This window comes from Zootoca vivipara, chromosome 3 (genome assembly GCF_965207765.1).
Source record: "Zootoca vivipara chromosome 3, rZooViv2.hap1.1, whole genome shotgun sequence".
In the NCBI taxonomy this organism is placed as follows: domain Eukaryota; kingdom Metazoa; phylum Chordata; class Lepidosauria; order Squamata; family Lacertidae; genus Zootoca; species Zootoca vivipara.
The window spans coordinates 89,903,521-90,047,699 of record NC_142586.1 but is presented as its reverse complement, the minus strand read 5'-3'; the positions used below and the strand labels follow the sequence as shown (position 1 = coordinate 90,047,699).

The 144,179-nt window shown below is 42.8% G+C and overlaps 2 protein-coding genes and 1 long non-coding RNA gene across 15 annotated transcripts; 1 reads left to right on the top strand and 2 right to left on the bottom strand.

The window, feature by feature from the left end:
• Nucleotides 1-21,122: 21,122 nt before the first annotated feature.
• TLR5 (toll like receptor 5) lies at nt 21,123-41,796 on the bottom strand. Of its 2 annotated transcripts, none has more exons than XM_035111412.3 (2): nt 40,886-41,796; nt 21,123-25,558 (listed from the first exon to the last, which is right to left on the bottom strand). In XM_035111412.3, the coding sequence occupies exon 2, from the start codon at nt 25,544-25,546 to the stop codon at nt 22,922-22,924; it is 2,625 nt and encodes an 874-aa protein (XP_034967303.3). In that variant the 5' UTR covers nt 25,547-25,558; nt 40,886-41,796; the 3' UTR covers nt 21,123-22,921. The 2 variants fall into 2 exon arrangements, with proteins under 2 accessions (XP_034967303.3, XP_060128965.2); XM_060272982.2 differs by lacking the exon at nt 40,886-41,796 and adding an exon at nt 33,398-33,660.
• Nucleotides 41,797-55,366: 13,570 nt separating this feature from the next.
• Nucleotides 55,367-143,967, bottom strand: SUSD4 (sushi domain containing 4). 12 transcript variants are annotated; one of them, XM_088666652.1, is made up of 10 exons: nt 141,798-141,992; nt 140,851-141,072; nt 128,694-128,922; nt 87,830-88,042; nt 79,201-79,380; nt 76,041-76,229; nt 60,006-60,197; nt 59,019-59,163; nt 57,469-57,851; nt 55,367-56,088 (listed from the first exon to the last, which is right to left on the bottom strand). In XM_088666652.1, the coding sequence occupies exons 3-10, from the start codon at nt 128,833-128,835 to the stop codon at nt 56,060-56,062; spliced, it is 1,473 nt and encodes a 490-aa protein (XP_088522778.1). In that variant the 5' UTR covers nt 128,836-128,922; nt 140,851-141,072; nt 141,798-141,992; the 3' UTR covers nt 55,367-56,059. The 12 variants fall into 12 exon arrangements, with proteins under 12 accessions (XP_088522778.1, XP_088522779.1, XP_088522776.1 ...); XM_088666653.1 differs by lacking the exon at nt 141,798-141,992 and adding an exon at nt 141,224-141,364; XM_088666650.1 differs by lacking the exon at nt 128,694-128,922 and having other exon boundaries at nt 141,985-143,967.
• Nucleotides 74,128-76,500, top strand: LOC148686348 (uncharacterized). The gene is made up of 4 exons (XR_015949126.1): nt 74,128-74,264; nt 74,383-74,604; nt 75,084-75,253; nt 76,335-76,500. It is a non-coding gene; the product is annotated as an uncharacterized LOC148686348 (long non-coding RNA).
• Nucleotides 143,968-144,179: the final 212 nt, after the last annotated feature.

Sequence of the window (144,179 nt, the reverse complement as noted above, 5' to 3'; positions counted from 1 at the left end):
TTCCCGAGGAGGAAGGCGGCGGCAGCCCCAGTGGATGTGCATCTTCGCCTCAGAGCTGCTCTTCCCCCCACCCGCGCTGTTGTCGTCTTCGCCACCACCTCTCCCTACTGCAGGCAGAGGAGGCTTGAAAACCTCCCCTCCCCCCAAAAAAATTCCCCTCCCACCTACTCAAACCGCGAGGCGACTCCATCTGGAGCCCTACATCACGAGGGGCTGAGAGGAGGTGGCGGCAGAGCGGGAAGAGCAGGAACCCGTGCCGTCGTCGCCGCCTCCCTCCTGGCCGCCCCCCGGGGAGCAGCTCCGCCGGAACTGAGAAGCCAAAGGGCGGCTCGGGGGTGGGGGGCAGAGCAAAAGCCAGGCACCCTCCCGAGTGTCTATGAGGAGAAAACGGGGGAAGAGGGAAGAGAAACCCGGCTCCATCAAGAGAGCGGCTGTTGCGCTTTGCCTACTTCCCCCTCAGGCTCACTCCGCGTCCCTTTCGCCCGCTCGCTCGCCCACCTCCCGGATGCAGCAGAGGAGAGGAAGGGAAGCGGCGGGCGGCGGCTCCCCAGTGCCGCCTCACTCGCTCTCGGAGACAACAGCAAAGCCCACCCCCCCAAAAAAAATCCAGCGCTGCTCCGTCCCGGCACCAACTTTGCCAGCGGCGCCTGTAGGGCTTTCCTACCTCCTCGGCGGGCCTCCTCCTCCTCCTCCTGCATCTCACTTCCCCGTCTGGCCGCTGTGCCACCGCCTCCCTCAGCCTCATTCAAAATTGAAATTCCCTGGCCAAGGCCGTCAGCGCGGCTCCAGCGCCCCGGCCTCCGCCTGCAGCCCCGCCCCCGGTTTTGACCCTCGGCCAATCGCAGGCTCCAGAACTACTGTCAGCGGCTATTGTCGGCGCCGGCTACGCGGGCCACATGACGAGGTCTGGCGGGCCGGATTAGGCCCCCGGGCCTTGTGTTTGACACCCGTGTATTAGAGTTTTATTCATATGTGTTCTTCCTCCTGTTGTTGCTAATGTATTTTCACTTGGTATCTGAGTTACCAAATGCTCTATCCTGGATCTCAGACCATCTAAGTTCTAATTGTTCCACCCAGATACTTTGGCAAAGAGTCCATTACAAGACTGATTTTATTTACTAATGAGAATAGAAGTTGGGATGGAACTCCCCCTCAACCAGGGCCAGGGCCTTTTCAACACTGGCTCCGCCTGGTGAAACGCTCTGTCTCATGAGACCAGGGCCCTGCGGGATCTGATTTCTTTCCACAGGGCCTGTAAGACAGAGTTGTTCCGCCTGGCCTTTGGCTTGGAATCAGCCTGATCCCCTCCCCCTCTTTCCTTTTCCTTCTGTGATGGAATCCCTTATCAGGGACTTCCCTGGCTTTTTTTCCTGGCCCACGTAGGACCAGTCTGGATAGTTGGCCTTGGTGAAGATTTGACGTTTTCTCCCCCCAAACAGTTTTGATTCTGGGCTTCCACTGAAATGAGCCTGCATTTTAAGTTGTATTTTAATCCCATTTTAAAGTTGTATTTTAATCAATTGTTTTTATACCTAATGTTAGCCGCCCTGAGCCTGGTCTTGGCTGGGGAGGGCAGGGTATAAATAATAATAATAATAATAATAATAATAATAATAATAATAATAATAATAATAATAATAATTAACTCGGAGGCTTCAGCTGCTTCAGAAAGGATACTTTTCTAGATTGAGTCCCACAGATCCAAATTAGGCTTCAGTCAAGGTGGGCCCAGACCCTATTATTAGGCAAAGTGAGGCATCTGCCTCAGACACCAAATACTGGTGGGTGGGGCAACAACCCCCCCAACTTCCCCCTGGTCCCCTAAGTTAGGCAGCCCTGCACCTCCTAAGCTAGTTTACTGCCCTCAGCTGTAGTAGAGGTAGTTATCTCCTTGCCACGGAAATAGGGTTGGGGACCATGTTGTCTTGCGCCAGTCATGCAGCATCCGAAACTTGCTTGCTGGTGTTGGATTGCTGAAGCATGAAGAGGCACTTGGGGGCAGGAGCTGAGGAACTATTCCGTGTAAGCCACCAATATACCTTGTCATATTGAGAGAAATCCATAGAGTACCATTGACTTGGAAATGAAGCTGTGCCAGCATTTAAATAATTGTAGGTGGGATTGTAAGAACATAAGAAGGAAATCAGCCCTGAGTGCTCACTGGAAGGACAGATCCTGAAGCTAAGGCTCCAATACTTTGGCCACCTCATGAGAAGAGAAGATTCCCTGGAAAAGACCCTGATGTTGGGAAAGATGGAGGGCACAAGGAGAAGGGGACGACAGAGAATGAGATGGTTGGACAGTGTTCTCGAAGCCACCAACATGAGTCTGACCAAACTGTGGGAGGCAGTGGAAGACAGGAGTGCCTGGCGTGCCCTGGTCCATGGGGTCACGAAGAGTCGGACACGACTAAACAACAACAACAGGTGGGATTGTAAGAACATACGAAGAGCCTTCTGGATAAGATGAGCATCCTGTTCTCCCAGCAGCCAACCAATGTGGATCATGGTATCAAAAATAAAACCTGCCTTCACTTTTCTCAGTGAAAATGGCAAACAATGTAGAAAAGGACAAGGTGAGGCTGGAGAGTAGATCATACAATATTGGGGTTGTTGGATCAAAAGCAAGCCAGAATGCCCATAATAACTGTATGTATGAATGCTGAACTAGCTGAATACCAGTGCATTTAATACTGCCTATGGAAAATACCAGAGGAGAGGCAATTTTCCTCCGAGTATCAGTGGTAGTCAGACTTGAACAAAATAAGGTAAGTAGTGGTGGGGATGATCACAGGTAACAGCAGTCAACCAATATCCAAGCAACTGTGTTGCATTGCGGGGGACGACGACATACAGCATACCTCTGAGCCCTTAGGGAAAGGACACGAAGCAACAGGTTGAAGTGACAAAGCAGATTTACGCTGGATATCAGAAACTGCTTCCTAACATTAAAAAAAGTAAGGCAGTGAGGTGAGGCCTATGCTCTGGAATTTCCTTTCCTGGAGGGTTTTAAGAAGACTCGATGGGCACATACTGAATGCAGCAATTAACTTCCAGGCGATTGAAATAGATTACCCATAATCTGTCTTCCAGATCCACAGTCCTATGATTTGCTGTCATAGCAATCATCTCACCGGCTTTTTATTACAGTTGCAGTACCTCTGGGTTATCCATCCCTTACTCAATTTACAGATGGAAGACAGAATGACAAAAATATGTACATGGCTGCATGCTGCCTATTAGCACTACAGCCCTCATGGTTTTAACATCTGCAGAGGGCCAAAAGTTGTGCTTTCCAGACCTTGTTACCCTTTCATAAGAATGTACAGAGAGTCCTGCCTGGACCAGGCCGAAGGCCCATCTAGTTCAGCACTCTGTTCTCAAAGCAGCTAATCAGATGCTCATACGCAGGACCACATTGGAACGGTCCTCTCACCACTTCTGATTCTCAGCAACTGATCTCTAGACTCACAAACAGTGGAGTTTGAACATAGGCATCAGAGCCAGTAGCCATTGGTACCATAGGCTGATCCTCCATGAATTTGTGTAATTCCCTTTTAAAGCCAACCAAGTTGGTGGCCACCACTACTCCATATAGGAACAAATTCCATGGTGTAGCCATCTTCCGTGTGAAGACATACTTTCATTTGTTCATCCTGTATTCAGCTTCATTGGAGGGCACTGGGTTCTAATATTATGAGAGACAAAACTTCTCTATGTCTACTTTATCTACACACCATACATAATCTTCTACTCAGTCATATCCTCCCTGATTCGCCTTCAAAAACAACACTGAAAGGCTCCAAATGTTGTAGGCTTCCCTCACAGGGGAGATGTTTCAACCCCTTAATCATTAATCTTGTTGGTCCTCTTTTCACATGATTGTTTGGCTTACTCAAGAGCCATGTTCTTTGTCCAAAACCCTTTGGAAGTCTTAAGTACACATTGTTGACTGGATCGCTTCTATTTTTCATAAAGTTGAGACAGGGCTTAAAGTATCCTTGGAGAAGCCATTCTCGTTCTTGTGAGCCGCCCTCGTTCTTCTAAATGCTTGGTAGTTGTTGTTTTTTAAATAAAGAGTGTCAGAACAGTTGTGGTGTGCGTCTTTTTTGTGCTGCACCAGTAGCAGTGGTAGCCCAAACGTAAATTAGGAGTCCACAACAAGGCTCTTTCACACACAAGTGCCACTGCTGCTGGGGAATGTGGGATGTGGCAAATAGCTGGTATAATGTGGCACCTGCAAGGTGAATTCAGGCTTCTGACAGGATCAGGTAAAGGTAAAGGGGCCCCTGACCATCAGGTCCAGTCGTGTCCGACTCTGGGGTTGCGGCGCTCATCTCACTCTATAGGCCGAGGGTGCCAGCGTTTGTCTGCAGACAGCTTCCGGGTCATGTGGCCAGCATGACAAAGCTGCTTCTGGAGAACCAGAGCAGTGCACGGAAACGCTGTTTACCTTCCCGCCGGAGCGGTCCCTATTTATCTACTTGCACTTTGACGTGCTTTCGAACTGCTAGGTGGGCAGGAGCTGGGACCGAGCAACGGGAGCTCACCCCGTCACAGGGATTCGAACCACCGACCTTCTGATCAGCAAGCCCTAGGCTCTGAATTCAGGCTTCCGACAGGATCAGAGCAACACAAAAATGGCATGTGTTGCAGTGGCTCTCACACTGCTAAGGTAACCTCTGAAACGGCCTTCAGAAGTCACCTCAGAATGGTTCTGAAAATGATGTGCGAGCAGCTTCCTCATGATGTAGACTTTGAGCTCATTTATATGGAAAAATTCTTTCCCATGCTCTCATTTCATGCTACTGATTGCTTCATAAATAAATAAACAATTCCCAAGCCATTTTTAGGTCCAAGATGGTGTGCATTCGTTCGTGCCAGAATACTGCATTATTGTGTTTGAGTGGCACACTTAAACAGTATCTATAGTCCAGAATGTTTCACTTCTACTGTGGAGATAAGATGGGACGATGACACTGACAATATGCACGGGTGCCATGTACAAATAAAAATATAATATTTGTACCCAACTTCAAAAGCTCTGTGCAGGAGTATCCTTTTTGTGCCAGATGATTTAGCCAACATGATTTACCAAGACAGCTATAACAAATCTAGGATTCAGATCTAGACAGCTTAACATATTTCAAATCAACACAGTTATTCCTTTCCCCCAGTAGTTTTCAGCCACCAGGAATGTAAAGTGAGGGGGAAATAGCAACTCATTCTGAAACTTCTTGCTTCACTGCTCTTATTAATGATGAGGGTTTAAAAAATAACTGCTACTTGAAAACATTCCCCTCTTGCTGTTTTTCAACCACAGCAGAATGTTATTGCTATGTTTAAAGACAATGACAAGGTCTGAAGCTCAGGGAGAACCAAACAAAACAATCATCTGTCTAACATGAACTGAGAGCTGACTGAATTAATATGTTCCTGATCTATCGCATCTACAGACATGTTTTTATCTGCTAAACTCAGATTCCATGCAAATTGCTTGAAACAAATCCATTAAAATATCATCGTTCTTTTTGGCACTAAAATGCAGAAAACAGGATAAATTTCCATAGTCAGTGTTCAGAGAATATGAAGTTTTGATTCTGGCTTTAAAAATAAAAAAAAGGAAAAAAAGCTAAATTTTGAAATGCTAACAAATCTTAACAAGATTTGGGAGAGGCAGAGGCCCCTCCTCTTTGAATCACTGATGCAACAGCTTCAGGGGATAATACATCAGTGAGTGGCAGGATGTAAAAGAGGCTTTAAAATTATTTTGGCTTCAGGGCCTGTGTTGCTGTTTTGGTTCATTTAGGGGTTAGAATCATGACACAATCTGAGCACAGATTCTGAAGACGTACCCAGTTCACTCTGGTTGCATTTGACATCAGTGTAGAAGATTCTTTCTCACACACTCTTGTTCATCAGCAAACGTGATATGAAATTGGACCAAGGGGCATGGGCATGCTTCAATTTCCCTACTCCATCATGCAAAGTCTGCTGGTGCAACCGACATGGGTGCAGATATGCACTGTCATTTTGGAGTTAATACTGTATGTAGGATTTGCTTCAAACCCCAGGCATAGCTGCCAAGTTTTCCCTTTTCTCACGAGGAAGCCTATTCAGCATAAGGGAAAATCCCTTTAAAAAAGGGATAACTTGGCAGCTATGACCCCAGGTCTAAAGGCTGGCTCTCATCGGCACAAAATACTGTAAAAAAATTCCTTCAGTAGCACCTTAAAGACCAACTAAGTTTTTATTTTGGTATGAGCTTTCGTGTGCATGCACACTTCGTCAGATACACTGAAACAGAATCAACCAGACCCTTATTTATATTCAGGGGGTTGGGGGTGGGTGGGAATGGGTGATGGACTGATAGGAGTGGTGAACCTGTTGATGGCTGTTAACGACTGCTGATGACTGCAATAGGTTCTGCGGGGGGGGGAAGCAAGGCACAAAAGAAAGCTAGATCATGCATAATGAGGTGCAAAAGAAAGCTTGATCATGCATAATGAGATAAGAATCCGATATCTCTGTTCATCCCAGGTGGCTCCGTGGTTTTAAGCTTGGTAATGAGTCCCAATTCAGCAATTTCTCTTTCTTGTCTGTTTCTGAAAATTTTCTGTAATAAAACAGCTGCTTTGAGATCTTGTATAGAATGTCCTGAGAGATTGAAGTGTTCTCCTACTGGTTTCTCTGTCTTCTGGTTCCTGATGTCAGATTTATGTCCATTTATCCTTTGGCGTAGGGTTTGGCCTGTTTGTCCAATATAGAGAGCTGAAGGGCACTGTTGGCATTTGATGGCATATACAATGTTAGACGATGAGCAATTAAATAGTCCTGAGATGGTATGTTGGATGTTGTTGGGGCCAGTAATGGTATTGTTCCACCCTCCCACCCCCATTCCCACCCCCCACCCCCTACCCCCTGATTATAAATAAGGGTCTGGTTGATTCTGTTTCAGTGTATCTGATGAAGTGTGCATGCACACGAAAGCTCATACCAAAATAAAAACTTAGTTGGTCTTTAAGGTGCTACTGAAGGAATTTTTTTATTTTGCTTCGACTCAGACCAACACGGCTACCTACCTGTATCTCGTAGGCACATTTACTATACCAGGGTCACAGAACTCAACAACATGCATGCTCTGCTTGAGGTTTGGTCACAGAGGTATGATCTTACATGTGTGAACTTGCCTTCGAGAGGTCTGGCACATTTGATAAAGTTTTAGGCATCTTCTCCCCCCCCCCCTTCCCTGCTGGTTTCAGGTATTTGGACTCGCCTACGAGAAGCGGGAGACTGATAGCTGGCCAAACCTCTGCTCTGAGGCAAAGGTTTGGATTTGGACTTCCAAACCAAAAGATCTATGGTTTATTTTATGGGTTTGCCAGGAAACAAATTGGGCTCAACATCCTATTTTATCCCAAATATTCTCTTTTAGAAGAAAAAAGAGGTTTCAGTACTGTACTTGTTTGGATAGAGTTTATGCATTTAATAGGCATCTTCTCACAACATAAAAAGAAAAAGAAACCAGCTCTGTTTGCATGGCTTTCCTCACAGCCGGTTCTGATAGTATTTTAATTAAGCCTTTGAGTAATGTGGCTGTAGAATAAATGTTTTGGGGTTTTAATATGACATGCTCTCCATGGAAGCACATTTTGAGGACATCCTTTTACTGAGTAGGATTTTGGTTCTGTTTGTTCACCAACAACCCTTGAATTTTGTTTTTGGTTACTTTTTAAATAGGTGGGAAGATTTTATCCTTGCTCCATAAATATGGATGAATAGTATATAGAAACCCTGTTCCATATTTAGGATCAGCTAAAACCGGGCACGGCTTCCCCGAGTGATTTGCCTACAAGTGAGCAAACAATAAATATCTGTATAGGGCATGCTCCAGCAATTTAGTTCCATTGGTTTTAATAGGCTTACCCTCTGGTGTGTTTAGGATTGCAGACTTAATTGGAGATAGCCAGAAATAGACTGGGCTACGTTCTCCACCATCCGCAAGTTACCTTCTGCCCACATAAACCGTCCCGATTATCCCCATATAAACTGTCCTGGACTCTGCATTCATCATCTGAGGCCCTTTGAGTGCCCCCCCCCCCCACAAGAGGTCCAGAAGGTGGCAACACGAGAACAGGCTTTTCTGTAATGGCTCCCTGTTTGTGGAATAAAGGTTTGCCTGGCACCTTTATTATATATTTTAGGCGCCCAGCAAAAACGTCCCTCTTCAAACAGGCCTTTGGCTGATTAATATTTTACAGCCTTTTAAATGTGCCTGTGGGAAGGCGGGAGGTGGGGTGGGTCATGTTGTGCGGATGCCGGATTATCGTCTTCCAAAGCAACTACTCTATTCCGAACTTAAAAATGGAAAGCGTAATGCTGTTGTGGTCAACAAAAGAGGTTTAAAGATTCTCTCAAGGCAAATCTAACAAAATGTAGTATAAGCACCAGCAACTGGGAAACACTGGCCTGTGAGCACTCCAACTGGAGAACAGCCTTTACCAAGGGTTTTGAAGATGCTCAAACTCGGGACGAAAGGAAGAAACGTGCTAAGAGGAAGGCGCGTTTGACAAACCCTCACCATGATCAACTCCTGCCCCAAAACTTACATCCCCACTGTGGAAGGACATGTGGATCCAGAATTGGCCTCCACAGTCACTTACGGACTCACTATTAAAACCATGTTTATGGAAGACAATCTTACTCGGCTACGAGTGATCGCCAAAGGTAGTTTTGTTGTTTTTGTTTCAAAACTTGTGTTTTTATCTTGTATTTTATTCTGTGACCCGTCCTGAGATCTTGTGCCGTACCACCGTATATAAATTTAGTAAACAACAACAACAACCTTCCTCCTTTTCCTGCTGCCACCAGAGATTGCTTTTAGGTGATATGTGTCTTTTATTTGCCACTACAAGACCCACACACGGGTGGCGCTGTGGGTTAAACCACAGAGCCTAGGGCTTGCCGATCAGAAGGTTGGCAGTTCAAATCCCCGCAACGGGGTGAGCCTCATTGCTCGGTCCCAGCTCCTGCCAACCTAGCAGTTCGAAAGCACGTCAAAGTGCAAATAGATAAATAGGTACTGTTCCAGCGGGAAGGTAAATGGCGTTTCCGTGTGCTGCTCTGGTTCTCCAGAAGCAGCTTTGTCATGCTGGCCACATGACCTGGAAGCTGTACACCGGCTCCCTCGGCCAATAATGCGAGATGAGCGCCGCAACCCCAGAGTCGGTCACAACTGGACCTAATGGTCAGGGGTCCCTTTACCTTACAAGACTATTTGTTGGGCTGGCTGGTGGGGAGCTATACATCTACAGTACATGCTAGGAGGCTGAAAACATTACTTGGCCACCAATGTTGCCGTGCTTCTATAGGAATAGGAGTGGTGGACTGGAGCCACATTTCTCTTGGGCAGCTATGGCTACTCCTGTCTCCTGCTCATTCTGCTTCACTGTAGTCTAAGCCTCTTGCAGTCTGGTCCAATGCATGTTTACACAAAAGCAAGCCTTGTGGATTTCGGTGGGGCTTGCTCCCAGGGAAGTGTGTATGATTGCAGCTTTAGATGCTTCAGCTAAAAGTCTTACTTTTTATAGCCATAATTAACTTTTAAGGTTTGAGTTGCAGCTAGTGCCAGGTTCCAACAGGTTTGGAAAGCCACACAGAATGCATAAAAGGCAAGTGGCTCTGCCAGCAGATCTCGCCTACTTACCATGCTGAAACCTTTACTTCTCTCTCTCTCTCTTTTTGCACTCTGCCATCTGTTTCTGTGAGTACATCACGTTTTCTGTATAATCAGTGTTCTACCAATTAGGATAAATTACCGTTTCATTACTGTTAAGTACACTATTAAAATGCCATTCATGTCTCTTGCTGACAAAGCAATGCCTGCAACTCTCCCCATTTTCAGGGAGATTCATCTAATTTCAGAATGTTGATGGAGGAGCTCATTCAACTGGCAGGATTTGCCAGCATTTTTGTGCATTAAAAGCTTTCAGGGCACTTAGTTGCATGCCAATTTCACTCTGGGGACAGGCCTTCACAAATGGCAGAAGATTGCACTGAAATGTCTGTCCGGGGCGTGATTTACAGTGTGAATACTTGGGGCAAGGCCTTAGGAGCTATGCTAGTGGATGGTTGAGGAAACAACACTTAGAGCAGGGCTGGGTAACCTGTAGCCCTCCAAGGACCGTTAACCACAGCACCCATCTCCCCTGAGAATCGGCCATGATGTCAGGTGACGGGCAGATGGGCAGCCCCACCCACCTCAAAGCTGGCCTATAGGAGCTGGGAAAATTAGGGATCCAGCCTGCTGGCTGGATCCAGTTCCCCACTGCTGACCTAAGACATCCTTAGCCTAAAGGGGAGCTTTCCACAGCAGGGTGGTGTGATTCATAACACCATAAAACTGTGCTACACCTACAGTAGAGGTTCCTCACGTGTTTTTGGTGGCATTGGGCCCAGGATGTCGTAAAACATTTAATCTCTCCCATAATTTGCTTGGGCAACAGTCTTCCTCACACAGTGTACTGTACATGTTCTGGCTAGGCACAAGCTGTGGTTGGGAAATACAGACGAGCTGCCAGCTCTTCTAGATGTAAAATCCCCAAGCCAAACCCTAGGGCTTAAAATAGAATGTGTATCTCTGAGCAAACTTCCTTGATGTTCCCCCCACCCCCAAAAAAGTTGTCAAATGAGTGTGCATTTAGTATTTGAATAAAACTGTGGACTTAAAAATAAATTAAAAATCTGTGAGGCCCGTGTGTTCTGCCACCTAAGAATATGATGAATGAAACTCTTCAGAGATGAACACCTATGAAAAGGATACTGTTAAGTAGAAATGACCACAGAAGCTAGAGCACATGCTCCTACAAAATTTGCACAGGTTCTAAGTGAACCGTGTTGTCTCTGGTCCTGGTGATTTGGAAAATGTCCTCCTTTCCTGAAGGAACTTGAAACAGGCATGTCTTGTGTCTATAATTAATAGGGAAGATACTTGAGGTAACAGACTAGCCTGCTGGTTGGGGGTAATGGGAGATGTAGTCCAACAGACAGAGGAGGGGGCCAGATAACAGGACAAGGTGAGAAAAGCTACTGCTGCCTCATATTGCAATGCCTTTGCTTTTAAAATGTGTTTGTACTTCTGCATTAAATGGCGCATGCAATATTAAGCAACCCTGCAGGGCTCAACAGTTGTCGTGAGCTATAGTTCCGTTCTTGGTAGAGGGTGTTTGTTCCTCAAATTGTTCTGAAGCGCTTTACGCAACGTATTAAACTTTCACACGTTTCACAATTTGCTCGAATCTCTGTGAATTAAGTTACTGTTTTAACTCACTTTGTTACTGTATTTACTCGAGTCTAATGAGCCATCGAATCTCATGCACACCTCAATTTTTCAGAACCTAGAAGCCAAAAAAAGAATTTGCTGGCGAATGTAAATGCGCCATCAAATCTAATGCACACCTTTATTTTCAAAACGTTATTTGGCCAAAAAAAGGTGAGCGTTAGATTCAAGTAAACACGGTAGTTGTACTGAGCTCATGGAGGGAAAGTGGGATATGCATGTTTATTTATGTGACTTTGTTAATCATTTAATGTAGAGAGTCCTGAGAGAAAAGTCTTGAACGTGATTTACTGTGGAAACTGAACAGAAACAGCATATAATTTGAGGAGAAAGGAACGGAAAGGTTTTGTCATCCTTCTTTCAGCCTTGTGCATAACATTCAACCAAACATAGGAGCCAGCTCCTAGGGGCTGAGGTCCCTTCGCACTCCCATAAAATATTTGAGGGGGCTGCCCCCACCCCAAGTTGATGGACACTGCCATTCAAGTGGTGTGTCTTGTGATCAATTATGAGGGGCAGGGTTTACCTGCCCGCCCCACAAACAAAATTTTAAGTTGGCACCTCTGCAACCAAACATATAGAGGAAAACTCCCTCAAGAACTGCACAGCCAATCAGAGCACACACTCCCTCAGTGAACAACATGGCACTTTGCCTGGTTCCTAAGCAACACCTCCCCCCCTCCCCTCTTGGCAAGGTGACTTTTAACACTAACAATGACCCCTGCTGTTGCACTTCCCACATAAATAAGACACCGCTGCCTAAAGGAAAAGGCACAAATCAGCCCTAAACCATGTCTGACAGTTTAAATTTCAGAGAAAGCAATTCCCTCCTCTTTCCTAACTAAGGGGTTATTGGTTAGCATGTTAATTGTAGCTAACATCAGGCTGCCACTGTATAAGACCACCACAGCCAACACAAATGAACAACCATACCCTAGGCCAGGCATAGGCAACCTTGGCGCCTCAGATGTTTTGGAACTACAACTCCCATGATCCCTAGCTAACAGGGCCAGTGGTCAGGGATCATGGGAGTTGTAGTTCCAAAACATCTGGAGGGGCAAGGTTGCCTATGCCTGCCCTAGGCCAACCCCAACATCTCTCACCATCAAAGGAACACAAGCGAACAGCAGAGAACCTACACAAGCGACGCTGACAAAAACAAGGGGGGGGGGAAAACCCCCAAAACCCACATATATTAAGCAAAATAGAAACATCGTCACCCCACCCACCCTTCCCCCATCTACCTCTTTTCCCCTTTTCTTCCCAATGTCTCAACAAATAAAACTGATTTGCAAAAACGTTACAAGAGACATTGCACATATTTCTGTAAACCAAGAAAATCTTTAATAATAATAATAATAATAATAATAATAATAATAATAATAATAATAATAGGAAGAGCACACACGTGGCTCTTTGTTTTTAGCAATGTGTGAGACTGTTACATCTGTACTAACGAACTCATATCTGTGATTCACGAGGTATATTAATCCTTATGCACGACTGCTCTGTTAAAACTTCCGCAATTTAAATTCAAAATTTCTTGGTTTGGGACATTGTGTCCAGACAGGAAAAGCTATTATTTCTGTTCAATAATTGTTCATTTCTTGCAGACTGTTTTCCATCCTTACTGCCTGTATTCAAAGGTTCTTATTAATAGAATAGCAAAGCAAACAATGGCTTACCTGGAAGGAAGGAAGCACAGTCTCTGCTGTGAGTAGATAATTGGCCTTTGCATAGTGAAATGAGTTAGGTTATAGCTGGAGCACCTTCTGCATTTGAGGAAGCCAAGGATACTTTCATGCATCACTTAAATTAGCCCTCAATCAGCCCAAAAGCGAGGCCTGATTGAGCCCATTTTGTGATTGCAGCAATCACAGGAGATGACAGAGATTTGTACTTCTTCTGGCATTCTGTTCATATATCCACAGAATGTTTTTGCTTGCTGCAGTCTCTGAATACAAGGACTCCTGGAGAGCTGCTACTGCAACTTCCTGCTGAGCACCAAGTAATGGCAGAATGCTGTGCAGTCTGCCACAGCTGCAACCCAGCTCCATTTCTGCACATTCATAGTGGCACAGTTGTGTGGCAACAGGTAGAATAGCCATTCAGAATGCAATCAGTGCAGGGACTTAGCATCTTCCTCCTGCAGGTTGAAGGCCTCTTGGCATCCAAGTACCAAGGTGTACAAGGCCTGATTATGGGGTTGCTCAAGTTGGCTCCCTACTTCCTATTTGCTCGAAAGCTCAAAACACTGCAAAGGAAGGAAAGTCCATCTCTTCCTGTTGCTGTAGTCTCGTTGCCGAGCGACAACGTGCAGAGCTAAGTGGGAGTGGGAGGCCAGGCAACCAGAAGATTCTCTGAGGTGTATTTGCCTGGAGGCAGAGTCAGCATCCAAAGTCCGGTCCAGTCCCAGGGGCAGGTGAACAGCAATCCACATGGTCAGATGGTCTAGGGGTCAGGGATCCCAATGACCATGGGGTCAAGACTAGGAGGAAGCAGCTAGGTAGGGCCAAGAGCTACAGGCGTTGTTACCAGCATCTGAAGGCTACTGGAAGCTCTGCTTAGGTAGACTGAAGCCAGCTGGTTCTCATCAGTACCTTCTCCTTTGTGTCATTGAAGGCTGATCAGTTGCAGGTGGAGTCACTCCTCCTTTTCCCCCTTCAGGCTGCAGTTCAGCAGGCGAAGCTGACTCCTAACCCATGACACCCGAACTCCAAAGTAAAGCTCACATATCCCTGAAACCCCAAATAAATGCTGGGGTGCCCAATGTCTTATATCATGATCAGAGGACTCCCTCCTTCAAGCACAACAATGCAGATAATCAATCAAAACTATCATGATTGCAAAATGCTCATAAGTGACATCATGAAACCATATAAAAATTAGTAACTTAGTGTGCACTAGTTCCTGTAGCAAGGACAGGGGTGGGACTGAGCCTCTTGGGCTTGCTGATCAGAAGGTTGGCGGTTCGAATCCCCACGATGGGGTGAGCTCCCGTTGCTCTGTCCCAGCTCCTGCCAACCTAGCAGTTTGAAAGCATGCCAGTGCAGGTAGATAAACAGGTACCGAAAACGGCATTTCCGTGTGCTCTGGTTTCTGTCACAGTGTCCCGTTGCGCTAGAAGCAGTTTAGTCCTGCTGGCCACATGACCCAGAAAGCTGTCTGTGGACAAATGCCAGCTCCCACGGCCTGAAAGCGAGATGAGCGCCACAACCCCATAGTCGCCTTTGACTGAACTTAACCATCCAGGGGTCCTTTACCTTTACCTTTTTTACTAGTTCCTGTGGGTGCATGGCACACACTCAATGGCAGAGACAAAAAAATAAAATAAAAATAGCTAACTTATGTAGGGGAAAAATATGCTTTGGGACAGGAAGAATCATACCCCCAAGCAAAGTGTGTGTGTGTGTGGGGGGGAGTATCCACTATGCATGCCATCTGGCCCAGACACATTGCATGGTCAAGGGGAATCTATGCATACGGTAGCAATAATAGGCAAAGTGTGCAGGGGGAAAAATGTAACTGGGGGTACCCACTCCAAAATATGCTTCATGTCAGGGCAAGTCACACCCCCAAGCAAAGGGGAGAGTGTCTTATACAAGATGCCAGTGCATCTCACCTGCCCTGGATCTTTTTGTGGGTGCAGGGCATGAATAAAGGCCTCTGTGCACACCAAAAACAGCCAAAATACGTGACTGGTGATGCCCACCTCAAACTATGGTTTGGGCCGCCCACAGATATGAGAGCATGTTCTGTACAAGATACCGTTAGATCCTGCCTGACCCCGAGATTCCTGTGGACAAATCATGAGCTTATTTATCCAGTAGTTCAGGGACAGGTGAACTTTCATTCCTTTTCAGTGCTTTGAACTTTCAAGAAAGGAACTGGGAAGTGGGAACAAGCTTTGGTATTGTCTGATAATGCCTGATTTTTGTGCCTGCTTATCTGAGTGTGTTTGCCTGGGCTGGAACGGAATGTGTCCTTGCAGGCCGAGACCGTCTTCAATTTGCCTGGCTGCAGAGGTGCATGTGGAAATTAGCCCATCCCACAAAGGGGAAATTGCTCTGCTCGCTTTTGTCTCTGGTGCCACCCCTGCCATTTGGCTCCCGGGAGCAAATGCAGCCCTCGACCTGAGAGAGATTCCCCACACAGAGTTAGATGCTTGCATTGTTTCCTAACCTGAGATTCTGGGAAAGGGGTGGGTTATAATTTTATTTTATTTTAAAGAGAAAATGACAATCCTACTGGATATTCTTCCCCTCTGTTACCCTCTTTCCCTTGTTAGGGGGAGAAGAAGAAATGGTGATAAATAATGCCCCAGAAGTCTAGATCTTTGGGGAGATGGAATCCTGAAGGGCAGAAGAAGACACACTCATAGAACTCATCTTTACCATCTTGTGGTTTCTGGTACTGAGTCTCTGGTCTACATCAGTTTTTCTAGGTCACGTTGACAAATAAACTTAACAGAGGATCGCTCAATCATACTCTGTGCCCCTGTTGGAAGGCTACTCTGTTTTCACGATAACATCGTTCATCTTCTGAGCAAAACTAGGGAGGGCGTCCTGAACAGGTGCCATAGAATTTTAATAAAGCTGTAATGTTCCCACTGGGGCTAAAGGGAATCCAACTGATAGTTATGAGCCCAAGTCTCAATTTACATGGGCTCAATTAATCAAGCCGTTAAAAAGCACACACTCCCAGCGAGAAGCCTGGTACAAGTGCTCCTTTCTTCCATTGTTGAAAATTGCTAACGTAGGAGACAGAATCTAGGACACCAGTTTAATAGCTGCACTGATCTCAAAGGGAACATAGCTCAGTCGGGAGAGCATGAGGCTCTTAATCTCAGGGTCGTGGGTTCGAGCCCCGTGTTCGGCAAAAGATTTGTGCATTGCAGACCCTTGTGGTCCCTTCCAGTTCTATGATTCAGCAACCATGTACAGCAGCCTGCCTTTTTTTGTTGTTGCGTGGGTCAAATGTACCAATGTTATCTAGTTCAGCAATGTACAAGAGCCACAATCTCTCCTCCTCCTCCCACCAACAGCAACTAGCCTAGCCCTTGCAGCCTGCACCATGAAATCCACCGGGTCCTTTCCTGAAGGTGCTTTTTCATACAGCATCTCTACTCTGTACATCGGGGACGCCAGAACCGACTCGTGTACGTACACAAAATAAACATTCCCTCCAAGAACTGCTTTCGCTAGAGCAGGAGACGGGGGACTCTAAGCCCATGACCAAATGTGGACTCTAGCCATTACACCACACTGCCTACCCTCTCCCCCGGCTTCAATGACACACTCCTGCCAGGGGAAAGACACTTGGGGTATGAGGAGTATGACCTGGGGAAGGAAGTGTGGCCTACAAAGAGTTTTGAGGTCCTGGTGAGCATGGAGGGCCACATTTGAACCCTAGGCTGGCACTTTCCCATCCATGGTTCAGGGCTTAATCGACAGCCATGCTACCTCTTCTCCTACAGATATTAAGTTTCCATAATGCCATGGGTATTATATGGTGTTACCCATTTTTGCTGTTGTGAATGGTCAAAATGCTACATTTCAGCTTTTCGTAGACATATCAGAGATTCGTGTCTCTTGAATTTCATGGGTTTCTGCCCCCAGCTAGCAGCTCCCCCCCCCCAATATAACCAGGTGTGTGTGTATCTGTAAAATTACTGAGTCAAATTCATTGGCTTAAGTGGACTCTTGTTTGTAAAAAAGCAAATGCCATCACAAATCTCTTAGCCCCATAAGGAACCACAACATGCCTTTGCTGGGGTTTTTTTGTTTTGTTTTTTTTGTTTTGCAATAATTTGTCATTGGAGATTAAAATGGGAATGCATAGAGCTGGGTCTAGTGAAAAATGAAATGCAGCCTGATAGAGGAAGTCCCCCCCCCCAGAAGTCTACTTGGCAAAATTGCCTATTGAAATGCAGTGAGCAGGAAACTTTTAAAAGCAGGGCTTTTAAAATCCCACAGCGCCACCTGCAGGACAAGGATGGTGCCACCACTTTCTAATTTTCATTAAAGAATCAACAGTTTTATGGACAGAACCATGAGATATAAATTCTTCCCAAAATCAGTCATTTAATGTTAGCTTGAGTGGAGTTAGCTGCATCTTAATAAATGTAAAGATGTATTTGTAACTCTCATTTCTAAATATATTTGTAAGTATATCAGCCTTTTGAAAGGAAAGGATTCACAACAGGGTGCGATTTTCCAATTAAGCAGCAGCTAACAAAGAACATAAAAGCAACATTTTCGAAATGGCCATAACGAAAATACAGTATTGCCTTCATCTGAGCAAACATCCAGCAGAACTTTTATTTTTATCCATTTAATTATACAAAAATACAAAATATGCCAATATCATTATAAAAATGAATACACAAGCACAGCCCTCCCCCACTAACAGACATCATACAAAAAATAAGACAAGGATATAATCCAAGCACAGGACATTCCATTGGAGGTGATATGCCAAGGGCCACATGCCAGAGGTACGCATGGCCACCCTGTTTCTGCCTGCCATTCCCTTCTCTCTTCCCATCTTTCTCTCTCTTCCTCCCAATCCACTGGGTTGCTGAAGAGGGACAGATCACTCTTGCCAAACTGTTTGCTTGCAGAGACTTTTCTATCCCTCCGCCTTCCATCACACCAGCCGTTTCCCCCTCTTGCTTCCCTCTGTTTGGTTTCTCCCCTACTGCATACAATTAGGCGGCATGTCTCCCTGTACACCCCTTTGGGCCAGTTTGGACAGCTGGGTAGAACTACTCACCTGTCCATCATCCGGCATAATGTCATGTGATTGACACCTATCAAAGTCAGTCTATGGGGAGGGGGGGCGTATAGCTCAAAGACGGGATGCAGGTGGCGCTGTGGTCTAAACCACTGAGCCTCTTGGGCTTGCCGAACGGAAGGTTGGCGGTTCGAATCCCCACAATGGGGTGAGCTCCCATTGCTCTGTCACAGCTCCTGCAATCCTAGCAGTTCAAAGGCACGTCAGTGCAAGTAGATAAACAGGTACAGCTGCGGCGGGAAGGTAAACAGCATTTCCATGAGCTCTGGCTTCTGTCATGTTGTTCTGGTGCGCCAGAAGCGGTTTAGTCATACTGGCCACATGACCCGGAAAGCTGGCTGTGGACAAATGCCGGCTCCCTCAGCCTGAAAGCGAGATGAGTGCTGCAACCGCATAATCGCCTTCGACTGGACTTAACCATCCAGGGGTCCTTTACCTTTTTACCATAGCTCAAAGGGCTTGTTCAGCTCTGTCTGCAACACTTCTCAAATGCCTGACAATCAGCTGCCTGCTGGATGCTTGGGAAGTCCTATGCAAAGGCTCTTTCCTTCAAGCCCTGCCCTCACTTTCCCTACACCTGATTGTCAGAGGGGCATGACTTGTCCAAAACAGCCTTGTGAGCCAAATGGGGAGGCCTACTGGCCCAAATCTGGCCATTCCTTGCCCCTGGTTTTTAAGGGGAAAGGCCTCTGGTAAAATTTCAGAATATGTGCAACATACTCAGTGCTTGAGATTTATCACCATCCTGCACACACATAATTCCAGAGGAACAAAGTTTAATCATTAATAATTGAATTACATCCATTGTTCCCACTAGGCTTTATGCAATTGCTGCAATTTTATTCATAGTCATTTACCTTATTCTCTCAAAGAAGAGGCCCTAATAGAATTCCATTATTTATTTATTATTTGCAATAAACATCCTGGCTGCTATGCTCATCTTAGTTACTGAGTGACCAGACCTTGTTTCAGCCGATCCGTTTGCATCCCTGAACAACACCGGTTTAGTGGACGGAAAACCCGTCCTCCCCTAAAGCTTCCTGAATTGCTTATTCTTCCCCAACCAAACATCCAATCCTTCTTACAACCACCGACCCTGTATAAAACTTTTACACCTCCAGCATTGCATAGATTATTTTACCTCTTTGCCTCTCGCTTCTGGTTGCTCGGCTTCCATGCTGGATGCGATGGGTGGAGCTTCTATCGACTCCTCCATCCAGCAAAGAACCGGTGATGAAGGGACGGGTCGCTCTGGCCCTTGGTCACCACCAGCCCACTGCACTTCTGTGTGAAGGCTCGACCTGCATGCTCAGCTTAGAGAACAAGGGGCCTGTGGCTGAGGCTTGGGTGGCTCCATGCTCTGGTGCTGCATATCTGTGCTGGACATCTGGCATAGAAACACAGCAGAGGATGCTGCTGTGGGGGAGGGAAGGAAGGCAACTTTATCTCTTCTATGCCCAGTATAATGGGAATGCAGCGGGCTGCCAGAGGAGGAATGAAGCACCCCAGGCTGGGGGTGGAGGATGGGGTCTGTGTTTCCTTGCTGCTCAGCACAGAAATACAGTGGACTGCTAGAAGAGGGTCGTCTGCCAGCTCACTCATTTGCCTGGGAGAAATGCTGGGTTAGCTATGGAGCCCAAATGAGGAGGGCTTGATATCAGGCAAGACTGATTTATTCCATTTTACTGGTTACAGGTAGGTAGCCGTGTTGGTCTGGATCGAAGTAAAATAAAAAAAATTCCTTCAGTAGCACCTTAAAGACCAATTAAGTTTTTATTTTGGTATGAGCTTTCGTGTGCATGCACACTTCTTCAGATACAGTGAAATGGAAGTTTCCAGGCACTTATGTAGAGAAGGGGTGGGGAGGGGTGGGGATGGGGAGGGGGGATCACTCAGAAGGGTGGTGGAAATGGGTGATTGACTGACTGATAGCTGTTGATGACCGCAAACGACTGCAAATGGTTTTGCATGAAAAAGCAAGGGTTGAGATGGCTGAAGATCGCTTATCATGTATAATGAGATAAGAACCCGATATCTCTGTTCAAACCAGGTCCCTCCATGGTTTTGAGCTTGGTGATAAGTTGCAATTCAGCAACTTCTCTTTCCAGTCTATTTCTGAAATTCTTTTGTAGTAAGACAGCTACTTTGAGATCTTGTATAGAATGTCCTGGGAGATTGAAGTGTTCTCCTACTGGTTTTTCTGTCTTCTGGTTCCTGATGTCAGATTTATGTCCATTTATCCTTTGGCGTAGGGTTTGGCCTGTTTGTCCAATATAGAGAGCTGAAGGGCACTGTTGGCATTTGATGGCATACACAATGTTAGAGGATGAGCAATTAAATAGTCCTGGATAAATGGACATAAATCTGACATCAGGAACCAGAAGACAGAAAAACCAGTAGGAGAACACTTCAATCTCCCAGGACATTCTATACAAGATCTCAAAGTAGCTGTCTTACTACAAAAGAATTTCAGAAATAGACTGGAAAGAGAAGTTGCTGAATTGCAACTTATCACCAAGCTCAAAACCATGGAGGGACCTGGTTTGAACAGAGATATCGGGTTCTTATCTCATTATACATGATAAGCGATCTTCAGCCATCTCAACCCTTGCTTTTTCATGCAAAACCATTTGCAGTCGTTTGCGGTCATCAACAGCTATCAGTCAGTCAATCACCCATTTCCACCACCCTTCTGAGTGATCCCCCCTCCCCATCCCCACCCCTCCCCACCCCTTCTCTACATAAGTGCCTGGAAACTTCCATTTCACTGTATCTGAAGAAGTGTGCATGCACACGAAAGCTCATACCAAAATAAAAACTTAGTTGGTCTTTAAGGTGCTACTGAAGGAATTTTTTTTATTTTATTCCATTTTATTTACTTCCAATAACATTCCTAAGCCAGCAGCTCATTAAAACCATATATAAGGAAGGTGTACCATAAAATCAATAAACCACCATAAAATTGCAAGATCATAAAATACAAAAACAAATCACCGACAGCGAATGTTATTAGCTCTCTTCAAAAGGTTTTCAGCAGGCGATGGAATATCAAGAGTCATAGGGCGCTAGCTTCATTTCAACAGGAACGGTGTTCCAAATAACTGGTGCCACTGCGCGACAAGCCTTTGTTCTCATAGAAACTAAATGAAGACTGATAGCCTGAGTTCCCATTCCCTTTCAAGCTGGTAATGAACATCTGTGAATCGCATAACTAATACCAGCTATAGATGCACAGCACCTCCGGAAGTCATTAAACTCAGTTATGCACTTAAGATTTCAGAACTTCACATTAAGCAGCAGTCCCAAGATTTCTGCCTTGAACCAAAAAACCTAAACATTTAAATTCATTCAAGCACATGTACAATAACCTGATGTCTTTAGGACAAAGGACATTGCTTGAATATTCCCTTTCTGTACGCATGAGGGGCGAGGAACCTGTGGCCCTACAGATGTTGCTGGACTCTCATCAGCTCCAGCCTGCACAGCCAATAGTCAGCGACTGCAGTCAAACAACATCTGGAAGGCCACAGGGTCCCTCTGCCTGCTGTGCAGTCCTTCAAGCTCTGAGGTAGTTTGTTTGAAATACATTCAGGCAGGCACTGGAATTTGTAATGGTCACTATGTTTTAATCTGTATTATGTACACTATATAATAAAAGAGGTGCTGAACTTGGTTTCTAAACCAGTTCAAACCTTGAGGTAGTTGACATATAAAAATAGTTCTAATATAGAGTTGTTAGTTGCTTTTCCCCACACATGACAAACATCAATGCGGGGCAAAGCAGGCTAGGCTCCAGCCCTGATTCGTCCAAGATGAATTCCACAATGTGTCTCGGGTGTGTGTGTTCCCTATGGACATTGTAATGAACATAGATAGGTGAGGAGCGGAGTTTGCCATCACAATGCCACTTTCTCACTGGAGGTGCCTGCGCATTGCGCATTTGATGGGCAATGAAGGACCAAAGAGGCCACCAACTTTCACTGACTCAATACTGATATTGTACAGGAGATAGGCAGGAGTAACCACCTCTGTTAAGATATGAAAAGGTCACAATGGAAAACATATAGCTATCTCATGTTTCGGTTTAAGGCTGTTCACTCACACTGCTTTTCAGTGCCAGGTTTTTAATGTATATTCATGTTATTCAACATGCATACATATCCCGTACTTTTGTTATAAGATACTATGGTTTGATGCACAAACCAGCTTCACAGTGATTGGAGTCCCTGAGCCATTTCTAATTTGTCTCCAGCCAAGGTGTGAACACCTTTTTTTTTTAGGGTAAAGACATCCTCGTTCCATGAATGCCCACTGGTGTGTACACAAACAGAAATGGATTGGACCCTAATTAAGCTGTGCTGATGTGAACAGCTAGTCGGGAAAGAGCTTTGAGAACTTCACTGTGCTCTAAGGCAGTAGTGCAACTGGCGATATGTTTTCAGGTCAATGGGCAAAGTAGTGGATTCCCCCTCCCCTTTAACTAAGCAATTCTATGGTTAACAATCCTTCAACCAACAAAAGCTTACATAGTTGGAGCTCACATAATTGTTACTATAAACATGCAAACTTCCTTCAATTTCAGTCTGGTATGTGCAAGATTCATCAGGTGCAACATACTGATCTTTGGAAAGTCTTGGCAGTGAAGGAGGAAATGGCATGAAGATCTCCAGAGTGCTCACACAGCCTTCTCAGTGCTGGATTTGCCTCGCTCATGTAGAGAGATTAGGGCTCAGTGTGTTTAAGGAACTGCATGCGGCCATTTCAATGGCCTGGTAGTTAGAATTGCCAACTAAGAGATGGTAATAACATTCATTTCCAATGTCTTTGATTTCCTCCTCTTGAGTTTCTTCTTCTTCTTCTTCTGTTTCTTTTTCACTTCCTTCTTCTTCAGTATTTGGTGAGAAAGTGCATTTAGAAACCACTCCACATCTTGGGGGTCTTCGGGCCACCTCAAGTATTGACCCCTTTGCAAAAACACTCTGACTGGTTGATACTTCATAAGCTGATACTGGGAAAGCGATCCAGCCACCACCATTATGAGGACGTCTTTCAGGTCACAAAAATACCGACTCTGAGCAAAATTGAAAGCTTCGACGCACCAGCCATCCTTGAGAAACTGTTTCGTCACAATGCAAATCGTTTTCCTACAGTTCCAAATGGCATCACGAATGTTGCTGATATGATCCTCTCCTGGCAAGAAATCTCGCTCTTCAAAGCAGAGAGCAAATTTGTTTTTATCAGAATACTGGAGGTCTAGGTGCCTTATCAAGGAGTTTTGGACCCACTCAAAATCCTTGCTACTGTAGCACATGTAGGCATCGTATCTATAGATCTCTTCCTGCAACGCTGGCTGTTGCTCCTTCAAGAATACTCTTGCCACAGTCTTATACCAAATGAAGCAAGTTCCTCTAAAGCGAGCAAAAACAATCACCGCCGTTAAGAACAGGGTCACAGCAACGGTGGTAAAAATGAAAAGCGACAACTGCAGAGGCTCCAATATCTTATCTTCATTGCAATCATCAACATTAAACTCATGAAGGGTTTTGCCAGCAAGATCAGGGGGTCCAAAACAAAACCTTTCATCTGGTGACCCAGCTAAGGTGACATTGGTTTGGTTCAGCCACACAATTAGGTCGCTTAAGAAGCAATTACAGTAAAATCTGTTATAGGTGATATCCAGATTGTCCAGAGTTGCAAAGAGCTGAGGATCTGGATAAAGCAGCTGGTTCGAGGATAAGTCAAGGTTCTTGAGGCTCACAGGAAAGGCACTGTGAGAAATGTAAGTTAAGAGGTTTGAAGCCAAGTTAAGCCTAACCAGTGATACCAGGCCATCAAAGATGCCCTCTGGAAGGAAACTAAGATAGTTATTATTGAGATGCAGGACCTGAAGCTTGGACAACGCCTTGAACACATCCAAGCACAAGCTTCTCTCCCACACAAGCTTCAACATATTGTCTCCAAGATCCAAGTAGAGCAACTGGTTGTCTTCTGCTATATCATTGTACCTGTAGCAATAGGAGAAGCGATTATTTCTTAACAAAATATACTGTGGAACTGGATATCGGAGAAGTTCATAGAGGTCTCCCAGATTGTCCATCCTGTTTCCTCCCATGTCAACATATGTTGAATTTATAGCCACTATTTTACTGTAGTCTCCAGACTGTATCCGGTTGCCACCTAAAAAAGCATAGCTGAGACTTGGGAGTGTTAAGATTACTTTTAGGGCATTGTCGCTGAGGTTCACAGTGTGAAGGCTTGGCAAGCCTTTAAATGGAGCCCTATCGATCACCCCAATATGATTGTGTTGCAGAGCTATAGTATGCACATTTTGAAGACCGTCAAAAGTGTCATCAAAGAGTTCTCCGAGCAGATTGTATGACAGGTCTAGGAGTTGTAGGCGCCGGAGACCAAAGAATGCTCCTTTTTGAATTTTATTTATTTTATTTGAGTTGAGATCCAGCAATTCCAGATCACCAAGATATTGAAATACACCTGGCTGAAGAGAAAAGATAAAGCCATGTGAAATATTAAGCAGGCGAAGGCCACTCTGGGCCAAACCTGCAAATGTATTGTTGTTTGGGTCTGGCATGTTATTAAAGCCAAACGATGAGCCCATGGTGTGAGGCGATATCTTCAAACCCACAAGTGGTGTTCCCTGAATAGCTGCACAGAATTGCTGGGTTGTTCTTACATCCCAGCCATTGCTACCAACATCCAGTGTATTGAAGACTATGTTTTTGAAAGGATTGCCACAAGTTGCCCAGTCTTGAGAATCTCCTTTAAACAAACCATTAGAATTAAGATTCAACAATGTGAAAGCTTTTCCTTGAAAGCTGTAGAGGTCTCCCTCACATATGGTCTCAATGCGGTTTAATTTCAAGTCCAGAATCATTAACTTGTGCATGTTGCGCAATGAAGGGTGAGGGCGAATCCTTGTGATCTTATTGAATGCAAGGTGCAGATATTCCAGAGAGACCAAATCTTTAAAGTAATCCTTTTCCAGAATGGTTTCGTTAAGATCATTATAGTATAGCAGAAGGTTACTTAACTTCCCCAGCCCCCTGAAAGCCTGTGGATCCAGCACAATCATTTTATTGTAAGCTAAATCCAGTTGCAGAAGATTTGGCAAATTCCTAAAAGCATTTTTTCCTACTGTGACAGGAGAGACCAGCTGGCTTCCAAGTGACAGAACTAACAATGTCTCCAGCAGTGGGAAGGATGTGGCATTCACTTGCTGGATGAAATTGAAATTTAGGGAGAGTAAAGCAATGCCTTCAGGCAGAGGGGGAACCTCTGTGAAGTTGCACCAGTCGTAGTTCACAAGCCTGCCTGTTACGGCACACCGAGGATCTGCATTCATTTCTCTGTATGCAAATGTCAGTCCAATGAGAAATAGTAGGTGACCATGAAGCATTGTGCTCTTGTCCTAGAGGAGAGAAAAAACAGCATTGTAATTCACACAGGACTAGAGAAGGCTGGGCTAAACAGCACACAGAGTTTGCTTTACCAGAACTAACCAAAGGCTCTTCTAGCTCAAAAGCCTATTTCCAACAGAGGCCACCCACATGCCTTTGAGCTCATTATTTAATTTAATGGGATTTGTACAGTTCTTACTCATCAAAGCCCCTGTGCAATTTAAGCAGAATAAGCAGGGTATAAAGTTTATAGAGCACTCTCTGCTGTTGATGACCGGAGGGATGAGATCTGAAGATGAGAGCGTCTGTTTAGTCATTATAGCCAATAACTCAGGCGCTGGGGGAACCAGTGGCTTTCAAGATATTGTTGGACTCCCAACTCCTAGCCAGCAAAGGTAGTGGTCTAAGTTGATGGAGCTGGGGGTGCATCAGTAGCTGAAGGCCACCTGTCCAATATATCAGGGATGAGGAACCGTAGGCCAGGGCTCAAATGCAGATCTCTGGGCCTATCCAACTTGTATTCCCCACACACCACATGCCCCACCACCACCACGCCACACTTTTGCTTGGATGGAATGCATTTTTTAGCTTCTGCTAATGCCTCTTGCTGGGCTGAATGGAGGACAGATATGGTTATGCATGCTTCCGTGCGTAGAAACTAAACTGCTATGCAAAAGGTAGAATCTGCATCTCTTTTGCCTCTGATCTCACCTACTGAGATCATGTGGCCCCTGGAAGTTTGCACAGAAGGTCCTGAGCAGTGCCAGATTTATGTATAAGCTAAAGAAGCTATAGCTTAGGGCCCCACTCTCTTGGGGCCCCAAAAAAATTAAAGAAAAAACCTGGATGTACATTTCCAAAATATAAATTCAACAATTACTTTGATATAATACATATTTTGTTATGTGCAAATGGCTATTAGGTCCGTAAATTACCATATGGCATATATTTAACACAAAAACCAGTGACAATTTGTTGTTGATAAAGGACAGCTGGATATATAAAGTAGCTGGGCTGAGGGGAAGAACACAACAAAGAGGCTGAAGGACTCAATGTCTTCCTGATAAGGAAGGGTTGGTTGGGATCCTGGGCTTCCCACACCCATGATAGTTGTTATCTCTTTTCAGTTCATTATGAGTTGTTTGCACAAGCTTCTCACCTGCACAAGCTAAATGTTTATGGCAGGGTATAAATCCAGCAACAGATAATACAGAGCTGAATAATTAAACAGGACTGAAAATAATCAGCACTGCTACCACACAATGTTACAGGCTCCTCTCCTTTGCTATTAAGTTTGCCCTTTTTACTGTGCAAAAATGGATTTAACAATGTACTACTTCCCTAATCTGCTGGGAGAAATTATTCTTTTCATGTTTCCTAGAACTGGATATGGAACAACTGATTGGCTCAAAATTGGGAAAGGAGTACAACAAAGTTGTATATTGTCTTCCTGCTTATTTAACTTAAAGGCTGGACTGGATTAATCCCAAACCGGAATTAAGATTGCCAGAAGAAATATCAACAACCTCAGGTATGCAGATGACACAACCTTGATGGCAGAAAGTGAGGAGGAATTAGAGAACCTTTTAATGAGGGTGAAAGAGGAGAGCGCAAAATATGGTCTGAAGCTCAACATCAAAAAAACCAAGATCATGGCCACTGGTCCCCCCAGAAGGGGAAGAAATGGAGGAAGGGAGAGATTTTACTTTCTTGGGCTCCTTGATCACTGCAGATGGTGACAGCAGTCACGAAATTAAAAGACACCTGCTTCTTGGGAGAAAAGCAATGACAAACCTAGACAGCATCTTAAAAAGCAGAGACATCACCTTGCCAACAAAGGTCCGTATAGTTAAAGCTATGGTTTTCCCACTAGTGATGTATGGAAGTGAGAGCTAGACCATAAAGAAGGCTGATCTCCGAAGAATTGATGCTTTTGAATTTTGGTGCTGGAGGAGACTCTTGAGAGTCCCATGGACTGCAAGAAGATCAAACCTATCCATTCTGAAGGAAATCAGCCCCGAGTGGTCACTGGAAGGACAGATCCTGAAGCTGAGGCTCCAATACTTTGGCCACCTCATGAGAAGAGAAGACTCCCTGGAAAAGACCCTGCTGTTGGGAAAGATTGAGGGCATTAGGAGAAGGGGATGACAGAGGACGAGATGGTTGGACAGTGTTCTCGAAGCTACGAACATGAGTTTGACCAAACTGTGGGAGGCACTGGAAGACAGGAGTGCCTGGCGTGCTGTGGTCCATGGGGTCACGAAGAGTCGGACACGACTAAACGACTAAACAACAACAAATCCCTTCTGCTGGGCCAGAAGAAGCCCAATATATATTAAGTGGAATATTAATCAAATAAATGAAGGATGAGTAAATGAATCATTGGCAGCTATGGTCACATTCACACCAAATACCCTTAAAGCATCATGGAAGCACTTTAAATTGTTGCAGAGAGATGATTTTGCAACACTTCTGGAGTGCTTAAAGCAGCCTTGCCCAACCTTGTGCACTCCAGAGATCCTGGAGCTTGTATGTTAGTACCAAGTACCTTGAACTTGTCCCAGTAGCAGTTTGGTAGCCAGCGCAAATCATGCAAGCAGGATGTTTATATGCTGATGCTAGTTTGTCCCCACAAGCAACCTAGTCATGTTCTGCACCAGCTGCAAAACTCCCAACCAACCCTCAAGGGTAGCCCCACATTGAGTACATTGCAATAATCCCACCATGAGGTCACCAATGCATGGACAACTGTGGTCAACCTATCTGGAAGGCACCAGGTTGGGCAACACTGCTTTCAGCATTCCAGCAGGGCTCAAGATGACCCTTCGGGCTAGTGGTTTAAAGGCTAAGAGGACCCTGCTACTGAAACAAGCTTCCCACCAAGAATGTGAATTGTGGAAGAAACACCACTGTGGTTGATCCCATGTATATGGATGTGGGCCTTTCAACCAAGGATAGCAAATGTAGTGCCCTCCAGATGTTGCAGTCTACAAACTCCCACCAGCCTTCTCAATGATGAGAACATAAGAGAAGACATCCTGGTTCATGTAGTCCAGCACTATGTTCTCACAGTAGCCAACCAGATGCTGATGGGTAGCCCCAAAGCAGGATCCGAGCATAGGTGGGTGATGGGGGTTGTCCTTCACAACATCAGGAGGACACCATGGCAACAACCCCTGCTTTAAACATTAAAGCCATTATCATGGGATGAACCTACAGAAAGAGGCTCCTCATAACATGTAAATGGGCATGTAATAGTTTGTGTAGAACACTCTCGTTTGCCAGCACAGGAAGAGCCAGTTTTGTTTTTTTAGGAGTTTACTGAGATTATAGCTGGAATAAACGACAGAAAACCAGAGGATTTTTTTGTCCCCTTCAGCATAATGGTGTTCAAAGTTAATAAGCATAAACTGCTGTGGAACCGAAATCCCTGCAAGCCATCCCATAAATGTATGCTTTTGGGGGGAGCAGGGAGGAGAATTGGGCCACGGGCCAGTAATTAACAAATAGGCCAGGGCCATGAATTATTGATACTGAATTAACTGAACTGCTGCATTCACAGAATGGGCTGCCAGCATCTTGCACAGACTGCTTTTTGCAAAAGTTTTTCTGCTTGGCAAATGCTTGTGCTGTTGGTGTTGTTGTTGTTGTTTAATTACTAGAAATGTTTGCAGTCTTTTGAACTGGTACAGATATCACTTAAGAGTTTATATTTGTGATAAAATAAAGAGCAACCTGCCTTTTTTACTGCTAATCTGGACAGCATATTTGGAATGGCTCTAACCTCAGATTAGGTTTAATCCAAAGCCACCACCAGCACGGAGAAGGGTTTTGGGGAATATATGGGCAACCAGACACTTCATTGTCCATTTTGGCTATTAAAAACCTGATAGCAGAAGTTCTCTCTCCTTTTTTTTTACAGGGACTCCCATTTCTCCAATGTGCAAATTCCATCCATCCCCAGTCAACATGCCAATGCAGTGGTGATGGAAAATGTAACCCAGATGGCACCTGAAAGGCCACATTTTCTCCTTATCAGCTGCAAGGTAAAAGGAGGATATCCCAACAGCCTAAAAAGCATAAATTGTCAACCTCATCATATTAAAAAAAACCAAAGGTTTACTGTCCCAAACTCATTTAAAAAACAACAACTATGGACAAGGTGATTCTCTGACAACTGCAATTTATGGATGCATATCAGATGGGTTAATGGAGATTGAACACATGAACTCAGTAATCAATTCAAGATGCTGGTTGTTACCTGATGTTATGCATAGCCCAATGATAGCACTACCTGTGTTTGGTTTTCTTTGGATGGAGGTCACTGGAGGCTGGTTGGTGCTTTGCAATATTTGTGTTTATTTGCAAATATGCAAGTTACAAATATATATGGGGGTTTCATCCACATGGCTTATTCTTCTGCAAGCAGGAGGCCTCCACCTACAGATTCAGCAGTCTCTGTGTGAACTAAGGCTGCCTATCAACACTCACCACCTTTGATGTACATCCTTAATGTACATGCTGTTCTTGGCAAGGCTTCCATGCCAGACATGAAATACAAGATTCCTTGTCCCCCAGTGAAAATATTATTAGTGGGAGTACAGCCTCAAAGAACAAAGACAGCCAACATAGTGCCCTCCAGATGTTGATGGATTACAATTCCCGTCATCCCTGACCATTGGCCATGGAGGGTTGGGCCTGATGGTCCAACAACAAGGGTGGTGGTGGTGGGGTTATCACCTTGGCTACCCCTGCTCAAAAACATCAAGCTGAAGATCTAGATGTGGTCGAAAGCATTTCTAGAGTGCCATAAATTAGTGACACTGAAGAAACCACAGATGCACACAAAGAGGAACTTGGCATACTGCTGAGCTTGTAAAAACTGACCTGCACTGTTTGCACAAGACACAACCAGAACCAAGCTGTTCTAAGCCAACAGTGACTTCAGCTTTATCGCCCCCCTTCCCTGCCCCCACAGGAGAGCTGGGAAGCATGTGCAACTGGGTGTCTGCCCAGTTCCTTCCCTTTCACCAACTCTATCTTCCATTGCTTAAGCAACAGCAGGAGTCAACCAGGTCCTTTTTGCATGGGTATTCTGAATGGGGATGGGTAAAAAGAAAAGAAAAGCAGCCTCAGGAGGTTGGGGTTTGAAAAAAGGAGTGGCAGCATAGTGTGGGGATGTGTGCATGCGCACCCACCAAGACTTATCCTGACAGCTCTTCTGCTCAAAATAGTTCCAAACCTAGCTGGTTCCCCTGCAGATCTGAGATGTGTGCAGGCCCCTCCCTACTTGTCCATGATTGATATGTGTATGATGTTTTCAGCACAAGGGGACGGGGCAGGGGCAGAACGAGGTGGGGGGGGGGGCTTACACACATCCTGCTAATGCACCCTGTGCCTCAGAATGTAATCGCTGAATAAATAGGAAGCTGCCTATATTACACTTGTAAATGCGCATCTGGAAAAGAAGCTGCAGGGAACTTTTAGCAGAAAAGCAGCTAGTAGGTTAGGATTAAGCATTCCTCCTCCCCTTCTCCTTAACCCACTGCCATTACAGTGGTACCTGGATTACAGACGCTTCGGGTTACAGACTCCACTAACCCAGAAATAGTAACAGTCGTCAACAGGTTTACCACACCTATCAGCCAATCACCCATTCCCACCACCCTTCTGAGTAATACCCCTCCCCACCCTCTCACTATATATAAGGGTCTGGTGACTTCTGTTTCAGTGTATCTAAAGAAGTGTCCTTGCACACGAAAACTCATACCAATGACAAGGTTAGTTGGTCTCTAAGGTGCTACTGGAAGGAATTTTTCTATTTTGTTTCCAGAAACAGTACCTCGGGTTAAGAACTTTGCTTCAGGATGAGAACAGAAATTGCGCAGCGGCCGCATTAACTAATGGTTAACCGCATTGACAGGTTAAGAACAGTTTCAGGTTAAGAACAGACCTCTGGAACGAATTAAGTTCTTAACCCGAAGTACCACTGTACTCTCTTCAAAATCTTTGCCTTCCAGCATGCTTTTCAGTTAAAAAAACAAAAACTATTCAGTTTATGAGCACAATTGGTTCCGAAAGTCTGTTCATAAACTGAAGCGTTCATAAACTGAAGCGAACTTTCCCATTGAAAGTAATGGAAAGTGGATTAATCTGTTCCAGACGGGTCCGCGGAGTACTCAACCTGAAGCGTACTTAACCCGAAGCATGGGTGTAATTGGTTCCGGAAGTCTGTTCATAAACTGAAGCATTCATAAACTGAAGCGAACTTTCCCATTGAAAGTAATGGAAAGTGAATTAATCCGTTCCAGATGGGTCCGCAGCGTTCGTAAACCGAAAATTCATAAACCGAGGTGTTCATAAACCAAGGTTCCACTGTATTAGAATTTATATACCGCCCTATACCCAGAGGTCTCAGGGTGGTTCAGACTAGTAATTACTTGTCCCTGATTCTTAAAACAGTCTCACCACAAACTATAACAAATACACAATACTGTTTGCAACCAAAAGACAATATTATAACCAAACCAATATACTGATGCCATCCTTTCCAATATCAAAGATGTAATGAGACTTAACATTATCATATATTCTTGGTGCCTCAGGCTGAGTTAGACTGTTTCCATTCCAAAAAAATAAAAATAAACATAGGGTGGGGAAGGGAATTTATTTTCCCCCACCCCGTAAAATTCAGACAACCTCAAAGTGGTTTACCAAAATGAAAATAAAAAAAATGCCAGCAAGAAAAATTAACAACAATTTAAAACCATTCTGCCTAATAACTACTTGATCTTGTTACTGAAATTGGTGTGGGTTCTTGACATGCCCGTGATCTTGCTCAGTGACTTGCAAATGCAGAGACAGAGAAGGGGGTGGAGGGAGAGGTAGAGAAATTAAATGCCATATTCACCACACACACACACACACACACACACACACACACACACACACACACACTCTTGTGTTATTGTATCTGATTAACATTTAGTCCCCATCCTTCCTAATATAGCTTCATACAAATCATGAGCAAATTGAGCAATTAAATGAGCTATGTAACTTGTACTATTTTCTGAAACAGTAAAGCTGTCATATAGTATTTAAGAATTTATACAGTTATATAGCTCATATTCTTAAGTAGCGGAAAGGTTCTGTTTAGCTATATTACAGCATGTTTTATGGTGATAACTTTAACCTTAGGCAGGCACCCTCGCAATCCTGTTTTAGATACCTGCTAAAACTTTTCCAGGCACATAATTTAGCCACATATACTTATTTTTAAAGGTTGCTGATCTATGTAACTGATTTTTCTCCCTCTTTCCCTCTCTCTCTATGCCACTTGGCAGTTGTTTGATTCAGGTGTTTATAAATGAATCTCAAACAAAGAACAAGTAAATTAGTACACACTTTTGCTGGAGAGAAATATCCAGTGTAGAAGTCAGAAACCTGATCTCAAATATCCACTGAGAGCAACCTTTTAATTGTCCAGAAATATAGTCCAGCCTGATCTAAAGGCTTAAGGAGTGTGGTAAGTATCAACCCCTACGAATCTCACCCATCTGTACAACAATCCTATGCTGTTATTCAAAGTGGAGAATCCCAGGCTTGGGACATGAATGTGGCCCTCTGTGCCTCTCAATCTGGCCCTTCACTCTCTTCAGCCACACTACTTCCACCAGTTGCATCCCTCAGTAGCTCTGCTTCACACCCTCATGTATTTTTGCCTGGCTGGAGAAGAGAGGTGTATTTTTTTGCTCGCTTTTGCCTGTGGCCCTGCCCACTACTGATATGTGGCCTATGGAAAAGTTGCCCAGAAGGGGAATGCAGTACTTTGACCGAAAAAGATTACTCACCCCGATGTTGATCCACTGCTGCTCCTGTTTCCATACAGGGAATCGGCTACTTGCCAGATCTGCTTTGGGTGGGGCTAAGGTTCCCCCAGTTAATAGGTGACCTTTCAGCCAGTGGATCGTATCTGCCCCTAGCAAACAGGAGGACCATTTGTCCTGCTCCCACAAATATTGGCAAGAATGCACAGCTCACATTGCAACAGTCAAGGTCCTGCCAGGCCCTACGTTCTCATTCCCCACTAAAGAGAAAAGTATTAAGGCAGGCATAGGCAAACGCCGGCCCTCCAGATGTTTGGTACTACAATTCCCATCATCCCTGACCACTGGTCCTGTTAGCTAGGGATGATGGGAATTGTAGTCCCAAACATCTGGAGAGCCGGCGTTTGCCTATGCCTGTATTAAAGGCACCTTATCATCCTTCTGAGATTAAAAAAAAAATCCAGTGTGACCCAGAGAACAGTTTTCTTTTTTTAACTGGAATGTGACATGGTTAAAAGGGATCTAACAACAGGGACACTTTATGCACACAGTATGAGTCAAATTGGTTTCCTATCTAAAATATTCCAGAGATTTAGCAAACTTCAAGCAGATGATTTGATTTGGGAGTGGGGGTGGTTTGAATTGGAAAGGACTGGATCCTGCACTATTAGTAAAGGCACGTCAAAATTGCATTAAAGGGAAATGTAAAACCAGGGCCTTTTCAGTGATGGCACCAACCTGGTGGAATGCTCTGTCCCATGAGACTAGGGCCCTGCGGGCCTTGCTCTCCTTCTGCAGGGCCTGTAAGACAGAGTTATTCCACCTGGCCTTCAATTTAGCCTGATCCTCCATTCCCTTTTCCCTTCCCTTTTTCTATGAAGAAACCTTTCTGGGTCCCCACATCTAAATACTTCCCTGGTCTCCTTGCTGGCCATAGCAGCTTGGTCAGTTAGCCCTGGCGATGCTACATTTCTATTGTACTTTATGTTGTTTCTAAGCTGTTTTTAAGTCATTTTTAATCAATGTTTTATATTTGTTGTTAGCTGCCCTGAGCCCAGTTTCTGGACCGGGAAGGGCAGAGTATAAATAAAATTTTATTAATTATTATTATTATTTATTATTATTATACATTGTAAGGAGAACTTCAATTTCTACACTTGATTAATAAATTTGGTTTGAAGGACATAGGGTCAGAATGCAACAACCACACCATAGTTTTAAATTCCTCCCCCCCCCCTCCAGTACATACAAGTCATTCAAGGCTGGATAATGTACGGCTCTGGAACTGATTTTGAGAGTTCAGCAGAGCACAGGGGGGCTGCAGGGGAGAAGAGAGGAGGGAAAAGTTATGTTCTGCTAGTGCACATCTATTGCATTGGATAAAGGTAAAGGTAAAGGGACCCCTGACCATTAGGTCCAGTCGTGACCGACTCTGGGGTTGCGCGCTCATCTCACATTATTGGCCGAGGGAGCCGGCGTATAGCTTCCAGGTCATGTGGCCAGCATGACAAAGCCGCTTCTGGCGAACCAGAGCAGCACATGGAAATGCCGTTTACCTTCCCGCTGTAGCGGTTCCTATTTATCTACTTGCATTTTGACGTGCTTTCGAACTGCTAGGTTGGCAGGAGCTGGGACCAAGCAACGGGAGCTCACCCTGTCACAGGGATTCGAACCGCCGACCTTCTGATCAGCAAGCCCTAGGCTCAGTGGTTTAACCACAGCGCCACCTGGGTCCCATTGCATTGGATAACATCCCGTATTTGGGGATTTAAATACTTAAAAAGTCCAAACATGCCCTGTCTCTTTGTGCAGGTGTGATTTGAGCGCCAATCCTTAAATTAAACAGTTAAAAGAAATCAGATAGTTGCTATGCCTTCAAGAGCTAAGAATACAGCAGGTTTTTGTCTAGCTTTGCAAAAGAAATTATTTATATTATGCAAGGATCCAGGATTAGCGGCGCGAAAGGTAATAGCTGACGAGATTAAAAACACTCACACAACAATGAACACTCATGGTAGTCTAGCTATTCCAGATTACATGTATTTTATACTTAGGGACTATCACCCAATTACAGTAATTGTGGTCAACCAAACAGCAAGATGTGATACAAAATATCCAGTTATTTCTTCATACAGTATGAGTAAAACACTAGTTCTCAAGCAAAAAGCATTCAAATTGTTGCAAATCACTAAGTGGTGTATGAAAATAAGAAGTGCTGGAAAAAAATGTTACAAACAGTAATAAAATTATTCTATTTTAAAGGAGCAACTTTGCGGTCGTTAAGGTTGAGGAAAATAGGCTTGAAAGTGGGTCAGCATTGCCTGCTGAACTTTCAAGTGCTAGGGATGTGGCTGGGTAAAATTTCAAGGCTTCACCAAAATCTTTTCACTTCCCTTGACTAACAAACATAGAAGTGATTTGAAAGCATGAGAAAATTCTGACCAATTGATAATGCAATAAAAATTGACTGACACTGATACCTATCTGGAATGGTTTACTCAGACACTGAATTTGTATTGTTCCTGGTTCTCACTGACAAACCCATCTGAATGCTTCCCCTTTAATAAACACATTGAACAATACTAGGAAGTTGTCTTAAGGATGTAATGTGGAACACCCAAAAGAAACAAGTTACAGTACTGTCTTTCTTTTTCATCAGCTGCAAAGATGTTACCTGTAGTATTGTAACTTGTTGAAATTCTGGTTAGTAAGTTTGTTCTGTACATTACCCAATTACAGTTTCCTCTGTAACGGAAGCAGAATTGAACAACAGCTGCTCCTTGTCCAAGTGCTACCCTTAAGTTAAATTCATTGGCAAAGCACATCAATACACGATAAAGCTAAGGTATAACTTTAGGGCACAAACCAAGGAAACATGAGATCAAGGGAAGGATTCACCTAAGGACTCCTGTCTAGGATTGCCAGACTCAATAGAGGACAGGACTTCTGTGCCTTTAATTGCCTTGCTCTCTTTTGAGTCTGGAAACCTTGAAGAGAAACCAGCAGACCCTTTGCTTGGAAATCAAACAAAGGGTCTGCTGGTTTCTCTTTAAGGTTTCCAGACTCAAAAGAGAGCAGGGCAATTAAAGGCACAGAAGTCCTGTCCTCTATTGAGTCTGGCAACCCTACGTCCTGTCAGTATACAGCAGAACTACTGCCTCATCTAATTCTAGTTTTGCGCTAGACTCTGCTCATGCAGGAAGCGGCCAAAACCAAAAATCTGTTATCATACGAAATAGATTTAATATATTTTTTATTCTAATAGCATCTTGCGGACCCCTCTGGCATAGCTCGCGGACCCCTGGGGGTCCCCGGACCACCTGTTGGGAACCACTGGTCTAGACTGCTGCAGCCAGGGTGCTGACTGGGGCCACTTACAGGGATCACATAGCTCCCTTGTTAAAACAACTTAACTGGCTACTGGTCTGTTTCTGGGCACAATTCAAAGTGCTGGTTATGACCTATATGGCTTGGGCCCAGGCTGCCTGAAAGGAGCTGCCTGGGTGCTAAGATCCTCAGGTAAGCACCTTCTCTTGGATCCATAGGCATCAAAGCACAGTTGGTGGTGAAACAAGAGCGAGCCTTTTCTGTGGCTGCTCCCATTTAGGGGAATTCCCACCCAAGAGAGGCTGGTTTGGCTCCGTCTTTGCTGTCCTTCTGCCAGCAGGCTAGCAACTTCCTATTCAGATAGGCCTTTGATAATTCAGGAGCAGATGATGCCGCTCACTGGGTTGCAGTTAGGGCAAACTGCATTTTAACTGCTAGCATTTTAACGTGTTTTGGTGTGCTTTAATTATTGCTTTTCAGTAGTGTGTTTTTATAAACTTTGTATTTTACAATTTTATAAACTTTGTATTTTACAATGTTGTTCTTAAATGTTGTGAGCTGCCTTGAATTCCCATGTGGGAGAAAGGTGTGATATAAATTTCGCTGGTCATACGACAGCAAACAGAGTGTAACAAGGACTAAGAGATTGCTTGGGGGGGGGACTTGTTTAATCTCACTGTAAACAAGTGGTACAGTGACAATAAAGTAATAGAAATAGATGAAAATATATAAAAATAATAAATAAATATCTGTCTGGTCCTCAGACCTCTTCGCAGGCCACACTCCTCATAGACACACTTTGCACCCTGGTCTTTTTGTGCAGATGGAATGTGTCCTTGAACTCCGATCATGCCTAGTTTGGATGGCGGACAGAGAAGAGTGTGTAGAAACTAGTACACTGTACTAAGGTAGTGTTTTCATGCCCCCATACACGTTTGCCTCTGGGCCCACCCACCTCTGTCAAGTGCCTCTCAGGTGGCTGCCCATAAGGGAAGGTGGCTCTGGGGTCTGAACCCTTAGTACACTGTACTAAGGTAGTGTTTTCATGCCCCCATACACGTTTGCCTCTGGGCCCACCCACCTCTGTCAAGTGCCTCTCAGGTGGCTGCCCATAAGGGAAGGTGGCTCTGGGGTCTGAACCCTGCTTAACCTCTTGAACTTGTGCTAGTAACTTAGGCCCTCAGCATAATAAGAGAAGGCCAATATTTTCCTATTTTAGGGGACATGAAGAACCACTGGACAAAAGCTTGAATAATGGGTTTAAACAAAATCAACTGGATGTCAGAGTCTACAATAGAGATGCTGGGGTTTCATATATTAACGCTCTGTACCCAATCTCCAAAAAGGTTTGAAATATGACCTTTCAGTATCAAGCTGCATCTACAGAAGAACATTCAGTTCTCTAGCCATTCGTATGTGTTCTTCCACACTCCCAAAGGCTGCATAAATCATCCCTCTCTTAGAAGCCAGCAGGAAAGAACAATCCAGCAAGTTTAACTTCTGCAATTCTCAGTTTACTGTGATGAGCCAGCAAGATAAGATTCGCTTCCCTTTCATGTTTTGATCAAAAACTTCCATAGAGCAGAGGTAAGGAACCTGTGGCCTTCCAGTTGTTGTTGGACTCCAGATGTTGTCTCATCAAACCCAGCCTGCATGGCCAAGGGCCAGAGATGGTGGGAATTAGGCTCCAATGACATATGGAGAGACATAGGCTCCTCAACCTTGAAAGCCAATATGACCACCCTCCCCTGTGTGGGCACAGATACTGCATGCAATGGAAAAAAATATGAAAAAGTAAAACCAGACAAATAATTACAAAATGATAAGAACTACAGAACTATAAAAAAACAGCTTAAAGTAAACACAAGAATAGATTAAATGGGTTCCAATATTTACATGCACATGATTTATTGTCGAGCAGTGTAATAGCCTCTACTAAGAATATTATATAAACAAACGCAACAGACAATCACCAAAAAGACCAGACTCTGCCTTGTGCCTTGTTTACTCTAGCATGCCTGCCTTTCTTTCTTTCTCTTTTTGTCCCAAACAGCTGCAGGGTCTGCAATCTGCTTCAGTGGGAAACTGACATCAGGTGAGCAGCTTCTTGCCTCTGACATTTTCTCCCACTAAACACCACCACCCTCCCCGCCTTTTCCCTCATGCAGAAAAAAGACAACAGGTCCTTGCATCACTTTCCTCATGGGGAAAGATTTAGGTAGGTAGCCGTTGGTCTGACACAGTCGATTATATATTGTCCAGTAGCACCTTAGAGACCAACTAAGTTTGTTTTTGGTATAAGCTTTCATGTGCATGCACACTTCTTCAGACACACTGAAACAGAAGTCACCAGACTTTATATATAGTGGGAGGCAGTGGCGGAGCTTCATGCTCCGCCACCGGGGGTGGAGAGCAGGCACACTACCCCCAGGGACGTGGCACATGTTCTGGGGGCAGGGCGGGACGCGAGTTTTGGGGGAGGGGCGGGCAGCCGTGATGGTGCCCCTGGGATCGCGCCACCCGGGGCGCTGCCCCCACTGCCCCTATCTTCTTACGCCCCTGGTGGGAGGGCGGGGTTTTTCTAGGGAGGGTAGTAGGAGATGGGTGATTGACTCAATGGGGGAAAAGAGCAGCTTGGGGTAGTGACAGCTGATTTTAAAGGGAAGTCTGCTAAGAAAACTCTCTACTTCATCAGCTGTCCACACCTTTTGCAGCTGATGTAGGTTAAAAAAAAACAAAATAAATCACCAGTACCTTAAACAACTAGCGGTGTTTGGCCTGAAGTCCATCCAGCAACCCAGGTTGGTTGATATGTATGGTATTGTTTAGGATGGAGCAAATTTTGATATAAAAATAACAACTCTGAAGACACTGTTCCAACAGTCATGGAACAAGAGGCAAGTCCTCTTGTGGACCAGGAATTGGTTAAGCAGCAGGAAAAACTAAGTAGGAATAAATGGACAGTTCTCTGAATGGAGAGATGTAGAAAGTGGAATCAACCAAGAACCAGTATTGGGACCTGTGCTTTTAAACGTATTCATAAACGAGTTAGGGGTTAGCTGTGAGGCGGCCAAATTTGCTGATACTAAATTGCTCAGGGTTGCTAAAACAAAAAGAGATTGTGGAGAGCTCCAAAAGGTAAAATGGGTGGTAAAATGACAAATTCAATTCAATGTAAACAAGTGACCAGGATCTTGGGGTTGTAGTAGAGAACTTGAAGAAGCTAACATGGCAGATGAGAAAAAGGCAAACTCCAAGCTACGAATCAGTAGGAAGCGAACCGAAAAATAAAACTGTTGCTATCATAATGCCGCTATACAAACCTATAGTTGCAACCACATTTGGAATACTGTGTAGTGTGCGCACTTCTTTCCCCTTCACCTCGAAAAGGAGAGTTAGAAAAGGTTCAGAAAAGGGCAACCCAAGTGATCAAGAGGATGGAGAAACTTCCCCAGTGAGGAAAGGTTGCAGCATTTGGGGCTTTTTAGAAAAGGTAAGAGAAAAGGTTAAGAGATAAAGTAAGAGGTGACTTCATAGTTTTACAAAATTATGCATGGTATGGAGAAAGGGGATAGTATAACTCTATCAAATGCTAGAACTCGTGGCCATCCAATGAAGCTGAACGCTGGAAGATTCGAGTGTTGCGAAATCCTTAAGTTTACCAATGGGCATTTTGCAATCTAAGGCAGAAGCGTTCTGCTTAAATCATTGTGGCCATTTCCCTTCATGGTACGGTTACCAAATCTTACTTAAAACAGTGGGCTGTTCTTAAACAGCATTTTACTACGCCCCAAACACCTCCATCTTCCTTCCCCAAACTAGGGGCACTAAAAGGTGCAATATGGCTCAGGTGCTAAAGAAATATGCAGCGTCTTGCTCCCATCCCAGATATGTAGCCCAGCACACAAACAACTGGGGGAAAATGAGCTCCAACAGTATTCAGGGGTGCTTTCTTCATTTCACTTATTTTATGCATTTCTCTTTCGCTCTCCCGCCACACATGCTCTGAAGCACTTTTGGTGGTGAAACTTCATCTGGAGTAGATAGAGCTCAACCTGCCCAACACGGATGGAAATACACTTTAAATATGCTCAGAGGCCCTAGCAGTAGTGCTGCTAGCTCATTTGACCCTCCTAAGACTAAGGTCTAGGGCTGTCTCCTAAGGAGGAGGGAATGGCAGCTTACCTTCGGGGACCAGCGAGTAGTCCGACGGAACAGGCGCCTCGCGCTGCCCTACCTGGACGCACCTGGATGCAAAGCAGGGACCCCTCCTCCCTAACGAACAATGTAGAGCTTCTCCACCCCCACCCCCACCCCACTGTTCCGTGGCCAACTGGTTCCGCCCAAGAGGGTGGCAAAAGCCGCGCGCCCCCTCAGAGGAGCGACCAAACGGTGCCTGTGCGCCTAACTCTCCAGGCACGGTCGTTCCTCCTCGACCCTCCTGAGGACTAGCTACGTGCGCTTGCTGCATTCAGCCCCGTCTTTCGCCACAGGGCCAATGCTGGGCAGAGGCACCGCCCTCTTCCTTGAATCTCCGCCTCCTTAATTCTTCCGCCGCTCAGCAAACTGGGAGTGTAGAAATAGGAAAGGCGCCTGTTTTCCGAGCCTGTAGGGGACTCTTTTTCTTTTTTCTTTTAGCAGAGAAGACGCTCTTTTCCTGCCCGGGAGCCGCGTCGCTGTTGCTCGGACTGCGCGGCCGCTTTCCGGGCCCTTCTCCCTGAGAGCTTATAGTTGGCGTCGCAGGAAGAGAAAGCGCCCCCCCCCCTCCGTGGGTTTGCACAAGGCAGGAAGGCTTAACACTGCCACAAAAGAACTGCCCCAATTTTTAAGGAAGGCGACGGACCGGGTGAGCGGCCCGCGCTTTCTCTGTACAGTATATCCACACTGCAGCGAGGATCCTCGCAATGGATCCTCTGCGCAGCCCTGACAGGAAATCGTGCGCTTCGACAGCCAGCCAGCCAGGGAACAACAAATTCCAAATTCCAAAATCCAGGTGTTATTGGGGCTCCTGCAGAAAGTCGGCCGAAGGCCAGCAGAGGCTGCTGGAGACCACTGAAATTGCCTATTCTCCCAGTATACCTTTAAAACACATTCCAAGCACATTCCTTTTCCCCAAAGAATTATGGGCACTGTAGTTTAAGGGTTGTGTAACTGAGAGGTGTGAACTACATCGCTCAGAATTATATGAGGGGAAAGATTGTGCTTCAAATATATTATTAAAAGTCTAACCGAAGGATTGCATGCTCTATAAAATGCTCTAACATGCTCCCACCCAGCATCTTCTTCTTTGGCGATCACTCATAGCCGAGAGATTGCCTTCCATAAAAACCGTTTTAACAATGAGTCCGTAAGTGAATGTTGTGGCCAATTCTGGACCTGATTATTGGCTTCCAAAGCAGCTACTCCAACTCCCAGCATAGGCTTCTACCAACAAGGGTGGATTATTTTACACACCTGCCAATATAAGGATTTGCTTAGCTGTGATGTCTGCATTGGGGTGGGTTTTGATGGATTGGTTATTTAATTTTTATACTGCTTAATATATATTAAAAAAATCTGTAAGCATTGCACAGAAAAGAGAAGCAACAACAGACACCTTAAACAAAATAATTCAAAAAAATGCACCATTACTTATAAAAATGCACCCCATACATTTAAGAGCATGTCCCCCAAAGAATCCTGACAGCTGTAGTTTGTTGGGAATTGTAGCTCTTTGAAGGGTAAACTACAGTTGCCAGGATTCTTGTGCGGAGTGCTTTACATTTATGGTGTACACAACAGCACCAGCAAAGGCACAATATGGAAAATAAAAGGCCCTAGACCTACTCAACAAGCTCAGCAGGAGGAAATGGGACTTTGACAACAATTCATGCATAACCACCCAATTGGTTGTGATGTCCTTCCTCCACAACTCTTTAAGAAAACATGGATCAGCATTGCTAGATTTAGACCCTAGATCTTATCTGCTGTCCTTTTAAAGTTGCACAATTAAAACAGCAACAATCCAGATTCATAAGAACAAGTAATGAAAAAAACCCAGCAGAATTTGTTTTTAAGAGAGATGGCTTATGTTGCGGATGTTCTGGGATAACAAGTTTTTAAGGCAATACTCAACCTTATACTTTTTTTGACTTATTAAATATGTGTATTCATTTACTAACTAAAATATGTATGATTCACTTTAAAATAACTGAATGTTTAAAAAAGGATTTGTGTTTGACATCCTTAGAGAGGTTGGTGTATATGCATTTGCATCAAGCATGTTTAGGACCCTGTATAAAGGCTCCTACCAATGTGGATGAATTATTTCCTCAAAATCTAAGCATAAATATGGGGAAAGCAAACTACTTGGAAGAGGAGCTAATTTATAGAAGGAGCTGGTTCTCCCTTTGAAATGCCAGCCTTTACTAATAGATGTTGTTAATGATCACCCATTTCGAAACTGTTTCGACATCTTTATTTATTCCCCTAAGACAGCCCCCCACCCTCAAATTCTTTAGGGAAGGTGCTTCAACATTTTGTGGAACTGGTTATCTTGTTACAAAATCCCCAAACTATTACTGAGGAAGTTATTTCCTCATATTTAGCTTGAAGTGTGCTGCTTTTCAGTTTGACCCTTGGTAAATTGTCATAATTTTCTTGGGCAAACTGTCACCTTTCTCTTTCCTCTAAACCAGGGTTTCCCAAACTTGGGTCTCCAGTTGCTGTTGGACTACAATTCTCATCATTCCTGACTACTGGTCCTGCTAGCTAGGGATGATGGGAATTGTAGTCCAAAACCAGCTGGAGACCCAAGTTTGGGAAACCCAGCTATAATGCAAGAATGGGTTACCTCATGTTCTCCAGGCATCCGTTTCTGCACCTTGGGACTCTTCCCCAGGCCACATCCTTCACAGGACTGCAGGCCCTCCAGGAGTGCATTGATATGGCTGGAATGTGTCCTTAACTTGTGATAACATCTCTTGCTTGCCTGGATAGTGTGTGGAGTGTGTGTGTGTGCGCGCACACACACAAAAGGGACCAGAGCTAGTGAACCAGCTGTAGCTGGAAAAAGGTATTCTCAGCCATCCAGGTCACCTGAGCCCCCAATGACAGTACAGTGGTACCTCTGGTTGCGGACACGATTCGTTCTGGGGTGCCGTTCGCACCCCAAAAAGTCTGCAACCAGAGCGGCGCTTCTGCGCATGCGGCGAAACCTGGAAGTAAACACGTCCGGGGTTGCTGCGTTCGCAAGCTGAAAAGACACAACCTGAAGTGGACGCAACACGAGGTATGACTGTACTGAACTTTTCCTTTACTGACAGCTACAACATGAAATGGTAACTTTAGCCGACAGATTCCTCAGGAAACACCATACATACAAACTCTAGCGCATTGTACTAGTTAAATATTAGCTAGGAAAAGGAGTCTTTCTGCTTTTCACTTCAGGTTACAAATATCTTTTAAGGCCAACACAGCAGGCCAATCCAAACAGCACAAGTCATCTGAGGGACAGAAATTCTTTCAAGTCTGAAGCGGACAACACTATCTTCCCCTGTTCCTGTTATACAGACAGCAACACACACACACACACACACTTTTGTGTAACATTCTAACACAGCCAGCACAATATTGGATCCCAATATTGTGAGCCAGTGTGGTGTAGCGGTTAAGAGCGGTAGACTCCTAATCTGGGGAACCGGGTTCGCGTCTCCGCTCCTCCACATGCAGCTGCTGGGTGACCTTGGGCTACTCATGCTTCTTTGAAGTCTCTCAGCCCCACTCACCTCACAGGGTGTTTGTTGTGGGGGAGGAGGGGAAAGGAGATTGTTAGCCGCTTTGAGACTCCTTCGGGTAGTGATAAAGTGGGATATCAAATCCAAAATAATAATAATAATTATGGCTATCATGTTAGTGGCTCGAAACACAATGAGCTTGTTTCTCCCTATGGCATATCAAGTCAAATTGTTACATTGCTGTATATACTGTTGGGTGGTGAGGATGTCTTCACCCAATATGTTTTACCTGATTTGTTTACCTGCAACTCCCCCCCCCAGCTCCAATTCAATGGACAACACCTGTCTGAAGTATATACAACACAGGATAGCCATGTTTTGTGTTTTCAAAGTAAATGGAAGGTGGCTTGGGGGAAAACACATCACATGGGAGTATTTCTCAAGAAGCTACAGAATACATATGGACTTATGACTAGCATCATGTGTGTTGGGCTTCAAACACCAGTGGTGAGAGCATATTGGAGCCCGAGTAAATGGAAATGTGTGCATAGCCTCTCTCTCAAGCTGCTGCTTATTTTGTTCTCTCGCTCACCTCCAATACCCATCAGTCAAGGAGGACTCATTTTCTCAAGCTTATGGATTTCAAATTTCCAGCATGCCAGATCTCCACCTTGGCCTCTGGCCATTAGCCCCCTGTAAAGAGCTGTCCCATTACCCAAACATCTTAGTTCGTTCCAAGCAATTTGCCTGGGAACGGGAGGTATGGCTAGGTCAGCATTCACAAGAGCCCTGCTGGATCAGGCCAGTGGCCCATCTAGTCCAGCATCCTGTTCTCACAGTGGCCAACCAGATGCTTGTGGAAAGCCTGCAAGCAGGACATGAGCACCACAGTTTTCTGCCCACCTGCAATTTCCAACAACTGGCGTTCAGACATATTATGCATTCATAACAGGAGAGGGATAAACTAAACCACTCAAATACCACAGACATGCTTTAGACATTCAGAGAGAGAGAGGTGATTTTTACTCAGGATGCTAATGATACAAGGAGCTGCCTTATACTATGTCAGAGCAAAGTACTATCAGCAATAATTTGTAACAGCTTTCCTTGATCTCTGAGGCAAAGGTTCCCCCTGGTCCCAGGTTTTCATCCAACATATATTTGCTAACTAGATATGTGGGGGATTTTTACTTGCAAAATATGTTTCATGACTCAACCGCTGCTCCCATCTTGCACTCTATCCCCCATGGCTTAAAATCTCCGACTGGTATTTTACTTCAGCTCTAGAACAGTGTTTACTCCTGTAAGTGCCCCATGTGACAGGAGAAAGGAAGGCAGATTTTCATAATTTATGGAATTAAATTATGTATTTAACCAGTGTAAACATGTTTAATTAATGTCACAAACAATTAGGGGAAGTCTGACTCTCTGCCTCATATGAAGGATATATGGTGCTGTCATGCTGAAATCAGACCAGCATTTCTAAGTAATATTTATTTGCCTGGAAGCAAAAAAACCCTCACAGATTTTATCTCAAATTAAACAGACTGAAAGGATAGATGAATCACCAACTATGCTGTGCTGGCAGCAAATTAAAAATTTAGTGTTACCGTGTTTCTCATATTATAAGACACGTCTTATATTTATTTTTTCCTCAAAAAAACACACTATGGCTTATTTTCAAGGGATGTCTTATTTTTTTTCTCCTCCTCCTGCCGCGGCCGGCATTGCTGCTGCGCCTATCACTATGTCTTATTTTCGGGGTATGGCTTAGCTTATATTCCTTGAATGCTTAAAAATCCTGCTATGGCTTATTTTATGGGTATGTCTTAAAATATGAGAAACAGGGTAGAACATGGTTCATAAGCGATAGACTCACGTGCTATAGTGGAACAATCACTCAATATCTGAGAATCTATAGTTTTGAAGAATTTATAGTGCTTCATTTTAAAAAAAATAGAATGCAGCTGTTTAGATATTTAGGAGTTAGCCACCCAAAGTTGCCCCTCTTCTTCTTCTTCTTCTTCTTCTTCTTCTTCTTCTTCTTCTTCTTCTTCTTCTTCTTCTTCTTCTTCTTCTTCCTCAATTCATTTTTATACTGCTTTATATTTTTCAGAAAAAAATCAAAGTGCTTCACAACCTACATTAAAACATCCACTAGAACAATCCAGAATATAACCTTGCTAAAGAAAGTCAAATATAAAGTATACATCCAAAGCCACGTAATTAACAGGAAACTAAAATATTATCTTAAAAGATTTCAAAACAGAACATTACAAAGGTCAGCTACAGAATACATGTTTAATGCAGCAAAGTTAACAAACAAAATCTTAATTAACTCATGGAGATGTTAGATGTAACAAATGCAATCTAATATAATTCTGTTACCACCCTGGTATTACTGATGAACTGCCTTGGTGATATTGTGAGCGACCCTGGTATTCTTGATGCAGGGTGGTATCGAAGTGCTTCAAATAAAATTAACGCAGGGATAGGAAATATTTGAGACTGCCAACACTCCTATATGTGTTGAGTGCTTTTGTGCAGTGTTCTGCTTAGTTGATAGATAAAGTGATGAACCTATCAGTCTGTTTGTCAAGACAATGCCACTGAGCTTACTGTTTTGGCAGCGAGACATGGATGACTCTTAAGAAGGGCTGCTTGCCACACCTTCCTACAAGCTGCTGTTAAACAGGCTAATGTTCATTTTTCCAGAGCACACCTATGAATGGAGGAAGAAAACAGCTCTTTCTGAAGATTCTGAGGAAGGGAAGTGATTATGCTCAAACCAAGCAGGATTGGGTTGGCACTGGCAGGTGCTATGTGCAAAACATGCACCAGTGTAAGCTTTTAGTGCACACTGGTGCAAAACGCTACAGCCAGAGCCTATTGCTGCCAACGTTCTTCCCTAAAACATCACCTTCCTTCCATAGCATGAACATACATGATGTCCCAGTTTGAACTGTATCCAATGGTTGTGTGAATGGGAGGCAACTCACACAAATGATCTTTCTAGTTTTCATTTGCTCTTTACAGCCCCTGACAACAACAACAACAACAACAACAACAACAACAACAACAACAACATTTTCAGAGAGATGGGGAGCCCTCCTTAACAGTGTATATTGTATGGTAAGGCTCTGTGTGTGTGTGTGAGAGAGAGAGAGAGAGAGAGAGGGAGAGACTGAGAGAGAGAGAGAGAGAGAGAGAGAGAGAGAGAGAGAGAGAGAGAGAGAGAGAAATGACTCAAAATCAGGCAGAGAAATCTTCTGCAAGCTACTTACTAGCAAATAGAGATGCAGAGATATGTAATTTTATGTTATTCTTACTTTAATTGTATTTTACCACTTTTATGTTTGTGAGCCACCCACAGAATTGTTACTGAAGGGCCTCAAAACAAAATATAACAATATAATAAATTCATAAATGATGCCTGTCTCTTAAGTTTTTGTTTGCTGATTTTAAATTCACAGGTTAAAGTTAAAAACACAACAGGTCAAATGCCTTCCACAACACAAACGCCTACATGCAGCAATGAAAGGCTAAAAAGAGTGGGGTGTTTGTGTCAGCTAGACCTCTTTGGCCAGCGTGCTCTAGAGCGTTGGTTGTGGCAGCAGAAGGTCCTGGCTTAGCATCCCAGCCAATTCCAACTTAGATGGAAGATGGTCTTTCTTAATCATTATCCCTTTCTGGGGAAATTCTCCCAAGGTCAAGTTGACCACAAAGCAAACTGGTGTCTTTACATTGCCAAGATTTCCCCACACCAATCTAACATGTGGGCATGTTTTGTTGAAGACTCATGCAAGTCTGGTTGAGTAGGGTTTAAGCAGCTCAGTGCTCACTCACACGAGTTCATGCTTGCTGGGTGACACAAAGATGAAGAAGCAGGCTCACTTTCCACGGCATGTTTCCAACATGGGAGTGATTTACAGGAGCCCTCCTCTAACTGACATGCCTCATATGAGAAACAGCCTCCAGAGATAAGCAAATCCAAAGGATTCTCAGTTAGTTGCTGACAAAGGAATTGCTCCTGGCATCTGCTGCAAGGTTTCATCTATTCAGCACCAGGTGGAGACAAGTGCATCAAATCAGTCTTCAGTTATCATTAATGCATTCCTAGCTGCTTTCCATGAAATGCAGATTATGAAGTGCAGGGTATAGTAGCGCTAAAGAAAGCTAATCACATTAACTGGCTTAGACTGCAGAAGATATCACACCAGCCATTTCTATTACATTATTAAGCCAATGCAGAGGTCTCTCTCTCTCTCTCTCTCTCTCTCTCTCTCTCTCTCTCTCTCTCTCTCTCTCTCTCTCTCTCTCTCTCTCTCTCTCTCTCTCCAGTGTCTGACGCATCTGAGCCACCAAGGGACCATATTTCTAAACCACTTTAATGTCCCATGTACAGACCTTGCAAACTGTTGAATGACAGCATGCCCATGTCAACAGAGGGAAGATAAAAGCACCACGGGGAGCCTGTTTTTGCTTAACGCCCCTAGTTGTCAGGCAATGACGACACAGGCATAGAAAGGGTAATTAGCAGGGGGAAATACAAGGCATCAAATCGCTGCAAGACAGTCACAATATTGTCATACTGGAGAGGACAAGAAACACATGAAAGCTGGAAGCATCCCAAAGACCATAATGAGAAAGAGAAAGAGAGAGAATAAGGATGAGAAACCACACAAAAATGGCAAACAGGGGCATATGCACTTAGATAATTCAGAAGCAAGTGTGTGCGAGAGAAAGGAACACACAAAGACGGTATAGGGGGCCTTATATGCCTGGATAGGTCAGAAGCAGCAAAGCTGCGGCATAGAGGCAGCACCTTGCCCCCACTTCCAGGGTGGATGGCAGAGAGCACTGCAAAATGCATTTCAACAGATTTTGATGCATTAGCTTAATGTAGTTGGTTGTTGTTGAGCTGGCAGCTCAGCCATATTTTTGCACATTGATAAGACAAAATATTAATGTAGGTGCATAAAATAATGGAGAGTTACTTCTTTGAACAGCTCAGTAGTCAGTGCAGCAAATGGAGTTTTCACAATAGAGAATGGTAAGCAAAGAAATGGAGCTAGTGTTATTCATAAAATGATCTGGACTCTTAAGAAAATTGTTGTTGTTGTTTTAAAAAAATATGTTAGAGATGTTTAATTGCCTTGGCCATGCTGAAGAAGAGGAGGAGTTTGGATTTGATACTCCACCTTTCACTCGCCTTAAGGAGTCTCAAAATGGCTAACAATCTCCTTTCCCTCCCCTCCCCCCACAATAAACACTCTGTGAGGTGAGTGAGGCTGAGAGGCTTCAGAGAAGTGTGACTAGCCCAAGGTCACCCAGCAGCTGCATGTGGAGGAGCAGAGACGCGAACCCAGTTCACCAGATTACGAGTCTACCGCTCTTAACCACTACACCACACTGGCTGTACTCTATAACCTCGGGATCTTTATTGTAGTTTGAGTTCATCAGTATAAGATCATAGAATTGTAGACTTGGAAGGGATCCTGAGGATCATCTAGTCTACCCCCTTGCAGTACAAGAATCTCAACTAGATCATACATGACAGATGGCCATTCAACCCTTCCTTAAAAACTTCCACCTCTCGTGGAACAGCTCTTCCTGTCAGAAAAGTTCTTCCTGATGATTAGTCAGAATCTCATTTCCTGTCATTTGAAGCCATTGGTTTGGGTCCTACCCCCTGGGGCAGAAGAAAAAAAGTTTGCTCCATCTTCCATGTGGTAGCCCATTAGATGTTTGAAGATGTCTATCATATCTCCTCTCAGTTTCTTCTTTTCCAGGATAAACAAACCCAGCTTCCTCAACCATTCATCATCATGTTTGGTTTCCAGACTCTTGATCATCTTGGTCCTGATTCTTTCTTCAGCTGCATTGCCTACCCCTCCCAGAAAAAAAGTGGCAAGTGGGGTGCTGCAGTGCTCATAGACTGTTTAATCACACATTCAAAGAATGCTCACTATGAGCACAATGTGAGTGTGGGGTTGCTACGTAAAGCTTTTAAAAATATTTTCTAGAACCAGTTTTAGGAGTTCTCCATTACAAAATAGCTGTCTATAACATATATCATGCCCCAAAGCCTTTGTTCCCTTCCTGCAGCAGAGTTACATTTTTAAAAGGTCAGTGTTTAAGCATCAGAGGCGTCACTTGACTGTTTTATTGCAACACCTGAGGATTCAGTAACCACAAAATGAATCAACAGGATAAGTTCAAAAGGGTAGCACATGTGGCTATTGAAGACTTTGATTTCTACTTCTTTTTTTTTTTTTTTTAAATATTTTTATTAATTTTCCAATTAAAACCAATTATATCACATTCAATATTTCAAATTATACACATATATATATCAATCAAACCGAATGTTATGCCAAATCATCTAAATAATTTATTTTTGGGTTCCCATGCTTCAAGAAATTGGGAATTCCTCGCAACTGTCCACTGCCGTCTTATTTCTAAAGTTCAAATCGTCCTCCAAGCTCATAATATTCCAAATCTTCCCCTTACAGTCACCTAGATGTTTTCCACTTTCATCCGATTGTTCCAGCTGCTGAGATAAATGTCAAACGAAGTTTCACAGATGTTCTTTCTCCTGTGTGAGTTAATCAGTCCAGCCTCCCCATAAATCTTCTTAGTGGAGCTCCCTGTTGCGACGGAGTAGCAGCGCCATCTTAAAAGGCTCAAATCACTTTCATTTTCTCTCATAGCCATGAAGATTTACGATTTATTTATCTTTATAGAATTTACAGCTTTTTCAGGCAGGAGACCCAAACATCCAACCATGAACTCTTGGTAAATTAATGGATCTCCTTGCCCTATAGCTGAACTTAGCTTCAGGTCGCTGCTCCAATTTAAAGTGCGTCACAGCTCATAAATCCTCCGAACGCGTCCAGAACTCCTTCCGTCTGACTAGGGGGGGGCTTTTCTCATCGGCAACTTCACATCTTTAAGAAATATGCTCAGTAACAACAGCTAACAAAGTTCAACTCACACAGTCTTTTGCTTCTCTTTCACTCCAAACAAGCCAGGACATCGCGTCCGGGAAGATACGAGGCAACAATATGAAGAAAAAATAAAAACTTGCTTCCCTTATCGCTCCGTCCCCATCAATCCTTCTTCCAGATGCCGTACATTCTTTGACTCCTCTCGCTCAGCAGCATAAAATTCTCAGCAGTAAACAGCGCTTCTTCCCCTCCTTCTGAAGTATGTCCATAGATTTAAGCCTAATTATCTTCTTTAACCATGGAAATCCCCGCCATGCAGATTAGCGTCCGGGAGTCCTGGCCGTCGTAAGTGCTCAGCCCAAGCTCCCCCCACTCCAAAAACAGTCGGAGTGGGTCTGGGGGCATCGCGGGCCAGCGGCCCCTCTCCGTAACCCCCGGAGAGGGTAGGGGGTTGCCATTTACTCCCCTAGCAACCGCCAAATTCCTTACGAAGGTCAGAGAGATGGAAAACAGGTCCGCCATTCCTGCAGGCGGAAACCGGAACCTCTTGATTTCTACTTCTTTGCACTGCAGACTCTAGTTGCCTAAAATGGTGATGGTTTATGGTTTAAGGAGAGGTATTAAACAAAAAATTGCTCTTACCTGGTATTTCCCCACCTCATCTCAGGTGCTCTTTGCCAGCAGCCTGAGACAGATCTGCTCCTTCCAGTCATGAGACAGGTTCAGATGAACTGTTGTTGCAACATTTAAGAAACTTGTAGTATTTTATCTAAAATGTCTAAGATCAGACTTGTAAACTTCCTTAAAAAGGTAAAGGGACCCCTGACCATTAGGTCCAGTCGTGACCGACTCTGGGGTTGCGGCGCTCATCTTGCATTATTGGCAGAGGGAGCCAGCGTACAGCTTCCAGGTCATGTGGCCAGCATGATTAAGCCACTTCTGGCGAACCAGAGCAGCGCATGGAAACGCCGTTTACCTTCCCGCTGTAGCGGTACCTATTTATCTACTTGCACTTTGACGTGCTTTCGCCCTTACTGGGAGCTAATGCCCATTAAACTCAGCAGGATTTACTCCTGAATAAACAGGTATAGGATTGGATGGTGAGTTGCGTAGAGACAAAAACTTTCATGGATGAAATGCTGCTGCAAACTGTAATCTGATACCCAGTGTGTAAGAGATGAAAAGCTGATTTACACATTCAGAATAACCACATGGCACAGCCAACTTGACTCAGTCAACTCAACCCCCCCCCCTCGGGTAGTGAACCCAAAATTGCAGCACTTAATCCTTATACACACTATGCAAATACATTTACTTGAATTTATATCATATCTTTTGGATTTTTCTAGTTATAATTGGGAGGTGGGCGTTAAGTGCTGAACTTTCCTTAGCCTCAGGACCAGTAATAGAGGACCAAGTGGGGATGGATATATCAAGAGATCATGATGTAGCGCAGGAGAGGGATGGCCCCATTTATTGGGAGCAGTCCACCTGAAATGGGACTCTCATGAGGTCTTTATCTCCAACATTCCTCAAAATCAACAGACATGAAGGCAAAATAAATGGAAGATTTTTGATACATTAGAGTAACACTTTTCAACAGACTTGGAATAATTGGATGCCACTCAGCAGCTGTAAAACATCGACAAAAATACATGCTGTGTATTCCATGACAGTTTCCCAAGGCTGTTTACACTGTTCAGTGCATGGTTCTTGAGCAGCCATTGCTTTCAGACAATTGCAATTGACTCAAATACCCCTGCATTGCAAATACATTTCCATGATGCTTTGGGTCTTATTTCAAGCATTACTTATTTTCATTACCATGAGCAGTAAAATAAAAACATAAGGCACAATAGCTTCACTGCCAACCTTCAGAATCCCTCCTTCCCATTTTCCTATAGTATTCATCTTTTTTATCACTGCGTACCTACACAAGTGGACTCTTCAGAGCATTTTCATTGTGTATGTGGATGATTCTACACTTAAGACTGAATAAGAAGTGGTTCAGGATCTTTAAGAGCTTTTACAACGAGCTCTTTCTTCCACTATAGAAAAATGAACCATATATATCTGGATTGGTAGTAAAGGTGGTACTCCTCCTGGGCTTTTTTTAAAAGTCATGATTTAAAATCTAAAAGCAACCTAGTTGCATTTTCTCTGTGCTTTACTGTGAGACTATATAATGGCAATATGTAGCTAATATGTCAATAGCATTTGTAATCTGCAATGCTTGTACAGTTGGGCACAGGTATTGTTTCCTAAGCCAACCAGTAACAAGCTATTGAGAAAATTCTTCTCCGAAATTACATACACTAGAGAAGTAAAAAGTGCACACATTTGGGAAGCATCCAAAATTGTCTTATTTAACTGTTTGTCTAGATATAGACAATTTGTTATTGTCACAGGTCAAGATACAGGTGCCCCATGCAAATATCTTCCTATCTGCACAAGCATTTTAGATAGGTTTTTGCTCTGGATTTTCTGCTATTTTGGGTTTTTTGCATTTTGTTCCATGCGTTTGTTCATTTTAAGCTGTATTTATGTTGCAGTGCTGTGTGAATTAGTCACACTTGCATTTCATCCCTAGAATCTTTTGAAGAAGTGTGGTTAAGAGATATTTTAAATAAGTAAAATGAATGCCATTGTATTATGGAAGATAATTTTTGTACTTATCTTCAAATATTTGAGCATGTGGAACTAGGAAGCCTAAATGAGTTGGATTTAACAGTAGCTGAAGTAACAGCTTAGATGTATTGAATGGGGAGCAGAACTCTCCCCTTGCCCTCCCTGAAATGATATCCATGCTTCCCTTTTGTGTCAAAAGAACAGCAACAACAATCAAGACCATGGACCAAAAGAAAAAGGTTAATCGACACAGTTATCTGGATTGGGAGTGAGGAAGAAGTTGAGGAAAATTCCAGATACAGTGCTACCTCGGTTTACAAACTTAATTCGTTCTGGAAGTCCATTCTTAAACCAAAGCATTATTAAACCGAGGTGCGCTTTCCCTACTGAGGCCTCCCGCCGCTGTTGCCCTTCCACCATTCGGATTCCATTCGGCTTCCTGGGCAAAGTTCGCTAACCGGAACACCTACTTCCGGTTTACCGAATAGTTCATTAACAGGGCTGTTCATAGACCGAGGTACCACTGTATAGAGTCTGGCATTTTGTGTTAATGGAAAAAAGGAAGAAAAATAGGAAGCTTGTTGTTGTTGTTTAGTTGTTTAGTCGTGTCCGACTCTTTGTGACCCCATGGACCAGAGCACACCAGGCACTCCTGTCTTCCACTGCCTCCCGCAGTTTGGTCAGACTCGATAGGAAGCTGTCTTATACCAAATCAGACCATTGATCCACCTAGCTGCAGAGTTTCAGTCTTTCCCAACCCTTCTTTCTGCATGCAGAACATGTGCTCTGTCACTGAACTATAACCATTCCTGATTATACCATGTATAGTATGGCTCTATAAAGTTCTTAGAACAAACCTCAGTTTAGGTGTGAAAGCACTAGTAACTAGTAATAGTGATATCTCACAACAGAGCCAGCCCGGTCTTCCTCCAGGATGTTCCTCCTTGTAAGTAGCTTGAACAGGCCAATTAACCTCCCTCCCTCCCTCCCACCCACCTCACCAATTACCTCTTTTCCTTTTTCAGCAGACATTCAACATTCCACGATTCTTAGATGCCACTGAGCATGCTCATTCCTCACTGACCTATTTAAGCAGGAACTTCCTCTTTGAGTTTATACTTCTATATGCGTTGGGGTTCAACCAATACCATTGCCTTCCTCTTGTTTCTCAGTGGCCTCATTAATCATGGATGCGAGACACTACAATTTCAACATTTGCCTAACTGTGGCTTTGGAACTTTTTTTTTTATAACTTGGAACATTCATGAGAAAAAACGGGTCAAATGCAATGCAATTGTGATAATGTTTCATAAATACTTCTCTTTTATATCTTTCTTTCTTTCTTTTTTAAAAAAACACCTTTAAATAATGACTCAAGCCTCTTCTTTCCTTTTATTATACGTTTACCCAGAATAAGTTCTTTCTTGAACTCAGGTCCTTCGATGCTGCAGCCACCTCTTTAAATGACATCACCACAAGAGTTTCTCTCTACAAGCTTGGTTAAAACAGACCATTCAGGAATGACCTTTCCCCAATTTTAATTTCAACACTGTTTATTTCCCTGCACCCCATAAATTAGGATTCCTTTGTAAATTGTGGTCCATCATAAATATTTAGCAGCTTCAATAAAGCAAAATTTACATCATCTGACATGCTTTCTTTAGGCAGTTTGTACCTGTGCCACAAACCACTTTCACTGGTGTCTCTAAAAAGCAGTTAAGACTTCCTGCGATGCAGATACACTCATCACTATTCCATAAATCTATAGTTCTTTTGCAGTGACTAGTCTCATCAAATCCTCAGGATTCATTTTGTAAAGCTGCCGTTGAATAGCTGATGCTCTCAACCCCCAAAGTTGATTAAGATATGTGCACAAAAAAATCTGGTGACATCATAATGTGGAAGATTTATAAAAAAACCGAAATGCCCTCCCCCAATATTTAGCCAGTCTTTATATAGAGATTTATATAGATATATAGGTATGTTTGTATACATATGTGCATGATTCTTTTACGCCCTCCTCCCCCCAAGAGGTGTGAGCAGGTAATGATCAAGATTTGTGCAGATTAAGGGTCTTCATCCATCAATGGAATTTCTAGAAAATAAAAGAAAGAGTTAATTGGGTTTTAATAGTGAACTCTGTGAAGGGAGGACCTGAAATGTTATTTTGCTATAACATGCCATTAACAGGGCCACTGTTGCTAAGAGGTTAAGGCACTTGATTATGCATGGAGTCAGACATGCATTTTTTCTTTTACTTTACTACATAATGACCTGGTGCAATCACAAAGTACGCTAAGTGGCTGCATACAAATCAGACTAATTGTTCAAAGCACTTTGCAGGTGGCTGTGCAGTGAAGTAGTCCTCTAATTATTCTTTCTTAGGCCAGGCTAGTTTTCAGAATGAGAATTAAATGAAGACTCATTTCCCCACCTGTTCAGCTTGTGTGCTTGAAGCCTGGCACACATCCATGACTAATTTGGAGTCATTTAATTAGTATGTTGCATGAAGCAGTTCAACATGCAGAGGAATAAGAGGCAATGAAACCTTCAGCAAGCCAATTTTTAAAGATGGCCAAAAATCACATTGGCTGTGGAACCTATTCAATAATGTTGGATCCTAAGAGTAATCTTACTGGCTGGGGAAACCCAGCCGGATGGGCAGGTTATAAATAATGAAATTATTATTATTATTACTATTATTATTTGCTCTCAGCATAAAAGATGACTTAGCGTATGTCTTCATTAGAATACGTGACCATGAAAACCTGCCCTCACTCCTAATGAATTGCTAACACCAGTTTGCCACTGACTCTGACTTTGAGCATTACACAAACCACAGTAAACTATACATAGCTCATTGAAATACACAGCTGGATGTTGAGAAAAATCAATATTACAACAAGGTAATTGGATTGGTCTTTCTGACAGAGTAACAAAAAAGTAGGTAGATACTATGTTGAATTTTACTGTCATGTAGTGTGTGTGCTCATTACTTAAAAAAAAAAACAACCAAGAAAAAAAGAACTAGTGCATAGGCTGCTGAAACAGGGCATTTTTGGCTACTTTCATACTCCAGGCCCAGACTATAACTCCTCATGTTTTTAAAGATGTGCCGTGTACCCAAGAAAACTAGCTAAGCTGACCTCCAGCAAATGTTCAGTAGTTTGCAGTGGGGAATGTGTTAATCCTCTCCTGCCATAAAGAAATTTTTAGGCACAAATCCTTGGTAGAATCTGATGCAAGGTGGTGGTGAAACTTTGAGCTGTAAAGAATTTGCTGTTGTTGTTGTTGTTGTGTTTTTTTAAATAAAAAAGTCAGGAGCAAAACAGACATAGGCTGGAACAGAAAGAAAGACCCAATTTGAGGTTAGGTTCCTTCTCCAAAGCACAATCTCATAGCTTCTTCATATTGGGGGGGGGGGGAAATTCTGACACTAAAGTGAGCTCACATAATGTTCAAAAATCAAAATTACCATCTGCAATGTCAATGCTTGGGCTGGTTGATGCTACTTCCCCGGTGGTGCTGTTGATGGCATCAGTTCTCTCTGAGACAGGATGTGCTCCCACTTGACACACAGAAGATGTGTACAAACTTTGAAGAAGTTCTGAAGAGCCTGAAATGCTGTCACAGGTATCAAATTCCGCTGGCAACCTGCCCAAGTCATCTGGCCCCGGATAAGCTGGAGGGTTCTGATCATCAGCCTGTAAAACATACCCCTGGCCAGCAGGGGACACACATCCAGGTGCCAAGGCATTCAATCCACTGCTCACAGCTTCATCGTAGGAAGGTAGCATCACAGGAACACCGTCCACCACCACGAAGTCGGGGCCACTGCTGCAATTCTCTTGAGCTCCTCTATATTGGAAGGAGAGAAAAAGTGTGTGTGAGAGTGTGTGAATGGCAGAATATCATCTTCCAGCAACATGTGAGGTTCACCACTTAGAAAGTTTTTAATAACCTGAAATTGAGGCAATGCATCATTAATATTTACTTCAAATATGCCCAGGTATCTGTTCAGACCGATAGCCATGTGCAATTTGTCACAATAAGCTAAATAGCTCCAGCAAACCGGGGAAGAGCTGGGAGAAGGAAAGCAAGCAGCTGGGTGGCACAGATAAGGAACTCTCTTATTCCTCATTCTGTACTGTGAACACCAGCCTACATTAAGATTCCCAGAATCACAAGTTAGGCTGGGAAATCCAAGGTTGGCAGTGAGAAAATCTCAGCTAACTTTCACGGCATCTGTATTGTGCATTAAGGCGACGGACACATCAAGTGCAAACAGTAACTTTATTTACTTTTATTAAATTCGTCAGTTGCTTTATATTGCCCAGGGCAACCCAAAGCGACCTACAATTAAACAAATAGACAATAAATCCCACACGAGAGGAAAGAGAAATATTTTAAAAACATCCCACCAACTTCTAAAAGGTCACAGATAGTTAAAGGCCAAAGGCCTGGTTATAGATGAAGGTTTTTGCCTACAGATACATAATGATGGCTCCCTGGGCAGAGCATTCCACAAACAGGGAGCCATTGCTGGGAGCCACCCTAGTTTAAGATAAGAGGGTTGAAAGTACTACATTATTGATTTGCTTGTTCATTCAGGGCTTTTGTTTACCACCCTTGATGATACATATAAGAGAGTCCTCAATATTTATTAAATTAAATAACATAGTGCAGTAAAATCAAGTAAGGATTAAATACAGTACCACACTGCCAACTACTGGGAGAAGGGGAAGGAGGAGAATAATAATAATAATAATAATAATAATAATAATAATAATAATAATAATATCTACACCCCGCCCTTCTCAGTCAAGACCGGGCTCAGGGTAGCTAACAACAAAAATATCAAAACAAGCATAAAAGAAACAATTCAATTAAAATACAGATTAAATACAATGTTAAGATTTAATTTTAAAATTAGGAATCTACAAGTGGAACCTCATTTAAATATCTGTAGGGCAAAACCTTAGGGGAGGGTAACACCGCGTAACATAACAGAAAAGCGTTACTAACCTTGGAAGAAAGCGTGCCTTAAATTTGGTCTGGAACATTCTGGCAAGAATAACTAACAGAAGCACCAGAAGAACACTGGTAGCAGTGAATGCCACAATCTTCCATGTTGTCAGGAGAGTTTCCTGTGTATTTGGCCAAGTTTGTTCTGCGGCACAAACGATAATGAAAAAGTGTCATGTCAGGTAATAATGGCTTAATACTTTCCATTAGAGCCATAAAGGATCATGCAGATGACGCAAAACTAGGAGAGGCAGCTAAACAGAATCAGGATTCAATATGACCCTGGGAGATTGGAGAACTGGGCCCAAACTAACAAAATGAATTTCAATAGGGATAAATTTCAGGTTCTACATTCAGGCAGGAAGAACCAGCCCATATAAGATGGGAGACACTTGGATTGCCTGTGGAACATGCAAAAAGGATCTAGGGGTCTTAGTATACCACCAGCTTAACATGAGTCAACCATGTGATGCAAGAGCAAAAAAAAAAAGGGCAATGCTAATCTAGGTTGCATCAACAGAAGTATAGTGTGGCAGTCAAGGGTAGTCATAGTCCTGCTCTATTCTGCCTTGGTCAGACCACACCTGGAGTACTGTGTATATAAAATATGCCCTTTAAAAATTATTTGCATATATACACGTCAATATATCAACAACCAAAGCCAAAATAAATGCTACATTAGTAAGATTTTGCACAGTTAAATAGGGGGCCCTACCTTTCCATTCCTATTTGCCTGAATGTTTACTGTCTAAACCAGGGGTTGTCAACCTGGTCCCTACCACCCACTAGTGGTCGTTTCAGGATTCTAGGTGGGCGGTAGGGGGTTCTACGGCACAAGCTGAATCCTCCTTCCATCAAGCACTGGTGGGCGGTAAGGAAATTTTACCATCAAGAAAGATGCATTAGTGGGCGATAGGTATAAAAAGGTTGACTACCCCGGTCTAAACTTTCATGTACAGGTCAGATTCTCAAGTTGTTGTTTATTACCTGTTTTGACACAGTATACTTGATATGACGGAAACCATTCTCCATACTGGCAGGTGATATATTTGTAATCATTGGTGAGAGTGTAGCCAGGATCACAATAGAACTCAACCACAGTCCCATGGTTGTAATGCTCGCAAGGCCGCGGGTGGCAAATGTAATCTCCATGAGTCACCATAGGAGGTAGTGGACAAACTTGGACACAAAAAAAACAAACATTTGTGAGGATGAGTGAGGTATAACATTGCACGACTGACATCAATAAATATAAACTGAATGCAATGTTGGATAATAATAATAATAATAATATTAATAATAATAATACAATTATTATTATTATTATTATTATTATTATTATTATTATTATTACCCTGCCCATCTGGCTGGGTTTTCCCAGCCACTCTGGGCGGCTCCCAATCGAATATTAAAAACACAGTACAGCATTAAACATTAAAAACTTCCCTAAACAGGGCTGCCTTCAGATGTCTTTTAAAAGTGAGATAGTTGCTTATTTCCTTGACATCTGATTGCATGCAATCTCAATACACAAACAAGCTTGTGCACATCCCTTTATTTATGCCATTTACAAACCAATATATTAGCAAACTACATGCCTGAGCCCTGTGCAATGGCAATTATAATTTTCATACCAAGGCAATAAAACTAACAAGGCACAACCCAGCAGACTGCAGAGCAATTTCTACCTTTATTCTCCCAGTCATTTTAATGATTATTTTGAAATGGTTTTGTGGTATCTTGTGCTTTATTGCACCTATGTATATGGTTTGGCACAAGCTTGAAAATTTATACGAGTGGGCAGTCTATAAATATTTTCATAAATAAGTAAACAAATAAAATGAGGGTGGTTGTTGTTTTTTTAATAGAAGAGGACTACCTAGGCATTTAAAATTCAGCCTTGACATCTCTAATGTAATTCAGGCAACAGAAGTTTATCACCTCCAGCTGTTAAAGACTACAGAAAGCTCCAAGTACACAAATAATTATTTCAGGCAGAGGAAGGGGAATAGTAGTAGTTCAATTAGTTTATTGGTTTCTATCCCTACTGGAACTTGCTATTTGTCTGTGGTGCAGATATACATATACAAAACATTAAATGCTTCCTTGGAACCTCATAAAGAAAGTAAAGTTCAGAATACAGAAGCACTTCCTAATAACACCAGGAGGGGATGAATGCTGAGTACAATCCTGAATGCTGAGTGCAATCCAGCACAAGGTACCGGTAGGCATATGTAAAACTCACTGAAACTGATGAAATTGATGAAGTGCACAGCAAAATACTCATCCCACTGATTTCTGATTTTTATTTTACCATAATTAAATGTGAAGGGGTAGCCATGAATGCATCACCATTTACACATTGCTCCAATCCACTAGCATTTCATTTATTCTATGAAGGTTGCTTTACAAAGAAAAGAAGCAAGCAACAGATGTCTAAATTGGCATTTTGGTGTGCAGAGTATTATATAAACATTCACTAATACATCAAGTAAGGCAGGTAACTGGCATTCCTGTTTTACAGATACAAATATTTGAATTCATAGTATTTTTACTAAATATAGTTGTACATGCACATTAGGAGCAGTTTTGCAGCTGTTTAGAAAGCACTGGATAATTTAGCTCCATACCGTATCCACACAGACTCCAGAAACTCTCCATTTGCTCATTACTAAATAAAAGGTGGGATGCAGGTGGCGCTGTGGCGCCTAGGGCTTGCTGATCAGAAGGTCGGCGGTTCGAATCCCTGCGACGGGGTGAGCTCCCGTTGCTCGGTCCCAGCTCCTGCCAACCTAGCAGTTCGAAAGCACGTCAAAGTGCAAGTAGATAAATAGGTACCACTACAGCGGGAAGGTAAACGGCGTTTCCGTGTGCTGCTCTGGTTCGCCAGAAGAGGCTTTGTCATGCTGGCCACATGACCTGGAAGCTGTACGCTGGCTCCCTCGGCCAATAACGCGAGATGAACATGCAACCCCAGAGTCGGTCACGACTGGACCTAATGGTCAGGGGTCCCTTTACCTTTACCTAAATAAAAGGTAACCACAACCACTGTATCTTAGATTAGGGCTTCCAGGCAAGAGGATAAAACTAATGGGCTGAATTCAGCCCTGATGCCTTTCCTTTTACAATTTAAGAATCACCTTTTACCAATGTTACATGCTGCATTAACCATTTACACAGATTCAAAAGAGCCTTTTTTTGGTCTTAGCATCATTTGTGTAATTTGTGGATCTTTAGAGACTAAAAAGCAAATCCGCTACCTCAAGCCAAAATGGTTAACAGAACCCCATTCAGATAAGTTCCAAAAGGACTTACTCTCAGGTAAGTGTGTATATGACTGCAGTCTGTGTGTCACAAACTCTGCATGCTGAATTCCTGCTACTAGCATTTTCATTTCAATAGCTGAGCTTGCAGAATATCAATTTATTATTAAACAGCAGCAGGTGCCTAGTGCAATGGAGATAGATTTGGGTTACCTAAAAAAGGGTCAGGCTCGGCTCCTTTCCAGGAAAGAGCAAATTTGTTCACTGCTTCCTTCTACAGGCTGCTGTGTTTGGATTTCATGCCTCTATTATGCAGTAAAGACCTACTGCATGGATATAAATAATGCACGCATCAATTCACAACAGTAGATTTCCCACAGAAATCACAATTCAGTAACTTCTCCCTATGCATCTACTTACATGAATAATGTATTTCAAAAGTAATTCCCTACCTCACCTACCCAAAAGAGCACAACAAGACATTAAACGAACCTTCAGAAGAGCCTGATTGTAATGTGCAACACTTTCTATTCTGCATGCCCTGGAGACATGGCTTTGTTTTCATTTTCACTAGGCAAAGCTTTATAAATTAGAATATCTGGAAACTAGAGCACATAATCCACACAGAAAGCAATATTCTACATCTTTTCCAAGCTGGACTCAGCCAAAGGGAATGCAAGATGATTCATTAGAAAGGTCTGAAACACTTTCCTTGTTTGGCTTAAAACAACTGCTGTAAATGGGAAGGAACCAAGGGAAAGAAACTGCTGATAAGCTCTCTCAATGAGCAAACCTCTCTGACAAGAATAATCTTAGCTGATTACGGGACACTATATTACCTGCTGTCCCTAGTCATTTCTCTGCTTCTCTATCTAAACATCTTTGCAATAGTGTTGATCGCAAGGGTCTGGCATAGATAACAGGCTGTCAGAGATGTGTCAATACAGAACAGCCATCCAACGCCAAGCAACATGAAAATATTTTCCACCAGAGAGATTAACTACTTTAAAGAAGCAAAATTTCAAGCCTGCAGCAATGCCACCTGCTGCCTCTTCTGACATTCAGAAAGGCCCGGTGCCTTAACCAAACTGTGAAAAAGACTCCATGAATTTGAAAGTGAAGACACTAAACATAAAAAGGTAAAGGTAAAGGGACCCCTGACCATTAGGTCCAGTCGTGACCAACTCTGGGGTTGCACTGCTCATCTTGCTTTACTGGCTGAGGGAGCCGGCGTTTGTCCGCAGACAGTTTTTCCGGGTCATGTGGCCAGCATGACTAAGCCGCTTCTGGCAAAACCAGAGCAGCGCATGGAAACACCGTTTACCTTCCCGCCAGAGTGGTACCTATTTATCTACTTGCACTTTGGCGTGCTTTCGAACTGCTAAGTTGGCAGGAGCTGGGACCGAGCAACCAGAGCTCACCCCGTCGCAGGGATTCGAACCGCCAACTTTCCGATCGGCAAGCCCAAGGCTCTGTGGTTTACACCACAGCGCCACCCGCTTTTCCTTATTTGTTTGTTTTGTAACACAAGAAAATCTTTTTTTATATAAAAAAAAACTTAAATAAAAACAGTATTAAGGAACCAAAAACAATAGAGTGGAAGTAAAAGGAACAATACCACACAGGCTCGTGCATCTATTAGAAATTACCATTTCCAGATATTTGATTATAGAACAGTGGTGTGCAGGGATGAGCTCCCACAATCAACTCCCACTGAAGTCCTACTACGTAGCACAGATCAGCTATAAAGCCAAATGTCTTCAGAAGACTACAAGAGGAGAGTCAAGGCACGTACTACAGTAGAAAGAACAACACACTCTTTCTATCTGTGGTAACGAAAAGCAACAATTATGTTAGCTAGCGTATTGTTATCTTTTGGAGAAAAGAGGATGTGTGTGTATTTTGGACCTAGAATGCATTGGAAACAGACACAAATAATACATACATACATTTTAAACAGGTAAGGCAAATGCTATTTTTTTCTTAAAAACAACAACAACCACCTCTTGCCTGCTGCTCTCCCCCTCCCTCAAGTAAGGACATGGGCCACAGATGAAAGAATAATAGAGCAGGTTTGAAAATAACCAAGTTATCCTTTATTCAAATTGTACTTCGTTTTTATTGTAGCTACACCCATGGGAATAAAGGCTTTCCATTCACTCAGTAATGAATTTTATGCTAATGCAGGCAAATTCAGTCTCTGCTTTCCAAAAATCTTTGTGTGCACTAAGAGACACATTGTTATATTTAAGCTCACAAATTGAGATATTGATATTTTAATTGATAACCTGCAGCGTCACACAGGCTTTTTCAAAAGAAGTCAAGCAAGTGAGCAATTCTATAACTAAACCTTTTTAAATCCAAGCAGGTGCTGGACATCAAACAGCCGTAATATTCCCAATTCTGTTCCCAATACGCTGTACATCAATCATGCTAGAAGACTGAGCCATCATCTGTCAAAGCCACTAAAAACATTACTGCTTCATTCAACATTATTAGCGTTAAGACCCATCTTTTGCAGACTATTAATTCAGAATAGAAAGAGCCGGTTAGGTGATGCCTTTGAGATAGTCCTGCGCATTACAAAACTTCTAGCCTAACCAAATGAAGTGGGTCGTGCTGTGCAGTGCTTTTGCCCGGAGCTCTAGTCAGCAATGCTTTCTTTCATAATACTTATTTCCACCCTCACTTGAGTCTTCTGATTCACACTGACACTTTGCATTGTGTAACACTGAGCATGCTCAGTCACAAGAATGAATGCAAGATGAGCCTACTGGTTCGGGCCAATGATCCTTCTAGACAAGGCATCCCCAAACTTCGGCCCTCCAGATGTTTTGGACTACAATTCCCATCTTCCCCAACCACTAGTCCTGTTAGCTAGGGATCATGGGAGTTGTAGGCCAAAACATCTGGAGGGCCGCAGTTTGGGGATGCCTGTTCTAGACCAGCATCCTGTTGCCACAGAGATTAACCCTCCCATGATTCCCAGTGGAGATAGAATATAGCTGTCAATGGCTAGTGGCTGTTGATAGCCCTGTCTTCCATGAGTGGATCTGAGCCTTTTAAGCCATCACTGCTTCCTTGGGGAGTGAATTCTCCATTCAACTGAGTTTTGTTTCTGTTTTTTTGCAGCAGGGGGAGGAGGGATGCCCTCTTAGGCTATTTTCATAAACATTTTTCAACTTCTACAAACCTTGGGCTTCTCAGTAGCCCCATTTTGGCTACATAACCTGCAGAAACCCTGAGCTCATTAGTTGCGTTTACTGTATACATTGAAAGCTGCTGCCTATTAGGGCTGGTAGGAGAAAGGATGGGACAGCTTACAGCAGGTGGCGCCAGGGGTAGGCAGAACACAATGGACAGAGTAGTTTAAGTGGTGGTGAGGTTGAGGAAGGGGAGGGAAAGAAGCAGCAACTTTTAAGAGATGAGAGGGGGAAGGAAGTGCAAGACAAAGGGCTGGGAGGTGGCAGAAATTGGCTAAAAGGTGGTGCTGGGGACTTTTTTGTGCTGCATTGCAAGAAAGGAAGGTGCTGCCTTGCAGTGCAGCACAGAAACCAACACGACCCCCTGCTCCTGCTTTCAATGAATTCAACACCACCTGCCTCTCCAAAGTGGAGTGTTGGCTATCAGTCTCACAACAAAATGCAGCAGTGATTGGTTGAAGCACCCTGCATGAATTCTGATATGGTCAGAGGCAGCAGTGCTTCTGAATACCAGTTGCTGGAAACCGCAGGAGGGGAGAGTGCTCTTGTGCTTGGGTCCTGCTTGTGGGGCGTCCCACAGGCAACTGGTTGGCCACTGTGAGAACAGGATGGTGGACGTAGATGGGCCACTGGCCTGATCCAGCTGGCTCCTCTTATGATTAGTCCTGGGCCACAATCAGAATCAGATAGGTGGAGATATTTCTGAAGAGCTTCCTGTGGTTCTGTTGTGGGAATCTGTCTGGAAGAAGCCACTTTATGCAAATTGCAGGCAGGGCCATCTTAAGCATATCTGGCGCTGTGGTGCAAAGATCTCTCCCCCCCCGGGTTTCCCAGAGTTGTTGACCTTTTCCCAAGCCTCTGCGGGGATCGCTCTCCTCCTGTGGAGGCTTGGGAAGAAAGCTGCATGCCCGCCAAACACATCTGTTTCCCCAGAAAAGCAAAGGGCAACCTTTTGCCCTTATAGCTGCAAAGTGTATGGGCAATGCCTCTCCAGTGTAATCTCGCAAGTTAAGAGAGACTTTGCTCTAAAACTTTATGCCACTACTTGTGGTACCAGGAAGAGAGACAATTATGCAAAAGAATACACACTGCAAACAAGACTATGCAGAGTAAAAAAGAATGCAAATACAAATTCAGTTTCTTACTGCAGAGTTTCTTTTACCTTGGCACAGCATTCTAACATCATTTTTAGGGACAGAGTACATGCAGGCTTTGGGATCAGTGAACAGCAGCCAGTCAAACCACCATACCTGTCTTTTGTTCACAGGAAGGAGTGCAAAAGGGCCGGAGCTTGAAGGAAATGCAAGCCATCTCTTTAGGATTGCAATGGGCAGAGATGAGGGAGGTGCCACGTGATAGTGGAAATTTGTGTACAGGGATAGAAACCATAGTTCTACAGAGCAGCAGGAGTGTAGTTTGGAAAAGGGAGTAAGAGGTTAAGTACAGATGTTATGATTTAGCTTCCTGCCTCGATAAGTGATCTAGGCACATGAGAATAGGTACAAACTGAGTAAGAAGGAAGTAGCTGATAAATGAATGCTTGAGGAGGAAAAATATGGAGATGGGAAGCACAATGCAACCTTATGGCAAAGGGCGCTGAACAAAAGGAAAATGCAGTATTAAGGCAGGGTGCTGATAAATGCTTAAAACTGGTGAGGGACCTTTGGCCCCCCAAATGCTACAGAAGTAGAACCCTCTTCAAACCAGGTCATTTGCCATGCTTCCAAGAGCTGCACTTCAGCAATATTTGGAGGACTAAAGGTTCCCCACACCTGGTTTACTTTAGAACATTACGGTACTTGCTTGGGAGGGAAAACTTCTTGTTTCCTCCTGGGCTGGGACAAACTTCCTCTACATGTGACTAGAGGGGGGGGGGTTGCCTTACCTGTGCAGGTACAAAATAGCACAGGGGAGGCAGCCATCTCTCTCTCTGACTCCATTCCTTGAAGAAGCAACATCTCCTTAGCCTGAGATGCTCTCTTGGCCTCCAGCCAAGAGAGGACAAAGAAACCATCTCCTTATGGGATAGATTCCAAGTGTATATCTTTTGTAACCTAAGTCTGCCTTCTGGGATCCATCTGTGAACAGAATGTGTGAGTAAACTATTTTATACTTTTTATACAAGACTGAGCCGTGTCTATTCTTTTTAGGAGGGAATAAAGGGGAATTACCAGGAAATTTATTTTAGAGGCTTAAGCAAGCCTGGCAACAAGTTATCCGCTGTGTAAGTTTTAAACGGGAATGTTACTCTGCTAAGTTATAGAAATTGCTAACACGTTGCGAAGGATATTATTAAAGAATATATCCTCTCCTGCCTCCCTGATTATGCCCTGATTGCTGGTGAGCTAGGGCCCCTGTTGTTCTTATGAAAAAAAACACCACTGATATTAATGTCCCACAGAACTGTAGTGTACTTGCCTTTGGTCTTCATTCTGATTTTACTAGGCATTGTGATCCAAAAGCATCTTCCCACTGTACAAAAGAAGCAGATGGCAGCAGAAAAAAGCAATTCAAGTTCAGCAAGAGATCTGCCTGTATGGGTTTAGAACCAACCAGATAATCTATTTTATTAGCAGAGGAAATGCACAGGAGTCCTTGCTCCTTAAACCTTTGCTTCCTTTCGTGAGGCTTATCACCTTTCAAAAATGCTTTAGAACCTTTGAATAAAAAGGCATTACATTCCTCTCAAATCCAGATTAGCTGCTGAATTACAATGCACAGGAAAACTGCTGTTCAAAATACAGTACTCTGGAATTCATAGAATGCTTTTCAAAATAAATCCTGCCTAACCTATTATCCCAAACAGAGGGAATCTTGCCTTCCTCACAGATGCATCCAGCAGTTAATACAGAATCTTATTCTTCATTCTGGTTTATCAAGTTTACAGTTCCATTCCTTTTGCCTCCAAGATTATAGTGCAAACACACTCACTATGACCAAAACCTTGTCAAATGCATTTTTCTCAATTGTTGTGATGTCATAGAATATTCATTAAATATAATTGATGAAAACATGGTCCAGTATGGGATATTACAGATTTAGAAAATGCAATGATAAAAGGACAAAGGTTAAGGTTATGGAGCAAAATGTATGGAATTGCTGTGATATTTCCATTAATATTAATAATTAATATATATCAAAACATGGGTTCAAAACATGCTCCATGTTATTTCAAATGATGTATGGAATTGGGGCTGTGTACAAACTATATATTTAAAGCACATGACTTCCCCAAAGACTTTTGGGAACTGTAGTTTGTTAAGGGTGTTGGGAATTGTAGCTCTGTGGTGGGTAAACTACAGTTCCCATGATTCATGTGCTTTGAATATATGGCGTGTACGTAGCCTGGGTGTGGCAAAATGTCCCTCATCAAACACTAAGTTTCGTTAATGGTGATGCTTGACACCTGTCAGACTGAATCAAATATACTCAGGAATGGATAACAAATGTTAGAGATGTAAAACATCAAATGATGTATTTTGATCATAATCTAAAATAATGGTTTTCTGGACAAAAAGCTTCATGCAGCAGAGCTTCATAATAAAATTAAATATATATTTGGCTCTAAAATAAAATAAAATAAAATAAAATAAAATAAAAAGATTCATTTTTTAAAATGTAAGTACTGTATATAAAGTCACAATGTGTTCTTATCAGTCTTTTCTATCCTTCTAAGCAGTGCAGAATGTTATTCATGCAAGCTGTTATTCATTAAGAAATAAAGCAGAACAATTTTTTAAAATGTACATCTCTGTATTAAAAAGTGCTACCAGAGCCATGAAATGGGAATCTCAATTTAAAATCTCAATTTATATTCCAAGCAACCTGGGTACAAGATTTGCACACTCATTCAGGTGTGCCAAGGCAAGTTGGAACATCCTTGCATGTGAGACTGATGCTCTGAGTGGGAGAGAGAGATCATTCTACAGACCGTCCTAAGAAATAGGTAGGGACCCCGTCATAAGAAATAGAAAGGGACCCCTGACCATTAGGTCCAGTCGCGGACGACTCTGAGGTTGCGGCGCTCATCTCACGTTATTGGCAAAGGGAGCCGGCATACAGCTTCCGGGTCATGTGGCCAGCATGACTAGGCTGCTTCTGGCAAAGCAGAGCAGCACACAGAAACGCCGTTTACCTTCCCGCTGGAGCGGTACCTTTTTAATTACTTGCACTTTGATGTGCTTTCGAACTGCTAGGTTGGCAGGAGCTGGGATCCTAATTAAAGAATTGATATGACTGCATTGCCATATTTAGTTGCCTCTAGCACAAATATAATAACAGTAGCAAAATCTAAACTACTGTCATAGTCTTTTGTGTTATCTGACGAAGTACTAACCAACTGTATAGCGGCATGAGTATTTACTAGAAGTGTGTACTGGCTGTGTGTGAGCTGAAATGAATAAGGCAGATTCAGTAATCTCCAGCCCTCTACCGCCTCTCCTGGTATGCCCCCCGGAGGCCCTTAAGGTGTTGTTATTAAACACTTTGAAGGTCCTGAGCCTCAAGGAGGTTAGATTGGTCTCAACTAGGGCCAGGGCCTTTTCAGGTGGAACTCTCTGTCACAAGAGACCAGGGCCCTTTGGGATTTGACATCTTTCCGCAGGGCCTGCAAGACGGAGCTGACTCCTTATATGGGATTTGGTATATAAATTTTCCCTTGGCTTTTTTTGCTGGCCCATGTAGGACCAGCATGGATAGCTGGCTCGGGTGAATACCCGATGTTTCCTACCTTTATGGTCTTGATTGATGGGCTACTACTAAAATGAGACTGTATTTTAAACTGTATTTTAAGCCGTATTTTTATTATATTTTATTGTAATTTATATTTGGTGTTAGCCACCCTGAGCCCGGGCCTGGCCAGGTAGGGCAGGGTGTAAATAAAAATTATTATTATTATTATTACCATTATTATTATTATTATCATCATCATCAAACTATTCTTTCACAGCAATGTTGTCAACATTTACGTGCGAAAATCATACTCCTGTTGAAATATAGACTCGATGGGGCTCACTATTTTTCTCAAAGAATAGGCATGAAAGGGAAAGGACAATAGAAAGGAAATTGCATCAAAGCTGATTAGGGGATCTATTGCTAATGTTGACAAACAAGTTATATAAGGATAGTATACATTTCCCCTTCAGCTTTCCATAGAGATTTCAAAGTACAAAGATTAGTGTCTCAAACCTCTGACTGGGAGAAGGCTAATCTTACTAGATTTTGTGCCTTATTTACTGCTGGCATTTGCAGCATTTAATACAATTTAATACAATTAAAAACCAGACCATACACCTAAAACTACGGAGAAAGCTGTAAAATGGGATTGGTGCAGGGAAGCTTGGGAACAACTATTCATCCAAGTGGGTGATTATGAAAGGCACTCTCCCCATCATAACCCCCAAACCAATTGAGTTCAAGCAACCACCCCCTACTGTTAATTTGTATCATCGATGGGGAGTTCCGCTTCCGCCTGCAGGAATGGCTGACCCTTGTTCCATCTCTCCGACCTTCATGAGGAATTTGGCAGTTGCTAGGGGAGTAAATGACAACCCCCCTACCTCTCTGGGGGTTATGGAGAGGGCCCGCGGGCCCGCGATGCCCCCAAACCCACCCCGACTGTTCAAGGGGTGGGGTGGGGCTTGGGCTGAGAGCACTCATGAGGAGCCGGAACTCCCGGACGCTAACCTGCATGGCGGGATCTCCATGATTAAAGAAGATAATTAGGCTTAAATTCATGGACATGCTTCAGAAGGAGGGGCAGAAGCTCTGTTTACTGCCAAGGAATTTGTGCTGCTGAGGGTGAGAAGTCGAAGCTGTATTTTATCTGGAAGAAAGATTGAGGGGGACGGAGTGAGAAGGGAAGTGAGCTTTTTTTATTTTCTTCATATACTCTACCAGTTACTTCATACCTTCCCGGACGCGATGTCCTTATTTGTTTGGAACAAACGAGAAATAAAGGATACCTGAGTGAGTAATGAACTTTATAAACTATTGACATTGAGCATATTTTTTGAAGTTGTAAAATTGTTGAAGAGAGAAGCCCCCCTCTAACTGGATAGTCAGAGTGCCTGGAATGCGTTCGGTGGATTTATGGGGTGTGACGCACTTTGAATTGGAACAGCGATCTGAAGCTAAGTTCAGCTACAGGGCAAGGAGAGCCACAAATCTATCAAGAGTTTATGCATAATGTGACGGCTGTGTCTTTTGCCTGGAAAAGCTGTAAATTGTACAAAGATCGCTAGTTTAAAAAAGTTTTGAGAAGAAGCGAAAGTGATCTAAGCTTCCTAAGATGGCGCTGCTCCGTGTTGAAAGACTGACGCAACAGGGGACACTCCACACAAGAAGATTTATGGGGGGGCCGAACTGATTAAAACTCACACAGGAGAAAGAATATATGTGAAATCTCGTTTGATACTTATCTCAGCAGCTGTGGAAAAATCGGATGAAAGAAGAAAACACCTTAGTGACTGGTGGGGAAAGATCGGGATTATTATGGACTTTGAGTGATGATTTGGACTTTAGAAAAAGATGGCAGTGGACAGTTGCGAGGAATCCCCAAATTTTTGAAGCATGGGAACTCCGAAAATATTATATGATGTGGCATAACATTTGGTTTAATTGATATGTATTTGTATAATTTGAAATAATGGATGTGATATAATTGTGTTTTAATTGGAAAATTAATAAAAATAGATTACAAAAAAAAAATTGTATCATCGATGGTTTGATGGCTCTCTTCACAGCTGTTTTTTTTTAATGCTAATTATACAAATGTCTGTAGTGGCAGTTGGAGGTTTAAAACAGCTTTGGATTTATATATGATCACTTTTAGTTTGTGGTTTTATTTAATTGAACCAATTATTATGTTTTCTGTTCTATGATATAAATCGCCTTCAGATCCCGTAGTGTAAGGCAATAAATAAAGTAGTAACAGCAACAGCAGCAGTCTGGAAAATGAAATTATCTGAGTATCATTCAAGGGTAACTATAAATGGCAAAATACTGACTTTTGAATCTCCTCTGTGTTAGCTGAGTTTGAAACTATGACTGACAGTATAGCTTCTAATACATACAAAACCTTCAGTGGGAATAAAGCAAATTCCACTGATCTGGTGTTCAATCAATCAATATGGTCCAAGATGCAAAAACCGTAATACAGCTCTCCCTCCATAAGCATGCTATGTAAGTTCAATATTAAAAGGCAGGCCTCAGGGAGTAACCAGCTCTTTCTCTCTTATTGCCTAACCCTTTAGCACAATTTGATAGTCCAGGGAGGAGGGGAAATGTATTTTTCAAAAGATATATATTGCAACACTTTGGGGAAGAAAATGCACCTTAAAAAAAAAAGACGCTTAGAGATTTGATTAACTAGAAATTGTACCAAGGGGTTTCTACACAGAACACACAGTTGACAGTAGGAATAAAATACATAGTGATTTAGTCTGACAACCCTATTATCAAACTGGAATAGAAGCCATAAAAGGAGACGCAGATAACAAGCCAATATTTTGTTCTCTTAGCACTGTACAGCATTGTGTGCATGGCATCAAGAATTATAAACATTCAGCAATGGAGAGGTGGGGAGGGGGAGAACTGCTGTTAGGATATGTAACAGGAATGAGTCACTTTGCAGCCTCTGCCCCCTGCAGAGCCTACATCAAGCCTACAATGTCCACAGGCAGAAAAAAAATATGTGTTTGCAAACTTACGACAGTATGGCATATTTCAAAACACTTCTATTATTTCAGCAGTAATATGCGTACCAGGATGCCATAATGGAGTGGGGCGGGGGAGCAACCAAATTGGGTGTTTATATGCACAGATATGACAGCCTTCAAAAATTGATAATATAATTTCATTTTATTCATGTGACACTAACTCAGTATTATTTTATTTAGATTTATTACCAGTTGAAATGCGAAAAAACTGTCTCCGAAAGAAGAAAAATGCAAACCTTGCAAACGTGTTAGTATGGAGTAAGAAAGAATCCTACATAAACTAGGCAGATTTTGAAAATTCTTCTTATCTCCTGGGTTTTTATTCTACATATAAAATACTTTGCACTTATCTGTAATACTGATCATTTGTGTATGTATAAACAAGCAACAAGCAACAATACAATACAGGTATAATTCCATAAATATTTGCACCAGTGTTAATGCACAGATCAAGATAAAAATTGACATGGTAACGGCCAACTAAACCAATTTTCCTGACCTTCAGCAATACCAATTATATCCAAATCATTCCTGACAGATCATCTAATTATCCTTTTTTAAAAGCCTCCAGTGCTGAAAATCTACATGTTCACATGAATATCTGTTCCTCTGCCAAACCATTCTTGATAGACAATTCTTCCTGGTTATTAAAACCTTAATTGATCCATCTTCCAACTTAAACCTGCTGCTTGTACCCTCCCTTCTCACTACTAACCACAGGAAGTAACTTTTCCCCCTTCTGTCTATATTTAGAAACATAACAAGGAAATAACAAACGTAATTTCTGGAGACAGGGGCTAAAGGAAAAGAACAACCCTGCCCCTCTATCACAGACACACTATTCATTTTTAGAAGCCAAGCAGGAGCTCTGAACAAATTTCACAGGTGTGTTGTTTGTACAGCACACTGAACTGTGTGCACAAACAAGAATAAACTGTATGGGTATTAAGTTAGAAAGAAGTATCAATAGAGTTTTATCCTAATTTCCACACCCTGTTTGCTGAAATCTCCTTTTGGCAAAGCTTGATAATCGACAATTGGGACACAGAAAATCAGTCACAGGTACTCATTTATTTTTCTATTCGACAATGCATATGTTTAAGACAAGTTGTTGTTGTTTTACTACTTGTATATTATCTTTAGAACTCAAGAGTTGTTTATATCGTTTGCTTTTTGTAAGCTCTCTGAAAACCAATAAAATACAGTTGCAAAAGAAGAGGAAGGAAAGATGCCAGAGAATTGATGGGGGCTTTGGACTACTGAAGGGCAACAAACCAAGGACAAGCAAAATCGAAGACATATTGCCGAAATATTACATTGTAAGACGCTCATTCTATAGGACTGAAGGTGATACAGTTCAACACAGTGCCAATGAACATGATCCCTCCATCTTCACACAAAAGTGAGCACCTACATAGGGCAATTCTTTTCAGTTGGTTAGTTGTGCTGAACACTATCACTAATAGAAGTTCCTGCAGAAAAAAGGTTTCAGAGGAAATCAATAGGTCCAACAGCAATAATTCACCAGGATCAGATACTGTTTCATCCAGGGTTTTGAAGAAACTCAGATGTATGAAATTGTTGAATGATTGGAAGTGATATGCAATCTCCACCCCACCCACCCCCAATTGGCCTATGTATTGGAAGGTTAGGAAGTAAATAATGCACTACAAATTCTTGGAACAGGCTTGAGAAATGATCCTCGAAACCAGGAGTACTATTTCCAGATGCCATGACTGAGGAGGACATATTCTCAGCCAAGATTAAATGGAAGCATTCTTTTTTATACATTCACATTTAAATTTTTAAATAAAAGCAGTGTATTTTAAGGGCATTTGTTTGTACCTCAGACTAAACTACATTAATGTTATTACTATTCAGAGAAGGACTCATATTTGCTGGACCTGTCAAGAAATGCCAATTGGCGGAAAGACTGAAGGATAGAAGAGAAGCAGAAACAGTCTGTTCTCATGGGCATGTTTTCAATGAGGCACTGCAAAGAATGTGAGAGAGTCATGTGCACACATTTTACACATGTTGATAAAAAACAGGTGAGAACAAATGCGGGCGGGGTGGGGGGGATAGAGACAATAAATGCATTCAAGACAGTTAAGGGGGGGGTTCATATTCAGAAGAATCAAGTGGTGTCCAGTCCCCTTGGAATTGTACCATTTCAGAATGAAAATAGGTCATGAATTGCAGGAAGGTTTTTCAGACTGAGCTAGGCCAAAATTGTTATTTGGTATGGAATGCACGGAGCATATTACTCTCATTCACTCCAATGGAAGCTTTTTACACAATGCAAATACAGTGGTACCTCTACTTACTAATTTAATGCGTTCTGAACGCACATTTGTAAGTTGAAAAAATTTGTAAGTCGAATCCCATAGAAATGCATTGGGAGAAAAAATTCGTAAGTAGAAGCAACCCTATCTAAAAAAATCGTAAGTAGAATAATCCTATCTAGACCGCATCCAAGATGGCGGACAGAGCTCCATTTGTAAGTAGAAACATTCGTAAGTAGAGTTGTTCATAAGTAGAGGTACCACTGTAGAAGGAATGGGGGCCCCGACCTGAATTGGCACTACAGCAGCAGGGAGAGGGTTAAGGGGCTTTTTCCCCTCCCATGTCAGACTGGTCCCACTTTTGGTTTCCCCATCCCAACGCCTGCAATTTATTTTTAAAAAAACCTTCCACATAATAGTTAATTGTGTGAATAGAACATCTAAGTTTGGCTCTAGAGAAACGTGAAGTGGAAAGTCATTAAATGAAGTAAAAAATATACCAGATATTATCTGATAAGTAATAAATATTTTAAAAAGAAATAAGATGTTTTACCTTCCACATCAAGGCACCTAGGTGGGCTATCTGACCAGATAAGGTTATACATGCACTCAAGGAACTCTGTCCCCTCTAGTTTATATCCAGGAAAGCACTGAAAATATATCATAGTTCCTACTGGGAAGGAGGACTCGAACTCAGATATGTTAATGTAACTATGAGGAAGAACCAATGGCCTCAGGCAACCTGCAAATTAAGAAGAAGGAGGTATCTTATTATGAGACGCTTATTTTTAAAACATCCCAATTACAGCTATCAGGCTAAAATATATATTCCCTTCTCTCCCCACAGCGAATGTTACTCCTGCTCATCTGACTCGACTCTCAGATTCACCCTGCAATGTGCCAAATCACTACTCCTAATTGTTTAGCGTACAGTTGTAGCAAATTACAATATACTGTCTGCAAAAATCAGCACAGGATTAATTAAAAATGGCAGTATTTTCTCTTTTTCTACATTCTGCCCCCCCCTTCAGTTTCTAGTTTAATAATTATTCTTTTTCACATGGAATCCTTCATTTTTAGACCGATACTTATCCAAACAATTGCTTGTTCACTTCAAAGGTGTGATACTCAGCATCTTATATATATTGTAATCGGTGCATGCAGTTAAGAAAGGAATATTGGCTAGTTCCAACTAGTTGCAATGGATATGAACATCCACACTAAGAAGCTTCCACAGTTACCCACTAGCTGCAAAAATATTTAGGCAAGCAAATGAATGCTGCTTGAAAGGAGAGCTTTGTAGTGGGCAGCAAACTTTATTCTTACATTCTCCATCAACCAAAACAAGCTCAAAGATTCGTAAAACGATCTCAATGAGCACCACGTGCATTTTGTGGGCCTCCTATTCTGAGCTTCATTTAATATAATAAATTTAATGTACCCTTACAGCCATAACCAACATATTTTTAGCTGGCAACAAGAGATCCCCCATGAGGATAATTCAAATAGGAACTTACAGGTTTCACCCTGTGTTAGCCATCATAGTCAAAGTATGGAAGTTAATAGACAAAACTAACTTCAGTCAATTCATTTCAGTGGATCTGCTGAGTAGAAATTAATCCGATACAACCCTATTTAATTCTGTGAGTTTTGTGACTTTGCCATTACACACACACAACAGGATATTATCTGCTTTGAGGGGTACACTTGGTTTACATTTGCTTACAGTGTCAAAAGGCACCCTGGCCTTGTATATTATTTTTGTAGTGCAATTTGTGCCCCCTCAGCCAAGCATAGCCCATTTATTGTAATTTGCCCTGCTTGGAAACTTTAGCTAACAGGGCATGGCAGATCCCCACCTGACATGGATTTGAATGTCAGTCATCTATCTACACTGGCATCCAATTCCACAGCATGATACAAGCTCCAGATTTACCTCAGAAACCGCCTCTCCTCCTTATGCTACAAAATGTTCCTAGACACCAAGAATACATTCTTACCACCACCCCGACTGTGCAGATGCTTATAACTGACACTAAGGCATTCTTGCAGGCCGCTTCATAAATATGCAACTTTCTTTTTCTGGACATGTGGGGCTGCCTTTGAAGTACAGAAACTTAACTGCGAAGGAATGCTGCCACCTTGATGTTTGTGATCAGAGCATGCAAAACCTATTCTTCACCAGCTTTGTGTTTCCAGGACCAACTGAAAGTGCAGGTTTTGACCAAAACAATTGGGGACCAAGTTATATGAAGGACTTACACCCAAATGGGTCTTTCCCAAGCACGTATATTTGCTCATCTTTGTTTCCTTGGTCAGTGCCGTGGGAGAGAAGGCCTTATTTGTGGTTGCCCCAGTTTATGGAGCACTCTCCCCATGGAAATGGAGATTGCCTCAACTTCTCAAATTTATAGGAGGGTTTATTTCAGGCAGCTTCCCCCCTTCTTTTAAGTCTTTATTTTATGAGCTTAAAATAGAAAGCTGCTTTAAGAAGTGTAGCTCTTTAGCAGTGAGAATCTGCACAGCTATTTATTTTTAATCGACCTGTGTTTAAACAAGTTTGTACAGTTGCCATTTTAATTATATAGCTGTGCTTTAAAACTGTATTGTGTTTTTATGGAACGTGGGGTGCCTTGAGTGAGCTATGCCTAAAAAGGCAGTCTATAAATAGATTTTATAAACAAAAATACAAACTCCTCTCCCTTCTAGGAAAAGAACAATATTAAGAGGTTGCTTCCCTCACACTGAAGGAGAGAATGGGAGTATGCCTTAGGGCTCACTTTTTCCTTACCTGCTCTCCAAGACTTTTTAAATAAAATATATCTGCTCATTTTCACTTATGGCAGGGAAGCATAATAGGCACTGCATAACTCCACCAAAAGTAAAATCTGAAACTTTTTTAAAAAAGTTTAAAACCTAAAATAAAGCAGTCCACACCTGAAAATAAAGCTTTCCCTGTCTAGCAACAGGGGCAACTAAAATGTAGCTAGAACTATTCTCTAAATATATATGCAGAAATGTTATTCAGTGTACACTAGGCATATGCAAACTTTATACAAATCTAACATCTTCCATCCACTCTTTAGGTGGGCATTTTATCTTCTGTGGTGATGTGCAAGTGGTCATCCTAAAACAGGAGTAGAAAAATCTTTCCCCCACCTGTGGTTGGTGCAAGACATAAAAGAGAATGTGGCCAGAGGCATAAATGGACAAAGTAATGGATGTTACTTTTTCCTTTGTATAGTAAAGCTACATTTCAGCCACTCAAAAGCCAGAGGTTTCTATCCACACACTGCCCCATTCCCTGTATCCTCCAACCAGGCAAGCAGAAGACACTGCCACAGTTCAAGGACACCTTGCAGCCAGGCAAGAGTATTTGAGGAATGCCCATTACAGTGTGTAGGGTGAGAGGTAGGGCCTTGGGACCGAGTGTGGCCTGGGCAAAGTCCTGAAGACTGAGTAGAGTGGTAAGAGTGCTGAGCTGAGGTTCCCTACCTTTGTACTAAACCAAGTGGTATGCAAATATGTTTTTTGCCCATGTTCATTGAAAAAAAGTCATTTGGCAAAAAGGTACTGTATTTCTGTAGTAAAACTATAGGTAATCATTATCTCTTTCAGCAGTAAAAGAAGGAAGAAATAAGAAAGATAAATAGGCATGTTACACTGAGACAAGGCGTAAGGTCTATAAAAGAGGATGTTCTGGTGTACTAAACCTTGACAAAGGGGCAGATTATCCCACGTTCCATCGTCTTGACACACTGAAACCATGTTGTCTAAATCAGGGTAACGGATCTGGAATCCTTCATGACAGCTGATTATTAATTTATCTCCAGTCCCATATGTCTTGTTATGAACCTCTGCATCTTCAACAACAGGTGCAAGGCAATCTGTGGCTTCATAAAGAAATTATATATTATTAACTTAAATGTCAAAAGTTGACCAGCTATGTGAAAACACGCTTACACAAAGTCAACCCAAAGTAGCAGTTATTCTTAGACGGATCTGCAAACTTTTCTGCCTAAGCTGATTTAACACCACATTTCCATTAGCATCGAGACTATTATAGGATATTACATCCTGTGCATTATAGGCAAGTTCTCAACAATCTTTAATATTGTATGTATAGTTAAACTACCTTTACAGCAAAATAAAAATACAACCACTCCATCAACAATATTACTATAAAGAGTTTTTTTTTAAAAAAACACAACTGGAGGTATAATATGAAGAAGAGTTTGAAATAATTGAATTTATTATTATTATTATTATTATTATTATTATTATTATTATTATTATTATTATTTACCGGGGGGAGTACTGGCAGCAATGGTGCCTACCTGAGAGGTGCCGGAACTGCACTCCGGCTGAAAAAAACCACTGCTCACATACCAAACTTATCTGCTACTGTATTAGACTAACTGAAAGCTCAGTAATATGTCTTCCCTTTTATGAAATGTATTTTTAAATAATGTATAAATTTGTAATGCGTCAGTCACATCCATCCCCATCCTCAGTCATCTTCAAACCTCAGAGCGCCTCCACAGCATCAGATTATTTCAAATCCCTATTTACTTTGTTATAAGAATTTTGAGGTCATATATATATATATATATAATAATTGTTCATAAAACATGTACATGAATGTACAGAAACATGTCTGAAGCAGCACAGGAAAACAGGCCTGACTGACACCATTTTGACTCTCTCTGACCAGGTGTTCCTCTGCAAGGAAGAAGTGGGGTGGGGGGAACCTTCTCATTGTCTCAGGAATTAAAGTGATAACCCTGGCATCCTGATACCTGAGTGCCAGACAAAAGGGTGTGATTAACTTGGCTGGGAAACAGGGAAATGTAAATATCTCTCAATTTTGTTGATTAGGTTTTGGGGGCAGGGGGCAGGGTCCAGACTGCTCAGATTACTGCCACCAGACCTCCCCTTTCATGATGTACCTATGATGAATCTAGGGAGGGGGGTCTTGGGCTACACCCCTTCTGTGACATATGGATGATGCTTCTGGGGGGTGGGCTGAAACCAATTTCAAATTTCTTTTTAAGGGCAAGACACCTCTGTTTGGTGTTCCTTCCTTGTTCTCCTGCGTGAGAGGAAGGACCCTGTTGCAACAGTTTTTATTCTTTAATAAACTGTACTTTGCTTTTGACAGCCTTAGTTTGGTCTCTGTCATTCTACGGCCAGCGGCAACATCGTGCCTGCTTGCCTGGATCCTTGGGCTCTCCCTGGGTCAGGATCCATTTCTCTGGGTTCATAGGAACCAGCTTAAAATTTTACTGCAACTTCTTTGCATCACAAGTGGCATTAAAGGAGTGTTTGCATATTTATACTTTAGTTTCCTTCATAGCTGGTATTCCTTCTGCTCCACATTACTATGGATTAGTTTACTCATTCCCTCCCCCCCCCTTTGTGATTTGCACAAGATTCCATTACAAGCTGCAGCACAAAAGTACATTTAAGGTCAGGAGCTCAACCCCCACCTCAACTCTATATCTATCCTATAGATTAGTCATCAGTTGATTTATAGCAGCAGAGGCTCCTGCATTCTTAGCTGGAAAAGGAGTGGGGAGGCAATTTTCACAGATTCCCATCTCATCAGAAGCCCCAGCACTGCATCCAACAGCACTCTGATTGGCCTCCTAATTCCCTTTTTGGGAAACCAAGGAAAATCTGTGATATGCTGATGTTTGGTTTGTGCTGGGTGATGTGAGCAGTCTGCTGAAATAACCAGTTACAAATTTTCTGGATTTATTAATTTACTCGCTGGCCCGGCCATGCATTGCTGTGGCTCAGTCTGTTAAATGGACCATCAGAGTCCCCCTTCAGACTCCCCTCACCTTCAATCCCCCTTCATTTTGTTGAAAGGTTTTACGCGTGTTCTGTTTACACAGGCTCATCCCTGTGACTCCCCCCACCCTGTCCCAACCCATGAGCTATCCCATCCCCTCCTCCCCCCACCCCCGGATCATCCCTGTGGTTGTCCCCACCCTGTCCCAACCCATGAGGTATGCCGCCCCCTCCTCCCCCCACCCCCACCCCTGCTTATCCCTGTGGCTGGGCATACCCTGTCCTGACCCATGACCTATCCCGTCCCCTCCTCCCCCCACCCTGGCTCATCCCTGTGATTGACCCCACCCTGTCCCGACCCATGTCCTATCCTGCCCCTCCCCCCTCCCCCCACCCAGGTGAGCCCCCACCTTCACTCGGCCCAGTCTGGAAAGGCGAGCCGAGATGCTGTGGATGAAGGCTGGTCCTTTGAAATGTTCCAGAACTCTTAAAAAACAAATCAAATATTTGATTTTCTTCAGAAAGAAAACCAAGGCAGAGCAAGGATTCCTATCTTTTCTGCTAACTTTAGTTTTTTCAACCTCCCCAGGCTCAGGTGACACATACACACCAGGAGTACAGAGCAACATTTTGTTGCAGAGCCCCACTTGCTTGTCCTCTAATATTTTTAAATATAGTAGATAATAACACAATCACTTAAGAAGGGCTTGCAGAATGCCAAGTGTTATTAAGGATACTAGGTGTTCTATGTCAGCTCTTACTGAACTGTGCCTTTTTTTAATCAATTTCTTTTTATACGTTACATTTCTATTGCATTCCTTTCCCCAAACACCCTTTGAGAACTACAATAGTCAAGTAAGGTTATTTAGACTGAGAGGTAACACAATTTGCCCAAGGCCACTCAGCGGTCTTCTTAGGCAAGTGGAAACTGTGAAACACAATTTCCTCACGCACAATGCCAGCACTCTACCCCACTGCATTATGCAGTGTGGGGAGGATATAGGGCATGGGCTCTATCCACAGCAAGCAGTGGGGAGGGGGCACAAGACCAAAGAAGCAAAACTGAGAGAGGAAGAAGAAAGCACAACATCTTTTATCTCAAGAGTGACATATACAGACCAACTGTGAGCAAAACCATCAATGAATACATAATTGACTTGTGGCTTGCTGTTGTCTTGGAGTCTTGCTGTTCCACAAATAGACACGGAACATAACTGAGGTGAAATATGAGATTTTCATTTTCAAAAGCAAGAAACATTGATCCTGTTATACAATGACTCCATTCTCATTTATTTCTGATGATGGCTTGTAGATTGCACCATTTTAATTGTGTGGATGCTGGCCAGAAACGCTGCTTCTTTCACTGAGCTGTTACTGGGCTGCCATCCCTGCAAATATCTTCTGCTATTAAACCAACTTCAAAGCTTCAGCCAGAGGAGACTTGTTCAAGGAGAAAAGTCTGCTGAACGCTTATGTACAAAGGATGAAACTGTACAGTTTGTTTGTTTTTTACCCAAGACTCTAAAATATTTGGGGTGGGGGAACTGTAACTACTAGCTCCCACTCCAGCAACTGGGGTAAGTAAATACATATTCTATATGGAGCAGCTCAGAGTTAAAACAGAAAATTTAAAATTCCTCATTTGCTGAAAAGATGCTTAGCCCCTCTATTTCCTCAGTAAACACACTGTTGAAAGCCCAAAACACAATCTCTAAGCGGCAATCGAAATGAATATTAACATGCTTTTCTCTAGACAATTTCTTTTAACTATGATATTTGTGCCTTAAGATATGCAAGAAGCAAAACAAAACAAACCCAACTCTAGCAGATCAATGTGGTGCTTACCTTTTAACAAAAATAAACAGAGAAAATGCAAGCCCTGAAACCCCCAAGTATAATATTCTGTTACGACAAAAGTATAGCACTACATCTAAGACAGCCAACATTAACGAGCCTGAGAGGTACTTTGCACATTACATTTTGCACATGACCCAGTCCACTGTGGCCAAGGTGGCCATGCACAGAGCCCTGTTTCTCCCCCCCCTTCTCCCACTTATGCACGTAAGTAACACAAGCGTTGTTAGGGAATAAGAGATCTGTGTGCATCATTCATATGCTCACTCAGCCATCCTCTGCTGCCTCATGCAAGTTACTTGTGTTCCATAACATGGGACGCAGGTGGCGCTGTGAGTTAAACCACTGAGCCTAGGGCTTGCCGATCAGAAGGTTCCATAACATGCATACACACAAAAACCAGAGAAGTGGGAGAAACCACAGTAAAGAGAGCATCACAATGTATATAAATAATAATAATAATAATAATAATAATAATAATAATAATAATAATAATAATAATTTATTTGTACCCCGCCCATCTGGCTGGGTCTCCCCAGCCACTCTGGGCGGCTCCCAATCGAGTGTTAAAACAATACAGCATGTATAGGGCTAGTGAAGAGGAGAGGCATAAGCAAAGCAAAACATTCAAATTCTGCACCCTCTAAATAATAAGTCGAGTCAGGACATGAGTGCTGCGAGAGTAGTAAGTGCAAATATACAGTATTGTGTTTTCTGTTTTCTTGTAGATTGATCACACTTGAATTATTTACAAAACACAGATGCTTGTGCCTCCTGTCCCCTCTACATTTGAAACTGCTCAGAAAGGTGTGTTTTTCTGTCAGTGAATAGAAGCAGTATAAATCCCCAGCTTCTTTTAGTCTTAAAAGGAGCATAGTATCCAGGTTTGTGTCCTGAAAAGGAGTAGCATATGTTAGTTTGCTATGTTGTCAAATCATGCTCTAGTTATCTCCTGCTTGGACTACTGCAATGCGCTCTACGTGGGGCTACCTTTGAAGGTGACCCGGAAACTACAACTAATCCAGAATGTGGCAGCTAGACTGGTGACTGGGAGCAGCCACCGAGACCATATAACACTGGTCTTGAAAGATCTACATTGGCTCCCAGTACATTTCTGAGCACAATTCAAAGTGTTGGTGTTGACCTTTAAAGCCCTAAATGGCCTCGGTCCAGTATACCTGAAGGAGCATCTCCACCCCCGGACACTGAGGTCCAGTGCTGAGGGCCTTCTGGCGATTCCCTCATTGCAAGAAGCCAAGTTGCAGGGAACCAGGCAGAGGGCCTTCTCGGTAGTGGCGCCCACCCTGTGGAACACCCTCCCATCAGATGTCAAAGAGAAAAACAGCTACCAGATTTTTAGAAGACATCTGAAGGCAGCCCTGTTTAGGGAGGATTTTAATCTTTAATCAATTATTTTATTCTTCTGTTGGAATCCGCCCAGGGTGGCTGGGGGAACCCAGCCAGATGGGTGGGGTATAGATAATAAATTATTATTATTATTATTATTATTATTATTATTATTATTATTACCACCTATTTGCCTGGTTTAGGCTCCAGTTTGTAATATGTGACAGCATAACAAACTGAGTTCCATTTCTGGGAGTATTCTTCTCTGGCTAAGAACGTAAAAAAAAAAGCTTCTGAGCTTGTGCGGTGCAATTGTCTTCTAGAATGGGTTTCTTGTATACTGAAAGGATTGTAGCAACGCTAATGTTGTCCCACCCAGTCTTGACATATCAAGTACCAGAACTGTTTCCACAATAGACATTTAGTGCAGAATTTCCACACTTTGTTCACTCACTTTTTACAGGGCATCTATATGGTGTACTGATGTTTCCCCTATGCTCATTCTGTACTCTGCCCCCTGCCCCCCGACAGAAGAAAATCCAACATTTAAAAGAATAATGGAACAGTCACACAAACATCCCAAGGGTAGATTGACATGGGTTGATCCAAGACATTTTGGAGGCCGCATTTTCATATGCAGGGGAAAGTCCCTAACTCACTGAGGTTTTGAGACCCACTGGCTACCCTCACCTGGTTTAGCCGGCCAGTCAAACCAATTTCCTAAGGTCTGGCTGCTGCTGCATGCTGACCGCTTCTAAGAGCTACAGCTGAGAACTGAATGCAGGATGGGGACCAAAGGTGTACAAACTACCCCAGAAGAAGCACAATGTGACCCCTGCCAAAAGTAATGCCCCTCCACTAACATCTATACACCCTGAAAACGTACTGCAGGATTATTCCTAAAAGGAGGAGTTAGGCTCAAAAGTGTTTATTCCTGATATAACTGAGTAGATACCTTGGTTGATAGTTAGCATTAAGATCTATTAGCAACCTATCAATGCAACTCAACTTGTTTTTTAGGTATTCTTCTACCTCCCAACGCACTCAGGATATGGTTTGATCAAAAATTTACAAGCCAATATTAAGAACTTGTGACCTGTATGTGTTATCAGATTGTTAAAAAATGCTGCTGTGGGTTTTGCCACCAATATGATTTACAAATCCATCTTATCCGTCGGGGCAGAGGATGTGGTTCAGTGTTTTTGGTGCTGCAAATAAGCAAATGTTTACGTTTCCTCATTGACAGCAATTCCAGATCACACCAGAGCATTGGTGAGAGGCCATGGGGGGGGCAGCACATGCTCACACTGAGAGTAAGTGGGGCCACATCTAGGCACCTAGAAGGCTGGAAGCAGTGTTTTTTTTACTTGTTAAAAACAACGAGAACATAATTACAAGGCTGCAATAGGCAATCTTACATTGTAGATATGCGGATACATCATTTGCCGCCCCCCGTCCCCAACCATTTAAGGGTTCTGCATACACTGTATGTCACTTCATCCTTTACCTTGATATTATATGACTTCTAGTGCCAGTGTCTGCAAAGGTGTGTGGGCATGGACGAAGAACAGTGCACAAGTGCAAAGCAAAACATAAATAAATACTTTTCATGAGATTACTACCACAGCATAAAAATGCACAACCATCATCCTAAAGAAAAATTGTCTTCTAGGCATAAGAAAATTAGATTCTGTTGTCCTAGAAGCTTCAAATTTATGCCTTTTTGTTTTGCCTTCAGAATGTAATAATGTGAAAAACAAGCTTAGTATGCACACAAAGCTTGCTAACTTGAAGCAAGAAAGATACAGTGTAAAGTGTGGCAAAGAATCTCAAATATAGTGTCACTGCCACGAAGCTAATCATCATGGCTCAAAGAAAACAGAACAATCTGCAATCCCAAAACCATTGGGTTCTACACATTATTCAGCTGATAGAAACAAGGAAGGCTTCTGGTTGACTTCTTTGAAGAGCTGGCGCTCCTCTTGACTTCACTATTCTCATAATACACTATTGCTTGGGACTCCATGCTACTGATGACAATAACTTGTCATTCCCCCCTTCTGAACCATCACAAATGTCCAAAATATCTATGCCAATTTTGCTTTAGCCAATGGCAACTTATGAAATAAACATTTCACACCTCCAGTTAGGCCAATACCACCTTGTTGGCAGCTGCAACACAAGGAGGAGACTTAAAACATGACAATACTTGAAGCGTCACAGAGGAGGAAAAACAGGTTCCTCATCTCTCTGCACACCCACCCCACCCCAAATGTTCAATTGATCTAATTTGCTGCAAATGCATGTATTGCTCATGACAAGGGCTTGATCAACACTATTAAAATACATAGCAAGCCGATTCTTCCAGCAAAATGGTATCTGAACATTTTTAGTGGTGTGTTTATCCATGTTTGCGCATTCATGCACAAACACACTAAAGGCAGCCCATATTTTTAAATTTCTTGATCACAACACCATCACTGACAAGCACCCAATAAATCAAAGAGCTAGAGTTTTAGTGCATGTTGTTTAATAAATGGTGAAGCTTTTCCACAGACAAAGATTTTTTTCCAAAACTGCTGCTGGCAAGAGCCAGAGTTAGACCAGCAAAAATTGTCAAATATGTCTGAAACAGAAAATGAGCATAAGAAAATTGAACTAATTACATACAAAAGAAAACAAGTTCTTTTATTCCCACAGATGTGTTCCTAAATATAGAAGAAGTAAAATTGCATTATTACTGCATTTTATAATCTGGCTGCCATTCTTTTCCAAACCCAAATGAATAATTTACAACATCCCCCGCAATACATAACTGATTTAATACTCCGTTTAACACATACCCTTATCATCATTATAAATTTAACCATAATGCCCAGTAAAACATAACATTAAAATTTTACAAAGAGCATTCATTTGTCAGAATAGTAATTAAATACAACCAATAACATCAGATGAACTTTTCATCTGTTCATTAAGATGTATCAAGAGACTCCTGAATCTTCTGCCCCAATTCAGAGTCCACCAAACACACAGGGATAAGAATGTACCAAATTTGTCAGCACACAACATTCTTTATAAATATTTTAACTTTAATGATTGTTTGCTCAAGAGGAATTGAAGGTTTTGCCTGGGGAACCTAGGATAACCTGGAATACTACTGGTTCAGAATGAAAATGATATTGCATTTATTGCCTGGATTCAGATAGGTCTCCAGTTTCCATTTGTTGTAAAAAGTCTTCTCAGAAAAAAAAAGTTGAGCATGATCCCGTGAGCTGGAAGTACATATTTGATAGAAATATGGAGTTTTCACAAGCAAAGTTTGTTGGCAGTAAATAGACTTACCTTCTTGGAGGCACACGGGTTTCTCGCTTGGCTTCCAACTTAGGGAGCCGTTGAAATGTCTCTCACAAAGCTTTTTGGATGGGCCCTTAAGCCTGTATCCTTCTTGGCAATGGAACCGGACTACTGAACTTTCAAAGAAAACACCTGCGCCAGGCATCTTATATCCATATTCAGGGAATCCAGGATCAGCACAGGCATGGAGTTCATCAAAACCTACGTCAACAAAGAGGCAATATATTTTAAGTTTGGTCAGAAATGTAGACAATGTTCTTCCCATCTCCAACATCTGCCAAACTGAGATTCCAAGGCAATGTTACAGTCATACTAGTTTCATAAAGTGACAAGTGGGGTCTGCAGTGAAATACCGCTGCTGATTCCCAGGTTACTCTATGTGTTCACTTTGTTTTGCCAATATACAATCCTCTCCACTGCCAGGCCATTTTAATCCCATTTCTAGCTTCCAGCCTTTGTTTGCTAAAATTACATCTTTTCAAAAATGGTGTTCAAGGCAGCCAACAGCAGTAAAATACAGATCAACAGGTTTTTTTAAAAAAAAAAAAGCAAATAAAATGCATCAATGAATCTAATAGAGATAACAGCCAGTTTAACAAATTGCAACACATTTACACTGGCTGTAACAACTCAATCAAAGCCCTGTCTGAAATAAGACTATCCCTGTCTCCTGGTGGAAGCTCATTAGAGAAGAGGTTAGGTGGGTCTTCTGCGTTACGTTGCCTGTAGATGCAGCTACCAAAAAGGCATTTCTCTTGAGTTTCCAACAAATGAACCTCAGCTTTTGGTGGGAGAGAAAAAGGAGCGCCCTCAAATATCTTAAAACATGAACAGGCTGAGTCTCTTACGGAAGAATATGCTCTTTCACTGCAGCAACTTTCCCTCTGATCCCTCTCTTTGCTGACTGCCTTTCAAAGGCTTTTTCTCAACCACAGACATTGAACCCCTGACCTCAATAACCCCTCCCTTGAACTCTCTCCCAGGTTTTCAACTCCATATTTCTATGCACCCACCCCCATTCTGACCTAACTTTTGTCTTCTGCCACATCACTTTCAGCACCAAAGTTACATTTTAGAAGTCTCCCCACCTTTGCACACATGTACACCCCCCCACACACAGCAGAGGTAGCAAAGTGCATCTAGAGTAGCAGCAAATATCATCATATAGAATCCTGCAGACACTCTTACCTACATACTTATCCCGGTACCCTGATTTCAACTAAGTGTTTTGTTCTACAGTACAGTTTTGGTTTCCTGTCAAAAGCAGATTTCTGCCTGACTTCTACCAAGCTGCAATGGAAGCTGGTCCATTAGTGCAAATGAGGCCCTGTGGCACCATTCTCAGCTCACCAGAGAGCTCTCTGCTTAGCTGCCTCAGGGACTAGTTTCTACTGCTACCTGAGCTTTATTTAAAACCTGGGCTGGAAATACTCCAAACTCTGGCAAGGTGAGTTTTTGGGCAAAGAAAAAGCAAACAAAAAATTGTATTTGTGAAACCTAATGTAATATTAGGAATGTGAGAAAAACAACCATAAAAGCAGTATGTTGACATGTTATACTCTGGAGGTAAGGAACGACTATATCAGGGCAAGACAGCTGGAGTTACAGCAGCTTCTTAGAAGGCTTACAACCCATTGCAATTTTACTCTCAACCAGAGAAAAGAGGAGCCCTTTTCCAACTGATCTTTCTTAGTGCTGCCCAGAGGAAGGAAAAACAACATCCTTTGTAGGAGGAAAGCTCAGTTAAAGGTGCAGATAGGGCCAATTGACACAGCTGCTAACCTGTCTATTGTTAAACTGGCAATTCAATTGTTTAACTAAAAATGCCAGAAGACCTGCACGTGGGCCCATACTTCATGTACAAAATATCATGTTGTGACAAAGACTAAATCCCTGTGATTCTTGCACTTCAAAAAGGAGCTGATTGCAGTGCATTGTGCGACGCATGTGTTTTGCCTCCAAGATTGCCCTACCAATGCCTGAAACTACATACCTCTACAGTAGCCTCTCTGACCACTGCCTTTAAAGCTGACAATTCTATGATTCTTTTATGATCCAGCTGAGATTCTTGCATTGCAGGGGGTTGGGCTAGATGACCCTCAGAGTCCCTTCCAACTCTACAATTCTAGATTCCATTAATAGTGTGTGTGTGTGTGTGTGTGTGTGTGTGTGTATGTGTGTGTGTGTGAAAATCCCAATGTATCTAGGCCGACATCATATAGGAAATTCCCCGATTTAAGCTGGGAGAGTGATCATGTTGCTCAGGTTTACATGCTGGATTTCATACACATTCATATAACCTATTTTCAATTGTCACTCCTCTGCATGGGCATCAAGTGGCCTTCTTCGCTGCATTAAGCAGTTGGTCCATTACCTCTCCCGCCCCGATCTGGCCACAGTGATCCACGTGACGGTCACCTCTAGGCTTGACTACTGTAATTCGCTCTACGCAGGGCCGGTGCGTCCATTTAGGCAGACTAGTCCATTGCCTAGGGCGCGAAAATGGAGGGAGTGCTGCCGAGCCTGCCCCACAAAACCCCCGCGCCACCGCTGCCCTCCCAAGGCATGCACTCGCGCTCCTCCTGCCTATGGAGGGGACGCCGAGAGCTCCCCAGCGGCAGTGGTAGTGGTGGCAAGCGTCCGCCGCCAAAGCCTTCAGCTATGGGCGCTGCTGCCGCCCGCCCGCCCGCCCACTCACTCACCGAGGAGCCCCCAGCGTCCCCTCCACAGGTGGGAGGAGTGCAAGCCAAAAGGAGAGCTCAGCGCCCTCCCGCCCACGGAGGGGACGCTATGAGCTTCCCAACAGCTGCAGTGAGCAAGCGGCGGCAGCGCCCGCAGCTGAAGCCTTCAGCTATGGGCGCTGCTGCTGCTGCCACTGCTCACTCGCTGGAGCCGCCGCCGCTGAGGAGCTCAAAGCATCCCCTCCACAGGCGGGAGGGCGCCGAGCTCCCCCCTTGGCCCGTGCTCCTCCCGCCAATGGAGGGGACGCAGGGGCATCAGCGGTGTGTGTGTGTGTGTGCGTCATGACGCATGTGTCATGACGCATGCACCCGGGGGGGGGGCACCAAAAGGTGTTTTTGTCTAGGGCGCAAAAAGCCCTAGCACTGCTCCTGGCTCTATGCGGGGCTGCCCCAAAACTGTCCCAGAAACTCCAGCAGGTACAGAACGCTGCAGTGAGGCTCCTCACGGGGTCCCTGCCATGGAAGCATATTCACCCAATGTTTTACCAGCTGCACTGGCTCCTGGTGGAGTATAGGGTCAGGTTCAAGGTGCTGGTTTTGACCTTTAAAGCCCTTTCTGGCTTAGGGCCCTCATATTTATGGGACCACCTCTCCTGGTGTGCCCCGTAGAGGACCTTAAGGTCCATGAATAACCATAGTTTAGAGGTCCCGGGCCCTAAGGAAGTCAGACTATCCTCCACCAGGGCCAGGGCCTTTTCAGTGATGGCCCTGACCTGGTGGAATGCTCTGTCCCATGAGACTAGGGCCCCACAGGATTTAACCTACTTCCGCCAGGCCTGTAAGATAGAGCTATTCTGCCTGGCCTTTAATTTGAACTCAGCATGATCTTTTATTTCCCTTCTCTTCCCCCCTCCCCCTTTTTTATGAAGATTACCCACTCTGGGACCCCACAGCTAATTCTCCCCTGGCCTCCTCGCCGGCCCAAGTAGGTCTAATTTAGCCAGCTAGCCCTGGTGACTATCTAATGTTTATTGGATGGATTTCCCCCAAATTGATTTTTGAACTTTGAATTTTATTGTTATTTGTGCTTTTATACTGTATTTTATGCTGCTTTTATGTTGTATTACAATTAAGTGTTTTAAATTTGTTGTTAGCTGTCCTGAGCCTGGGTTTCTGAACCGAGAAGGGCGGGGTATAAATAAAAAAATATTATTATCATTTATTTATTATTTTAATGCTTTGATTTTGAATGAGATGTATCTTAGGGGCTTGCTATTTTCTGTACATTAAGCATCAAGAGACACCAAGGGAGAAAAGTATCACAGTGGCTCAAAACAGAGAACAATTTTCTCCTACCCCAAAAAGTCTGTATTGCATGGTAAAGGTATCAACAACAGCAAATCCCACCACCACACTACGCTAAAAGCTGAGAGAGGAACATCGGTCCCCCAATGTCCCCAAGGGCAAATGATGCTGTCACAATTAACTTTAATTAGGATGAGGATATAATGTTTCCTAGCCCTAGGCACATAAATTCTCTGGTGTATAAAACTGGAATCCAACATCATTTGAAGAGCCACAGGTTACCCACCCCTGGGATAGAGCCTATTTGTGAATTTATAACCCAAGGTCATAGTTTATTAATGCTGATCGTGTCACATTTATATAAAGGTCAGCCTTAGGAAGAAGTGTCCAATAACATACAGTATAGCTGTGTATGTGTGTTGTAATGTTTTTCATATGTAGACTCCTCTGAACAAAATGCAAAATATGACCATGCTGGACTTCATAGAACTTGAATAAAGGCAATATTAACACAGATATTTTTACAGTTTACAAAGCATACACTCGAAGTAGTTAAAACTCAAAGAACATCAGCTTGCCAAGAAACAGTATTAGCAAGGCCAGTTACTATTCAGAAGAGAAAGATGCCTGCAGCAATCTTGAAATACATTTTTAAATGGAAAGAAAAGGGGAGGTATCATTAAGACTGCCTGGATAGGTTATCCACTCGTGGGTGTTTCTTCCTCCTCTTTCTCCCTCTGAAACATAAAGCCTGCCTGTTCTGTTAGGTAATTCACCAAAAAAAAAAACATAGATAAAATGTAAATATAAATGCTTTTAAAGCTGCTAAGTAGTCCCAACGTTAAAGTCAGTTATCACAACAAACCCTTAAAGGCCACTAAACATGCACTACATTAAAGAAATGTAACATAAAATGGGCTGCTGCAATCCCTAAAAGTCTGCTCAGGAAAGAGATACTGTGCTTCTAGCAGAATACAACCTTGTGAGTAGTCACTGTGGGTTTACAACCCCCCCCCCCCATATTTTAAGCTTTAATATAATTATCAGTATCTGTACTTTTTGCTTCTAACATGACTGCTTACAATTTGCCTATCACTCTACAACCATGTGGCTCTACCTGCCAACTCAAAATACCACTTTGTGTATCTGATGAAGCAGACTCCAGTCACTGAAAGTTTATGCCATAGCAAATGTGTTAGTACTTGTGGTCCTTAAACAACCTAACTTGGTGCATATTGAATTTTCAAATGGGGCACCCAAAGGATTTGTGCATTTTGCTCCAACTTAAACCAGAGGAAAACACAAACAGATGCCTCTTTAAAGAATCTTTGTAAATAATCTCAGAAAAGTTACTAAGCTGGGGGGGGGAACCAAACCCTAGCCCACTCAGAGGCTAGTAGCCTGCATTTTTATGCTGGCCTCAAAAAAGAGGAAGCTCCCTCCCCTATAGCCAGTAGGGTTGCCAGACTCAATAGAGGACAGGACTTCTGTGCCTTTAATTGCCCTGCTCTCTTTTGAGTCTGGAAACCTTAAAGAGAAACCAGCAGACCCTTTGTTTAATTTCCAAGCAAAGGGTCTGCTGGTTTCTCTTTAAGGTTTCCAGACTCAAAAGAGAGCAGGGCAATTAAAGGCACAGAAGTCCTGCCCTCTATTGAGTGGCAACCCTAACATGGAAACACAGGATAACAGCATCTTACCAAGATAGTGATATAGAAAAAAAAACTTCTACCAAATAGGCTGGTGGAAAAGAGAAGAGCTGAGGGATGTTTCCTTCATTCACAGCCAGGACAGAAACCATATGATTCTATCATTCTTCCACCAGTCCACTCACTCACCAAGTGGAATTCCTAGCTACCTTGCTAGCTTTTACATAAAAGAGTTCACTGGCAGAGGGTCTGAAGGTCTTGTCTTCTTTCTCAAAGTTCCACCCTAGATATACCTCTCACACTGAAAGCATAAGCACCTGATCCAGTGTACACCGAGGGCCATTTTGCAAGAATGACACATCCACATACTTGCTATGAAGGCAGGTCAGCCCAAGATGTTTTGCTGCCTCAAGTAGACAAGCAAATGGTCCCCTCTCGCCTGCAAATCAAGGTGCATAGTACCCACAGCTGACCAAATTATTCTGGCATCTGGGGCAGAATAACTTTTCCCTGGGGGTGAAAACAAAATAATAATAAATGGTTGCAAATTGGCTGCCCTTTCATAACACCCAAAATCAGATGCCTCCCTCTGCCTGAGGGTAGGACCGGAACTGGTGAAAATAACACTAATTATGCACTTCAGATGATATGAGATACTCTTATCTGTACACAGAGATTACCACTAGATAGGAAAAATATAATGTGAAGCGTTGGGTGTGAAATAGAGGATTAGAAACTAGCTTCCCACCCATACTGCTTGCTGCATTTATCTGGTGCAGCTAGTTATCCTGTGTGATGAAAGATAGATTTTTTTTCAATATATCAGGCATCCTGTTACTAAAGATATCCTGGGATGATGATAGTATCAAGATATCAGGCTTCCATTTTATTTAATAGCACATTTTTATCATCTCAATAACCTTCTTTCTATCCAATCATAACAGATAAAAATGTGCTCCCAGTAATCAGTTTATATAATGTTATGGCATTTAGTGCTTTTCACTGACTACTCAAAAGCCTCCTCCTATTGCTCACCAGCAAATTCAGAAGAGTTAAAGTTTGAGCAGCTCTTTCACATTAAACATATTAAATTAACTCCAGTGTTAGTGTAAAGGCCTTGACATCTGTTGCCCTGGTCACTATAGAACATTTTTAAATCCAGCCAGGAGAATTTTCAGAGATAAGCCTTTGAAAAGAACCATGAAAAATGTTGTAAGCATGAAAACTAATTGAGCTGGTTCCAGCTGAAAAGCCTTATCTTGCAGGGAAGGTTATATCCAGCTAGGCAAGAATTGCTTTAGAACCAGGTCTGAATCCATTTCTCTGTAAACTGATAGAGAAATAATACAAGTCTTTATTCTATTTTCCGGAACCCTTCTTGTTGCTGTACTGAACAGCCCATGACCTACCGACAGAATAAAAACCCACAATATCAACTGTAAAAGCCCTCACAATATTATAAACTTAGAACTGGGTTGCTGTTTGTTTATTTACTGCTACAATGTTTGTAATCTAAAGAGGTTAAAAGTAATGTCAAAAACCCTTAAGGATAATAAACATAAAATCAGCAAAATTAAATAAGAGCAGTAGTTTTCTTCCCTATGTAACCACAAAAAGCGACAGCTGAACAATGTCCAATGACCATATCAGATGCAGTGGCCACAAAGCAGCATCTTGACACCACTTTGATGTCTTCCCTACCAGCAAAGGATGGAAAATAATGGCTTGAAGTTAGACAAGGTGGGGGAGTTCAGACCACACCAGTAACTTTCTCAAAGGATTTTCATTTTCCTTAATTTTTAAAATGAATGTGTTTGTCATTTTCACATCCATTCATTCATTTGTCTGTTCCATCCCATTTCCATATTACTCTGTGAATGTTTTTAAAAATCTGCATGAAAACGCAGATCTAAATATGTTTCTTTATCCAAATGCATATTAAAGTGCTCTCAAAGCCACCAACATGAGTCTGAGCAAACTGCGGGAGGCAGTGGAAGACAGGACTGTCTGGCATGCTCTGGTCCATGGGGTCACGAAGAGTCAGACACGACTAAACGACTAAACAGCAACAACATATTAAAATAATATTTATCTCAATGTATGAGATATAGCAACAAGGTTATGAGATATAGCCACACATTAAAGTGTGTTTGTGGTAAAAAAATATTTGTGAAGGCTTTATCAAGAGTGAAACTCACTTTTTTTGACAGCCCAGCAGAGAAGAGAATCTTGAGGGTTGAGTAACATTAGCCTAGAGACTGACTACAGAGGAATTGTGAGACTGCTATGAGCCAGAGACAATATAGCCAGAGCCCCAAGAGACAATCCTCATTTTCAAAAAAAGATGGGAAGCAAAGACATGTATCCAAGGCAATTCTATCATCCTTAAGAACAAAACCGCGTAGATCTGAGCATTGTCCATCTCTCTACTTGCCAAGGGTTCGCCTTGGTTGAACCCACTTTCAAAAGCAAGTTTTCTCTTAAACTAATTCAATTTTATTTATTTGGCTTCCAAATTCACCTGGCCTTTTTTCTCTGTTGCTGCATCAGGAAGCATAGGCTTTGCTGCTGACAGCAGGACATGATCTTCTGCTCATGCTACTCATACCGGTATTCACTCAGTGTACACTGCAGCTGCAGGGTTACCTCAGATCAACTTGCAACAAAATGCTGCAGAGGGACTACAGCAGAAGGGGCACAAATGTGCAGTGTGTCACACTAAAAGAGAGAGAAGCCATTAGAGCCTCCTGAACAATCGCAAGCACTAAGAGCCCCTTCTTTTAAGCATGCAGATGCAGAGCTCTCTGCCTCTGGGTGGTTTTCTCCCTCATTAGGGACATTAGCTGAAGTGCCCACTTACAGCTATGACAAGAAAAAAGGACAGATGTGGGCAGATTAGCAAGCTTTTCCTTAGGTACTGAATGCCACACTTACCATTTAATCAGAGAAGCAACTTCTGCAATTGCACATGTGTGTGTGTCTCCCACACCTATTCCTTAGGGGTTTCAAAATAAAAAAATTCCTTCAGTAGCACCTTAAAGACCAACTAAGTTTTTATTTTGGTATGAGCTTTCGTGTGCATGCACACTTCTTCAGATACAGTGAAATGGAAGTTTCCAGGCACTTATGTAGAGAAGGGGTGGGGAGGGGTGGGGATGGGGAGGGGGGATCACTCAGAAGGGTGGTGGAAATGGGTGATTGACTGACTGATAGCTGTTGATGACCGCAAACGACTGCAAATGGTTTTGCATGGAAAAGCAAGGGTTGAGATGGCTGAAGATCGCTTATCATGTATAATGAGATAAGAACCCGATATCTCTGTTCAAACCAGGTCCCTCCATGGTTTTGAGCTTGGTGATAAGTTGCAATTCAGCAACTTCTCTTTCCAGTCTATTTCTGAAATTCTTTTGTAGTAAGACAGCTACTTTGAGATCTTGTATAGAATGTCCTGGGAGATTGAAGTGTTCTCCTACTGGTTTTTCAGTCTTCTGGTTCCTGATGTCAGATTTATGTCCATTTATCCTTTGGCGTAGGGTTTGGCCTGTTTGTCCAATATAGAGAGCTGAAGGGCACTGTTGGCATTTGATGGCATACACAATGTTAGAGGATGAGCAATTAAATAGTCCTGAGATGGTATGTTGGATGTTGTTGGGGCCAGTAATGGTGTTGTCTGGGTGTATGTGGCAGCAAAGTTGGCATCTGGGTTTATTGCAGGCTCTGGTACCAGTGTCCATGTTAAGTCTGGTGGTTGTATTATTGTGGGTGAGGAGTTGTTTAAGATTGGGTGGCTGTCTGTAGGCAATGAAAGGTCTTCCTCCCAGAGCTTGAGAAAGGGAGCGGTCATTGTCCAGGAGAGGCTGTAGATCTCTGATGATGCGTTGTACTGTTTTAGCTTGGGAGCTGTATGTGATGACTAGTGGTGTTCTGTTATTTTCTTTTTCGGGTCTGTCTTGCAGCAGGTTCTCTCTAGGTATCTGTCTGGCTCTGTTGATCTGTTGTTTAACTTCATCAGGTGGATATTTTAGTTCTAAAAAGGTTTGCTGTAGATCTCTTAGGTGAGATTCTCTGTCTGTAGAGTTGGAACAGATGCGGTTGTAACGTAAGGCCTGGCTGTATACGATGGATTGTTTGGTATGTTTGGGATGGTAGCTAGAAGCATGTAGATATGTTTGTCGGTCAGTTGGTTTTCTGTATAAGGTGGTGTCTATACGTCCATCCTGTATTTTTATAGTAGTGTCCAAAAAATGTATTTCTTGCATAGATTGGTTCATTGTTAGGTTGATGGTGGGGTGAAAGTCATTGAATGTCTGGTGGAAGGTTTCCAGGGTCTGTTGTCCATGTGTCCAGATAATAAAAATATCGTCAATGTATCGCAGGTACAGGAGAGGTTTGAGTGGGTAGGAGTTAAGGAAACGTTGTTCTAAATCTGCCATGAAGATGTTGGCATACTGTGGGGCCATGCGGGTGCCCATGGCTGTGCCGCTGATCTGGAGGAACAGGTCATCACCAAATTTGAAGTGGTTGTGGGTAAGGACAAAGTGGCAGAGTTTGGTAGCAAAGTCCGCTGTGGTTTTATCTGAAATGGTGTTCCTTATGGCTTGTAAACCATCATTGTGTGGGATGTTGGTATATAGAGATTCCACATCCATAGTGGCTAGTATAGTATTGTTAGGAAGATTGTTCAAATATTGTATTTTCCTCAGAAAATCTGTGGACATAAATCTGACATCAGGAACCAGAAGACTGAAAAACCAGTAGGAGAACACTTCAATCTCCCAGGACATTCTATACAAGATCTCAAAGTAGCTGTCTTACTACAAAAGAATTTCAGAAATAGACTGGAAAGAGAAGTTGCTGAATTGCAACTTATCACCAAGCTCAAAACCATGGAGGGACCTGGTTTGAACAGAGATATCGGGTTCTTATCTCATTATACATGATAAGCGATCTTCAGCCATCTCAACCCTTGCTTTTCCATGCAAAACCATTTGCAGTCGTTTGCGGTCATCAACAGCTATCAGTCAGTCAATCACCCATTTCCACCACCCTTCTGAGTGATCCCCCCTCCCCATCCCCACCCCTCCCCACCCCTTCTCCACATAAGTGCCTGGAAACTTCCATTTCACTGTATCTGAAGAAGTGTGCATGCACACGAAAGCTCATACCAAAATAAAAACTTAGTTGGTCTTTAAGGTGCTACTGAAGGAATTTTTTTATTTTACTTCGATCCAGACCAACACGGCTACCTACCTGTAACCAGAACTATGGAAGGCACCACATTGAGCCGCATGAAATGGAAGTCCATCAACCTCACCAAGAAACTTGCCCAGATACAAACTGACATCCTCTTTCTATCTAAATGCAAAAACCTGGACATTGTACCTAAGGGTCTTAGAATTAAGAACCCTCTTCAATCAACTTATCCCACAGAATATGCCAGAAAACTATGCCACACTTTATCTAAGAAACTGCTGAAACATCTTATCGGCGTTCTGTATTCCAAACAGAAGTTAATAAAGGAGGAACTCTCTGCACTGGAGAACTCCATCAGGAATCACCCGGCCTGGCAGAAGTTCCACAAGGAAAAACAAACCATTTACCACTCTCAACTGGAGTTACTGAAGAACCAGAAAAATAAAAAACTCTGCAACCTTTCCAACCTACAGGCCACCAATCAAAACAAGATCAACAACATTGTCAATCTTTCACAGCAAACACTCAGCCCAGCTGAGGAATCCGTCCTTTCACGGGGACTATCATTCTGCCCTGCCAAATCCCAACACATGATTCAGTTCTGCGGGGACCTGGAAGCATTTTTCCGCCGTTTACGCCTGAAGGAGTATTTTCATCACACACAAGAACAAGACAAAGTAGAACAAACTACATCCCCACAACACAACACCTCTCAACTTACTGGGGAACAACCATCACCCTCCAAACGCATCAATGAACAGAACATTGACCACCAACTACCACCGAAAAGAAGTTACACAAAAAGGGACTCCACATGGACCCCTCCTGATGGACGCAATACCACACTAGATCTGTACATCGAATGCTTCCGCCACAGAATCCAAACGGATGTGACCAGAAAACACCATCGCTTACAACAAAATCTAAACCATGCTGAAAGGAGAGCCATAGAAAATCTCAGGAACAACCCAGACATTATAATTAAAGAGGCAGACAAGGGTGGAGCTGTCGTCATCATGAACAAAACTGATTACATCCAAGAGGCCCACAGACAACTTTCCAATACTGCCTTTTACATGAAATTGGACTCAGACCCCACACAAGCATACAAAAAAGAACTGAACAAGATTATTAAGGAGCTACCCCTACACATCCAAGAACAGATCCTCACAAACACACCAGCGGAACCTCGGCCAGGAACTTTCTATCTTCTACCCAAAATACACAAACCAGGAAACCCAGGACGCCCCATCATCTCAGGTATTGGCACCATTACAGTGGGTGTTTCCGGCTATATGGACTCTGTTCTGAAACCATATGCTATCAGTGCTCCCAGCTACGTACGTGACACCACAGATTTTCTGAGGAAAATACAATATTTGAACAATCTTCCTAACAATACTATACTAGCCACTATGGATGTGGAATCTCTATATACCAACATCCCACACAATGATGGTTTACAAGCCATAAGGAACACCATTTCAGATAAAACCACAGCGGACTTTGCTACCAAACTCTGCCACTTTGTCCTTACCCACAACCACTTCAAATTTGGTGATGACCTGTTCCTCCAGATCAGCGGCACAGCCATGGGCACCCGCATGGCCCCACAGTATGCCAACATCTTCATGGCAGATTTAGAACAACGTTTCCTTAACTCCTACCCACTCAAACCTCTCCTGTACCTGCGATACATTGACGATATTTTTATTATCTGGACACATGGACAACAGACCCTGGAAACCTTCCACCAGACATTCAATGACTTTCACCCCACCATCAACCTAACAATGAACCAATCTATGCAAGAAATACATTTTTTGGACACTACTATAAAAATACAGGATGGACGTATAGACACCACCTTATACAGAAAACCAACTGACCGACAAACATATCTACATGCTTCTAGCTACCATCCCAAACATACCAAACAATCCATCGTATACAGCCAGGCCTTACGTTACAACCGCATCTGTTCCAACTCTACAGACAGAGAATCTCACCTAAGAGATCTACAGCAAACCTTTTTAGAACTAAAATATCCACCTGATGAAGTTAAACAACAGATCAACAGAGCCAGACAGATACCTAGAGAGAACCTGCTGCAAGACAGACCCGAAAAAGAAAATAACAGAACACCACTAGTCATCACATACAGCTCCCAAGCTAAAACAGTACAACGCATCATCAGAGATCTACAGCCTCTCCTGGACAATGACCGCTCCCTTTCTCAAGCTCTGGGAGGAAGACCTTTCATTGCCTACAGACAGCCACCCAATCTTAAACAACTCCTCACCCACAATAATACAACCACCAGACTTAACATGGACACTGGTACCAGAGCCTGCAATAAACCCAGATGCCAACTTTGCTGCCACATACACCCAGACAACACCATTACTGGCCCCAACAACATCCAACATACCATCTCAGGACTATTTAATTGCTCATCCTCTAACATTGTGTATGCCATCAAATGCCAACAGTGCCCTTCAGCTCTCTATATTGGACAAACAGGCCAAACCCTACGCCAAAGGATAAATGGACATAAATCTGACATCAGGAACCAGAAGACTGAAAAACCAGTAGGAGAACACTTCAATCTCCCAGGACATTCTATACAAGATCTCAAAGTAGCTGTCTTACTACAAAAGAATTTCAGAAATAGACTGGAAAGAGAAGTTGCTGAATTGCAACTTATCACCAAGCTCAAAACCATGGAGGGACCTGGTTTGAACAGAGATATCGGGTTCTTATCTCATTATACATGATAAGCGATCTTCAGCCATCTCAACCCTTGCTTTTCCATGCAAAACCATTTGCAGTCGTTTGCGGTCATCAACAGCTATCAGTCAGTCAATCACCCATTTCCACCACCCTTCTGAGTGATCCCCCCTCCCCATCCCCACCCCTCCCCACCCCTTCTCTACATAAGTGCCTGGAAACTTCCATTTCACTGTATCTGAAGAAGTGTGCATGCACACGAAAGCTCATACCAAAATAAAAACTTAGTTGGTCTTTAAGGTGCTACTGAAGGAATTTTTTTATTTTACTTCGATCCAGACCAACACGGCTACCTACCTGTAACCTTAGGGGTTTCAGTTACCTACCGTTTCCTGTTTAAGATGCAGGCATACAATAACCCTGTTTAAGATGCAGTTTGCTTACCTCTTTTGTCAGATGACTTTCTGGGATGGGTCTGGAATTAGCAAGCACAGGGAGGATAGCCTTGGCTATATTATGGTTAGGAAAACCAAGACTGATGTGGGATGAGCCATCCAACAAGCCTGGGACAACTACAGGGCTGTTTATAGGGTAGTGTGAATAACAGGGAATGAACAAAGAGAAACAAAGGAATAAGAACAAGGCTGCAGAGCTTGGTGTTGGCTATTATTAGAGAAATGTAGGCAAGAGCCATTGAACAGAATACCAGTGGCTTCTTTTAATCCTGCCACCACCCCAACAAGAAAGAAAAAAAGTCTCAGGAGGTTTAAGGAAGGAGCTGACATCTCCCTTAGCAAGGAAGCCAGAAACTGTGAGCCCCCAGAGCCGTGCATCAAAATGAGTGTCAAATAGGACCTGGGCTTAGATTCCTGCCTCAGCTGAGAAACTCACAGGGTGACCTTGAGCCAGTCACTCTGCATCAGCCCAAGCTGAGGCAATCAACAAACGGCATCATTTGCCACACAATCACAGCAGAGCAGAATGCGATGTCATTCACAGCCTCAGAAACAGTCCTGACATCTTAATGAAAGAGTCTGGAAAAGGAGAAGCTGTTGTCATCATGAAAAAGCTGGAATACATTACAAAAGACTGAGAGGCAATTATCCAGCACCATATTTGTCGTGACATGTAAGATAACAGACCCAGTTCAGGGCTCTCAACCGGCTGCTGGAGATCAAATCACTGTGCCTGAGACTGTTCGAAAGGAGCCCCCAGAATAACCTCCTTTACCATCAGGTTCTTTGGGGCCAGATTACGATCCTCACAGGTGCCTTCTGCTGAGCTTAAGGAAGCAAATGCCTCTCTCAGTAGTACCACACTAGTCCAGCAGAACAGGACACACACCAGGTGGGAGAGCTAGGGAACAGAGGAGTGCTCAATTCCAGGCCCAGAAAGAAGTTCTCAGCAAGGGGGAGGTTGTCTGGAGGCTGAGGTTTAAGAGCCATCAGACTCTTAACCTCTCAACCTCTGCAAGAGCAAATTGCTCACTCAGAGCTATCCATGGTCCTGCAACTCCTGACCTGCAGCAGACTAAAACACAGCCATATTTTACAGGCTCTAGTGAAGAATACCAGAAAGAATCACATATCCTGATGAAGGAATTTGCTACAGATATGCAGAAGCAATCCTATACTGACACACTCAAAGAGCCTTGGCCAGGGGGTCTACTACCCAAAATAAAGATGCCAGCAACTATTGTTGTGTATTCATGTTACGGTATCACCGTTTGGTTATATTAACTCCATTTTTTGACCACATGCTACCAATACTCCAAGTTACTTGTGGAACACGACTGATTTCCTGATGAAACTGCAGCACATTGACAGTCTGCCAGAATATACCACCATAGTGATCATGGATGTTGCGGCTCTTTAATAAACACCGCCCCCTATAAGCCATCAGGAATATCATCCCTGATACAACATATCTAGCTACCAAATCTGACCACTTTATATTTACCCACAACTGAAGACATATGCCGTCCTTTATATAATGTGTTGAAAAGGCAATACTTGGGTTATATTGTAGGGAGAGATGGGGAGATGAGGTCTGACCATGACTCAATAATTAATCTTCTGGTGGACAAGATAAATATACAACTGTGGAAACTGCACATTTTCTGTAGAACTGTAGTAACTGACGGGAGGAGAAAGGTCTTAATAAAGAATGCTTTGTCTTGACTGGGAGATTCAGAATTCAAAGTTTGCTTCATGCCCCTTTTCACTTAGGTTTTATATAACTTTATTCAGATTTGTGTTGTTTTATTTTATTCGATTATATTTCAATATTCTATGTTAATATTCTATGTTAATATGTTAATATTCTATGTCAATATTCTATGTTACAAGAGGAACAGTTGTGAACTGTTGTCTTTGTCCATGGAGTTTTCTTGGCAAAATACTGGAGTGGTTTGCCAGTTCCTTCTCCAGGTGGATCACGTTTAGTCAAAACTCTCCACTATGACCTGTCCATCTTGGGTGGCCCTGCATGGCATAGCTCATAGCTTCTCTGAGTTATTCAAGTCTCTTCGCAACGACAAGGCAGTATGTGGACCGAGAACTCCCAGAAGTGCAAGCTGGATTTCGAAAGGGCAGAGGAACCAGAGACCAAATAGCAAACATGCGCTGGATTATGGAGAAAGCTAGAGAGTTCCAGAAAAACGTCTACTTCTGCTTCATTGACTATGCAAAAGCCTTTGACTGTGTCGACCACAGCAAACTATGGCAAGTTCTTAAAGAAATGGGAGTGCCTGATCACCTCATCTGTCTCCTGAGAAATCTCTATGTGGGACAAGAAGCTACAGTTAGAACTGGATATGGAACAACTGATTGGTTCAAAAGTGGGAAAGGAGTACGACAAGGTTGTATATTGTCTCCCTGCTTATTTAACTTATATGCAGAATTCATCATGCGAAAGGCTGGACTAGATGAATCCCAAGCCGGAAGATTGCCGGAAGAAATATCAACAACCTCAGATATGCAGATGACACAACCTTGATGGCAGAAAGCGAAGAGGAATTAAAGAACCTTTTAATGAGGGTGAAAGAGGAGAGCGCAAAATATGGTCTGAAGCTCAACATCAAAAAAACCAAGATCATGGCCACTGGTCCCATCACCTCCTGGCAAATAGAAGGGGAAGAAATGGAGGCAGTGAGAGATTTTACTTTCTTGGGCTCCTTGATCACTGCAGGTGGTGACAGCAGTCACGAAATTAAAAGACGCCTGCTTCTTGGGAGAAAAGCAATGACAAACCTAGACAGCATCTTAAAAAGCAGAGACATCACCTTGCCGACAAAGGTTCGTATAGTTAAAGCTATGGTTTTCCCAGTAGTGATGTATGGAAGTGAGAGCTGGACCATAAAGAAGGCTGATCACCGAAGAATTGATGCTTTTGAATTATGGTGCTGGAGGAGACTCTTGAGAGTCCCATGGACTGCTAGAAGATCAAACCTATCCATTCTTAAGGAAATCAGCCCTGAGTGCTCCCTGGAAGGACAGATCGTGAAGCTGAGGCTCCAATACTTTGGCCACCTCATGAGAAGAGAAGAATCCTTGGAAAAGACCCTGATGTTGGGAAAGATTGAGGGCACTAGGAGAAGGGGACGACAGAGGACAAGATGGTTGGACAGTGTTCTCGAAGCTACCAACATGAGTTTGACCAAACTGCGGGAGGCAGTGCAAGACAGGAGTGCCTGGCGTGCTATGGTCCATGGGGTCACGAAGAGTCGGACACGACTAAACGACTAAACAACAACATGTTGTGAACTGCCAGAGATAGTCAGCATTTTAAGTTTATACTGTAATTTAATTGGCTCTGAGTTAACTTCTGTTGATGTTACCTTATGTTACTTTCATATTGTTAAACTTCTGTTTGGTGATGGCTTAATAACAAGATACATCAGAAGTAACCAACATTACACCCTCCATGCAGCTGTGGAACTAAAACTCCCATCCTCCTTGGCCAATGGGCATGTCAGCTGGGGAGCAATGGAAGTTGTAGTCCAACAGTATCTAGAGGGCATCAGAATTTTTTCTTCTTTTTTTATAAAATAGGCCTGGGATTTTCCAGACATTACTGGGATTTCAAAGGTAGAAGTGGCTTTTCCTGGATTTTCAGCAAGTAAACTGAAAAATTGTGTCTCTTGGCCTTTTTTTGTAACTTTGGGGTTTGTCTTTAAAAAAGCTCAACTTTTGGGTTTCCTATAAAAGCTCCCCCTTCACGGATCACTGCCTTGTTGTGGCAAAGGGTCTTGAATAACTCCAAGAAGCCATGAGCTATGCTGTGCAGGGCCACCCAAGACGGACATGTCATAGCTGAGAGTTTAGACTAAATGTGAACCACCTGGAGAAGGAACTGGCAAACCACTCCAGTATTTTGCCAAGAAAACTCCATGGACATCAAGAAGGAGAAGCTTTGAGAAGAAAGTGAGAGTTTCCAAGGCATGCTCTGGTTCATGGGGTCACAGAGAGTCAAACACGACTAAGACGACTGAACAACAACAACAACAACAACAAATAAAAGCTCAACAATTTTTGGGATGTCCTGGTTTTTACTTTTTGAAATATGGCAACCCTAAAATAGTTTTATGAGCAGCTACATTTTAGTAATTGGTTTCACACTACTTATTTTTCCATTGGCTTTTATTTGTTTGTGAACCACCTTGGTGTATTTCTAGAAAGTGGTATATAAACAACAACATTTAGTTTGAATAAAAAGATGGAAAATGACTCCAGGCAGCAGCAGTACTCAAAACTGAGCTTTGGATTGAGCTATTCATATACACAAGGCAGATTTTAATGCTTCCAGCCATTTAAAGGAAAGCAACATGACAAGGCCAACTGCATAATTTATGATTGCTTGTTAAATAGGTGTTATGTACTATTCAGCAATTCCCTGGATTTAGTTGTTAAACAAAAGGCAAGAAATTTACAAAGCAAATCTGCCAAAACTTCTTTCAGAGCATTTAGCTCTTACTAGCATAACTTTTGTTTCCCTATGAAAAGATTGCTATAACTGTCAGAAATGGTTTACTGTATGTGTATACTACTTCCTCCCCTCAAGGGAATTTTTAAAATTTCAGACAGAAGGGAACAGGCCTGCAAGTCTCGAAATGGGTTTTATTGGTTATGCCACCAATAAAAATAAATGTAACTTAAAAATTAATGAAGAAAGAAACAGAATTATGACATCAACAGTATTGTTACTTCTGGGTGTTGATTTTAGAAAATGCATTTAGCGTTCATTTGAAGCACTATAGTGCTGAAGCTCTTGCAGTTTATCTGTCACATTTTGGAGCAGTCTGGAGGGGGTACAATTAATTACTATTGCCATTCATTAGTTTGAATAATTTTATACTGCACATGTATCCCTTAGGAAATGTAGAAAAACAGCATCAGAAATGGTGTGTGTGTGTGTGTGTGTGTGTGTGTGTGTGTGTGTGTGTGTGTGTGTTGGAATTCAACATCACACTATTCTAATCATTTAACCTGTGCAAGCATTCCTGCTTGCCAGATGAAAGGTTCCCCCCTTCTCCTCCCCCCACCATGCTCTGGTCTCAGGGCTCTCAATCCCCAAATCCAATTGGCAGGCAGTGTGGGAGAAGGAGGAGGAGAGGGAGAGGGAGAGGAAGCCCCATTGTGATAGTCTTTGTGTATGGCTTCCGCTGATGGGGCTGGTTAGGTGGACCTCACTCATATGTTTTTATTTCTAGGCCAATAGCACAAGTATATGTTAAAGAAAATGCAGAGTAATTAAATGGCACTTACTCCATTCAATAGAGGGCCTGGTTTCTTCAAGGCTCTGGAATCAAACACAGGTGTCACTTGAAGTTACAGCATTAAAGTGTAACTATTACAAAGCTCCGTTGTACACAATTCACTATTTTCTTTTTGTTTTGGACATAATAGCAATTTTGCATATCTATGAGAACTTCCAGAAATTCTGCACCATCCCACATTAAGAATATCTTTCCACAAGCAAATTGTGGTTTGGGTCAGATTCAACATACTCAGGTCTTTTTGCTGTTTCTGAATAATTGGAAAGAACTGACAACTTAACAAGGACAGGGCCTCCTGTAGTACCTTCTTGCAGCTAACATCCTGTGAGGCAGCTACCTGACCCTTTCAAGATTTTGGATTACCTTCGCTGCTATACAGGCAAATGTTAGTGTGAACTAAACTGCACGTGCAAGGCCAGTCCTTACATTAGGCAGAATGAGATGGCTGTCTCAGGTACGCAAGTGCAGGGGTGAGGACCGGTGGGGAACTGTTGATGCCCACAGTTGAGGGCACCATGTGGCCTGCGCTGCACCCTCTAAACTACCCACCTGCTCTTAGTTGCAGTGGAGACAACCACCAGTGTTCTAGTAAGATTAAGCTACCATTCCAAGAAAACTGGAGGGGTGAGTGTTGTGTCTTGTTCTTTGCCTCAGTCAGCAACATGTCTTGAATGGCAACATGAAAAGGTGATTTATTTGTTTATTTTTAAAAGGAGCAATCGGGTAGCTCAAGGGTGCGAGGGGAACTTCGCATTTCTTGAAAATGCCGAGGCTCAAATTGTGGCAGACATCCATGAAGTAGTATACTAGTTTTAGAGCAGCCAACAGTAATTCCACTTTTTCTCTATCCCTAGTGACATTTGCAGGTAAATGAGAATGTAGTCTTGGCAGATACTGGATTCTGTTTGTGAGATTACTACTTGGCTTCAGGTATCAAACAAACCCACCAGGTCAGTACAGTATTGTGAATATGCCTCACTTCAAAGTTTATTGAGGGCACTAAGAAGCCCCAAACCAGGTAGAGTATTCTGCCTTCATTCCTTGCCATCTAAGCATGATTTTATTTACCCGTATATTCCGGCGTATAAGACGACCCCCAACTTTTCCAGTTAAAATATAGAGTTTGGGATATACTCGCCATGTAAGAAATACGACCCGGCATATAAGATGACCCCCGACTTTTGAGAAGATTTTCCTGGGTTAAAAAGTAGTCATATACGCAGGAATATACAGTACTTATTTGCTTCAGTAATATTTCTTATAGCCCTACAATTTTGATTTGTGCACAGTTCATAGTTTCCATCAAATTTATCTTTGCCGTCATTTAAATTTCTAAAGGTTTTCACCTGGTTTTATATTATATTTATGCTGCTCCTTGTTTTCTATACTTCTGGCAAGCCCCCTTTAATTAGTCACATGAGAAATCTTGCCCCAACCTTTATAGTTGCTCTTTGGAGATGTGCTAGAGCTTTTATTTTCAGCTAAACACTCCTCTGAGATGGAATGACCAAAATGAAACCAAGCATCTGAACTGAGGGCAGGAACAACCTGTGTCCAAGTAACGTCTCTCAGTTTTGTTTATTTCTCCCAACCCCAAAGCCTTTCTTTATCACCCTTTAGTAAAAACTCATGAGGTACTCAGTGTATATATATATACATACATATACATACATACATACATACATACATACATACATACATACATACATACATATAATACTGTAGGAATAAAACCAACGTTTAAAAGAAAGCCATACATTTCAGTAGAACTGGTGAAACCACAATCAAGGAAAGTTAACAGCACGTGCTGTGCAAATTAAAAGGGTCTTTTTCTGGAACCAAAATGACAAAGCTGATATCAAGAGAACCTCTTTGGGAAGCTCCAGTGCTTTCTCCTCCCTCCATGTGCCAACCTTCTCCATGAAGAAAGACAGGCTGCAGGGCTCTGGGGCTGTGTGTGTGTGTGTTTTAAAAACGCAACATACATAATATTGTACTCTTCATAATACTGTATTGCACACTGTAATTATTCTGGTTCATTAAGAAATGCACAAAATAAATGTGCTATCTTAGATATAGGAAATATCCTACCATAGCTGCCAAGTTTTCCCTTTTCTCGCAAGGAAGCCTATTCAGCATAAGGGAAAATCCCTTTAAAAAAGGGATAACTTGGCAGCTATGATTATCCTACTGCAGTCTTCTTTCCTTGGCAATTTTTAAAGAACAGGTACTAGAGACACATCCTGCTTGCTTCCATGATTGACAAAACAGAAAGAGAGGAAACAGAAAAGAATCCAGGATCTCTCTTGAGATAATGAACTATTCTTGTCACAACAAAATGACCACATTACTGAAATTCTACATTATCAATTCTCTGCTGCACAGTGAATCACCCTGTCTGTGGTTTGCAGGTTGAAAAATTCTCAGAATTAGGACAGAATGGATGTGCACTTTTTGAATCCCAATTAAAAGCATGCATCCCTCCATCCAATGTGGAAGGCAGAAGACACACAATTAGAGCTCATCACAATGAATTGCAGTCATGTCTGGCCAAGCATTGGGGCAGCAGGGTCTGGTTATGACTTAATTAACCTAGTCTGCAAAGGACTGAATGCTAAAGGAGGAGCTTCAGTGCTTAGTTCTCAAAGGGCAAAGATGCCAGTGGGGCTGATATTGGAAGTCCCCCTCCTCTCAGAGACCTTGAACAAGATGAAATGTTATGCATTTCCTATACAGACATTTCTGAGTAAAAATAAAATAATTGCATGGAATTGTGTCACATCTATCAATCACAAGCACACGCACTCCCCCTTTGGCTGTGCTTACACTTACACACACACACACACACACACACACACACACACACACACACACACACTACTTACAAAAGTATGAATATGCTGCCATTTATACTTCAGAATCAGGGTGGTGTACAGCAGTAAAATGTAAAACATCAATAAAAACAGCCTAATGCAATCATTAAATGACTGGCCAGTAAAATAAAAGCTACTAGGAAGCCGCAGTTTGCTACCTATTGCAACTTTGTGCAACAAAATGCACACATTTCGTTATTCTTTTCTACATGGAAATGCTTTCCATACAGAATAATTAATTACATTTGAAGCAGATCTTAGCCTTAATTGCAGAATCTGAGCAGATCTCACTATGAGCTTAGCAGGCAAGTCAGAATTCTGTCACAGCTGTTCCAGCACATCCCCTTTTTCTAACACTCTGGATCTTGTGTTTAAAGGGACCATTATTACAAATTGATTGTGCCAGTTAAAATGAGGAAGGAACTTCAGGGCAGCCAATTTTTGCTGCCCCTGGACTCCAAGCAAAGATTGTGTCTTTGCTTGGAGCTTTTTGCAGCAAATGGTAGTGTTAACACAATTAACTGTCTCAAGGAAAATTATAAACAACAACAATTGGGGAACACTGGCCTGCGAGAGCTCTAGTTGGAGAACAACCTTTACCAAAGGTGTCATGGACTTTGAAGACGCTCGAACTCAGGATGAAAGGGAGAAACGTGCTAAGAGGAAGGCACGTTTGGCAAACCCTCACCATGATCAAATCCCACCCGGAAATCTATGTCCCCACTGTGGAAGGATGTGTGGATCCAGAATTGGCCTCCACAGTCACTTACAGACTCACTGTTAAGACCGTGTTCATGGAAGACAATCTTACTCAGCTACAAGTGATTGCCAAAGAAGAAGAAAATTGATAGCTTAACTGGAATCAGGGTGGGCAGGTGAAATGTATTTTCTTTGCTTTACTCCAGGCCAATTCAAATCTCTTGCTACTCACAATGCCTTGTCCAAATGCTGGGAAAACATTATAGTTCATTTATAATGCAAAGGAGAGATAAAGTTGACTTACCAACCTATTGTCTATGTAGCACAGATCCACATTGGTTTGGCTCAAAGAATCCCCTACCCATCAGTGAAAAGCAGAAGAAATTGGGGGAAGTACAGAGAGGGTGGCACCAAATAATAGGCTCCAGAATGAAATCTAATTGATAATGTTATCCATGAATGCTTCAAAATCATCCCAAAATGGTCCCAACATGTGGGGTCAAACCAGCCTGATTCATTCATATATGGTTAATCTATAAGGGGGGGGGGAAGGACAATTATTGGTTTGTGATTTTTTTTGTTCTTGATTTTATCATGTATATTGTGTTTTTATGTTGTAATTTGATGTGAATTTATTGTTGTTGATGATGTTGTTGTTGTTATTAGTTACATTGGCCATTTCAGGCACAATTTCTGGTGATACCTGAACAACTTGGACCCAAATATGTGAAGGAGCATCTGTATGAATTTGCCTGTTCTTTAAGACCTTCTCCCAACAGCCTTCTCTATGTCCTTCCTTCATATGAAGTATGAAGATCACCTACATAGGAGACAGCTTTCCCAACGGCAACGGCCTGATTCATAGCTGCCAAGTTTTCCCTTTTCTCGCGAGGAAGCCTATTCAGCATAAGGGAAAATCCCTTAAAAAAAGGGATAACTTGGCAGCTATGGGCCTGATTATGGAATGTCTCACCCTGCTATCATTCAGCCTCTAGGCAAACATAATTTTTTAACCAAGGCATTTTAAGCTATTTTATTGATTTACTCAAGCAGGTTTTGGGCTACTATCATTTAACTGTCAGACAAATGCATTTTTGTTTACCCAATCACTGTAAAGTACTGTACTGTATTGATTTACTATAACAAGTTTTAGGCTGCACTTCTATATACACTTACGACTTGTCCACATTTCCGTTTGTCCTGTGTTTACTTCCGTTTGTCCCATGTTTTCTATGCATGTGTCCAAGAAGTTTTTCTTTTGTCTCAACTCTTTCCCCAGGAAATCACCCACTGTTTACTGCTGAATCAGAACAAAAGTTAATCCCCAGAAAACTTGATTGATTCAGTGGTAAACAGCGGGTTTTCCTGGGGAAAGTGGTGAGACAAAAGAAAAGCCTCTCTGACCTAGAACTAGGGTTGCCAGACTCAATAGAGGACAGGACTTCTGTGCCTTTAATTGCCCTGCTCTCTTTTGAGTCTGGGAACCCCACCTAGAACTCACAGTAGAAAAGGAAGTGGGCAAGCCCATACCTACCTTCTTTTCATATAGGCATGCATATAATTGTACTTTTAGTCTTTTAAAAAAATTCCTTCAGTAGCACCTTAAAGACCAACTAAGTTTTTATTTTGGTATGAGCTTTCGTGTGCATGCACACTTCTTCTTCTTACTTTTGTAAGGTTTTGTCTGCTGGTTTTATCTTCTGTTCTCTTAGGTTTTGTTGCAGGGTATGTATTACACTTTCCATCATCCTGAAATCTGGTATTATGAAAGGCAGCATAGTTTTTAACAAATAACACATCCAGGGCACAAGTTAAAGGAACCTTTTACAAAGGAGAGGCGTAAGAATAGGGCAGACTGTATGTGTTTTTAGAACAAAATAAAAAAATTCCTTCAGTAGCACCTTTTTACTATTACTATTACTTCAGTAGCACCTTATTACTATTACTATTACCTTATTACTATTACCTTATTACTATTACCTTATTACTATTACCTTATTACTATTACTTCTATTACTTTTAGAAGTAATAGTTTTTTTGTTGCTAATTAATGTACAGTAGCTCAATTAGATCTGGAGAACCGTTTCCAATTCCTAGGCACCAGCAACAAACTTTTATAAGCCAAAATCAAATGATTTGCTGACAGCCCTACACAAACAATACTGCGAAAACAGAGCAAAACAAATTATTAGGTAATAGCATAGAAGCTATAAGACCTGGGCAACCAGTCACAGGCAATTTTTCAGTTCTAGAGATAATGACTTTCATATGCCAAGTTTTAAAAAAAGGCAATAGAATAGCAGGATTTTGAAATGACAGTTTGCCTCAAATTAAGTGGATTCAAATGACCACATTTCTCTTATTGTGAATTAATTTATGCAACCCAACCACCACAGCACAGTCACAATGGAACTGTACAAACTGAAAGGGGCAAATGCATGAACTCTGCTAGATACTGTTTTCAGCAAACTATTTTTTAGCAGGTTGCAAAAAGATTGGCAGTATCAGAAGAAACTATGTACTGCATCCCTTTTGGTGACTCCCTTCCATACAACTTCCAGTGACTGAAAAAGTTAAAATCTATGGGCTGGATACAGATCTGTTGTTCCATGATTAGACAGACCCCTCCAGTTTGCAGGACTGTGCCAGATGCAGCAGAGGCTCTTGTTATGAGAACTGGATGCTCACATAGGTGGAAAAACAGCCTCCTGCTGTCCTCCTGCCACTTCCCACGCTGTTCTGAAGGTTCAGGCCCTCAGGGGGTTGCAGGTGGGAGAGAGAAACCAGAAAAAATACCTCCCATGCGATCTTATGTTGCCTGAACTCCTCCATATGTAAGATCCATAACCCAAGATGCAAAGAAAGCAAAACCCACTGAAAATCCATGGAAAGGTAGTTATCTTTTGTGCATTCTACAGATTCCTGGGTGCCATCACTTTTTCTGCCATGTGATATTCTTCTACCCCTAACCCATAATATTTTATTCTGATTCTGAACTTTCAGCGACCACAGATTCCCTCCATCAAATATATATGGCACTAAGGCACTAATGATTGGTGGAACCCAGGGCCGGCCCTACGGCAAGGCTGGGTGGCGCAGGACGCCAGGGGGCGCTGCGTTGCGTGCCCGCCAGACAGCCGCGCTGGGAAACGGGGCAGGAGGGGCGCCGGAGGGATCTTTGCATCATGGCGCCAGGGCGACAGATATGCTTAAGACGGCCCTGGTGGAACCACAACAGAGAATCCATGAAGTCTGATAGAAAGATCAATCATTTAAGAGACAAGAAGAAAATAAGGATTGCAGCCAAACTAATCAAGTTCCACATGAAAGCACTTGCTAATTCAGAGTGCATTTGACTTTAACAGAGGTTTTTGGTAAAAGGAAACTTACTGCGCTATTTGCTCAAGTCGGTGACTAGAGCAAAAATAAAGGCACATTAAAATGTTTCTTCTTCAGCAGCTTAAATTTCTCATAATTAGGATCAACACACTTGACCACTTTAAATTGAGCAGCAAGCCACTGAGTAAAATATTTGTCTCTGTAGCAACTATCTTAAATTTAGATCACTTTTTAAGAATGTATGCTTTTCTAAAGGAAAAGGGCTGCTAAGTTTGTGTAGATACAATTTCTTTGTTGTTGCAATGTAAATATACATTTATTATGTTTGTGCGTATTCCCATGCCCTACTGCAGTCTTTGTTGACTGGGGCTTATAGGAGTTGTAGTCCAAAGCATATAAAGGGCGAGGCTTCCGGTTGACCGCGCCATCTTTGCTCAGACGGGGGTCCGATCAGCGGAGCGGACCTCGGCGCTTCAGAGGTGGAGGGAATTGCTCCAGCAAAGCAAAACCTCCTTAAAAGCCCCAAATCGAGCTTTTTGGGGACGGATTTTGCCTGGCGGCGCCAAAAGCGGGCTCTCTCCTCCCCGGATCGGCTTTGTTTAAGCCCCCAAGAGCGAGGAGGTGAACCGCGGCGGACAGGCTGACACTGCTGCTCTGAGAGCGCGAAGCTGCGAGTCTGGGAAGTGGAGGCGGCCAATTCTTCCAAGAATAATTAGCAAATGAATAGACTGTGAGTAATTTGGATTGTTTGGAATTTAAATTAAGGCAATTTGGATTTGGGAGAGAGGGGGAAAAGAGGAAGCCACCCCCCCCACGGTAACATAAGAGACAGTAAATAGAAACCCGAAGCCGTAAACAGAAGATCTTAACTTAAAAGGATCCCTCAAAGGCATCAAAGAGAATCTCCCCTAAATGCAGGGTGAAAGGGGAGAGAGACTGTGGTTGTGAGTGCCCTGCAGCAAGAGGTAAAGACTAAGAAAAACCTTTCTTTTCCTCGGGAGCCGGCAGCCCAGACAACCCAGTGAGTTGATCAGGATTTATAAGTCAATTTTTATTTCACTGTATTTCTGAACTTTGTGGAAATTCTTTTTTGGTTTAAATGTTTGTGAAATGTGAGTTCGAACTTTATTGTCAATAAGACTTGAAGAATGCAGCCAGCTTGTTAAAATGGAGTCGAGAAAATAAACTGTGATCATATTCCACCCCACGTGACAAGTTTTGACCTTGGCAGGATTGAACTATGTCAACAAAAAAGTGTTCCCCTGAGTTCCAGCGGTCTGTTTTGACCTTAATGTGGGAAACAAGAATAGAACTATGTCAAGAGGAGACAAAACGGCAAGAGTTACAGCAACAATTTCAGATGGTGATGGCAGAATATGATTTTCTAGAAGATGAAGCTTTTGAAACTGAAAAAGATGAATGTGAGAATGACAATGATGGTGACTGTGATTTGGAAGAAAAAGATGAAGATGAGGACTGTGATGATTCAACACAAAATGAAGCACACCACGAAAAAAATGATGACTTTACTCTACAAAAAGTTGGATGGAGTGCCCTGCATTTGAGGGGGGCACGATTGGTATTACTGGAACTCCAGAACACCCACAGGGAAGAAGGAAAAAATATGCAGAGAAGAGAAGAAATTCAGGGGTCTTGTATGGTGGCCTGGATGGCAAAAGACTATAAACAGGGGGTGGGGTGAAGGGAAAGTGATGTTGTGATTATAAGGATGGATTAACAGGTTTATAACTGGTCTGCTGATTATGGAATTTGCTGGATTGGGGGGGTGGAGCCGGTAATCGGGGATGTAAGGTTAAATTGAGAATAGTTATAGTTTTAAAAGTGAATGGATTTTGGAAAAATGTGAAAATATGGAGGCTTATAGAGGGAGTAAAAATTAGGCACGGGAAGATAAAATGGGAGTTTGATTTTTCAGTGATTTGAACATTAGGTGAAAATGATAATAATTGATTTATAAGTTGTATAAGATATAAAGGTGTATTTTTATAAAGTAAGAAACTGTTAAAGATGATAAAAAAGGGATGAAAACCGGGGAAGGGGGGGGAGGGGAAGCCCACAAAATATGGTTTTACAATTATGAATGTAATAAAAAAAATTTCTGTTTTGTACTGTTCTTTTTCTCTTTTTTTGCTCTTTCTTTTTTCTCTTTTTTCCTATTTTAATTTTTTTCTTTTTTTTGGTATGACAATAGATGGTTGGATGGATGTCCTCCTGCGTACTGCCCTGGTTTGCTGGAGCTCCCTGGTGGCAGGGGGGGGGGGCTTTGGGGTCAGGGGAGGGGGAGGAGGACAGAAATCCAAGCATAAAATGGACCATCTCTGACTGTTCACCTACATGAGATACTTCTGTGGCAGGGGAGGATCCGTGTGGGTGGGTGGGAAGGAGGTGGAAAAGGTGTTTATGTATGTACCGTTTCCTTTTTTTTGCTGTTTGTAAAATTAATAAAAAGTATGTTTAAAAAAAAACAAAGCATATAAAGGGCACTAGATTGGCAAAGGCTGTCCTATGGTAACCAAGCCTGGGACCAGGCCTAAGTACATGTAACTGAAATAGCAGCATATTCCTTCCCTGTATACTCTGCCTACACTTCCCATTGGTGGTACTATACCATTTTATACATTTATACTATACCATTTATACATACATTGATGTCTGCCATGATCCAGAGGAACTAGGAACTCGCATGTCTTGAGGGAAAGGTGTAGTTCCAGTAGAGAAGGAGATCATGAAAGACAAAATGCTATCAAATGCAGATACTGAAATCAGTAATGCCGTTCACTGGATTAGAGTTAGACGAATCTCTCATTTCCTAGGAATTTCCTTTCCTATCATTTTTCCAATACTTTTCCCCATTTCCACATCCATTCTAGATTGGAGAATTTTAAGAAGTGTGGATTTCAAAACGATACCTTTGTTTTGGTTCATCCATTGGTTCAGGAAGCGCAAATTAGGGAGGTTAACAAACCAAACAAATTTCTTCTCCATCCCTTTCCTTGAGTGAACAGCTCAAGCCTTCCAGGAGATCTACTCATCAATTATCCAAACCCCACACTCCCCTGTATATTCTTGCATTATGCATTGATCTGAGCTGAGAAGCAAGAGTACCACAGGGACACAAGGCTTCGGGGGGCGCAGGACCTTTCAGCCCAGGACAGAACATCAATATAGGGCTCAGTAAGGTTTTGCAGGTTGCAAAAGCAATCTGTCAATCTTAGAACTGATCCATCATCCAGCTGATCTCCCTTTGATTCAGACTAGGACTCAGTTCTCAAAGAAGCAGAAGAGGCAGTAAATCTGTTTCTAGTTTATTATATCAGTTTTGACTGCTAGGTACGAGGGAGGAGAGTTTGAAACTAGTTTTCTTCCCCACATGCCATTTTTCTATATGTAAGGATCATTAATTTTTAATGGGGTAGCATTCCATTATGTAACATTTTACACCTGGACCTAAGTGAAACAGTTCAGACACTAGTTTACCTGTTCAACTGCCGCTGGTAAGCATAAACTGCAGAACTGCTATTGGCATCTTTCTTTGCTGCCTACTCTCTTCCCCACCAATTACCAGTTGCCATAGCCTTCTGCCAACCCGTTATCAAAGCCAAGGCTCAGAAGAACTCACATTGGTACCTATGGGGCCCAATCAGCCAAATCAACTCCTTCCTTTTAAGGAACCCAAGATGGATATAGACTTTCTCATTTTACACTCATGACTGCCCTGTGAGGTAGGTTAGGTCAGGAAATACTGACTGGTTTCCATGGCTAAGCAGGGATTTGAATCCAGTTTTTCCTGGCTCAGGTCTGATACTTTGTTCATTGCTCTGGATTGATTCATGAGTGCTTTCAGGAAAATGGGGAAGAGGGAAAAAGAACCTACATTAGCTACAAAATCAGTGATTTTGTACACAAGCTAACGTATCCACCTGACTGGCTCCTGAGTGCAAGCTGCACTTGAATATTGATAGGTTGCCCTGAACCAATTTCCCTTGAATACTTGCATTTCTCTGGAACGAACAGTCTCACTTGTGCCCAGTCTTAAATGGGTGGTTGCTGGCCTGCCCTTCAGCCTCCCAGCCATGCTAAGTTAGCTTGTCCATGAAGCTCAGACAGTATAGACCCCCTAGATATAAACAAGCCAAAGGTGATGGCAGCATGGTTAAATATCAAGATTAAGGATAATCCAGAAAGCTGCCTGCTTTGTATTTAAATGCCAGTCTACCATGGTCTGGAGTTTCAAACGTCTGTAGGAGTATTTCCATTATTAAATCCAGATGTAGATTTTATCTCATGGAGCAGGTCCACCTTCCATAATTCTTTCTGCCCTACAATATATTTAGCATAAGATTGGTTTCTTAAATTCCCATTTTGGTATTGCGGTGTTGCAAATAGTTCCAACAGGCATCTATAATACAGGCATGCATTTTGCCTCTTGTCCAGTCATCTAGGGTGAGGGCGACCATAAAGTATACATCAGTTGACCCTAGGTAAACAGTTGAATGGTAAAGAATGCCCCTTTCTGCTGTTAGCTTGTTCATTGCATCACTCCTGGCGCAAGGCAGACACAAAACAAAAGAAGACACGTAAAAAATGAACACCAAGTAGTAAACACTGAAGTTGGCACAGATAAGATGGCAAAGTAATTACATCTGAATTCCTCCAGAGTAATTACACCAGAATTGGGTGTAATTACTCTGAGAGTAGTTGAAAGGGATTATGGGCAAACATGACATTATAAAACATTTAACCTGATTTCTTAGTTTGCTTATAATTTAAAGTCGCCAGCCTTTTACAAAAGTATGCTTTTCTGCTGAATGCTCTTTATGTAGCAATAAGCCAATCTCCCCTGTCTGAACTCATTGCATGCAAACTTAAAACATCCAGCACTGGAACATCAAAACATAAAGAGATACGCTTTTAAGTCTCCTTAGAGTTGCTTTTCAATTGCTAGCTTGTGTGATCAGATGGCTGCTTGAACCACTCCCTGAAGGTGCAGGGGAGGTCATTCTTATTTTCAGTATGTTGGACACATGCCGCGAGCTGAAGCTTGTCGCTCAAGGTCATAGCCCAACTGCAAAGACTAGAGAGTCCAATTATTTATTTAGGGAAATTGCACCCCATATTCACTGAAACACAAGAGTTTCCTCATGCTATATGGCTTTGGGCTGGCTCACAGAGTTAAATTATCCTACATGCAAAAATGTATTTAAGGGAATTATATCCTACTTTATAAACACAAGAGGCTCTTGATGCAACTTAAAAAAAAACTAAGGAAAAACAGACTCCTAATTATCTAAAACATTGGACAACATATTAGTCAGGAAATTACCTGTGTGCAAAGTCATACCTTGGTCATCCAACCAAATCTTAACATGGAACAGGCCTAGTGGGATTCTCTGTGGAGCAAGTTGTCTATACTGCCAGCAGCTCTCCCAGGTTTCTGGCAGGGAGCATGCCCAGCCCTATCTGGAGAGGCTGGGGTTGGGGTTGTGCTTTCTAGTGGTGCTAAAATTTGCTTTCTTCTCCTTATTTTGGAGGTCCAGCAAGCACTGACGGAGGAAGGCGGGTGCGGTGCACACCAGGTGTCCGCTGTGAAGGCAGGTGACATCGCCGCGCCACCCCCCACTCCGTTTGTTGTGCGGGTGGCGCCCCCAGACGCTTGCTGCATGGGCAACGGGGCGACAGGGACGATGCAGCCATGGGTGGCTAGCGGCGCTCCCCCCCCCCAACGCTTGCTGTGCAGGCAGCAGGCAGCTAGGGAAGCTCACTGCATGGGCAGCTAGCAGCGCCCCCCCGCTCCCCGCACAGGTGGCTAGCGGCGCCACCCCGACACTCATCGCGCAGGCAGCTAGTCCCGCCCCCACACTGCTCTTGGTGCCAGGGCAGGTAGCTCTGCCCCTGGCAGCAAGGATCTCACTTCTAAGAATCTGATAAAGAACCTCCTTTTGGCAGACGCGTGGAGCTGGGATTACACTGGAAAGATACAGATGGATGTGCTATCCAGAAGTGGTATTATGCTTGGCTTTGACTTATAAACTTATACAACACTGTAGAATGATGTGTGGAGAAACAAAAACAAAATTATGGTTAGCTTGTGTTTATTTCTTTTATTAACTGTCACCGAGGAACCTAGACCCCATGTGACTCATACATCTTTTTGGCTTGGTTTTTTAACTTAACATGCTGCTATTATTTTCAGGCCTTAAACACATCATGGCTGTATTTTGCTTTGTTTCTGGCGACCAATACTTGTTGTTTGTATTGTTTCATGTCATCCTTAACAAAAATGATATTAGGAAGGAAGGAAGGAAGGAAGGAAGGAAGGAAGGAAGGAAGGAAGGAAGGAAGGAAGGAAGGAAGGAAAATGGGCTGTTGGAGGATATTGCTCATATACAGCACTGAAATTTAAGGTTGAAATTTCATCCAGGTGAGCTTACCTCTCCTAAAGATTCATTGCTTGCCCTTTGCATCTTGTGGCTTGAATAATTTGCATGGTTAATTTATCACCAACCTTGCACTGTATCAAAGCAGACCATGAGCACTTCATGTACCACCACCATGGAGCATCACTTACAGTATTAGCAAAGTATTGCATGGATGTGGTTATGGTCATACGCTGATGTATGCATATGTACTCTCTCTGTGCCTTTTACATTCTCTTCTGGTGGAGAGAATAGACTGGCAGTCACCAAAGACCTTTGTTGTAAATACAAAGAGCAGTTCAGCTCTTTCCTTGCTGCACAGAGTGCAACGACGTCAAGGCTGGCTTCTTAAGCTATTACCTCGGCAAGCACTTTCTTTAATACAGTTGCTCTCTACCTGTGCCCAGACTGTGGGGCCTGCTATACAGATGGCCTTGCTGCATGGCAGAACTTGGCAATGCGTAGATTTCTTTAACTCTATATTTCCAAGTACTATTCGTCCATTAAACTTAAATCCTTTGAGAATTAAGGATTTCCTCTTAATCTTAATGACAGAACTTTTGAATGATTACAACCATGACAAAATATCCACGAACCCCCCCTGGTCTAAGTGTGATAATACATGACCCACTTTAAAAAGAAACCTGGGCTAAAAAAAAACCTCTGCTAAGATATGAGGGTCCAAGGATTCTTGAGACTCTTTTTGGGGAGAAAGGATTGCACTGGGCAAGTCAGGTAAGAACCTTCCTGGCGTAGTCTTCCTGGGACAACTCCATGGGGAAAGAGCAAATAGCAAAACTTTTTCATCTAATTCAAAAATAGATTTCTTATGTGTGTCTGCACCCATGCCATTAGATTATTCACTAATCTTCCAGTGGACAGTGTGAGAAGGTTAATAGTTCAATAATCCATTCTTTTTCACTGTTAAGATATCTCTGGAGATTTCCCAAGGGTACAGAGTAACTTGTCTATCCTAAGTCAATATAAAGAACTGCCCAATATGAATATAGCATATAGCATTCAGACATCTCCATGAGATATCCCTGGATATATTATTTTGGAATAAGCTAAGAACCAACACAATAAATAAGCAGTATATTGAGCAGTACAACATAAGCATCCATTTGCTTCATCTGTCTCCCCAACACCAACTCTTTGATTATCTATCAGAAATGACAGAAAGTTGTATGTGCCATGAGATTTTCATGTAATTCAGCTGCCTTGTAATCATTTTAAAGGGCTATTGAAAGCCAGACCAAGAATTATAGGGATATCCTGTTCTGAACGCCAAGACACAGGTGGCGCTGTGGGTTAAACCACTGAGCCTAGGGCTTGCCAATCAGAAGGTTGGCGGTTCGAATCCCCATGACGGGGTGAGCTCCCGTTGCTCGATCCCAGCTCCTGCCAACCTAGCAGTTCAAAAGCACATCAAAGTGCAAGTAGATAAATAGGGGAGGTACAGCAGGAAGGTAAACGGCGTTTCCGTGTGCTGCTCTGGTTCGCCAGAAGCGGCTTTGTCATGCTGGCCACATGACCTGGAAGCTGTACGCCAGCTCCCTCGGCCAATAACACGAGATGAGCGCCGCAACCCCAGAGTCAGTCACGATTGGACCTAATGGTCACGGGTCCCTTTACGTTTACCTGTTCTGAACACGAGCAGGAGCCCATAGACAATGTATACATTGTATACACTTACGGTAGTGTATACGATTACCAGGTCCTGGTAATACTTGCAGGACCTTGGACAGCTCCAAGCAGAGAATTGGTTTCAACTGGATCTTCACAGATGAGAGACTCTCAGGCTCCACTTCCTTCTTGAAGAGAGGGAAGTCTTAAAGGAGTAGTCTTCTAGCCTGGAGATTAGCACTCTGTCACTTCTCAATCTGTTCCTGCCTTGTTAAATTGTCTGAGCTGGTCACTGGGCAGCAATGAATAGGCACTAATGAGTACAAAGAGGGACCATTTCCTCAGAGGAATATGGCTCAGGGTACTTTCTCTAGGGCAGGCATGTCCAACGTCCGTTTGGGGGGCCTAATCCGGCCCGCCAGTCTGTTTAATTCGGCCCCTGTGGCAGTTTATTTCCTGGGTTAAAATCCTTTTAAAAAACCTTGACAACTTCCATCCTAAAAAAAGGCGAACAACTTTGGTTGGCCATTTGGTTGGCCCTCACGGCCCTTCACTTCATCAAATCTGGCCCTCTTTGAAAAAAGTTTGGACACCACTGCTCTAGGGGTTCCAGTTCAATAAGCTCTTAGCTTACAGGCTCCAGATCAGTGCTAGGACCTGAAATGAGCACAACTTACCTTCCTAATCCAGCTGATTCAGAGTCCTGGCTGCTGCTCAGGGTCAGAGTCATAACAGAGGAAGACCTGAACCTAAGAGGGAGGGCACACATGTCACATTTACAAGGTCCCAAGTTCAATCTCCAATTAAAAGGTTAATGGGGAAAAATCTCTGCTTGAGACCTTGGTGAACTGCTGCCAGCATGAGTAGAAAATATTGGGCTAAATGGACAGCAAGTCTGATATAGTTTTCAGCAGTTTCCTGCATTCCTAGCCACTTGACATGGGTGCGTGTGTGTGTGTGTGTGTGTGTGTGTGCTCTTCTGTACAATGATGGGTTTAAAATTTGAACCACCTCTTTAATAGATCCAAAACGAACACTTCACTTTTACTTTTCTTGCCAACATTACAGTTTATTTATAAGATAAGTTTACTGAAGAACTTTAAAATTACAGCTCTTTGAATGGACTTCACACACAAACACAGCTGAAAAGATGGGGATGGTGTCCCCCACCTACAATTGCTTAGGCACTTTCATAATGTCAATGTTTCACTACAGCTCAGAAAATAAGGTACTAAAACAGAAGAGATTATGAGTAAATGCCATGCTAGTTTTGCCCTGTGGGGATGAAAGAACAGATGGACAAATTGGCATGCATGCATGCATGCCAAAGCTATATCTAATGCAACATCCTACAAATCCTATAGATTAGATACATAGCAGAGGAATTAAAAATTAATACTATTGATATGCCTAAAGAAACCTGCCACCTCTCTACAAATTCTAAAATTATTTTATCCAGTAAATAATCCATAATTTACATTATTGTGGGATGTATTCGATGTGAATTATGATCTCAAATATCACTTCCGAGCTCCTCTGCAATTAGATGATATTGTGATCCTTCTGCAGAGAGTTTATGCAAGTTCAACTCCCACAATGTTGCTTTTCCTTGAGGGTAAACTACAAACAACAACAACAAAAAAGACATACTACACAGAGGCAGCAAGGAGGCAACAAAGTACACCCACAGACCCTGGCATATTTAGCTGCTGAATCACTGTAACACTCACAATTAGGCAGGATGCCTCCATGCCAAGGAGACTTTAAAATCACACTGTTGTGGTTGTAGTTACAGGTAGGTAGCCGTGTTGGTCTGCCATAGTCTAAACAAAATTTTAAAAATTCATTCCAGTAGCACCTTAGAGACCAACTAAGTTTGTTATTGGTATGAGCTTTCATGTGCATGTACACTTCTTCAGATACTGTTGCAGTTGGATTGCTTCAGTTTGCCTCCCAGTGCTGAAGGAATTGAAGCTGCCACTTCCAATCTTTGAAAACTGCTCATGTATGTAAAAGATGTGTGCATACAATCAGGGCTTGTTCACACTACCACTTATACCATGCCTGGAAAGCATGGGTCTGAGTGGTTTCCCCCTTGCCCCATGCCTTTCTCAGGGAAAACCTGCTCTTTAGTGCCAAATTGGAACAACCGTCAATCCAGAGGAAATCCAAATTGTTGTTTGCTCCAATTTAGCACTAAAGACTGGCTTTCCCTGGGGGAAAGCAGTTGGACAAGAAGAAGTGTGGGTGTACAAGTTTAAAAACAATAAGCAGGTGTGCATAGACAGAGATTTATGCTGCAGGATAGGAAGCAAATATATGCACAGCCAAAAGAATACCATTCTGTATGCCATTCTGCTCCGTATACAGACTGTACTTTTTTGAGAATTTTAAGGAAAAATCATCTTCCACAAAAGTTGCCGCTTGCCTTCTATCACTGTGCCATTGAGAGCGTGCTCACTTATGGCTTATGTGTGTGGTAAGGAAGCTGTACTTCTCGGGAAAGGATTGTGTTGTGCAGAATTATTAAAACAGCAGAGAGTATCATTGGCTGTTCACTCTCTACCTTAGAACATATCTATACCATCAGGTGCCACAGAAAGACATTAGATATATCAAGAGACCCATCGCATCCGGGTCATCGCTTCTTTGAGCTCTTGTCATCGGGACGGAGATATAGAACAATGAAGACGAGAACAAGCCGTCTCAAGAACAGTTTCTTTTCTAGAGCAATCTTGGCCTTAAATGAAAACTCTGGACTCTGAAGTCATCTTATTTATTTGTTATATTGTTCTGTATTGTATTGCACTTATTAGTATTTTAATTTATGTGGAGTGTCTTAGTTGAGTTGAGTTGAGTTGATATAGCAACTGAGAAATTTCATTGTTCCTGCAAGGGGACAATGACAATAAAGAATCTATTCTATTCTATTCTAAAATGTTATACCATTAGCTCTATTTTTAAAAATATGAAAGATGAGGTGCCCTAATGCAGAGTACCCTGGGGTTTTAAGCAGCAGAGCTGAAGCACAAACGCTATACCCAGCTATTGTTTACAGACACTGTCTTTGCTTGAATATAAGATTGCCACAGTCAATGTTGAAAGAATGCCAAACAGTTTCTCCAGGAGAAACTGTCAAGAGTAGATTCTTCAAATGCCAAGGTCAGCACTGATTTAGGTTATCAGCCATTACAAGGCTGAGTTAAGTTGAGACAGGCAGAAGGAAAGCATTCAATGAAATGTCCTAATACCCGCACTTGTTCTCTTAAACGTGAAGTTTCCAGTTCACACATTGCACTTTCCCCAGTCCTCATCCTCTGCAAGTTCTCTTATTTATTGTTTTGCCCACTACTTTCTAAAACAGAGGTCTCTAGCCCAACACCCAATGGTATTGGCCTTTTCCAGATGCCTTTTGTATGTATATAGACTTCTATGATCACAACACACAGACCCAATTAAAAAACCACAACAACCAGTTATGGTGCCAATTCTGTCTCCATCAGAAGTGGCTTGTTTGGTGCATACCAGGAGGGAGAGAGGTGAGGGTGTGGAGTGGTTGGCATAATGCAGTGGCTGAGTCAATCTGGTAATCTTGCTGCTGTACTCACACTATGCCAACCTTCCCACCACATTGTTCCTTCCCATCCTGGTAAGCACAGTGGCATACCTGAAAGGATGCTTTCTTTGTGGCTCTGCCTCACTGGGCAAACCACACCTGTCCCCCTTATCTACTGGGACAACACCTCCAGAAGCTTCACACAAATTTTCTAGAGTGATACAAGCCACAATATGCCAGCAATGCCATAACACCATTTCTGTGGGTCAAATAGGCTGCCTCACATGATGATGATTCTAGGGTGGTTCCCATTATGTCAGGATAGACTAGTATGTACACAAGTGGATAAATGGACTCACAAACAACGTAAAAAAAATGATTAACAGAAAGAAACATTGGCCTGGTTCACATATAGCACTAAATCATAAGTGTGGCTTGTTTGGATGTTCAAACCCAGCCCTGAAGACCAATCATGGTTTGTTTTCCAATAACTAACTATGATGTGAAGCCATGTTTGTTGTTGGCCTATGACCCATGGCTTGTTTTGGCACCATGTCTGTACCCAGCAGCCATATTTAACTGTGATTTGTTTGGCCACTCCACTCCAGATGAAACTACACAGGGTCAGAGCAGTTGGATAACAAGCCAAGCTTTGGAGGAAATAAGACATGACTCTGCCCTTTAAAAGCATATGAAATTTATTTAATAGCCAAGAATTGGAAGAATGAAGAATTACCAACGGCGGATGAATGGTAGAAGAAGATGATAGAATACATGGAACTGGCGGAGTTAACCGGGAGACTCCGGGATCAGAGGAAAGAAGCGGTGGAAGAAGAGTGGAAGAAATTTAAAGTTTATTTAAAGAATAAGCATATTATTGGATAGAACTAATTGAAGTGAAGGAGGTACAGAGAGGTTGTAGAAATATAAAATGTAGAGGAGTAAATATATTTAGATGTAGTTATAAGTTTGGAAAAGGATTTGAAATATATGTTGTTGTTGTTGTTTAGTCGTGTCCGACTCTTCGTGACCCCATGGACCAGAGCACGCCAGGCACTCCTGTCTTGCACTGCCTCCCGCAGTTTGGTCAAACTCATGTTCGTAGCTTCGAGAACACTGTCCAACCATCTCGTCCTCTGTCGTCCCCTTCTCCTAGTGCCCTCAATCTTTCCCAACATCAGGGTCTTTTCCAAAGATTCTTCTCTTCTCATGAGGTGGCCAAAGTATTGGAGCCTCAGCTTCACGATCTGTCCTTCCAGTGAAATATATGTTAAGTTATAATAATATAATATAAAAAAGGTTTAGTTAAAATGGAAAATAAGTTTAAGGTCAAGATGTAAAAATTACTAAAGATGATTTACAATGTAACGCAGTTGGAGGAGGAATGAGGAAGTCAACAGTGTTAGATTTGAAGTAAGATGTAGAAAGTTTTATTTTTGTGTTTTTGTGTTTTTTTGTATTTTTGTATTTTCTATTTCTGTATTTTTTTGTTTTTGTTTGCTATAAAATCAATAAATATATTATTTTAAAAAGCATATGAAATTTATTAGCCTTCCTTGTGTTCCAAATCTCTTCTGCTGTTTTCGATATTTGGGGGGGAAGCATGCGTATAAAATGTTTATAAGCAAACACCAAAAAATGCTATTTCTTTTTACTATTATTTTGTCATGGTTCTATCATTAAGTATCTACGTCCGTTAAGTGTGTGGCTTGCCATGAAATGACCAGAAACATTTCAAGCCCAGATTAAAGGTGTCAAAACTCAGAAAACATGTTAGAATTTAGACACAGGGCATCATCGCCGCCACTGCCCTGTGAACTACAAACAATCAGTAAGAACAGGAACCAGATGACTGGAATCATCATTTAATCTGTCCTACTTTTTTAAAAAAGCATTATATATTTAGATGCAGTAAAATCCAAAAGCTTGGCTGCGTTAGTATTATAATTTTAGTCTTGTCTGAAATACAAATAAACCCTTTAGAAAACGACGACCCTGAAAACTCTCTCTCATTGCCAAAAGGGAAAGAAAACTCTGTACATTTAGAACACCTTTAAGCAGACGTCTCTCCCCTCCTTCCCTTATTCTGTCTTGGCATATTACTTTAAATTCACATCCAAAAGGCAAAGTTGTTGATCTTGGTACTGCTTTTTCAGCTTGGAGGTACAACACAGTTAGTTGTTTATTTTGTGTGTTGTTTGGGGAATAACCCTCAGTTTTTGTTATGTTTATGAAGGAATGAAAATATTCCTCATGCCAAGATTTATTCTTATATTAACTTGGCTGCCAAGAGTGGGTAGCATTTAATAGGCATATTAAGAGTAGATTTTAACAATATTTGGTCACAGTTCCTGGGGCTACTTGACATGCGAATTCCTGTATATTCATGTTATAGCACTTCTCACCTGTCTCTTTTTTATCTACTATGGAAGTTGATTGAGTTTAGTTGAAAGCTTGTGGCGGTAGTAGACAGGACAATAACAAGTGGGAGGACCTACTTATCTATTGGTATTTGAATGATCATAAAAAATTAAATAAAAGTCTAGTTAAATTTGCTGGGCCTCCCATAAGACAACCACTTTATATGCAATGTTTTCTCCAAAAGGCTGTATATACTAGTATATGCGGAAGATTCTATACACTAGAGAGTGCTGCCATGCATACCTGCTATTGAAAGCATCAAGGAAATTATTTAAAGTGTCTCTTGTAATGTGATAATTATTTAGAATATAATTTTATTCATATGCACTCCCACAGCAGGGGGTAAGGAGAACCCAACTGGGCTGCCAATAATAATAAATTCTGAGCTTCTCGGTCTTGCATATGATTCAAAGTGCTGGAATGACACAAACTTCTAGCAGCAGAGCAGCCATGATGTTTCAGTCATTCACAGGTGAGTCTTGGCCTTCTTCTTCTTTGGCGATCACTCTTAGCTGAGTAAGATTGTCTTCCATAAACACGATTTTAACAATGGGTCCATAAGTGACCTACCTGTAACGGTCTTAACAGTGAGTCTGTAAATGACTGTGGAGGCCAATTCTGGATCCACACGTCCTTCCACAGCGGGGACATTGGTTTCCAGGCGGGAGTTGATCATGGTGTGGATTTGCCAAGCATGCCTTCCTCTTAGCATGTTTCTCCCTTGCGTCCTGAGATCGAGTTTCTTCAAAGCCCACGACACCTTTGGTAAAGGCTGTTCTCCTGGCCTACTACATAGGAACTGCAGGAAAACACTAGAATTTCAACAAGACTGAAGTGGGGAGGGGGAGGTTTGCTTTTCAAATCCATTCAAACTCAAGCTAAAATGCCATCTTTGACCCCATTTACAAGACTAGCTCCTCCTTGAAAAATTGGCCAATTCATTAAGAGCATAATTACAGCCCTGCTGGATCATCTAGTCCTGCATCCAATTTTTTCCTGTAGCTAACCAGATGCCTCTGTGAAACACAAGAGCAGAATAAGATAGCAATAGCCACCCCAACTCTCATTTCTCATCAAGTGCTATTCAGCAGCATGCTCCTTCTGAACCTGGGGAGCTCATACAGTCACTGTGACTAGCAGCTGTTGAAATGCATCATCCATTACAGTCTCCAACATGTTCATAGATGGATTAATTAACCTCTTCAGTCAATGGTTGAACCAAATCAAGGAAGAAGAAAACCACCCCAGTGTATCCACAACTGGATTATCCCATACCATGTAACACAGGAAAAGCTGCCATGTTGTTGGACTTCCAACTCCAACTGGTCATGCTCAAGGTCTGGTGGATGGGAGTTGTAGTCCAGCAACATCTGAAGGACACCACATTGCCCACCCCAACGTAGCACAAGCACAAATATCAGGTCACCACTGCAAACATGCTTGAAAACAAGGTCAACTCCCTATGATGTTCATCAGTCATGAGCCAGAAGGCATAACTCTGCTCTCCTGGAGCAAGGAATCTACCCATAGCTCTTGGAAATCACATTGCAAGACTTATTAGCCTGCTCACCTGTTCTTCTACTGCCACCTACCTGCTTGTGCCTTTACTGATCCTCCTTTAAGACAGAGTGCACACAAATACCAGCAACAGCTATAGATCAGTGTTTCTCAACCTTTTTTGGGCCAAGGCACACTTGTTCCATGAAAAAAATCACGAGGCACACCACCATTAAAAAAGTTAAAAAAATTAACTCTGTGCCGCCCTATATTGACTATATAATTATGACTGTAAGAAACACTTGCCAATTGCTGTGTTGGTTGCAATCTCCTGTAATAAGGCTTCACAAGCCGCTGATTTCTCTGCCAGCACAAACCTTTGCGCAGCAAGTTTCAGGTTGAGCTCATCCAGCCAGCTTCTTTAAGTTTGTCTAAATTTTAGTTTAGTTTGTCTAAATTTTGCCGCGACGTGCGGCAACGAGAAGGGCTATTTGCATTGTCACGTGCCTGGCGGCCACCAATATACAACACTGACCCACCGGAAAGGAAGCCGGCCGGGTCACGACGCGGGGCGAGCGCAGCTCTCAACAGCCACCACCACGGGAGACAATGCAAATTGTGACAATGCAAATCGCCCTTCTCGTCGCCGCACGTCGCGGCACACCAGCCAGCGTCTCACGGCACACTAGTGTGCCGCGGAACAGCGATTGAGAAACGCTGCTCTAGATCAGGGGTCAGCAAACTTTTTCAGTAGGGGGCCAGTCCACTGTCCCTCAGACCTTGTGGGGGGCCGGACTATATTTTGGGGGGAAATATGAACTAATTCCTATGCCCCACAAATAACCTAGAGATGCATTTTAAATAAAAGGACACATTCTACTCATGTAAAAACACCATTCAGGCCCCACAAATAACCCAGAGATGCATTTTAAATAAAAGGACACATTCTATTCATGTAAAAACATGCTGATTCCTGGACTGTCCGCGGGCCGGATTTAGAAGGTGATTGGGCCGCATCCGGCCCCCGGGCCTTAGTTTGGGGGCCCCTGCTCTAGATGATCCAGCACTCCCTAGATCAAAAACACAGTGAACCCCTGTGCCTCCTGCTCATGCAGCCAGAAGGCAAGAAAGAATCCACACTGGAATTCTAATGCAAGCCAAAACGAGCAGTGGAGGGTAATAGGTAGTTATTTTGCATCCACTTGCTCTCCTGTGTTGGCAGTTCCCTATTCCTTACTGCACTTCCAGTTCCAGCTCACGTCTATCTTACCCCCAAGTCTTTCTGTACCATCAGTATTCACCTCCTTCTCCTTTCAGTGAACTTTTTTTTGTCCCACATACAGAGTGTGGATCCAAGGTCCCCAGCAGAATGCATATAGACACTGCAAATAAAACACAAAGAAGCAGAAACACTCTGCCCACAAAAATAGGACATTTCCTCCAAATAACCACCCCTTGCAAAAACAACAACCCTCAGTTTAAACAATGGTAAAATTTTGGGAAGGGTGTCCACAAATACCACACTTGAGATGCCACCAGGAGACCATAAGGGACTTCAGGTTCAAACATTTCTGCAAGTTGCTTCAAGCCTAGCATAGAGAGAGGTGTGTCTCTCAACAGATTGCTTCCATTTATCCTTTTGGAGTTTCTTTTTAGCCAGACCTTTCCCTACAATTAAGTGCCACTTGGCATACCTTTCCCTGTCCCCACATGCCCCATAAGCAGGTGTTTTTAGTCATCTGCAAAGAAGTTTCTTCCGCTGAATTACCTTATATAGTGCAACACTGCCCACAGAACACGAAGAGCGAAAGTGACTGTGTAGACTTCACCCACATTTCGCCTACAATGATAAGCCATTCGTTTGCCTCACTTGTCATTTTGTTCCCAGGTTGTTGTGGTTAAGGTTAATAAGCAAATTAGTCCCAATTATGCTGTTCGTAAAGGGCACTTAGAATTTCAAGCTATACTAGCAAAAAAAAAACCAACCAAAACACCCCTAATTACTACATTATTTATTTGTCTTTTGGAGTGGGCTGAGTCTTTTCAGTTTTACATTGTGCACACAGGGTCTTAAAATATTGCAGCATTGTTTGTGTGATGTGATGCAGAGAAAAATGTCTGTCTCTTTCATAAGTACTTATGCTGCTTGAATACTAATTATTAGTGTTACGAGAATGTTTTATATTGGCATCTAACACATTGCTTCATACGCTGCATGCCAATAAGTAGACAAAATAGTGTGATCCTACTTCTTTATTCTGAGTTAATGCCTCATTTCATTAACTGGTGGATTTAGCTCCACTACACTTGTTGTGGGGATTAAATGAGGAGGAAAACCCTGTATGCCACCTTTAGTTCCCTGAAGAAAAAGATGGGATATAAATGCAGTACAGATGAGGACCTTAGTTGTGCTCTCTCTTCTGAAGCCAGTGCATTTGCTGCCGAAGATACAGGTGTCTTTTCTCAAACTAGCACTTGTGTTGCAGGAAAGTCGCATGATACCAGCACCCAAACCACAATGGTCTGGTGATAGAAACAGGTACAGTGGTACAGTGGTACCTCGAGTTAAGAACTTAATTCGTTCTGGAGGTCCATTCTTAACCTGAAACTGTTCTTAACCTGAGGTACCACTTTAGCTGCCGCGCCGCCAGAACACGATTTCTGTTCTTATCCTGAAGCAAAGTTCTTAACCCGAGGTACTATTTCTGGGTTAGCAGAGTTTGTAACCTGAAGCGTCTGTAACCCGAGGTACCACTGTAATTCTCAACCCACTTGCTGCTTTCTTTGTAATTGTTAAATTTTAAGTGGACTGCAATTTTTCCACAAGTTAATTGGGTACCTTGGACAGTGCCCATGGCAAGTAGCACAATCTCTCTCCCCCACCCCACCTTTCCATCTCACATTATTTGGTGTACCTTTTTAATAGCTTTTAAATATAAATTAGCTTGAGTGCACAAACACTTGCCACAAGACTCATTAAACTGAAATAGCAAGCGTCAGCAGGATTATCTCCTTTGCAGCAACTCCAGTTATTTAAGCCCTTCTGGTTTCTTTATTAAATTTTTATATTATATTATATTATATTATATTATTATTATTATTATTATTATTATTATTATTATTATTATTATTATTACTGAAACCCTACACCCCCTTCTGCAATGCAGGACATGTCTCCCATGAGCACAAGAACATCTTGTCAAATTTATTTCTCAGCTTTCAATACATAGCACAGGTCAACTTGATAAAGCTCCATATACACAGGACTGCATTGCTGTGCATTGCTGCTGTGTTGTTAACTTTGCCATTGGTTACTTTTGTGATATTATTATTATTATTATTACTACTACTACTACTATGTAAAATTCACTTGCTTTAATTGTGAGATTTTTTTCAATCCACCTTGGGACCATTTGGTGTAGAGAGGCTATAAATACAATTAATAAAACATTTTAAAGAATCAGAGGCTTACTGAAGATTGCAAAAAAAAAAAAAGAGCAGCCTACTCAGAGTAGACATTGAAATTAATGGATATGACTAGCCTATGTACATTACTTTCGATGGGTCTACTCCTACCTTAGAAACAAACCTGTTTGAGGCTGGCACTTTGAAGAGCTATCTCACACAACTACTGTACAGTAGTCCTTTACAAGTGCAACCCATTTCCCATAAAGAAAATTAATCTCTTGGTTCAATTAAGTAGTATTCATACAGAACTCCAGATATCAGAACTTGATTCAGTTAGTTGTTGGAGTTGGAGTATGCAGGTGGCAGGAGAAACCTAACATTAATATGTCTGAATTTTCTCTCTGGTGTGCAAGCTTAAATTGGTTTTCCTAATTATACATTTAAGTCACAGGAGCAAACCTGAATGTCTATGCTGTGCTCAGATGGGAAAGGTTTATATACATGCCTATTTCTGGAAAAAAATATCCATGTAATGTGCCAAGTCATTCCATATAAAATAAGACAATATGACATTGGTTTTAGGAGGCTGCTTCCTAACTCCTTGTCAGAACGACCAGTCATCTTAGCTGCCAAGTATCCTGTTTTTCACAGGAAACCCCCGGATTTAAATCCATTTCCCACTGTTCTCCCGAATGGAGAAAAATCCTGGAAATCCCCTGGATTTCCTACCTCCCATGGAGCCTCCATTTTGGGTGCTGCTCTGACCATGTGTGGGCACCGGAAGTAGGGCAGAGCAGCACTGGAAGTCGCTTCTACACATGTCCGGTGGCCATCTTGGTGGTGGCCGCATGGCGGCGGCCGTAACCAAGATGGCCACCAGGCATGCGTAGAAGCAACTTCCGGTGCCACTCTGCCCTATTTCCGGTGCCCACACATGGTCAGAGCGGCCCCAGAAGTTGCTTCTATGCAACCTCCGGTGCCGTGCCGCTGCTCATCCCACATTTTTCAGCGGGAGACTTGGCAGGTATGCCAGTCATGCTGTTAATGGTCCTGTGGACTTTGATGCACAATATATGTGTTGCAAGTCAGATAAGTCATTAAAAGTACAAGGCTGCTCTCTGTCCCAGAATACCTTGTGAAAGTGAAACTATTCTGTCCTCCACTACAGAAACCCAGTGGAAAAATATGGAATCTATTCGCAAGGTGCCGCAGAGCTTATTGCACAAGTTAGCAATACAAACCAACCAGCTTCAGAAACAGAACCAATTATCTGCATACCTACAAATTAAATGCATCCATTCATGCACTCTTTAAAGGGTAAATTCATATTAAAAATGAATATGAACGTATTTGTAATTAATGTTGATGTGAATTCAAATATGCAACCCTCTCCCATTAAGCCTATTAGGATAACTGCAGCATGTATACTGTGTATCAATGAAAAATCCATGGGACCATGAACATCATGAATTGAGCCTTTTGACAAGGTGTTAGAAAACAGTTTCCTAAGACCCATTTTATTATTAACTAAAGTGAAAGATATTTCTATATCACCTTTCACTGCAGCAACAAGACGGTGTACGGAATAATAATAATAATAATAATAATAATAATAATAATACCCCCAGCAGCCAATAAGTCAGTGGAAAACAAACAGAAGCCAACTGGTATTGCTTGCTAGCAAAGGCCTCAGAATATAAATGGGTTTTCAGCAGGTACTGAAGAGGTCTAGAAACAAGGGGAGGTCCAAAAACAGGGATGCAAGTCAAGGATCTGGTATAAAGTTGCTGTTCCAGCAATCTGTGCCCTAAACGAAAGACTTTTAAACCTGAGCCTTCAGTGCCACACCCAGAATGCAGCTGCAAATCATCCACGTTGCCTGCAGATTTGGTTTACTTCTAAGGCAGGCATCCCCAAACTCGACCCTCTAGATGTTTTGGGACTACAATTCCCATCATCCCTGACCACTGGTCCTGTTAGCTAGGGATGATGGGAGTTATAGTCCCAGAACAACTGGAGGGCTGAGTTTAGGGATGCCTGTTCTAAGGAATAGCTAACTTACGAGTCCCAAGGAGTTCTTCCTCGGGCAAACTTTCCAGCAGCTGACCGCTGATGTACTCTGCACCTTCAGGTGCTTGTGCTCCTTAGGACTTAGTGGCCACTCTGGTTCCCCCTCATGTTCTGTGTCTTGAGGTGGTTAGGTTACCATGACCCCGAAGGCCCTGGGTCCCTCCTGTTCTGCCTCATGGTCCTTTGATGAGGACTGCTGCATTGCGATGTTTGCTTTGGGAAGCACTAGTCTAGGTCATCCTCTTAAAAGGATTCCTCCAGTGGAGGCATGACAGGGAGAAAATGCTCTTAAAGTGCTTAACGTGGACTACATTATGCCTTAAGAAGTTTCGTAATGTTCTTAATTGAGCAAAGGTGGCCAAGTCCAATAAGGAACTTAAACATGAAAATCCAGAGTTTTATAAAGGCTCTATACCTTTCTGTTAAAAGTCCATGTTTATATGTAACTTATTCACACATCCACCATCATCAAACCTCCCCAATAAAATGTGCTGTTTTATTATGAGTCTACACTGTGAATCATTTATAGACAAATCAGTCAACAGGCTCTCTAAACACATTGAAATGTAGCATAGCAGATAATTTCAGATTGACAGGATTATTAGAATAAATGGTCTGTGTAGTTTCTTCAGTGTTAAACTTTCCCACATCAGTTGGCAAGTTCCATCGCTCCAGTGTTTCATAGACAGAACAAAATACATTAACAATTGCACCGAACAAAATAAGTTACTCACCACAAACACAAATTAAAATCCCCTTAATCATTTTCCTATCAGAGATAGGTAACAAGTTATATCACTTTCTTAATCCCCCCATGTATTTAAGGGTTTTGTATTATACCAGTAGACCCTGGTTTGCATCAAGAAAAATATACAATAGCCTACAACGAAATATAATAAAAACAATTATATGAAGTCCCAACACAGGGAAGAAAGACAGCAGCATTAAATTACTCACCCCACCCCTCCTCCAAAAAGAAAATACCGAAAGAGGTATATCTTGACTCGTTTTCTACAACAGCGTAATGAAGAGGCCAGGAACAAGTCAGCAGAAAGTGAATTACAAAACACAGAGTCGCCTTCAAAAAGGCCCTTCCCTGAGTCCCTACTACGCTATGTACTTTCTCCAAGATCTCAAGGCGCAGGCAGGTCTGTATGATTGAAGAGTTCTTTTAGATACTTAGGAACCTGGTTATTCAGAGCTTTAAACACAAGGGTAAGCACTTCGAATATGGTCTGGTATATAGGCTTATATACTGCACAATAAACAAAGTATATTGGCAGTGAACATAACACATCCATAAAATAGGATAAAAATGCTTAGTCGACATCTAGACAGGGATACACAATAGCTGATCGCTGAACAATGCATCAGAAAAGATCTGAGTAAACAGAAGAGTCTTAAGCAGGTGTTTGAAACAAAGTACTGATGGTGCATGCTTAATATTAAAGGACAAAGAGTTCCACAAGCTAGGCACAGACACACCAACTGCCTCATTTATTGCTGAAGCAAGGCAAACATCATGCATTACCCTTAATAGTGTATCACTGGCTGAACATAAAGATCTGGAAAGAATGTATAACTTTCCTAGGTGTTTTTCATTAAGATTTATTTATTGAAATAATTTTATTTTGCATCTTTTTCAGGTCTGTGTCTTTGGGAGCAAAAATAATATGGAAGCAGAATTATTCTTTACAGAGTTACTGACAAGAAAAAGAAAACGTTTGCATGTTATATTGATTTGGGGTAAAACAGCAGAGCCTTGCTGTCAATAGAGGCTTCAGAGCAGGAAGATATAAAATAAAAGGAGTTTAGAAGTTAAATTCTGTCCTCAGGCAACCATTAATTGAATCCATTACAGAACCAAACATTAAAACAGCCAGGCACTTCATTATTACATGGAACAGTTTGCCTTTGCTTACTTTCTTCTAAGCATTTTAGAGTAGCGAGAGAGGTCAGCTTTCAACACAATTCTTTCATTTTTAAAAATGAATCTGTTTCTCTTCTCTACAGGAATAATATCTTGTGCAGATTGTATTTGTTTTAATTATATTTTATTTTGCTCTTTGGCAGAATATATATATATATATATATATATATATATATATATATATATATATATATTAGTGTCTTGCTGTTAAATGTCTGCTAAAAATGTTTGTAAGGTTTGCATTGTATTGACTTCGTATTGAGTTAATTATGTACTTTTCTCCATCTATTCTATGGTGGCCTGTGGCTGACAGCAATAAAAATGAATTGAACTAGGCTTATTTCTATAAAAGCTCAGTTCTTCACATTTAGCTTTATTATGTACACTTTAATACCATTAGACCTAGAGAACACTTATATTAGTACAGATGTTGGGGGGTGTGTGTGCACTGACCACAAGATTCAGTTCAGATCCGAATTTGGCACTTGAGAAAACAACCAACCTCAAGCTTTGCCGGCCGCCTGATTCTGCTCAGGGACTACCCAAATTTACTTCATTTATCTCTGTTTGTTACATATTCACCAATGGAACTTTAAAAAAAAGATTTTTAACTTTTATTCCTTCTGAAATAACTTGATGAAATTGCACACCAGCCCCTCCAGATTGGATAAAGCCTGCCAATTTACAAACATATAGGTCCAGGGACTTTTATTGTGGGTAACATTAACCTTTTGTGTTCTTTTTTAAAAGGAAGTATTTATAACTATTTCATTTGGTGGCAGAATTAGATTAAAATTAGCAGGGAAGTTCACTCATTCTCAGGGCATGAATCCTGACAAAGGTCAGAAGGATAGCTGTCATGGTTCACCTGCAAGGGCAGACATTACAACCTGGGGGTAGGTGGGTTTTTTTTAAAAAAAAATGAACTCCATTTCCCTTTTCTGGTTTGAATATTGCATGCACAGGAGAGATGCCCTGGGTAAGAAAGACTGCAGCCTCAACAAAACCAAAAGAAACAATGCAATCTGGCAGCAGTAATGATGGTTTCTTGTAATTAAGCAATGCCCACAGTGGGATGAAAATATGTAAAAACATCAGTGGTTACAAAGCTGTTTCAAATCTTGGCCATCTGGCACAGCACTTAACATCATGCCATAGTGCCTAGGTCAGGTAGCAGCCCCACCTACTGAAATCTGAGAAATGGGGAAAATATGGGAATCGCATGCACAAAACAAGCCTTCACTGCCAGGTTTTGAGGAAAGCCTTATCTGCAGAAAGAGCTGCCTCATTTGTCTGTCACTGGCTGGCCCACAGAAAACTGAGTGACACTATCACACATTTCACAGCACTTCAAAACATTAGTATATCCCTCTAGTTTTTATTTTCTATATGAGACACCCTCATTTTTTTTAACATCACTTTGTTTGTGTCCTTGGATCTCCTGCCAAAGTAGCCATATAAGCTTCCTGCGAACTTAAAGAGAGAGTTAGCAGAGTTAAATGTGTATAAACCCATTGGTTTCAATGAGCTTAAATCCATTTAGCTCTATGTTGAATTGTGCCTGGATCATTCCCATGGGATCTCCTCTATTAAGCAGCTCCAACCTTGTAAACGTACAGCGAAGCATAGCACAAAACATCTGACCACAGATGCAAACTTAAGCTGGGTGCATACCAATGATGACCGTCATCACGGCCACCAAAAACCTTCAGACTCCAGTTAAAACCAAGAGGCATTACAATACTATTTGATTCCCAGCTTGGCACCTAACCGTGAAATGCATCTCATTTTTAACCACCTCTACATGAGAAATCCAAGCAGTTATTTCACTTGCAGACTTCCCTTCAGTAAATGTGAGGGATTTGATGACCACATCTGGACACAGCACTATTACATAAACCAAGGATGTGGGCTCCCCAGATGTTGTTGGACACCAACTCCCATCAGCCCCAGCCAGCATGGACAACAGTCAGGGACAACTGAAGCTGCAGTCCAGCATTAACTGGAGAGCCTATTTGAACCAGTGGTAATAGTTTGTCTTGCTCCAAACATATCACAATCATAGATTATTAGGGAGAAACAAACAAACAAACAAACCATAAGTGCTGGTTTGGAAATAATAACCAAAACCTTAAATCCTAACTAAAGTGTTTTCAAAGTTGATGGAATAAACAAAGATGTGAAAGTTTCCAGTATTATCCCCAAATGGAACAGTACTCATCTGAAAGCATGCAAGGACCTTCCTCTGGTGCTGGCTCCAAAAGTTAAAAAGTATCTCACAGAAGACAAATTTCTCTTTAGAAGAGCCGGGGGGGGGGGGGGGAGTCCTCAGTCCATTATACCTGAAGGAGCGTCTCCTCCCCCATCGTTCTTCCCGGACACTGAGGTCCAGCACCGAGGGCCTTCTGGTGGTTCCCTCACTGTGAGAAGCCAAGTTACAGGGAACCAGGAAGAGAGCCTTCTTGGTAGTGGCGCCTGCCCTGTGGAACGCCCTCCCACCAGATGTCAAAGAGAAAAAGAACTACCAGACTTTTAGAAGACATCTGAAGGCAGCCCTGTTTAGGGAAGCTTTTAATGTTTAACAGACTATTGTATTTTAATATTTTTTGGGAAGCTGCCCAGAGTGGCTGGGGTATAAATAATAAATTATATTATTATTATTATTATTATTATTAGCAAAAATGACACGTGCATATTTGCTCTAACAGCAGCATTTAGCTCAGCTAGTACTCTGGACAGCTAATAGTCTCATAGTAGGGTCACTGTGAAAAGCCAGTTGGGGTTGGTGGACTAAGATCTTCGCCTCTTCTCATTGGCCCTTTCTGGCTACATAAGAAGTCTCACTGCTACAACAATCCCTCACTGCCAGTCTTGACTCGGGGTTAGCCACAGGCGGTTGGGTTTTTGCCTGTATCGGATCAGACTCCAATTCCTGGCCCTCAATAGCTATTGTTTTACCTCAGCCTATTACTCTGAAGAAGGGGGTGCAAGACTCCCCAATATTTAAGGACTGGTTTGTTCATATCATTGTTTATAGATGCCTGGTGTATACCAGGGGGATTTCTAACCATGTGAGTGGATGTCTCATATCACTGTGAGAGGTGTTTTTTTTATCATTAGGGCCGAGAGGAAGTCTTTTCCCCACTGAGCATCTGTGTGCAGCCTTTCCTCATGTACATTTGGGAAGTGCAAGGGTGCTTGGACTTCCTCTGATTAATATCTCTTTTTCTTGGAAGGCGGAACACAGTGGTTCTCCCTTTAGCACATAGCTGCCAAGTTTTCCCTTTTCTCGCGAGGAAGCCTATTCAGCATAATGGAATTTCCCTTAAAAAAAGGGAGAACTTGGCAGCTATGCTTTAGCATGAAGTAGAGCATGAACAGATTGATTACTATGTGCTTTCCTGAAGAAGAACCTTCTGTGCTTGAGCGGGGTGGGAGAAGATCCTTCCATGTATCTAGAGGGACAGAAGCATCTTTAGAGGAAGAAACAGATTTTTCTGCTCTTTACAAGCAATCCTCATTTTGAGTACATTTAGGAAGCAGTCATTTTAAGAGGTCATTCCCCTGAGCATTTGCAATGAGGGGAGTGGGGTGGCCACTCTGCCTTCAAGATGGGATGGCTGGGTTTCTCCTTTTTTTTGAATCAGCTGATTTGAGAAGCAGCCAGGCAAGACCGTGGGATGGTCTTTGTGCATAGGAGATCAATAGCCGGAGGCTTTCTCCTCCTACGTGAAGAGGGAACCTGCCCGTCAGCAGCTTGCCAGCCTCGCTCCCTCCCTCCCTCCCGGTTCTGCCTGTCACACGAGTTCGCCGCTCACTCACCGCCTGTGATCTGCGCGGGGCCAAAGCACAGAGCCAGCTGGAACCACAGGACCACCAGTGAGAGTCTGGACTGCGAGCGCTGAAGCAGCGGGGGCGGTGGAGGCGGCGGCGGTGGCTGCTGCTCCTGCTGCCGCCGCCGCTTCTCTAGGAACGGATCCCCGCTGCTCGGGTTCATTCCATGATACATCTTTCATCCGCAAAGGGCATCGGGATTGCAACGGTCTGCAACGACAGGAACAGACAGCTTTGCTTCAGCAGCACACGGGCAGTTTCCTCCGCACACCTTCCCGCCCTCTCCCGGAGGAGGCGCCACTCACTCACGCAGCGGCAAGCGGCACTTTCTGGCCCTCTGCCTGCAAAAAGGAAAACCTACCCCACGCCGGGTCGCCCCCGGCGCGCTGCCCCTCCGCCGCGCGCTCCCTGGCGGCAGGATGGTAGTGGTGCTTTTGCATGCAGAACCGGCCTGCCCTCACCAGGCAATTCTTCGGCCCGCTTGGCGCCGGGGGGCCACCCCCTCCTACCAACGTCACCTTATCAGAACCCAGGGGGGAAAACCCCCGCTCCGGCGGCAGGAACTTCCGTCCCCTTTCCTCCTCCCCTCACCCCGGTCCCTCGCCGGCGACGAATACGTCGTTCCTCGGCGCCGCGGCTCCATTCCCTTCTCCCTCTACGACGAAAGTCCCGCCGCTGGAGGTCTTTCTCTGAACGACCCGCCCGCCCGCCCCTTCTCAGGAGCTCCCGGTCACTTTGGGAGGCGCGCGCCGGAGTCCCCCGCGCGGTTTTTGGCGAGGTACCGAAGGGGAGAGAGCGAGCTGCGAAGTTCTTTCACCTCCTCGGGTCTCTCACCTTCCCCCACCGCCGCAACCCTCCCTCGGTGGCCACCAGCCCCTCTCGGCTTTCCTGCCTCCTCGTCCTCCCCGCCCGCGGCGCAGTGCGCCCTTCCTTACCTGAGAGCTGCCCGCCTGCATGAGGGAGCCTCTTTGCTGCCTTCCCCCTAGCCAGGCTCTACCGCTGCAGGGCACGCGACCCTTCGCCGCCGTCGCCGCCTCCAAGTCCGCACTCCCCTCAGTCGCTAGCGGAGGAGGAAGACGGAGAGAGAGACACGGCGCGCGCCGCTGCTCGCGCTCATCCTACCTGTCTGCAGGGGAGGAGGAGGGGAGCGAGGGAGAAGGAGGCAAGAGCAGAAACACCCGCGAGGCGCCGGCTGCCGCAGCTGCTGCCAATCAGGAGGCTGAGCGTGCACCTGCTTAGTGCACGAGCCGCCTGCTGCCACGCTGCTGCTCCCGGGAGGGGGGCCCTCCGGCTGGCGCGCGGAGCGAGCGGCTCTTGCTGCTGCGTTTTCCCGGTGACGAACGACGAGCGCCAGGAGCGCGAGCGGAGGAGGGCGAGGAGGAGGAGGAGGACGAGGAGGAGGCGGCGGCGGCAGCTGTGGAAGCCATCCTCTGTACCACGGTGGCTCCCGAGGCTGTCACCAAGCCTGATCTGGGACTGCTGCAAGAGCGGCGAGCATTTCGGAGAAGGAGGCGCCTGGCTGGGCTGCCAGCCTCCCCGCCCCACGCGCCTTTCAGCAAGGGGAAACGTGCCTTTGGAGTCGAAGCGCGAGGGTGATGCTTGGGCGAGGGGCACGTTCGTCGCGATCCCTTATGGATCGCCACCAACAGTAAAGGGGCATGCAGCTAACTCCTATGTGGCAGCTCTCTTTTTTTCTTTTTTCTTTTTTTGAAGTGGCGGCCATTTTCCAAAACTGACACCCGGAGAGGTGGAGATGGAAGCCGAAGGAGGCGGTTGGCATTTAATAACTTGCTTTAACATTGTATACTGGATGCGATTTCACCTCCATTTTCAATTTGCAGGAGGAGGCCGCTGGGGGCGCTGTTTCCAACCTTTCCTTCGGCATACTGTATCTAGACTCGCGCGCCCGCGGTTGGAAGTTTAGGAATTTTGGCCTGTGGCCGGCTACTACGTCTAAGAAAAACCCTACCGACCATAAATATTGTTGAACATAAAAAAACCGCTGGTTTGGCTCCGGGGAAACATAGTGCAATTTCATAAAGGAAACCGGCTCCCTTTGCAAACCCACAAGCCCCATCCCCTGACCCCCAAAAGTGTTCGCCAAGCCACGGGCTTGTATAGTTAATTAACACAAGGACTGATTTAGGGACTGAATCTCCCAGATGTGGCAGGTGGCAGATTAATTTGTCACTAGGAGGGTTTGTGGGAATTTGGCTCAACCATAGTGTTTTGGCTCCTGAGAACACATTGACATCAGGCCAGTACTCCTTGCGAGCAGCTTTAGTGATAAGATTTATTGCATGTAAATCATACCCTGTTCATTCTGAAGTGCTTGGTTTCTGAGCTATGTTTATTAAGTTTGTTAATTGCTTTACAATTTTAGGTTTCTAATTAAAATGTGTGGTTTCAACGAGTAGGCAAATGTCATTCACAAATCAACATGGCATCCACAGCAAAGGAAATCAAGCACGTTGCTCATGTAACTGTAAGAGATTAGCCATGCAGTGATAACAGCATTGCCGTTATGTGGCCTGCATGGGAGATTTGTTAAAAGAAACAAAACAAAACAAAAACTTCAAAGCTCGGTACAATTAAAATTCAATTATCTGTCTGAACATTCCAGGCAGGAGTCTTTCTAGACCCTACCTGGAAATGGCAGGGATTGAACCTGGGACCTGCTGTAAGTAAACTATGTGTTTCACCACTGAATTATGAGCTATTAACAGCCTGGACCTGACATTGCTCAGGGATTCTAAGAAACAAAAAAAGCAGTGCTATTTTGAAAAGTTCAGCCTGCCATCTTGATTCAAAATGGTGTCGTATCCAAACCTGCTCCTTGTTGTCATGAATCATCATACAAAATTTGGTTACAATATCTTAAGAGGTGTCCAAGTCCATAACTAACACTTTCCAAAATATATAGTAGATGACCTATCTCCTGTTTTTAAGTCACTCTCCAAAATGTACAGAGCTTGTTTCAAATGATTAAGTTTCAACAACATTATTAAATATACCCTGATTGTAGCCATTGCTAGTCTCAGGATCAGATCTCAGGGGTGAGATGTACTCCTGGTGTTTGAAAATGTCATAAGAGAAGTAATCTGGAAAGTCATATTTACTATGAGCGCTTGTTTGTCTTCCTAACTCTATTTGTGAACACGGCCAACACAATATAGTTTTTCCTACACATGCCCAACCAAGAATATATGCAGTTTGTGCTCCACATGTTCTCACAGCTGTGGTGGGAAACACTGACCACAACTTCCAAAGACTTATTCCATGGAATGGGCATTTCATTAGTGCAGCATCCAGCTAAA

What these genes read in the sequence shown, in the direction of transcription:
- TLR5 (XM_035111412.3), bottom strand. Translation starts at nt 25,546, where the DNA reads ATGCTTCATGGTCACCTACTATTTCTCATTGGACTGACATTTGCATAC.
- SUSD4 (XM_088666650.1), bottom strand. Translation starts at nt 141,037, where the DNA reads ATGTATCATGGAATGAACCCGAGCAGCGGGGATCCGTTCCTAGAGAAG. An exon ending in ACCCGTGTGCCTCCAAGAAG is followed by an intron (nt 79,381 to 87,829) that starts GTAAGTCTATTT and finishes TTCTTTATGAAG; the next exon opens with CCACAGATTGCCTTGCACCT. An exon ending in AAGGCACGCTTTCTTCCAAG is followed by an intron (nt 57,852 to 59,018) that starts GTTAGTAACGCT and finishes CTTCCAATATAG; the next exon opens with AGGAGCTCAAGAGAATTGCA.